This window comes from Hemitrygon akajei, unplaced genomic scaffold (assembly GCF_048418815.1).
Source record: "Hemitrygon akajei unplaced genomic scaffold, sHemAka1.3 Scf000104, whole genome shotgun sequence".
NCBI classification, from domain to species: Eukaryota; Metazoa; Chordata; class Chondrichthyes; order Myliobatiformes; family Dasyatidae; genus Hemitrygon; species Hemitrygon akajei.
The window spans coordinates 21,754-165,932 of record NW_027331990.1 but is presented as its reverse complement, the minus strand read 5'-3'; the positions used below and the strand labels follow the sequence as shown (position 1 = coordinate 165,932).

The window sequence follows — 144,179 nt, the reverse complement described above, 5'->3', positions numbered from 1 at the left end:
TCTATGGAACTGAATAATGTCAATGCTTCAAGCAGACACCCATCAATGGAATCTGAAATGAAGGGGGGAGAGAGATTATGGATTGATTTCAAGGGTCAGGTTGTTGTTTGTGAAACTCTATGCTCAGGGTCTGTGTGTAAGGTGAAATTTCCGCGTACATTCCCCAGAACAGGGAGCGGCCTTTCGGCTGAAATCAAATCCGACCGGTTCCTAAAAACACTCTCATGCAGGCGTAAAGAAAGTCACTTTAATGTTGTACTTACCTCTTTCTGCTGCAGGGAAGAGCGAAAGTATCTTTAACATGATTTTATGATCACCTCATGTCTCGAACCCGCAACATTAACAGTTACCCTACTTGCCGAGAATTTCAAGCATATTATGTTTATCTCAGACTCGTATCATCTGCAGTTGTGTTAAAAATATTGTTCAAGGATTTAAAAAAAAATCATTCCATGAGATTCCTAACTGCGACTTTCCTTAAGATAAAGATCATTACTATAGTGTCTGGAATCTGCAATGCTCCCAGTTACACTTTCCACAAACCTTTTAAATGTTGGTGATGGTGCGGGCTCGGGGGAGAGGGAGGTGTCAACAGGGTGATGGAAAAGCTGAAGATGAATCTGAGTGTGAGTGTAGGTAGAGGAGGAGAGAATGTGAGGGACGGCGGGAGAAAGAGAAGGAAGAGCGATGGCTAGAGAAAGGAGATAGAGAAAGCTGGAGAGAGTGGGAGAAATGGGTAGAGGGTACGTGAGACAGGTAGAGATTTTGGAGAGAAAGCGGAGGGCGAAGGTGGAGAGGGGAATGCGTAACTGCGTGTGGGAGTGTGTGGGATAAGAATAGAGATGTAGTAAGTGTACGTGATTTAGGGAACGTGGTCGGGACAGGGGGAGGATAGGTGGTGAGGATTGTGCTGTGAGAGAGGAGGGGAATGAAAAAGGGGTGTGCATGATGGGGCGAGGTGGAATGGCTGAACGAGAAGGGCAGCGAGCAAGGATATCTGTGAGCACAGACGCGAGGAGTGAGGGATGAGTGAGATGTGAGTCGAGGAAAGAGATTTTGTGGATATTCAGTGAGGAGGAAAGGATGATCGAGTTGTTCAGCGGGAAAAGGCTGGTGAGTTGCAATGCCGTCAGTAGGAGAGGGAGTGGAAGACTGGTTTGAGTCCGCAATAGTGAAGGTATGTGGTGAGAAAAGAGAGATAGGGAGTTGGGCGCAGGGCGGAGTGGGAAGGGATGGCAGGGTCAGGGTGAGGCAGGGTGAAGGTCGGCTGGGGTAAGGAGGCACAGATGAGTGAAAAGATGCGCTTTGCCTTGTCAAAATTATCTGATTAACTACTTGTTCATCCGCAGTGCCAAGGATATTAGTCATGGTTGATCAGAAGTCGCTGAACAAATCCATCGCACTCGATTCCCAGTCTTCATATTTCACATTAGGTGTAAGACGGCACTCGATTCCCAGTCTTCATATTTCACATTAGGTGTTAGACGGCACTCGATTCCCAGTCTTCATATTTCACATTAGGTGTTTGACGGCACACGATACCCAGTCTTCATATTTCACATTAGGTGTTAGACGGCACTGGATTCCCAGTCTTCATATTTCACATTAGGTATTAGACGGCACTGGATTCCCAGTCTTCATATTTCACATTAGGTATTAGACGGCACTGGATTCCCAGTCTTCATATTTCACATTAGGAGTTAGACGGCACTGGATTCCCTGTCTTCATATTTCACATTAGGTATTAGACGGCACTGGATTCCCAGTCTTCATATTTCACATTAGGTGTTAGACGGCACTGGATTCCCTGTCTTTATATTTCACATTAGGTATTAGACGGCACTCGATTCCCTGTCTCGCTGTAGCACACCGGGAATTTTACTCTGCACGGTTCCTACTGGCTTGCCCTCCATGCCCTCCAAAAGCTCCCATCCATGTACTTATCCAAGTTTCTCAAACAGATATTTTTAAGATCTCAGACAAAGTCAGGAATCAAAAGGTTAATCATGCTGTGACTAATGATCTGAGTTTCGTATATTACAATGTAGGAAGACTTGATGGAAAGGCAGATGGCCATTGTAGCCATTAGACGGTGCAGGAAGGCAAGACTGGCAGCTTATAATTCAGCTGTTCCATTATTTAGATGCAACGGAGCGGGAGGAAGTAATGAAAGGGGCATTGTGGCGTTACTACTCAGGGAAAATGTCATGTCATTGCTCAGTCAGGGAAGACCGGAGAACATTTACAGACAGACCAGATACTTACACATAAAACACTGAAGAATACAGTACAGGAACAAGTCATGTGGCCCAAAATGTGCCGCACCAGACAAAAAGCTAATCACAACAGCCTAACACTTATCCCTCCTACCAACACCATATCCATATCCCTCCGTCTTCCTTAAACCCATGTGTCTAACCAAAAATCCCTTAAAAACCTCTAATGCCTATGCCTCTGTACCAGGTAGCATATTCCAGGCATTACCAATTCACTCTAGAGTGAATCTTAGCCGTAATCACCTCCTTGAATCTAACCTTTCTCACCTTCAATGCATGCCCTGTGGTATTAGGCATTTTGACCTTGGGAATCAGAAACACTGTCCACTCTATCTATCCCTCTCATAATATTGTAAATCTGCCAGATCTCCCCTCAGCCTCGAGCGTTATAGCGACAATAGTCCAAGTTTATCCGGTTTCTCGTGATAGCTCATGGACTCTATACTGGCCAGCATTCCAGTAAACATCTTCTGCACCCTATCCAAAGCCTCAGCACCTTTTCTGTAGTGCATCAACTAGGACTGTACGCAGTCCTCCAGATGTGGCCTAACTAGAGTTTCATAAATGTGTAACATAATCTCCGGACTTTTCAAATCAATGACTCGACTAATTGAGGCAACCATTCCATAAACATTCCTAAGCACCTCACGACCCGTGGAGCCACAATGAGATTGGATCCCAGATCTCTCTGCTCTGCCACACTGTTGAAGATCTTACCCTTAACAGTGTATCTCTTTGCAATTGCCCTATCAAAGTGCAACATCTCGTATCTACTGATCATTAATGGAGAATGTGTGGAGCAGGTTAAGACCTACAAGTATCTGGGAGTACAGTTAGATGAGAAGCTGGACTGGACTGCCAACACAGATGCCTTGTGCAGGAAGGCACAGAGTCGACTGTACTTCCTTAGAAGGTTGGCGTCATTCAATGTCTGTAGTGAGATGCTGAAGATGTTCTATAGGTCAGTTGTGGAGAGCGCCCTCTTCTTTGTGCTTTTGGAAAAAAATGTTGAATTTCCCCATGGGGATGAATAAAGTATCTATCTATCTATCTATCTATCTATCTATCTATCTATCTATCTATCTATCTATCTATCTATCTATCTATCTATCTATCTATCTATCTATTTATCTGGGTTAAGCTCTGGGTTAAACCAGTTCTGAGTACAAACAGCCAATTTACTGCGGATCTCGTGCATCCCCATCGGCTGGATTGGCCTATCCATGAAGGACTTTGTCAAAAGCCTTACTAAAATACATACAGACAACATCCAGTGCCCTACCTTCATTCATCACTCTTGATGCCTTGTCAAAAATCTCAAAGCAAGTTAGTAGGGCAAGACCTACCCCACACAAAGCTAAGATGCCGCTCGTAATTAGGCCAAGGTTTCTAAACATTCATATAATCTATAGCGAAGAATTTGCTTCAGCTATTTCACTCACACTGAGGTAAGACTAACCATTCTTCAGTTTCCAGTACTTCCCCTTGTTCTTTTCATAAAGAAAGGTGGAACATTAGCCACTTGCCAGTCATCTGGCTAGCGGTGACACAAATATGCTGGTTATTGACGCAGAAATCTAATTTCTTGTCTCCTTCAACAACCTGGTGTAAGTCTCATTAGGCCCTTGGCCCTCGGTCCGATCCGCTTTAATACTCTCTCGGTGGCCCAACACTTCCTCCTTCTTGACTTCTAAATGCCCCACAGTTTTTATACATTCGATACTGATTTCCTGGTGCTCCATATAATTTCCCTGGTAAATACTGAATCCACGTACTCATTACGTGCCTCACTGACATTCTCTACATCCAGAACTACGTTCCCACTTTACCATTGTGTTGTTGCACTCTCTATCCTCCTGCTTTTGATATATGTATAGAATGCATTAGGATTCTATACATGCATACCGTAATCCTACCAATGACTTTTCATGGCTTCTCTTGGATTTCCTATAACCCTTCATTAGTTCTTTTCTGACGTCTTCATACACCTCATGTGTTTTGTTTGATCCTAACTTCTGAACTTTACATGCATTTCCTTTTCCTTCTTGACTAAATGCATCACTTCTGTGGACATCTGCCATTCTCCTATCCTGCTATCCCCGTCCTTCCTTCTGACATGAACATACCTCTCCCCTACTATGTACAATTGATCCTTAAACACCCTGCACAAATATCTGATGTTGGCCTGCCAGACAAAATGTTCCCAATTAACGCTGCTTAGTTCCTGCCTAATATCCCGGTAATTTGCCCTACTCCAATTTAAAATACGCCTACTGGAACTATGCCTCTTCTCATCCATCGTTCTCCTGAAAGTCATGATTTGTGGTCAACGTTCCTTAACTGTTCATCCACTGAAATGTCAGTTACCTGGCCAGACTCATTACCCAACACCAGATTCAGCATGGGCCCTCCTATCGTTGGAGCGTTCATATTTTAATTTCAGAAGACTTCCTGTCTACACTTAACAAATTCTGCCCCATATAAACCTCTGCTCTAAGCCGGACCCTGTTTATATTAAGGACGTCGACATCCACAATGACAACAACCCTATTATTTTTTTTACAAATTTCCTTACTCTGATTACATATCTGTGCCTCAATGTTCCGGTGGCTGTTAGGGAGTCTGTAGTATATCAGTGTGATTACACCCTCCTTCGTCCTGAATTCCACCGAAATGGACTCAGTCTGACCACTGACCACTATATCTCCTCCTCTGAGTGCAGCTATGCTACCCCCCTCCCCCCCCAACATTCTTTGTCTCCTCTATCTTTTCGAAAACTTCGAAACCCTGGTACATTAATCACCTATTTTTGCCCCTCTCACAACCAACTTTCAGTCGTGGCTACAACATCGTATCTTTATGTTCTGATCCATGCTCTAAGTTAGTCACCTTTACCTATAATACTCCTGGTATTAAAATATAGACACTCAAACTATCCGATCAATCATACCTGTTACATCAACATTTTCCCTTACATCTACCTTCTAGTCCGATACTTCCCTTATCGACCTGGATCTCCACTTCCCAGCCACATGCAAAACTAGTTTAAACTCTCCTGAGTAGCATCGGCAAACCTCCCGGCCCTGATATTGGATCCCCTTCAGTTCAGGTGCAGCCCGTCCCTTTTGTACTGGTCATCCCTTTCCGAGAAAATGTTCCAATGTCATCATTCGGCCGTGCCATCACCCCACTCCTACCTTCAGTAGACTTGGCACAGAGAGCAATCCGGAGATTACAACCTTGGACGTCCGTCTCGTCAGCCTCTTTCCAACTCTATATATTCACTGTGCAGGATCTCTTTCCCCTTTCTGATTATGTCATTGGTTCCAATCAGCACCACAAGCTCTGGCTATCTCCCCGCCCGCTCCTTGAAAATATCCTGCAGACGTTCTGACAGAGTTTGACAGAGTATCAGTGAAAATTTAAAAGGATATATCCGCCATTGGGGGACTTGATTGTAAGGGAAGATTGAGTCGGTTGTGACTTTGTCCCTTGGAACGCAGAAGATTTGGGGTTTTTTGATGGAGGTCTACAAATTTACGAGGGGTATAGATGGGGTACATGAGATAAAGGTATAGGGAGTGTGAGGATTAGGTCAGGCGATAGAGGGGAGAGAGAATCCCATTTTAATCAGCACACTATTCCCTCTCTGGCGATTATTTTCGATCATTATGTCTCTCCCTCTAAGGCGGCCATTCTGACAACAGTTCTTACTGAAATTCTTGCATCATTTCCTCAACAGCCTCCACTCTCAAACTGCTCATCACTGCGTCCACAGGCAAAACTTCTGGCCATTTTGAAAAGCCGGATTTTTAGAGAAACAAATTGAACAAGTATTTCCGGCGAAGTTTGGATCAAAAAACCATGCTTGTGAAATGGAACCCGTTGTTAACCGTGTGCGAGGGGGTTTCTTGTGACAATAGTTGTCCGGATGGAAATGCGATAATTTCTCAGTGATAGAGTTAATAAAGGAATTGTAGCAAATTCCCCTGAATTGAGTGGTGCTGAGAAAATATTTGATCAGATTTATTCCAGTTAAGTGTGAATATATATAGTCAAGGGTGCTTGAATTAAATTCAGCAGAATAGCGGGTCCCTGTACCTGAACAGGTGAAGGACGTTTGATCTAAAACTATACCTACGCCGGGCAGTCCTGTTTACACACCGGGCGGAGATCAGACCCTCCCATAACCTGGACTGGATCAAATTCGCAGCCTGCGACTCGCTGAGTTAAGCAGACACTCCGCCCCACTGGTTTGATGAAAGAAAAAGAATGATCGGCACGGAAATCCGGACAGAATGATTAACGCAGCCTATTTGTTCACCTATTTAGGGTTGCTACATTTGCCCCCTACCCGCCTCCTCCCGCTGTCAGACCCGTCCTGAGCAGGTAGAGTTAGTGCGAGCCGGACTGCAGCAGTCCCAACCCTGTCCATCTGTAATGAGCGACGGACACGTCACAGCCGAGTGGCCTCAGGAGCAGCAGCTCAGACTCAACTCTCCGGACAGGGGGAACACACCGGTGTCGGAACATTGTCGATCACCCGGGAAGTCAGACTGCGATCTTCGGGGACCACACTGAACGCCGCCCGGTCACAACATCAGAGGTAAGCATTGTCGATGATTCTGTACAACTATTTCGCATTTACAGCGAGTGTTGGCGTTTTTCGGGATCGTGAGTGAATTTAGTGGAAGGAGGGAGTCCTGACATGTTCATGTTAGCGAGTCAATTACTGTCAAATGGATTAATAGAAACGAGAGTGGTTACTACTGAGTGCGAGCAGAAGTAATCATTCATCCCGGTAGTAACATATGAATTATCCCACGGGGTTGTGACTCGTCACCAATCTTTCTCAAACAAGAGAAAATCAGCAGATGCTGGAAATCCGAGCAACACACACACAATGCTGGAGGAACTCTGCAGGCCAGGCAGCATCTTTGGAAAAAAAAGGGACAGTCGACCTTGGAGACCCCAGTTAATGTTCTTTACACCGCGTCATTGGTTCTACCGCTCTTTCCTGTAGCAGAAAGGAATAAATACATTATTAAACTTTCTTCAAGCTTGATTGACAGTTTCTTGGAGAACCGGTTGGATTTGATTTCAGCAGATCGGCCGCTCCCTGTTCTAAGGAATGTGCACGGTCAGGCGGCTGCTTACACACAGACCCTGAGCACCGAGCCTCACAGAGCAACAAGCCGCACCTTCCAAATCAGTCAATCATCTGCCCTCTTCCGCTTTCCATTCCAGTCCTGATGAGGGACTCGCTGAACGACGTCGACTCTCTACACCCATGCATAAATGTTGGCTGACCAGCTGAGTTCCTCCAGCACTGTGTGTGTTCCCTTGTTCACGAGAGGTCGGTGTGGGGCGATGCGCGGGGTTATTTGTACAAAATGATACACTGGAATATTCTTAGGGAATTAATGTGAGAATATTTCAGCATTTGATATTCATTTCGGATCTTTATTTTTTTAAAAAAGCAGTTGTCTCTTCATTGGATCTGCGATCAAAGAGATTTTCGTTCAAGCTAATTCAAGCTATTTGTTCCTACGGTCACCTGTTTGCACGATTGACATTTTCCACAGGTTAGATAAGGATTGAGATCAGCTCTAGAACAACGGCCACCTGTTTCAAAGCAATGGTGCGGGAGCGGTACAGCAAGCACCTATTCCGTTTTCTTAGTTTCTTATTTCAGAGGAATACAACTATTGTTCCTGTGCCGATTGAGGGTGTTTTGATTTTTTCTCCACAACGCCCTGTGGAAGCATGTCTTTGATTCTGTTTAAGGCCGAGATTGTTGATAAACAGCGGGTTTGAAGTGTTACAGGTATGGACAGGGCGCGATACGAAATGAAATTTTAGATCTGTTCAGCCATGATATCATTATCTGCAGCAGGAGTTTCGAGGGGCCGTGTAATCCAGTTATGCGTGTTGGTATGTTGACTGGAAAAGTTCTGACAATTTGATTAGTGTAAGCCAGTATAATGATTGCATTCCGAAAGGGAGATATGATTTTATTTTATAGTTGAATTGAAAACAAATGTTAAATTGATTAGTTATTTGCATGCAGATCTGTGCGTTAATTATGTGCCCCTGCTGTGTTAGAGGATCGAATTTATGACTAACCCGGTGAGCTGGGCAGCACCGTATCAGACCCAGAGACACGCTGTTCGTTTCCCCGTTAATCCCGGTGCAGACTCCCTGTGGCTCTCTTGCACCAGCTCACAGCCCCACCCCGCCCACTGCTCGACACGCGCGCTCTCGCGGAGCTCGTTATCCTCGCGCTCGTGGGCTCACGCTGAGGCCATTTGGAACCTTGCGTGCTCGTCAGGTGACGTGCGAGTTATGCAGCTCTATTGATGCCAGAAAATGTCAATTTGTGCATCATTTCAGACTGAACACTCCGCGCAGGTTAAGCTGAATTATCCAGCTCCATTGTCGCTCGCCCGGGAAGTCAGACTGTGGTTTCCCGGGACCGCACCGAACGCCATCCGGTTATAGAATCAGATGTAAGTGTTGTCACCGATAACAGGGTATAGGTCTCATCGGTTTCCCTGCAGGAGAAAGGGTTAAATAACATATGAAAGCGACTTTGTTCATACCCAATGAGAGTGACTTGAAAAAAATGGATTTTTCAGCAGAAAGGCCACTCCCTTTGTGAGGAATGAGCGTGGAAAGGTAGCTGCTGACACACAGACAGAGTCTTACAGAACCACAACCCGCACCTCCCGAATCGATCAATCTCGCTTCCCTATCCCTTCCTTTCCAGTACTGATGAAGTGCTTCGGTCCCAAAGGTCGACTGTTTATTTCCATCCACAGATACTGCCAGGACTGCCATGGATATTGAAATCATATCCAAACTGTCAAAATATACCTGGGAATTAAGAAGAGATCGCCGCGGAGGCTCCAGTGGTCGGAGGTCCCCACATCGCACCATTGGTCTGAAGCCGGACGGACAAGGCGTGGGCCCGACTATCCGGCCCTTTCTCTGTGACACTCTCGACCTCTACATCAACTCCATCCATCCTCCCCCAAAAATATTGGATTTTGTGACCCAACTCGATACAAACAGCACACTGCACACTGAACCAGTAACGCGGCGCAGCCCGGCGAATCCCATGATAGATTTTGTTTTCCCTCGGAAATCAAATTAAACGTCCATTCAGGCATTTCAAAATACGTGTACACCCCCTACCACCACACCGTGATCTGACGTCACGTGTGCGGTATTTTACGTCATACTCCTGCTGCCTGCTTGCGCTGAGACAGGTCAACGGCTGAAGTGTTTATCACGTCACTGCGCCCCCACCGGCGCTCTCAACAGAGTATTTACAAGCCGCGTTGTTCACATTGATGCGAAGAGATGTCAATCATTGTTTGCACCCAGTAGCGGCGGTGGACCTGCAAAGAGGGTGTTATATCTGCTGTTCAGCGTCCCCTCTGGCTTCGGACTCCCCGTTAAAGGTGAATAAACCTCAGTAAATGTAAATGTCCCGCTTTTTGATTTATTTCCATTTCCTTCCGAGTGAAATTGAGGGCATTTGTGAAGCGTTTCCTGCTGAGACACAAATATCGCTGAGAGGTAAGAGGAGAGCGATCGGCCCGTCGTCCTGATGCCCGCTCCTGAGGGAGGGGGAATGAAGGATACAGGCAGAAGGAAGGAGAGGGGGGATTTTGTTGAAAGGATAAGGATGGTCTGAGCGGGGTCGGAGAGGATGTTTGTCCCGTTGGGGAGAAGAGGGGCTCATCTGTGGAAAGTTTTGAGCACATAGTGGTAGTGAGCAGAGGGATTCACAATCTTGGGGGGACAAACAGCGGCAGGCTGTCGTGGGGTCAATGGTCTGGGAAACTGATGATAGGAGGGTTGTTGTAGGGTCAAGGATGGACCGGCCTGGGGTCTTATTGAATGACAGGGCAGGCTCAAGGGGCGATGTAGCCTGCTCCTTTTCCTGGTGTTTGTGTGTTCAATGAGAAGGAATAACCAGCCCTGCAGGATGACCCACTGGATGTTGTATCTGCCGGTGCTTGTAGTCCAGTTGTTCCCAAACTGTCAACAATGTGTCTGAGAGAGGAAATTCAACAGTTCCGGTCTGCCATCGACACAAAATGAATCTTTATATATCATTAATGACATAAAACCGATAATTCTATATTGCTAGTTACACAGAATCGTCTAATGTAGTAGATATTGTATATATGAATTTTAGCAAGGTATTTGACAATGTCCCGCATGGGAGGCTGGACAATGCGGTTCAGGCGCTCGGCATTCAAAATGCGGTAGTAAATTGGAATGGACATTTACTTTGTAGGGAAAGCCAAAGATGGCAACCTCTCTGACTAGAGGTCTGTCACAAGTAGACTGCAGCAGGGATCGTCCTTTACTGTTCTGCATCTATACTGCATCTTTACTTCATCTATATCCAAACTGAATGAAAATGTGGTGAACTGGATCAGCAAATATGCGGATGATGCGAAGCTTGGAAGTGCGGTCGACAGCGAGGAATACTGCCATGGCTTGCAGCGGAATCTGGACCAGCTGGAAAAATGTCGTCACAGATGAATGGAGTCGGAATGGAAGCTTTTGGCACCTTGACCTTCATATATCAACATACTGAGTACCTAAGATGGGATTGTAACGTTCTCGCTCGGGTGTGAAGTAACGCCGAGGTAAACGTCGAGATAAACCAGAATCAATGCAAACGAGACCGCAGTAAGATTAACCATTTACTGTTCACTCTTCACATTAACGCATGGTGAAAACTGTTGAAAAACAATACAAGATTGGTACAGTGTTTGTTCCCTTCTAAATATCACATTTACATTGTGAATACTTGCAAAGGTAAAACTACAATAACTACATTACATTAAAGTGCAGCATACAGTCAGAATCTAGCTGCTCCATTGGCTGCTTTAGATACACTTCAATACAAACTATCCCGACTCTTTAACTGACGAAAAGGTAAACCTTACCGACCGTCGTTACTTTTAACAGAATCGGCGTTAACATTTTAACTCAAAATACCGATTATCTAATGACTTACAGCGTTGCTTTCACTGTGTCTTTGGTGCATAGAGAGACCCTAGTCAGCGTTATGGTCGCACATGTGAGTGACCCCCACCCTTGCGTGAATCTCAAACCGGTAATTCCCCACAAGACGCGGCGAACCCGGATGTGACGTCATCGCAGCCGCGATGTATTACAGACAAATCAATTGATTTAAACAATCCTAACTTTAACTAAAAAATGCTAACAAATTACTACGCGAAAATATTATAAACTAAATAACTGCCATAAAGGCAGCACACTCCCCGCTTGGCCTTCGTAAGGTCACAATGAACATAATACAAACTTCGGTCTCTAAATCAGTCGTTAGGTAGAAGTAGAATGACTTCTGTAACAGGCCTTTGGTAAATTTTCCCATCGCCTTGGTCGGTAGTTTTCAATTCAACCTTCCTGACATGTCCATCCCTACTAGGGAATGTGGCAGTGATTCTGGCCATTGGCCAGCAGTTGCCGGCGATTTGCTTGTCCTTGAGCAGGACTAAATCTCCAACTTGAAGGTCCCTTCTCCATTGCTTTGTGTACAGGTCCTTATCGGAGAAGTCCCCTGGTGGAGGGGCAGCTCCTGCCTTCTGCGTAAGGAGCATTGATGGCGACAGTATGAAGGGGTTTTCCGGGTCAGAAGACACGGGTAGGAGTGGTCGTGCATTCATAATGGCTGTGACCTCTGCCATTGGTGTGCCCAGTACCTCGTGGGTCGATCGGATGCTTTGCTGCATCTCAGGTCTCCTTTCCGTGGTTTTTTGCAAGGGCGTGAACCGCTTGACTGCCTGCTCTTTGTTGTTTGGCAAGCACTGGCGTGGTTCTCTGAAAGGTAGTGGGGCGACCCCACTATTTGCTTTGTCTCTGAAGACCTTGGTGTCCTCTGTTTTTAAGATGATGGCGTCTTGAGTCGATGGAGCAAGTTTATTATCGTGCTCCTTATGAGCAAAGACAGACTGACCCAACGTCTCGTCAGTTACTTTGCGCTTGTTAAAGCCTTGTGGTGCTTCCTGGACGCACATGGAACTTGTGCGGGGTTGAAGAATCATATGGCGGCTACTCTCTAGCACATTGGTCTTGAGTGTGTTAACCGTTGATTTGTGTTCGTTGCCAGGGCACACCTCTCCTATCACCACCCAGCCCAGATCCAGGCGTTGGGCAAAGGGGGCGTCGTGTGGTCCATTGACCTGCTGCCTAACCTTGTGTACCCGGAGAACATCCCTCCCTAATAGCAGGAGTATTTCTGCTTCTGGATCCAGCTCTGGGATGTGTTTGGCGATGTGGTGGAGATGTGGTTGGTGTAGCACCGCACTTGGCGTCGGGATCTCAGTGCGGTTATTCAATATTTTCTCGCACTCTACGAGTGGGGGGAGACAGATGAGGACTTTACCATCCAGGGACTCGATCTGGAAGCCTTCGGCCCTCCTTCCGTAAGTTTTCATGTTGCCTGAGCAAGTTCTAAGGTAGTATGGGAACTGCTCACTCTCAATGTTGAACAAGTTAAAGAACTTTGGACAGACTAGCGAGCGGTTGCTCTGATCGTCCAGAATTACGTAGGCTTTGATGGCCTTGTCTTTGGCTCCCTTAGGGTACACCTTAGTGAGACAGATCTTTGAACAAGAACGGCTTGCCTGAGCTTGACCGCAAACTTCCGTACAGCTCGAGCTGACAATAGTTGTCCTGGAGTGAGCTTCTCCCTCCCCGCCGTCCTGTTGTGGGGGTGAAGGAGCGTTGTCGGTTTGCGGTGACGGGCCAGGATGCATGGCCCAGTCGTGATTAGTGCTATCACATTCCAGGCACTTCACGGCGATCGTACACTCTCTCGCACAGTGAGAGGTCGAGGAACAGCATCTAAAGCATATTCCTTTCTCCTCGAGGAGGGCCTTCTTCTCTTCAAGGGGTTTTTCCCTAAACGTTCTGCATCTTTTGAGGGGGTGGGGTTTGTTATGCAATGGACAATTCTTGCTAGAGTCGTTGTTAGTTGTAAGGGCTTCAGTCTTAAGCGCTGAGACTGGTTTAGTAATGTTGGAATTATTCGAAGTGGATTTATCTGGCTTGGTGTAAATTGTACTGCTTCCTGGACCTATGAGGCTAGGATCGTTTCGCTTCTTCGCCTCCTTGCACACGAACCTGGTGAAATACTCGAAGGGAGGGAATTGACCTTCGTGTTCTTCCTTGTAATCTGAGGCAACGGACAACCACCTGTCCTGCAGCCCAAATGGAAGTTTGTCCACGAGTTGTCTAATCCCGGTTGGAGTGTGTAGGTATACTAGACCAGCTGAGTGGCCATCTTCTTTGGCGCCTTGAATCTCCATGAGTAAATCTCCAAATTCTCTTAGCTTGGTGTGTTCCTTGGCTGACACCTTAGGAAAATTTCCCAAACGTTGGCATAGCGCCGGCTCAATAATTTCGGGGGCTCCGTAGCCCTCCTGAAGTCTCTCCCATGCTTTCTTCAATGCTAGCTCGGGTTTGTTGATGTACACTGAACGCATGCGTCTCACCTGTTCGCATGATTCTTTTCCCAGCCATTTTGCCATAAGATCCAACTCCTGGGTTGCTCTGAGCTGGACTCCGTCAATAGCGTTGGTGAATGTGGAGTACCATGCACGGTAATTTTCAGGTTTATCGTCGAACTGGTATAGTCCTGAAGTGACGAGATCCCGTCGTGCGAAATACCGTGCTGCGGATTCGTCTGCAAGTGGCGTGCGGGCTGAGGGAACATGTCCACAGGTACATGACTGAGGGCGTACATCTGTTATGGGATTTGCTGGTCTGGACTCAGTCTTTGCCTCTCTTCTCCCCAAATCCGGTAAGTTCGGTGTCGAGAAGTACTTGTCGTGAGCCCTTGCATTCCTGGGTTCATCGCGGAGTTGCGAGGGTAAATTATCTTCCTCGGATGGACGTGATGCCGTCGGGCCTCTCCAAGACTCCTCGTGAAGTGGGACGTTATCGAATAAGTAAAGAGAGGAAGAAAGAGTCTTCCATTCCATTTGAGATTGGACATAGTCCCTTGTACGTTCCAATCCGATCTTTTCTGAGGTAGATTTTCCGTCCTTCGGATCATGCATTTCTTCGGCGTCTTCTATTAACTCTGCTTCCACCTCGGCAGCTGCTGCTTCTCGTTCTAGCTTCAGCGCTTCTAACCGTGCCTCTACCCTTTTCCTTTCCAATTCGTTTTCGGCTTCTCTGGCAGCCGCTTCGGCTTCTCTGGCAGCCTTTTCCTTCTGGTTTTCGGCTTCTCTGGCAGCCGCTTTCATCTTTACTTCTAATTCTTCTTTGGCAAAGCGCGCTCGCACCTTGGCGGCTTCTGCTTTCGCTCTTGCTTGGGTGGCCTTACTTGAAGCCCTACTGCCCCTATCGCAGGATGACGATGACTTGATGCTGGATCGGGTTGACATGGCTGCACTTTAAACACCTGATAATGCCGCTTTTTCACTGTAACGTTCTCGCTCGGGTGTGAAGTAACGCCGAGGTAAACGTCGAGATAAACCAGAATCAATGCAAACGAGACCGCAGTAAGATTAACCATTTACTGTTCACTCTTCACATTAACGCATGGTGAAAACTGTTGAAAAACAATACAAGATTGGTACAGTGTTTGTTCCCTTCTAAATATCACATTTACATTGTGAATACTTGCAAAGGTAAAACTACAATAACTACATTACATTAAAGTGCAGCATACAGTCAGAATCTAGCTGCTCCATTGGCTGCTTTAGATACACTTCAATACAAACTATCCCGACTCTTTAACTGACGAAAAGGTAAACCTTACCGACCGTCGTTACTTTTAACAGAATCGGCGTTAACATTTTAACTCAAAATACCGATTATCTAATGACTTACAGCGTTGCTTTCACTGTGTCTTTGGTGCATAGAGAGATCCTAGTCAGCGTTATGGTCGCACATGTGAGTGACCCCCACCCTTGCGTGAATCTCAAACCGGTAATTCCCCACAAGACGCGGCGAACCCGGATGTGACGTCATCGCAGCCGCGATGTATTACAGACAAATCAATTGATTTAAACAATCCTAACTTTAACTAAAAAATGCTAACAAATTACTACGCGAAAATATTATAAACTAAATAACTGCCATAAAGGCAGCACAGGGATGTTATGCTGAAGTTGTATATGATACTGTTGGAGTATAAGTTAGACGATTAAGCGCAGTTTTGGCCAACGTTGCCCTTTCCTTGGTTTCTATTGCGTCCTTAACTTTCCTTGTCAGCCACGGTTGCCTACACTTGCCATTTGGGAACAACTTCTTTAATGAAACTAATCCACCCTGCTCTTTGTGAACGTTCCCAGAAACTTCAACCATTTCTGCTCTGGTGTTCATACCTGCCAGTATCCTCGTCCAATCCACCTGGACACCTCCTCCACTCTAATCCTTCTGCAATTTCCTTTATTGCATTGCGACCCAGATACCTGCGATACTTCTCCATCTCAAATTGCAGTATGAGGTGAATCAATTTATGATCACTGCCTCCCAAGGATTGCTTTACATGAAGCTCCGTAATAACATCTGGTTTATTATGCAACACCCAATTTAGGGTGGCCTTTCCCACAACTGGTTGCAACTAACAGGATCTTGGACCAAAAGTTGTTACGATGACACGAGTGGGGTAATATTAAAATAAGGTAAACCGCTGGAATCTAGGCATATTTATCGCGAAATACATGGCACAGAATCGGGCTTTGTGTTACAGCCGGGTCAAAACTATTTCAGCTGGCAGCTCCTGGTATCAAGTAAATGATCATGTAAAACAGCTTCATCGGGGGAAATGTATTGTTAGGCGATGAGGCCCGAATACTTACCTGTAACGAAATATAGTTTGTCAACGAAAACTTGGAATATGCAATTATTTTAAAGTCTGGGGCTTCCAGTTTTCGTTTCTTAAAAGGTTATTTCTACTTTCTCCAAAATATCTTCAGCTGCCTCCTTCAGAACCCATAGTGAAGGAGTGAAGACTTCCATAGTGAAGACTGATATCGCCTACGATGTTAACCCCTATTATTAAAACTTCAGCACAATTTTTCAGAGATCGGATATCCACTATTCACACTCTTTACATATCTGTAACGTCTTGGTTAAGAGTTTTGCTACTATGCTATAGGTGTTTCATTTTAGCCGTTCTGTAAGAAAAGTTTCTTCTGCTTTCAGGCTCTTTGGGATTGAGCTGAAATAAGGGTTCAGCTATTCAGCTTAGTGTTGTTGTGTCAGCCATTCAGGTTGATGGAATTGGGAGAAGGGTAAAGAGAATGTCTGTCGGAAGGGTCCCACTCGTGTGGGTCGAGGGTTGTGTTTTTTGCAGGGCTGCGAAAACACAGGAGGGAAAATAAAGGCTAAGGAGGTAAAGGATGCCGTCCCTGTCACAGAAGGTGCTTTGTGCAGGTGAATGGTTTCAAGGAGGAGGGACCAATACTTCCGTGGGGGAGCACGTTTGTTTCAGATGGAGACTTATAAAAAAAAACTACTGTAACATTGCGAAAAGTTTTTCAAATAAGTAATATGCAAATTACTTTGAACTGCCAACATTTCAGTTTTCGGTTTTTGAATGCTTAGTTTCTTAGTCTTTGCATTTCACCCTATTTTCGTCTTCTACTCTTAGATAAGAGGATCTGATTCACAAGTAAGAACGTTCAAAGGAATTGATCAATTGTCCCGGATGTTGGTGCATTAGATTTCAAGGCACTGTATAGTCGAGTCCATACAGTTCGGCCGTCGATTAATCATGGAACCGCTCATGTGGGACATCTTTAATGGCAAAAGGATATCAAGAAAATAATTGAGATTTCCTTTGTTTATTTGGGATTCTGCCACTTAATTCGGACAGGGGAATTTTGTTAGCCAGATTCTAATTAGCGTCAGTCACGTGCTTCTTTGATCATGAACTTGCATTTTGTATTTTCCATCTGGCAAAACAACTCAAATGGGAGGATTATACTCGTGCATTAACACACAGCCTAAAGGCTTGTCAATTGCGATCACTGATCACGCAACAGCTTCGAGTGTCAGTGAAGAAAGACATTTACTTAATCCTGAGTGATAGGGAAAGGGGGCACCCTCCTGTAGTTAAAGGGTCACAAGGGGTGGTTGAATCTGGAGGAGCTGAAGATGGGAGGCTGTCAGAGAGGCTGTCCTATGAAGCGCCGTGCGAAAAGAGTGTCGCATCTATTCCCTGAGTGAGAAATTTTACAGCCATTTACAAATGAATTGGACGTCCTGGCACTGCGAAATTCCTTTGAAGATTCTGTTGTTAATGATGAGTTAATAAATTTCAAATTCATGATGCCATGACTATTTTTCTTGGTGCATGAGGTGGGGGTGGTGGAGATTGTAACTCCCTGGTTATCTTTTTTTTACTGCTTTTCTGTACGTATTTCATTTTAGCTGTCTCTTCTGCTTTCAGCCTACTTGCGGTTGAGCTAAGATAAGGGATATTGTTGTTCAGCTTTGTAATATTGTGTCAGCCTATCAAGATGGTAGATATGGAAGAAGATTCTACAGAACACTGGGCGGTGAGGTTTTTGTGACGGGCACTTGTGTGTGTTGAGTTCTTTCCGGCGGGAGCTGGGAGAAGACAGGAGGAAGATGATTGACGATGCTGTCCCAGGTGCATAAGGTGCTTTGTGCAGATGAATGCCTTCACGGAGGAAGGAACAATACCCCTGTCGGGGAGTGAGTTACAGACAACTTCAAGATGAGCTCTAAGTTATGTGCACATTTTCACTCGATTAACAGTAATAGACATTTCTGTTTTCTTTCCTTTTCCTTTTGTTCTACATACTGCTCGATGAAGCTGACATTTGTAAATATACTTTCTTCATAATTATATCCAGGTACGATCTTACCGACAGTTAATTTCATGGGGGCAGGAGATACAAAGTATTCACACAGACTGTGTTTGGTGCGACCAAGAGCATATGCACCCTTGTCTTACAGAGGAACACTTAATTTTCTGTTTGATAGCTATTTATATAAGTAAAAATAAATCACAGGAGGGATAACGTCTAAGGATGCCGTCCCTGTTATACAAGGTGTTTTGCGCAGACGGATAGTGTCAAGGAGGAAGGACAATACATCCACGGGGAAGCACGTTTGCTTGAGATGGAGACTTGTCCAAAAATAAAATCGTCTGTAATATTGCGATGCGATAAAAATAAGTACTGTTCAAAAGTGTTTTGAACTGCCAACATATCAGTTTTAGTTTTAATTTGTTTTCCACACTTTACATTTCTCTCTATTTCTGTGTTCTGCTCTTAAGTAAGAGAATCAGATTCAGAATCAAAAGTTCTCATCTGAATTGATCAATTGCCCTGGATGATGGATGAAAACCTTTTCGAGGCGCTGTATAATCTAGACCGTATTATTCGGCCGTCGATAAATCATGGCAGCCGCTGATGTGGGACATTTTGTAAGACAAAAGATAACCATGAAAATAATTGGGATTTCATTTCTTTATTTGAGGTTCTGCCACTTAATTGGGACACGTGAATTTTGTCAGTCAGATACTTATTGGAGTCCGTCACGTGCTTCTTTGATTATTACCCTGAATTTTGCATTTTCTAGGTAGGAAAACAAATGAAATGGGAGCAATACACGCATGCACTAAGACTCAGCCTGAAGGCTTGCCGGATGCGGAATCTGATCACGCAACAGCATCGAGTGTCAGTGAAGAAAGACATTTTCTGGATCCTGATCTATTGCAAGGAGATCTACACACAGGACCCTCTCCTCGTGAAGAGATTGCTTTTGACAAAAATGTGTCGGAACCGTCTTCAAGCTTTGAACATGGGGCAGGTGAGTGGATTGCTAATAGTTGCAAAAGAAAAAAAAAATCAGTCTACTGTCAAAAGTAAGTTCCTGACTAATTCAGCAATCGGTGACAAAATGGAATACTGTGTGAAACTTTCAAGCAGAGAATCAATCAACTGCTGAAACTTTTGTTGCAAAATGTTGCTTGTGGAATAAATTAGTGTAAACCAGCCGACATGCGATAAAATGTATTCCTTTTGCCCTTACTTCGTTCATGCATAACGGCCCAACTGGTTCGCGTCCCCCAATTATGCGCAAATCACTAACCACCCTCCTAGACCAAATCTCTTTGTAATCTGGGAAGAGACTGGTAACAGATGTTGTTGCGGGGTTAAAGGATAGAGTCCTTACAAAGCGGCCGGAATCGAATGCAGTTGATTGACGCCATAAAATAACTTCCGTTCTCCGCTATGGTTCCATGCCATCCTAAACTACCACTTCAGTCTTTATCTCAAAAGCAAATTGTCAAGTTCAGGCAACATTATTTAAAACTTTCCTCTGCACTCTTTCAGTCATTTGGAAATCTGTCCTGCAGGTGACCAGAATTGCTACGCTACTCCAAATTGCGCTCAAAATCAACTTAGTTTAAATTTAACCTAACATGTTATATCCTCGACTCAGTACATTGACCAATAAAGGGCAACGTGCCAACAGCTCTGGTTATGACATCATACAGTTGTGATGCCACTTTCAAGGAATTGTGGATCTACATTCCCAGTTTCCTCTGTTCCACCATGCTTCTCAACGTCTTAACAATCGATGTGGAATTACTACCGAAATATCCTTGCAAAGATCAATATATCACTTTTGATTTGTCTGCATTAAAATCCATTTCGCAGTATACAGTTTATCGTTTCTGGTAATTTCCGTCTTCATCCTGCCAGACCGGTTGCAATCTCCCTGGTGTGTAGCAAGTGGAATTGCACAAGTTCTCATACCAGTGGCGTCACTTTATTTGCGAAAAGTGGTTGAAACGGTGAATGTGGGGTCCCTGGACTGGGGCAGCTCACGGCCTGAAAATGCGGGGTGCCGATGGATGAGTCGATGCGTGACTTGTTGAAGAAATGAGACATCAGAAGACCCGGGGAGAGTGTGGGGTCTGCGTATGCAGGATGTTGTTTGAGGAGATGACGTTATCGATTTGACCTTGACAAGTCTAATGGACAGTGGCACAATGCACCCGGCATAGAATAAAGTAGGGTCTTAGATTAGCCGACTTGTACACCGGGAAGATATTGATAGAGCAACGTGTTTCTCAGTCAAGAGTACACCTGAAACCTCCCGTGGTACGAGCTGTCAGATGGCTATCAACACACGATTCCTGGTGATGATCAACTTGGGAACAGGAATAGACCAAGCAGAGTGCATGTCTTTTGAATCGGTGTTCTGAACCTTAGTCTATGGACCCCTCGGGTAATGTAGGGGTATATGGCGTAAAAGTGTTTGGGAAACTATCATTTGGAAAGATTCTTTTGTACGGAATGGTAACAATGACATAGGAAGCAAACTCAATCGGATCCTGAAAAGAGAGCTGGGTAGAAAGCTTAGAAGAAGGAACTCCAGGGTACTAATTTCGGGATTGCTGTTCACGCCACGCGCCGGTGAGGGTAAAAACAGAATGATTTGGCAGATCAATGCGTGGCTGGGAAACCGGTGTGGGGGGCAAAGCTTTAGGTTGTTGGATCATTAGGATCTTTTGTAAGGTATGTATTACCTGCTCAGAAGTGTCAGATTTCACCTGAAGCCAAGGGAGACTATTATTCTTGCTGTCAGGTTTGTTAGAGCTGTTCGGTAGTGTTAAACTAACTTGGCAGGGTGTGAGAGCACGAGAGAAGAGACTAATGGTTGACATCGTTCCTATCATTCGGCGACCAGAACTGTACACAATACTCCAACTTTGGCCATACAATTTTAACATTACAACCCAAATCCTACACACAATGCTCTGATTTATAAAGGCCAACATACCAAAAGCTTTCTTCACCACCCAATCCACATGTGATCCCACCTTCAGGGAACTATGCACCATTATTCCTAGATCATTCTGTTCGACTACATTCTTCAATGCTCTACCATTCACCATGTCTGTCCTATTTTGATTATTCCTACCGAAATGTAGAACCTCACACTTCTCAGCAGTAAAGTCCATCTGCCATCTTTCAGCCCACTCTTCTAACTGGCCTAAATCTCTCTGCAAGCTTTGAAAACCTACTTCATCATCCAAAACGCCACCTATCTTAGTATCATCTGCATACTTACTCATCCAATTTACCACCCCATCATCCAGATCATTAATGCATATGACAAACAACAATGGACCCAGTACAGATCCCTTAGGCACACCACTAGTCACCGGCCTCTAACCTGATAAACAGTTATCCACCACTACTCTCTGGCATCTCCCATCCAGCCACTGTTGAATCTATTTTACTACTTCAACATTCAATAAGATATAAGGTGGATGTTGTTGTTGGACTATTACAAATTTCCAGGAATGATGTTGCGGCGAAATCTGAATCGTGGCTGAAGAATGGTTGCAGTTGGGAGCTGAATTACCAAGGGAGAAAGTGAAGTCTGTGGTAGCAGTATTTCAGAGGAGTAAGGGAAATTACAGTGGTATGAGTGATGATTTCGACAAAATTGGAAAAAGCTGCCGGATAGAGATGCAAACGGAACAGCAATGGCGTTCGTATCTGAGAAAAAAAGAGGATGTTGCAGGACACATGCATTCCAAAAGTGATGAAATACTCAAATGGTAATTTTATTCTTCATCATCATCATCATCATCATATTCATCATCATCACCACCAATGTATTACAAGAATGGCTAACAAGGGAAGTCAAAGTCAAAGCTAATATAAAAGCAAAGGCGTGATATAGGCGTGAAACAAAGCAAACCCTAGTGGGAAATTAGAGGATAGGGAAGTTTTTTTTGAAAAAGAACCTACAGAAAACAACTACAAAATCATTAGAAAGGAAGAGATTAAATATGAAAGTAAGCTAGCAAATAATATCAAAGTGAAGAGTTAAAGTGTTTTCAAGTATGAAGGATAATTGATAACGTCGTGGCCTATGGTTGAAGGAGATGAGTTATTAACTTCAAGCTTTGTGCATAATGACTCAATGAGCAATTGCATGTGTCTCAGCTCCTTCTACCTCAGGCCACTAACGTATCCATCACCCCGGCTGTGGACACTTTCTGGAGGTCCGAGATCCGTATGCTGCACGACCGCTGGACTAAATCTATAAATGAAGGCTGGGACTATGTTGAAAAATAGTTGTGCTAGTTTTTCTAGCATTGACTCCTTCTGCCTCAGGCCACGAACCTACCGATCACCCCTCGTATATTAAAAATAAAGAAGAAACACGAGTGGATTTATGACCGCTAGAAAATAAGGCAGGAGAAATAATCATGGGAACAAGGAAATGGCTGATGAAATATATGAGAATTTTGCATCATTCTTCACAGTGAAAGACACTAGCAGCATGCCTGATGTTGTAGATTGTGAAGTAAAAGAAGTGGGTGCAGTTACTCTTACGAGAGAAAAGGTGTTCAAAATGCTGAAAAAGACGAGTCCGTACAGTTCGGCCGTCGATTAATCATGCCACCGCTTATGTGGGACATTTCTTATGACAAACACTAATCAAGAAAGTAATTGGAATTTCCGTTGTTTTTTTTTTTCCTTTTGGGTGTCTTCCACTTAATTGGGACATCAGAGCTTTGCCAGTCAGATTCTGATTAGCGTCAATCTCGTACTCCTTTGCTCATTGGCCTGAATTTGCATTTTTTCAGATAGCAAAGCAAGTGAAATGGGAGGAATATACGCATGCATTAAAACCCAGACTGACGGCTTGTCGGATGCGGACGGTGATCATGTCACAAAATCGAGTGAGAGTGAACAAATATATCTTCCGGATCCTGATCTATTCCAAGGAGATCCACACACCGGAACCACTTCTCAAGAAAAGATTTATTTTGACAGAAATATTTCGGAACAGTCTGGAAGCTTTGAACATGGAGCAGGTCAGTAAATTGCAAATAGTTGCAAATGAAACGTTGAATACATTGTCAAAGGTAAGTCTCGGACTAATTCCGCAATTGGTGAGAAAATAAAATACTGTGTGAACTCATTAATCATAGTATCAATCTTCTGCTGAGCCATCTGTTACTAAATGTAGCAGGTGAAATAACTGTGAAGGAGCCGGCAGACATGGCAGACAATATATTCCCCACCCTTCAGTCGTTCATACAGCACGATCCAACAGGTGTGCACTACCAAATATACACAAATGAATAATTAACGTCCTACTCCAAATCTCTTTGGAATCGGAGATGAGACTGGAAACACATGTTGTGCGCAGAAAGGATTGAGTCCTTACAAAGAAGCCGGATTCGAACACATGCCACTGGCGCAGTAACACAATACGCTCTCCGCTATGCTACCGTGCCGTTCTAAACTCCTTTTACAAACTTTCTCCATAACTCAAATTCTCTAGTCCAGGCAACATCCTTTTAAATTCCCTCTGCACTTCTTCAATCATATGGATAACCTTTCGATAGGTAGGTGATCAGTTCTGCGCACACCGCTCCAAATTAGGCCTCGAGATGGATTTCGAGCGGCATTCAGAAAGTGAACCCAGGGTCTAACGCATGAGTTAAAGACAACTTTAAGATCAGCTTCAATGTGCGTGCAGATCATCACTGGGATAACTGTAATGTGCCTTGCTTTTTTTTTCTTTCTTTTCCTACTAACTTCGATAAAGCTGAAAATTGCATATATACTTTATAACTGTATGCATTGTAAGATCTCTTATTGTTTGCCGACGGCGAATTGCACGGAGAGGTATTTACACAGTAATCAAACAGGTCTAGGTTCGGGTGGGCGTGACAACCGAAACTTACGCCATATCTATCTAGAACTACAGAAGTCGAGCGTCCCGTATTTAAGGGCAGAGATCTTAAATACAAGTTGCCCCCGTTTCTGCGGAGTGAGACGAAGGGTTTATATGATGTGATACGTCAGCTGAATCCATCAGCGGTTGATTTAAAGTCCACAAGTCTGAAAATCCATTAGCCCAGTCACCTCATTCCCTGCAAGCTCTGGAAGATAAATTTGGCACTGCTGAATGTGCTGCCGAATTTAGGATGAAGTTTAAGCACATTTTCTAGGAGAAAGAAGAAAGATTATTTGGCTATATTTTGAGGTTGGAAAAGCTGCTGCACTAATTGAGCCACAGGGGCATCAACTCTCTGAGAGAAATTGCTTGCGATGGAGCAAGTTGTGAAGGGCCCGTGATTGCATGATTGACGCGATTGCTCTACATATTTGAATGACCCGCCAGATGTGCCCTCCTCCATTTTTACCGAGATACGCAGAGAAGGTAGAGAGGAGGAAAGGGGCATGGAGAACCGGGAAATCTCCGTCAGCGTGGCACGCTGCTCGGTTGTCGCCTCTGTTGCTGAAGCAGGTGGTTTGCAGGATGTCGTGAAAGATCTGAGGGCCGACGTATTTCGGATGATATCGGTTGGTGCTGACATCAAGCATAATAAGACCAAATGGAAGCCGGACCACTGGTGAAGTAAAGACGAAGACTACTCCTTGACCAGGAAGCTAACCGGTATTTTCCGTAACAGTTGTGGAGAATATGGACTTTTTCAAGCGGCAGTGAAGGACAGGAAAATATTAGGTAATTAAATCAGCAATTAATCAAACTGCAAAACAAAAGAGATGTAAAACGATGGAGGGGCAGTGAAGGAACGGCTGACATTTCGGAGAGGAAAGCTTCGTATCAGTGTATGTCCATCCGGATTGAAAGTTTTTCTGCTGGATCCATACATGACCCAGGTTCACCGATTAGTTGGCTTTTTGAATCTTTTGCACAACCGTCATTTGACGCATGCACCATTTAGTGTCTCAGTGTCCTTGAGATGAGCAGAATTAATACGATGGTTACTTTGGTTTGCGGATGGAACACTAGGAAGCAGATGTTTGGAATAACTGAGATGTTGGGATAACTGACACTGCTGGTCTGCCCGGATCCGGTTAAAAAAGGGCGGAGTTTCATTCTTGTGGGAACGAATACTGCTATTGTGAGAAGGCTCCTGGAAGCATGCAAAGAGAGAAATGGCGAGAACATTTTGAAAACCTTTTCCATTCAGCCCGTGTTCGGAGCTGCTTTTGGGAAGGTGCAAGTTCTTTCTAAGCACGGTGATGAGCAGAAATAAGGAACCGTGTCTCAGCCTGTCATGTTACGTCCTGGAGGAGTAGCTAGAGTGACAGGAACCCCTAAATGTGCCGGATGTCGAAGGAATGGAAAAGGAGATTAACCCTTACATACTGTTCCGGTCAAATTTAACCTGTTTTGACATTTGACAGTAAAGGAAATCACACTAAATGCAATTTTAGCCGAAATTTGATGACTTTTCCTAAAGTGATCCAAAATGTGCAGAAATGAAAACATTTGAAAATTTTATACTTCTGTACAGGTGCTACAACTTTTTGTACATTGAGGCTGTTACGGGTCAAATTTCACCCGTATCTATTGAAATGGGTTTTAGATCTCTGAAACATTCATTAAGGATTAATCACCTATTTATTATTTTCAAATAGGCTACTTATAGATTCTAAATGGATTTGTGGTTCAAAATTTGGTATAGACACTTGTTATGAGGGATTTCTTGGGCCGGGTCAAAAACCATACTGTGAAGGTAAAGAATATGAACAGTATGTAAGGGCTAAACGAGAAAATGTTGGATCGAGAAGATGAGAACTGACAGAAGTTAACTTCGATCATGGAGCAGGGTGAGCTGAGCCGACAGCAGACACGAGTGATAGGGAAAGGGAGGCAACCTCCTGTAGACAAACATTCAGAAGGGATGGTTGAATCTGGAGGAGCTCAAGGTGAAATAAGGAAGTCTCGGAAGTCCAGGACACCCTGTCGGGGAGTGAGTTACAGACAACTTCTAGATCAGCACTAAGTTATGTGCACATTTTCACTCGATTGACAGTAATAGACATTTCTGTTTTTTCCCTTTTCTTTTTTCCTACATACTGTTCGATAAAGCTGACATTTGCAAATATACTTTCTTCATAATTGTAAGCAGTGTACGATTTTACCGACATTAATTTCATTGGGGGCAATAGATACACAGCATTGACCCAGACTGTGTTTGGTGGAACCAAGAGCATATGTACCCTAGACTTACAGAGGACCACTTAATTTTATGCTTGATAGCTCTTTATATAACTAAAAACAAATCTTTTTTGATACTGAATTATATTATTGGCTAGTTGGCCATCATATTTCAGCATTTCCCTTCCTATAGTTTTTTTTTTGTTTTAATTACCTTTTGTTGGATTTTAAAGGTTTCCCAATCATCCAATTTCCTACTAATTTTTGGTACATTATATTTCCTTCCCTTGGCGTTTCTGCTGTACTTAGCTTCCCTTATCAGCCACTATTGCCTACACACGCCGTTTAAAAATTTCATCCTCTGTAAAACATATCCACCCTGCTCCTGGTCAGCTATTCCCAGAATCTTCAGCATTCCTGCTTTGTTGTCATCCCTGCCCGCATCCTCCTCCAATTGAAATGGGCCCTTCCGCGCTCATGTTTCTGCAATCCCCTTTATTGAATTGCAATACAGATACAGGTGGGTTATGTTTCTCCTTCTGAAACTGCAGTATGAATTCTGTCATATGATGATCACAGCCTCCCAAGGGCTGCTATACATGAAGCTCCATAGTAACATCTGGTTTGTAACGCAGCATCCAATTTAAGAAAAACATTCTCAACAACAGGCTGCTGCTGACAAGATCGTGGACGAAACATTGTTATGATGACAAGGGTAGGGGTAATATTAAGGGAAGGCAAACTGCTATAATCTATGCATACTTATCGCGAAAAGCATGGCACAGAATCGCGCTTCCTGTTACAGACGGGACATTAAGGCTGAATAGAGCGGTAAAGAATATTTCAACTGGCAGCTTTTGGTATCAAATAAATGGAAATGTAAACACACAATGAGTTTCATCAGGGGAAATGTATTGTTAGGCGACGATGCTCAACTGCTTACCAATACAGAACTGATGTTGATCGACGACGACTTAGGAGTTCCAATTACTTTAATGCTTGAGGCTTCTAATTGTCGTTTCTGAGAAGCTTATTTATTATTTCCCCAAATTCTCTTCAGCTACCTCTTTCAGAAGCCTACTGTTTACTTCCATAGTGAGACTGATATCGTCCGCCATGTTATTCCCCCATTATTATCTTTTCAGTTAATTTTTCACCGATAGGATTTCTACTCTCTTCACTCCTTTCATATAACGCACTGGTTAAGATTTTTTAAGTTGTGCTGTAGGTATTTCATTTTAGCAGATCCTTAAGAACAGATTCTTCTGCTTTCAGCCTCTTTAGGATTTGGATTGAGCTGAGATAGGCGCCTAGGCTTGTAGGAGTTCCAGAGAATATCTGTCGGAGAGGATATTTAGAGGAACATTGGAGTGGGTCGAGGGCCGTTTTACAGGAGCTGGGCAAACAGAGGAGGGATAAAGGCTAAGGATGCCGCCCCGTTACACAAGGTTTTTGTGCAGTCGGATGGTGTCAGTGAGGAAGGGTGAATACTTCCACGGGGAAGCAACTTTGCTTGAGATGGAGACTTAACCAAAAAAAAGTCGACTGTAATATTGCGATGCGGTACAAATAAGCACTGTGCAAAAGTATTTTGTTTACTCTTAAGTAAGAGAATCAGATTCACAAGCAAAAGCTCTGAACTGAATTGATCAATTGTTCTGGATGGTCGAGGAAAACCTTTTTGAGGTGCGTAATATTCTAGACCGTATAATTCGGACGTCGATAAACCTTGGCAGCCGCTGATGTGGGGCATCTCGTATGACAAAAGATAACCAAGAAAATAATTGGGGGATTTCATTTCTTTATTTGGGGTTTTGCCACTTAATTGGGACAGGAGAATGTTGTCAGTCAGATACTTATTGGAGTCCGTCACGTGTTTCTTTGATCATTACCCTGAATTTTGCATTTTCTAGGTAGGAAAACAAATGAAATGGGAGCAATACACGCATGCATTAAGACTCAGCCTGAAGGCTTGCCGGATGCGGAATCTGATCACGCAACAGCATCGAGTGTCAGTGAAGAAAGACATTTTTTGGATCCTGATCTATTGCAAGGAGATCCACACACAGGACCCTCTCCTCGTGAAGAGGTTGCTTTTGACAAAAATGTGTCGGAACCGTCTTCAAGCTTTGAACATGGAGCAGGTGAGTGGATTGCTAATAGTTGCAAAAGAAAAAAATCAGTATACTGTCAAAAGTAAGTTCCTGAACAATTCAGCAATTGGTGAGAAAATGGAATACTGTGTGAAACTCTCAAGCAGAGGATCAATCAACTGCTGAAACTTTTGTTGCAAAATGTTATTGTGGAATAAATTAGTGTAAACCAGCCGACATGCGATAAAATCTACTCCTTTTGCCCTTACTTCGTTCATGCATAACGGCCCAACCGAAATATCTTTGCAAAGATCAATATATCACTTTTGAATTGTCTGCATTAAAATCCATCTCGCAATATAGAGTTTATCGTTTCTGGTAATTTCCTTCTTCATCCTGCCAGACCGGTTGCAATCTCCCTAGTGTGTGGCAAATGGAAACGCCGAACTTTTCATACCTGTGGCGTAATTTTCTTTGCGAAAAGTGCTTGAAACGATGAATGTGGGGTCCCTGGACTGGGGCAGCTCACGGCCTGAAAATGCGGGGTGCCGATGGGTGAGACGATGCGTGACTTGTTGAAGGAATGAGACAACAGAAGACCCGGGGAGAGTGTGCGGACTGCGTATGTAGGATGGTGTCCGAGAAGATGACATTATCGATTTGACCTTGGCAATTTTAATGGACAGTGGCATAAGGCACCCTGCATAGAAAAAAAAGGATAATGGATTTCCTGACTTGTACAGTGGGAAGATACTGATAGAGCATCGTGTTTCTCAGTCAAGAGTACATCTGAAGCCTCCCGTGTTACGAGCTGTAAGATGGCTATCAACACGCGATTCCTGGTGATGATGAACTTGGGGACAGGAATAGACCAGGCAGAATTAGGCCACAGGCCCACCGGGTCTGCTCCGCCATTCAATCATGGCAGATCCTTTTCTTCTTGCTCAACCCCAATACCCGGGATTCTCCCCGCTCCCCGTAGCCTATGATACCACGTTCAAACAAGGGTATCAATTGCTGCCTTAAATACCCCAACTTTATGGCCTCCGCAGCTGCATGTGGCAACAAATTTCACAAATTCACAACCCTTTTTAAGAAAACATTTTTCCACATCTCTGTTTTGAAGGGGCACCTCTCTATCCCGAGGCTGCCCTCTAAACCTAGACTCTCCCACCATGGGGAACATCCCTGCCACATCTACTCTTTCTAGGACTTTCAACATTTCAAAGGTTATAATGAGATCCCCCCTCATCCTTCTGAACTCCAGCTAGTCCGGACCCTGAGCCGTCAAGATTTCCTCGTGTGATCACCCTTTCGGTTCTGGAATCATCCTTCCGAACCTGCACTTGACTCTCTCCAATGCCAGAATATCTTTTCTAAGATGAAGGGCCCAAAACTGTTCACAATACACAAGGTGAGGCTCCACCAAAGCGTTAAAAAGCCTAAGCATCACATGCTTGCTCCTCTATTCTCGTCCTCTTGAAATGAATGCTGACATGGCATTTACCTTCCTCACCACCGACTCAACCTGCAAGTTAACCTTTAGCATAAGGGCTCTCAAGTCCCTTTGCATCTCAGATTTTTGGATTTTCTCCCCGTGTAGAAAATAGTCCGCAAAGATATGTCTGCTACCAAAGTGTATGACCATAGATTTTCCAATATTGTATTTCATTTGCCGCTTTCTTACCCATTCTCTGTCTACGCCCATCAGCATCCTACCCATTTCCTCAGCACTACCTGCATCTCCACCAATCTTCGTATCATCTGCAAAACTGGCAACAGAGCAACCTATTCTATTATCTAAATCATTTTTTATACCGTATAAAGAGAAATGCTCCCAATAACGACCCTTGTGGAACTCCAATAGTCACTGGCAGCTAAACGGAAAAGGATCATTTTATTCGCGCTCGATGCCTCCGACCAAACAACCAATGCTCTATCAGGTTAGTAACTTTCCTGTAATATCATGGGCTCTTTACTTGGTAAGCAGCCTCATGTGTGATACCTTCCTGAAGTCCTTATGAAAGTTTAAATATGCAACATGAACTATATCCCCTTTTTCTCTCCTACTCGTAATCTCCTCAGAGAATTCCAAAAAGTTCGTCAAGCAGGATTTTCCCTGAGGGAAGTAACCAAGTACTCCATCACCTCATTCTTAACAATTGACTTTAACATCTTCCCAACCACGGAGGTCAGGCTAACTGGTCCATAATTTCCTTCCTGCTGCCTTTCTCCTTTCTTAAAGAGTGGACAATACCAGAGTCCAATGATTTGTAGAGATCATTTCTAATGCCACCACAATCTCTAACGCTGCCTTTTTCAGAACCATTGAGTACAGTTCACCGGAGCGGGTACCTTATGTACCTTTAGGTCTTTTTCAGCACCTTCTGTTGTCTTGTGAAACCACGTACTCCATCATCTCATCCTTAACAATTGACTCTAACATTTCCCCAACCACTGAGGTCACGTTAGCCGGTCTATCATTGACTTTCTGCTGCCTTCTGCTGTCTTAAAATGTGGACAATGCCAGACTACAATGATTGGTAAAGGTCATTTCTAATTCCACCACAATCTCTAACGCTGCCTAGTGTGCAGTTCTCCGGTGCAGGTAATTTATATATTTTAGGTCTTTTAGATTTTGAGCATCTTTTCTGCTATAATTGTAACTGCACCACTTCTCTTCCTTCACACGCTAAAACATCAGGCATACAGCTAATGTCTTCCACAGTGAAGAGTGATGCAAACGACATATTTAGTCTTCAGATATCCCCTTTCCCCCTTCATTATTTTACCTGCATCATTTTCAAGCAGTCCTAAATCCACTATCATTTCTCCTTTATTTCTGAAATACTTAAAAAACTTTTAATATCCACTTTGATTTTATTTCCTAGCTTGCTTTCATATTTGATCTTTTCCCTTCTAAAGATTATTTTAGTTGCTCTTTTTAGGTTTTCAAAACTTCCCAATTGTCTGTCTTTCACTAATCTTCGCTTTGTTGTACGCCCTTTCGTTTTCTTTCACATTAGGTTTGACTTCCCTTGTCAACCATGGTTGTACGATTGTACTATTTGAGTATTTCTTCATTTTTGTAATACCGATGTCCTGCAGCTACCTCATATTTCCCAGCAACGCGTGCTATTGCTGCTTTGCTGATCCTTGCCAGCAGCACCATTTAGTTTACTTTGGGCAACTCTTCTCTCATACCACTGTAATTCCCCTTACTCCAGTGAAATACTGCTACATCAGACTGTACTCTCTCCCTATGAAATTTCACATTGAACTCAATCAGTGATGGCCACATCAAACTTGCAATCTGTAATATTGTAATTAGATCATCCACCCTATTCGTTACAGAACGCACATTTACATATGATACCTTGAGTACCGAATTCGCTATCCTTTTAGATTCGGCACCGGTAATGATTTGATACTCAGCCTATTGGCTGCAACTAAGTCCCATCACCTGCCTGTTCTTACTGACAGTCTGACTGCATGCTACCTTGACTTTTTTTTTATCATCCATCGTATCCTGAGTCCCTTCACTCCGGCTCTCACTCCTTCCAAATTAGATTAAACTCTCTCCAAAAGCTCTAACAAACCTACCCGCGAGAATATTGGTTCCCATTAGGTTCAAGTGCATCCATCACCTTTGAGAAGGCCATACTTCCCCAAGAAGATATCCCAATGATATAAGAACCTGAAGTCCTGCCCCCTGCACCAGCTTCTCAGCCACACATGGATTTGCAAATTCATCCTGCTTCTACCCTCACTGCCGCATGGCACAGGCAGGAATCCAGAAATACTTCCTGGGTGGTCCTGCTTCTCAGCTTTCTACCTAGCTCTCTGTTCACTTTTCAGGACCTCATTGCTTTTACTTCCTATGTCACTGGTACAAAGACGCCTGTCCACCCCCTCATTCTCCAAGTTCTGTGGACGCGATCTGAGACATCCCTGACCCTCGCACCTGGAAAGCAACATAACATACGCAGAATCTCCCCTCACTATTGAGTATCCCGTCATGGAGGCACCCTTCTGTCTCTTTCTCTTCTGCTCCACGGACCCATACTGTCAAGTTCGAATTGTTTTCCTTTGATCATGTGCAGCTTCCCCACTTGAAAGATATGTGATTTTTTTTTAAACCGGATTCCACTCAATTTCACTTTTCCTTTTTCCTACTTTTATTTTTTCGCAAGTGTGCCAGTTTGATAGTTCCATTAGTTCCATCAGTCATTAGTCATTGGTCTAGTCATTATGTGAAAAAAACTGGCTGCTTCTCCGGACTTTGTAGACTGATTCCGACCTGCACAGTCTCCGTTTTTAATAGACCGTTATGTTTTTAAACCGGGCGAATTCTCCAGAAGGTTCCGCAGATCTTCTTAAACCTCGTGCCATTTCTCAGAAGCGCCTGCTCGCGATGATCCCCTGGTCGAAGCTACCGCTAACCCAGACGCGGTGACGGCAGTGCACTTTTCCATGAAACAGTCTCTGAAGTTATTTAGAGTCCAGCATCTTACCGCAGATCCCAACGCTGCTCGTGCACTGCCGCTGTGATGCTGGGGGTCCCCCCATTGTTGCGGGAAGAAGCAGCACTCAGGCAGTTGGTTCCACCTGGTCTGTCAGTGGTTTCTTGCTATTACTTTTAAATTTTAGTTTCCTTTGCCTCTAGGTCCCAATACTTTCTAGAAACTCTAGTCTGACTTGACACATGCTCAGTATCTGTACACCGTTCGCCGTGACATTTTGCCAGGAGGTCATCCCCAACAGAAGTAACAAAGGCTGTATTCTTATTTTTGAGGGGAATTGCCACTGCTCTCCTGACAGTCACAAGGCTACTAGCTTCTTGCAACTTTGGGGTGACTACTTCCCTATAACTTTGGCCAATTATCTCCTGACTCTCCCGTACAGCAGCTATTCCAGATCGCTAACGTGGTCTTCAAGGAGCTGCAGCCCGATGCACTTCACCCAGATGCGGTTTTCCGTGAGATTCTGGATCTTCTCGTTCTCCAACATCCGGCACGAAGAAAACACCACAGCCATTTAATTCGTACCGTAGGAGAAGAGAAACAAAAGATCAGCGAGTACAACCCCAGTGCTATGAAACGTATCTCCTATGAGATACGTATCTTCTCATTCCTGGACTCATCCTTGGGAACCGCTCTGGACCCTCCCGAATGCCAGCACAACCTTTCTAAGATCTGAGGCCCAAAACTGTTCACAATACTGAAGGTGAGGCCTCGCCAGTGTTTTATAAAGCCTCAGCATCACATCCTTTATCATGTATTCGAGACATTTTGAAATGAATGCTAGCATGGCATGTTCGTTCCTCACCACCCGCTCGAGATGGAAGTTAACATTTAAGGCAGGGGTGTCAAACTCATTTTAGGTCACGGGCCGGATTGAGCAAAATGCAGCTTCATGCGGGCCGGATCAGTCGGACGCGTGCGAACGCAGCTTTCGTTGCCTCCGTTTTTTCAGCCTGCTCTCATGTGTCTCATTCTCTGCTGTAACTACAAAGTGTTTCACTTTACAAATTCCGTTTCTTATGAAGAAGACTGCCGAGCAAGACTGCCGAATAAACACTAAAAACCCTGAAAACCTGGTACCTGAATAAACTCAGCATTAGCCATATCAAACGCCATAGGCGCTTCGATTACTGGGGCCAGCTTTAATAGTAATTAGATATTATCTCGCGGGCCAAAGATAATTCCACCGCGGGCCTTGAGTTTGACATATATGATTTAAGGTATTCTGTACAGAACTCTCAAGTCCCTTCACATCTCAGATTTTTGGATTTTCTCCACGTTTCGAAACTATACCGCAATTTTTCCAATACCAAAGTGCATAAAATGTACATCTAAAAATATACATCTGGCAGTAATATTTTTTTTTAAATATTAAAAACTCCGAGGAATATCATTGACTTTTGTCAATAACGTTGATGTATGTTTCCCCATCAGAAATCAATGCCCCTCGTGATCTCAAGGGTGAGATCGCTGATTTTACGTGTTGTCAAAATTATAACCTTCATTATAGCCAATTCCCTCATTTTCAAACAATCCGCCACTGAAACCCTATGGCCCAAATGCTATACAAACGAGTGTGGTTGATCTAGAGTGGTCGTGGGTAAGGCCAGTATTTGTAAAGAGCATCCATGCAGAGTAATTGCGATCACCAATATTTTCGAACGTGGCACAGTAGCACGACGGGATATTGAGGCTGAATAGAGTAAACAGAATTGTTGCAATAGGCGGTTCTCTGGTATCAAGGGAAACATAACGACTGGCACGCAAAACTCAATTAGCAAGCAAAACTCCAAGCTAGAGGGAATATGTTGAGGCGCGATGTTGCTCACGAGCTGTACATTACAGTAATCCGTCGTAGACATTATCGATTACTTACAAGATCCAGCTATTTTAATTTTTGTGCTGTTAGTCTCAAAAGAACAATAACAAGGCTTTACCAAGTTATCGAGTGAAATGCGTCATTTTACGTACTCCCTGTGACTATGTGGATTTCCTACGGGTGATCTTGTTTCCTCCCACAGTACACAGAGTGCCGGTTAGTATGTTAATTGGCCACTGCAATTTATCCCACAATTAGCCTCGGATTAGGCATAGGAGAGAACAAGGAGGTGATAGACAGGTGCTACAGGGAGTTAATCACCCCTAGTTTGCAAGAGACAGGCAATTGGATGACGTCAGGATAAGAATGGGAAGTGCACATCCAGTGCAGTGTACACCTGTGGCCGCTCCCTTCAATAAAAACAGCTTACAACTTTAGATATCATTGGGATGGGGACAACTTACCACCGGGGAGCTACAGTGACTGGGTCTCTGGAACAGGGTTTGATGCTCCGGCTCAGAAGAGCAGAGTGACGAGAAAGACAAGAGAGTAGATAAGAGATTTCTTTGTCGGAGGAACAGAGACGAGGATTTGTGCGCGCGGCAGAAACATTTGAATATCATTTTGCCTCCCCGTTGCCAGCGTCAGCCAATTTTCGACTCGGGTCCATGGTATTTTTAAGGGCGATGTTGAACAGCCGGAAGACCTGCTTCGCAAGGTACAAAATAATTTTCAAGAGAGCTATGGAACTACAGGGTTAAATGAAACTGTTGGGAGTTACATACAGTAGTAAGAACATGGTCTAAAAATTACAACGGGAGATAGAAAAGGCATGCTAACAGGGCAATGCTACAATAGACATAGGGGATTTCAATATGCAGGTCGATTGGGAAAATCAGTTTGGTGCTGGATTCAAAGACGGGAGATTTCTAGAATAGCTACGAGATGACTTTTTTAGATCAGCTCGTGGTTGAGCCCACGAGGGGATCAACTGTTAAGGACTGGGTGTTGTGCAAACGAACCGCAATTGATTAGAGAACTTAACGTACGCGGTTATAGGGGAAAGTTATCATTAATTCGAACTGAATTTTAAAAGTAGAAGCTTATCTATATTACAGTGGCGAAATGAGATTTACAGAGACATGGGAGAGGAGATGACCAGATTTAAATAGAAAATGACATTCGTGTGGAAAATGCCGAAATGAAATGTCCGGGATTTTGGACGTAATTGGGAAAGAACAGGCTATATACATCGCAAAGAGGAATTCGTATTCTAAAAGTAAGATGATACAACCCGTGGCTAGCAAGAGCAGTCAGCGCCAACGTAAAAGAAAAACAGAGGGAGGATAATTGCGAAACTTCCAAATACCAACATCAGTCAAGTAGCAATACATCAGTAAGGTAAAGAAAGTAATTTGGCTAATAATATTAAAGAGGATCCCAAAATTTCTTTGGATGCATAAAGTATAAAAAAGATGCGAGAGTGGATATTGGACCGCTGGAAAATAATTCTGGCGTTCTATTAATGGGGGATCAGGAAATGTTGGGCTATCTGATCGTCAGAGCTCATTGTGGAAGACACTAGCAGTATGATGGAAGATCCTGTTGTCGAGGGTCATGTAAGGTTACCAATATGAGAGAAGGTCCCTGATAAACTGAAAGGCGTGAAGGTAAAATTCTCTGGAGTCAGATGGTGTACACCCCAATGTTCTGAAAGAAGTGGCTCATGTGATTGGAGAGCATTAGTGATGATATTTAAAGACATTCTATATTCTGGAGTGGTTCCGGAAAATCAAGCAAAAACTGCCTGTCAAATATGTTGGAATTCCTTGAAGAAATAACAAATAGGATCGACAAAGGAGAATCGGTTGTATTCGGATTTCAGAAGGCCTTTGACAAGATGCCACACATTAGAGTAATGAACAAGCTACGATCCCGTCCTATTACAGCGAATATTTTGGCATGGGCAAAGCAGTGGCTGACTGGCAGGAAACACAGAGTGCGAATAAAGGAAGCCTCTTCTGATTTGCAGTCGGTGATTAAAGGTTAATTTGCAGAGCTAGATCGTGTTGAGAAAGGCGAATGCGGTATTATCATTATTCATTTCAAGGGTACAAGAATATTGAAGAAAGGATCTCATGTTATAATGGACATGTGAGGCCTCATTTGGAGGATTCCGAGCTACACTGGGACACTTTATTTTGTAATAGATATTCTGAAACTGGAGAGGGTTCAAAGAACGCTCACGAAAATGCTTACTAGATTAAACGGCTTTTGATATTAACGTTTAATGACTGGGCCTGTATTCACTAGAGTTCGGAAGAGCGATGGGTGGCCACATTGAAAACTTATGAATGGTGAAAGACCTCAAAAGAGTAGACCTGGATAGGGTGATTGCTATGGTGGGAGAGTCTAAGACCAAAGGACTCAGTCTCAGTAGAGAGGGGCGGCCTTTTAGAACAGAGATGGTGAGGAGACCGCAGTACACAGGGTTCGGAGATTGTTTCTATAGGCTCTATTTTGAAGATTAACGCGGATAGAAGTTGAATGCAAAATATCCGGGTCTGATAAAGCAAAGGAAAGATGAAGTCAGATACTCGACGTTCAGAACCCCAAAAGCAAACTTGCATTAGTTCATAGAAGTGAATGTCGTTATAGTGATCTTTGTTACTCTCTGTCCATCTGCAGCTGATCGTTGCGTAATAAACAGTGAAAAAGTATAATCAAACTAGGAAATGGTATCACACCAGCCCACACTTCATGGTATTTCTTATGAAGCGCAGACAGAAGGGCCGGTAGAAGCAGAATCACTGTTTCCAGACACAGAGTTAGTAAAGGCGAGGAAACGGTGCAATTTGTTCAAACAAACCGAATGACAAGAACATTAATCCACTGGCGGGTCTACAGACAACTTCTTACGTTGTTCTTGAATGGTCCATTTCTGTCCTTAGCATCGTGACATGGAGCAGGGGAGGGTAGGGGGCATTGTATCAACTGGTGGAGCCGCCCTTTTGTTAATGATTAACAAGTGGAAACAATATTTACTCCGTTGTGTACATTTACCCACAAAACTATAAAGGTTGCACGGGGATCAGTATCCCGAGACTATGTAACTTCCGATCACATGGACAAGAGATTCTTCTGGTGCTGGAAATACAAATCAAAACACAAATAACTTAACATGTCAGGCAGGATCTAGAGATCTAATTAAACAGTCTACATCCTGACAAAAGGTATTAGGCCGAATCGTCGCCAGCTTATTCCTCTCCATATATTATGTCTGACCTTGTCAATTCTTCCAGTGTTTTGTAACTCTGACAAAGTTATTTAGCAGTGCGTGGTACGGTACACCAAGAAACGTTCTCTATTATATCTTAATTAATGTCTGACTCTGCTGTTGATTTTGTTTGTTACAGAGATCATGAATCTGAATACACCTGGCTGCGAAATTGCTGAAGGAGCGTCAGAGAAAGGAGTTCTAGTGCCGTCAACATTGGGAGAGCACGCGGGTAAATAGGCATCCTGTTATTACCACAAATGTGGAAAATATTACATTTGTTATTCCTATTGTATCTGCCATGCAACTTCCAAGACAAGTTCAATTCCCCGTGAAAATCGTTAATAGATATTCCAAATAGCAAAGTCCCAGGCAAAAATTCCTTTGGTACCCATTAAGAGCTCCCTGCCATTTGTAACACTACACATTAATTTCTACTCCCTGTCATGTTGGCCAACCATTTCTGTGGCTGTGTCAGCACTCCGACTCCTGGTAGTTTAAGTCTGCCTGCAGACTTCAACCGTGTGATCTTACTGGAATTCCAAGTCTTCTACATTCTCTGATCACGCCTTATCCATTCTACTCGTTGCGTCGTTGTAAACATTACAGCGGATTCGGTCAGCATGATTTCCCTTCTGCAACTTATTGTTGAATTTGTTCTGAACTTTGAATTTTCTCCTGATGCTGCTTCTACCATTGTCAATAATTATTCACACCACTGAGGTCAGCCTAACCTTTTACTTTTAAAGACTTGGGGAATGTTAAGTATCTCAAGCCATGCGCACTGTAAATGTCTATCTGTGCTGCTAACGTTTCGGGGATCACTATTTTTAGTGCCGATGGCCGATTAAGGCAAATTGCAGAAGTGGGAAAATACGGGTGGATTTACTGAGACCGGAAAGATACAAAAATGGAACACCACACAACAAAGTAAACCAGGCCTCACGAACCGCTCAGACAACTTGCAATTTTATATATCAATTTCTTGACACAATACTTTGATTTACAAAACACAATATACCAACGCTCTCTTTACTACCCAATCTCCACGTGACGTCACGAATTAAATTCATTTCTGTTGGATCTATATTCCTCAGTGCACTCTTCAGTACCCCGTCTTTCGCTGTGTAAGTTCTTCCCTGATTTCTCATTTCAAATTGTAACATCTGTATGTGTTTATTTCAGATTGTGTTTGCTGATCTGTCTTTAGTTTGCAGAGAGACATTTATTACCCAGTAGTGGTTCGGTAATATAATTAGTTTCTATTATTTTGCTTCAAAGTTTCGGACTCAGTAATCACCGAGCTCCTGGCAAGCTGGAATGATTTCCAGCTGCTGCAGTTGACGGATTTCTACCGGGACAGGCTGGAGCAGGCGATGGAAGGAGGGGTGCACGGAGTGAGCCTGGCGTTAACGGCCGAGAATCAGTTCAGCGGAGAGGAACAGCGGGTGAGTGGGAGAGAGAATGAATTTGGTTTTATGTGCATCACAGTACTGGTGGATGTTAGAATTCTGACTCATCGGATATTGAAACAGATATATACTACAAAGAACTTGCGAAAATAAGGCAATGATAGAAATGGGTAAACATATCCCGCCGATTGTTGGGTTCTCAAAGTTTCAGAGCAAGCGGAGCAGGTAAGAGTTGTGTGGACTTACAACAAAGGAGTTGAAATGGGAAAATGACGGGAAGTTTTGGTTTAGGACGATGGCGGAGCATGACAGCAGTGCGAAACAGGCAATTCCCAGTGGATGCCACAGGAGCTCGAGTGTGTTCTGTTCTGAGTGGAGATGATTGTGTTACAATCTGTCACCGCAAACAGTGTGAATCGGGGAAAACGACCATGTTGTAATGTTTAATCACTGAATAAACCTCCACTGGAAAAGTCGAAGGAAAGGCATCAGGTATCAGCCGGTAATCCGCTGTCATGTTGGACACTGGCGGATTGAGCAGATGAATCACATCATCCATTCTGCAACTTCTCTGGGACAGCTCACTCTGTTATAAAAAAACACTTCCAGATTTATTTCTTCATCTGTGATCATTATTTTCTCATTTCTGTTCTACGTAGTCAAATTTGGTGAGGAATTATTTATGGATTGGGAGCGACGTCAATGAAGCGGTCACAGACCAGCCAGGATCTCATTGACTGGTGGACCAGGTTCACGGTGAATGTCCCTCCGTGTGCTCTGCACTCAGAATGTACAGTCCATGTCCGGACAGGATCAGCATCCGTCCGGGTGACTGCTCAGTGTGATCCCGTTACAGAGCACATCATTTAATTCTCATTCTCTGTATGAATCTGTCAGTCCCCAATATGTTCACTGTTACTCTTCACAGAAAATCTCTGATCTCGCTGATAAGGGAGAGCGGGCGGACAGTTCTAAACTCCTCCTGAGCCTCGTGATGGAGAAAGGCTCCCGCGCCCGGAGGGTGATGTGGGAAACCTTTGTGAAAAAGCGGATTGATGTCTCAAAGTTTGACAAAATACTGGAAGAAATACAAGAACACGGTGAGAAAATATCAGTGTAATTTAAATCAAGATTGAACACAGCACACTTTACAATTGTACATCAATCATTCCATCAATTTGTTTGAATTCAAACAGGTTGTTCTCCCTCCCATCGAACAAATCCCGCTCAAGGTTTATTCAAAGCTCTCTGTGAGCTGCAAGGTAAGTGAACGTGCATCGAACATTGAAAAGTATAAAATAGGAATAAACCATTAGGCATATAATATTTTTCCGAACCAGCTAAGAAGTAAATCAAACATACCCAAACTCTAATCGCTCCTTCCTACACCACGTCCATTGCCTCTATCTTCCTTACATCCTTACATATCTAAACGTCACTTCATTCTACGCCTTCTGTCCTTTAATGTATTCCAGCTGGTAACAGACAGTTCAAACACAACAATCCGATTATCTATGTCCACTCTATCTATGCCTTTCATAATTTTGTAAACCTGCTTCAGAGCTCCCCGCAGCCTCCGATGATCCAGAAAAAAACAACAAAATTTTATCCAGCCTCTCATGATAGCACATGCCCTCTAAACCAGGCAGCATCCTGGTGAGCCTCTTCTGCTACCTCTCTAAAGCCTTAGCATCCCTCCTGTAGTTTGGCGATAGGAACGGTAAGTAATGGCCCAGATGTGGCCGAGTTCATAAAGTTGAAACTTAACTTCTGTTTTTCCCAAGGGCTGCAATTTTTGTAGGGCTATTAAGATGTTGAGCCACAAGGATCTGACCAGGTAAGTGTTGGCACTGTGACAGAAAACACAGTGAGACACATGGAAGCATGTTTGCTCGAGGGAGAGTTTTCACAGGACATTATGCGGAAAGAGGCAGAGAGCTGGCGAGTTTGAGGAAAGCGGTCACACTGCTCCAGGGGCCTGAAACTGCCGATCCCCACCGGAGTCTGAGCGGAGAAGAGGGCAATCTGGAGAAAGAAAAAAAAACGGACTGTAGCGGTGTGCTACACACAGCGCTGAAATAACGACACGCAGTCGGAGAGTTGCTTTTGCAAAAGAGGTTTGTTCAAACTTCGCAGCATCGCTTTAAAGACTTCCTCTTCCTGCCCTCCCCGGGCGGGAATGCTGTAGGGGCGCATATTCACAGTCCCGTCCCGCGCGCGGGCTTTTCCCCTTGCTGGTGAAGAAGGCCTGGCGTCCTTTTTGGAACCGGCCTCAATGCCGACGCGCGCCACTTTGTGAGCCGGTTCGAGAGCGCTGTGAAGTGGGTCGCCACAGGATATTTCTTCACAACAGTAAGTCAAATCCTTCTCTAGCCAGCCACTACTCTCTTCTGAACAGTTTTAATGACAAACCATTTTTTTTAAATTCCCTCTTTTCCTGCAGATGATCCTTTCTTGTAGTTGGGCGTCCATTGAAGTTCTAGTCACAGAATTGTAATAATAGCTTCACTTTAATTAGAAATGCAGGTAACATCCCAACTGGTCTGTTCAACCACAGAGCAGCCGATGAACCGCACTCTGTTCACATCTGCTCTCCCTTAGTGCAAACACAGCTAAAGTTATCCAGTTTATTTTCCAACTCAATAAACCTAGGGATTCCATCAGGAGACCGTATTTGTGAGGGTGAGATTCGGGACTCAATCCTCAGCTCAGTCCACCGAAGCTCAAATTCATGTGTGCCAGTGCTGTGTGATGGGCAGTGTGGAAGGGTGAGAGATGGGAATTAGGAGAGGAAAATCAAAAGTCGTGAGATCGCGACAGGGAATGTGCAAAGGAATAAAAATTTCTATAAATAATATTACAATCAATTAAATTGTGGCCGTCTGGATGAGAAGCTCGCTGCATCGGTAAGCACATCATGTCTGTGAAAATGGAGCCCGGGGCAGTGCATGGGTTCAGGAGATTGTCAGGCTTCATTACCGCAGACTCAGCTGGATCACTCGTCCACATTTAACAGAAGGGAGGTCGAGGAAAAGGCAGTTAACGCAAAAATATTCATCTTGCATCAGCCCATATTATCTCTGAGTATTCGAAGCTCTTGAGCAGAAACATAAGGAATCTCAGCAAATCAAAAGCCGGTTCAGCCCCTTTCATTTTCAAGAACAATTTCCAAAGATGTTACTTTACATATGGGACCAGAAAAAAAGTGAATCAGCAGCTTTACGAATTGCTCATGTCTCTGTCACCTCTGTCAGTGCTTTTCTAGTCCTCATTTAGACATTAATCCACTCATTTTCCCTGCACGGTGGATTTAGTAGATCTCTTCAAACCAGCAAACTTATTATTCACTGTTCTTTATGGTTTTTTTGCCGAGGGAAGAGTAACAGCCGTGAAATTCCCACACCCATTTCTGAATACGAATCTGATTCTCCTCCTGACTATTGAAGTACATCACTGTCACATTCTCTAAAGTAACGATTTCCAGAATCACTCTTTCACTATTTCACACTAATAACTGAATGGAGAGCACACACATCACCAGCAAGGTCCTGATGCACCATGAGACCCTACACACACCTGGTAAGGTCCTGACGCACTGGGAGACCCCACACACACCTGACAGGTTCCTGACACACTGTTGGACCCCACACACCCCTGACAGGTTCCGTACACACTCCGTGAGACCCCACACACCCCTAGAAGGGTCCTGATACACTGTGAGACCACAAACACACCTGGAATGCTCCTGACACACTATCAGATGCCAGACACTCCTGGCAGAACCCTGGTATATTGGATTGTCAAAAAGTGTATTCATTTCCGTTGATGCTGCCTGACCCTCAGAGCTACTCCAGCATTTGGATTTCCAGCGTCTGCAGACTTACTCGTATTTACCTTTTGGAAAGTCTGTCTTCAGCTGTTGCGTAGCATCATTCACTTCATTCAAACCCCGTCTTAGACGGACAACTGCCTTCCCCTAATTCAGGACCTCAATACTCGGGACATCGTCATCCCTTTCCATAACTGAGACCCATAGTCTTTATGTCCAGCAGCATCTGGTAGATATGTAAGATGTCCAGAGCATCTACCACTAACACACCAAAAGCTTGCCCAGCTACATTATCTCCTGCCCAGTCCGGACCAAGGAAGATACAGGTTAGGCTAATAAACCTCAGTGTAAGGCGGCAGGGCCGGGGAAATGAACACGATGGGATGGTTGAGTCGGACGTGGTTGGTTCAATGGAGAGAGTGTTGTGGGTCAGGTAGTTGGACCTTGAGAGTTGATGAGCACATGGAAGTGTGATGTTATGCCTTTATGAAGCTTTGTTTGAGAAGGAGACGGAACTGCCATCTCGATATTCCAGAGTTATGATATCTCAGATTTGAGAGATGCGGTAATACAGTTCGAGAGGTTTATTTACTGACCTTGGAAATGATATGTAGGCAAATTCTGGAAAGATGCGAAAGCATCAAGTTGTAGTGGGTAATTTAATATTTCCCTCTGTGGCTGATGGGCTAACATATTCCGTCACATGTCTCCACTCTGGAAGAATATTTTACGAATCTCCGATGGTGCTATGTGCTCTGGGAATATTGTGTGTAATGTCCGAACTAGAGGAGAGGCCGCACTGCAGGTGGTATTGGGATGTAAGTCTCAGGATACTCGGGTTTCAGAGGGACAGATTTTGGGAGCAGTGAACACAACTCCTGTTCTCAGATGGTTATGAATAACGAGAGGTCTACAAATATGCGGTATAGGTTGTGGGAAAGATAGACTGGGGAGGCAGATTAAATGGCAAAGGGTTAGATCGAGAGCAGCTGTTGTCGGGCAAACCACCTATCAGCAGTTTCAGATATGGCCCAAATGCGGAGTGAAATACACTGAAGCAGCTCAATAGTTCACTGACTTTAATGCGAACAGTGTTAGAACCATAGAACAGAACAGCACAGAAACAGGCCTTTTGTCCCTTCTTGGATGTGCCAAACCATTTTTTTTGCCTAGTCCCCTGACCTGCACTTGGGCCATATCCCTCCAAACCCCTCTCATCCATATACCTGTCCATGGTTTTCCTAAATGTCAAAAGTGAGCCCGCATTCACCACTTCATCTGGCAGCTCAGTCCACTCTCCCACCACTCTCTGCGTAAAGAAGCCACTCCCCCAATGTTTCCATTAAACTTTTCCCCATTCACCCTTAACCCATGACCTCTGTTTTTTTTTTCCCTGGCCTCAGTGGAAAAAGCCTGCCAACATTCACTCTATCTAAACCAATCAACAAAGTCCCGGCAACATCCTTGTAAACCTTGTTGGCACTCTTTCAACCTTATTAATATCCTTCCTGTAATTTGGTGACCAAAACTGCACACAATACTCCAAATGCGGTCTTACTGTTACAGGGAGAATGAATCAATGAACGCCAGGCGAAAAGGGGCTGTTAAACATTCAAATGGAAAACGAAGCTACACTGTCCTTGAAAAGAATAACTAAGAATGAAACAAATATCTCTAGTCTTCAGAGTCAGTTAACTCGACAGTCCAGTTTCTCAGACAAGCCGGAACGCACAGAGCGAATTGTTGTTGTGTCCAAGTCTCGATAAATACTACGACGAAATGATTGGAGTTAAATACTATCACAATGAAATAATTATAAGCTGACACGTGTATATTCACTAACGTAATTGCAGAGTCTGATGCGCTACCGAAACCGTGGTTGTGATACCACCATCAGGAATGTGGGATCAACTGAATATCAGCTGATCAGATTTTGGGGCATAGATTAAAGTGTATTAAAATCAACGATGGCAGCACCTGTGGATTTTGACGAGAGATGTTGTAAATTTAGTCCAAAAGAGAAACATAAGATTTATGATGCTGAAATGAGACACTGAGTTGTGGAGAGTGAAGAGGGTGAAAGACTCCATCAGGATATAGATCAGTTGCAGATGCGGATGGGGAAATAATAGATGGGGTTCAACCCAGAGAAGAGTGAGTTGTTGCAATTCAGGAGATCAAATGTGTGGGAGAAGTATCGAGCAAAGGTCACGACCTTTACATCTTTCATGTCTAAAGCGATCTTGATGTCCATGTCCATAGCTCATTGAATATGAATCTTATGTCGCATCTGTATAAAACTTGTGTTTGGCTGCACATGGAGTATTTTTGCAATTTTGTCCCCCATTACAGGAAAGGTGTGAAGGCCTCACTGGGTGCTGAAGAGCAATGCAGCTCATATTCTAGAGTAGAGAGCATTAACTTTAAGGAGTCTAGAAAGTACTGGTTAGGCACAGGAGTACATTCAGCCAGAGACTCATTCCACCGAGATTTAACACTGAGCGTCAGAGGAAGTCATTCCTGCCTGTGGCCATCAAACTTTACAACTCCTCCCTCGGAGTGTCAGACACCCTGAGCCAATAGTCTGGTCCTGAACTTATTTCCACTTGGCATGATTAACGTATTATTATTTAATTATTTATGGTTTTATATTGCTGTATTTCTACACTATTCCTGGTTGGTGCGGCTGTAACGAAACCCAATTTCCCACGGGATCAATAAAGTATGTCTGTCTGTCTGTCTGTCTGTCTGTCTGTCTGAGTGTGTAGACGAACTTGAATTCTTTTATTTTAAGTGTGAAGTGTTGAATGGAGACCATATATTGAGTTGTAAAATTGAGAGGTGAAGATAGTCAGGGTGTTTTCGGTATATATATATATATCAGGTAATAGTGTTGGTTTTTAGTAGTAATAGGTAATTGATTTGGACGAAAGATGTCCAGTGTTTTTTTTTCATAGAGTGGTGGGTGCCTGCAATATGCTGCCAGGGGTGGTGCTACAGACAGATGTTAATATTTTAGCCAGGTACGTTAACAGTCAGGGAATGAATAATTACCACCGGATGCAGGTGGAGTGACTTTATTCTGACATAATACTGATAACAGCGTTGTGTGTCGAAGCGCCCATTCCTACACTGTTCTATATTCCAGGTAGGTCCTGTGACAGCTGAAATCCTGAATCATCTGCTACCGAAATTCCTCGGTCTCTGCTCTCTTGTTTACCACCCGGCCTGTAAACAGCACGGTTTACAAACTTTTATTTAAAGTTATATACCAGTAGCATACTTGGAGACCGCTTCGCTGAACATCTACGCTCTGTCCGCCAGAGAAAGCAGGATCTCCCAGTGGCCACACATTTTGATTCCACGTCCCATTCCCATTCTGATATGTCTATATCTTATATACAACACCTTATATACCGATGGGTAGCCTCCAACCTGATGGCATGAACATTGACTTCTCTAACTTCCGTTAATGCCCCTCTTCCCCTTCCTATCTCATCCCTGATATATTCCGATTTCCCCCCTCAACCTTTTTTTCTCTTTCTCTCTCTGCCCATCACTCTGCAAGTTCTCCATCTCCCTCTGGTGCTCCCCTACCCCTTTCTTTCTCCCTAGGCCTCCCGTCCCATGATCCTTTCCCTTCTCCAGCTCTGTATCCCTTTTGCCAATCTTTCCGGCTCTCAGCTTCACCAACCCCCTCCGGCCATCGCCTAACATTTTGCATTTTCCCCTCCCCCTCTTACTTTCAAATCTCTTACTATCTTTCCATTCAGTAAGTCCGACGAAGGGTCTCGGTCCGAAACTTCGGCAGTGCTTCTCCTTTTACCTGCTGCCTGGCCCGCTGTGTTCCACCAAAATTTTGTTTGTGTTGACCGGTAGAATTTCCCCTTTCTTCCTTTTCCACAGCCGTTGTCTGAACTGTACTCACATCTACACTATCGTCCTTCTACAGCTGCGCTGCAGACGGCAGGCCAACATGCTGCATAACTGTGACGGACTGGAAGGCTCTACAACAGATAGTCAAACTGCCCAACGTATCACCGGCACCCCCAGATTACCTTCCATCAAGGACGTATATATAGAAAGGCTCCGGAAAAGGGCCATCAGCATCAGGAAGGATCCGTTATATCCTGCCTATGGGCTGTTTGCCCCTCTCCCATGACGGAGGAAGCTACGTAGCATCCACAGCAGGACCACCTGACTCAAAATGAGTTACTTTCCTCAAGCAGTAAGAGTGATCAACACCTCCAATGACTAAACCACGCCTCCACAAATCACAACCCCCACCTAACCACCAGCACGGTTTTATTTTTTTTCTGTCAGAACCACCTGAGGTCAGAGTGACTCCTGTATCGTATGAATTTATATTTATTGTGTTTTCTATTGCTTACTTTATCTGAGTTTTTTGTTGTGCTACACCAGCTCCGGAATAACAATCATTTCCTTTTCCTTTACACTTGTTTATCTTCAATATTGAACTTGTTGAGTATTTGCAACGCATACTCTTTAAGAGACACAGGACTGCGGATCTGCCGTCTCAAACAATTTTCTGAAGGAACTCAGTGAGCTGAACAGCATCTGTGCTGACCGGGAAGAGGTGTCTTGTCTCCATTTTATGTGAAAATGCTGACTGTCTCAATCTCCTGAACAAGACATTGACATTTTCACCCCCCCCCCCAAATCCCACCCACAGTGCACGTGCTGTTCAACAAATATACATTGCACTTAGAATCAGTGACGGTGGGACGGGGAGCTGTGATTCCCAGACCTGTTCCTTTGACAGAATACCCACTACCCCTTTCTCCATTTCCATACACCACATCAACACTGGGCTTTCAAAGTTCTTCCACAGGAAAAATTATAGCTGTGGTAGTAGTGGTAGTTTGTTCAGTACGGCACAGTCGGGGGTCAGTAAACTACCAGGGGAGTATTGACCTTCAAAGCACAATAAGATGGCAATATGGTGATCTGGTGTTTATCTAGACCAAGTCTATCTGTCCAGTCTGGAGTCTATTAATCGAATTTACTTCACTGAACGAGCATCCGTTGACGAATTCAATTAATGCAATAGCTTTGAGCTAATTCCTGAGTACTTAAGTATTGAATTCTGAGATGAGGCATCTAACAGTTTGTCCACTGTCTGTTCCCATGGAAGATGTTCAACAGAAACACAAGGAGACTCTGCGGGCACAAACTGAAACACTGAGAGTGAACACGATCCTGATGAGGGAGAAGGAGAAGGTTTTCCAGCTGGTTGATCGATACGCTGAGCTCACGGTCATTTCTACTGTTCGAGATCGGACACTGGTGGAACATGAGCTGCTGGCCAGAGGCAGAGACCGCGAGGAGTTGAGAGAGGAACAGTTTCACGGTGAGCTGGAAAACATCCGGACTGAACAATTGTTCCAGAGCAGCTTTTCCCAGAGTAAATACAAATCTGGGAGGTCCGCAGCTGTGGCCGGAGTCGCAGGGATCGGGAAGACAACAATGGTACAAAAGATTGTTTACGACTGGGCCACGGGGAAAATATACCAACAGTTCCAGTTCGTCTTCAGTTTCAAATTCCGGGATTTAAACTTCATTAATTGCAGAATAAACCTGAGAGAAATGATTCTGGATCAGTATAATTACTTTGGGAATTTCCTGAGAGAGGTCTGGAAGAACCCAGAGGGATTGCTGTTTATATTCGATGGTTTGGATGAATTCAAACATAGAATCGATTTTGCCGACAGTTGGAGAGATACAGAACGCAAGCACGAGTGCCTAGATCCCGAGTGGTGGTGTGAAGTGTCCGACATTGTGTACTGTTTAATCCAGGGCAAGCTGCTCCCAGGGTGTTCAGTGCTGGTGACCACCCGCCCCACTACGTTACATTTATTGGAAAAGGCAGAGATAAGTGTCCGGGCTGAAATCCTGGGATTTGTTGGTGAGGAACGGAAGGAATATTTCATCAGGCATTTTGAAGATCAGACGGTGGCGGAAGATGTTTTCAAATACATGAAGGAGAATGAGATCCTGTACTCCATGAGCTACAACCCCTCCTACTGCTGCATCCTCGCTCTGGCACTGGGCCCCTTCTTCACACAAAGAGACGGGGACCCACAGCGAATTCCCAGGACCATCACGCAACTGTACTCCTACTATATTTGCAATATCCCGAAAAGCCACGGCAGAGAGATCGAGAACCCCCGTGATGTGTTGCTCAGGGTTGGTCAGATGGCCTTCAGAGGAGTGTCCGAGAAGAAGATTGTGTTTACAGATGGAGATTTGATCAACTACGATCTGAAGCCTTCCCAGTTCCTGTCCGGGTTCCTGATGGAGCTTTTGGAGAGAGAGGATTCTGCCCGGTGCGTGGTGTACACATTCCCACACCTCACCATCCAAGAGTTTGTAGCAGCTGTCGCACAATTCTTGAATCCACATCCCGGAGATATCCTGAAATTCCTCACTGAAGCCCACAACACGACAGATGGGCAGTTTGAGGTATTTCTCCGTTTTGTTGCTGGTCTCTCTTCCCCAATGACAGCTCGGGGCCTGGAGGAGTTTCTGGGTCCATTTCCTCATGAAACAACCTGCCGGGTGATTGACTGGGTGAAGGAGGAGGTTAAACGCCAGAGTGAAAACAGAAGGTACGCTGGTAAAAGGAGCCTCTTGAACACATTGTACTACCTGTTTGAGTCTCAGAATCGTGGACTGGCTCAGGCCGCACTGAAATCTGTGGAAACATTTTCATTCTGTGGAATGACACTAACCCCGACTGACTGCGCGGTCCTGTCTTATGTCATCGGACTCTGTGATGCAATAAAACACCTGGACCTGGTGAAATGCAACATTCAGTGTAAAGAAATCCAGCGGTTGGGACCCGGGCTGCACAAGTGCCAGGAGTTGAGGTAACTTGATTTATCTCTCACTCTGAACTGTGAAACTGTTCCATTGTGTTTTGGGTAAAACTGTAGTAAATCAGATTGTGAAGAATTGTGAAAAATGCTCAGGGGATCGGTCAGTAATTCCCCAAGGACGGGACGTTTCTGTGGTTCCTTGTGAAGGGACGTTGGAGTCTTTGGATCAGTGAGCAATGGCCATTTCTTTAATGGTAGTACATCACAGCAATGGCCGTGACTGCAGCAGGTGGGTCAGAGGTTCACACCCTCTACCCGTCAGCAGACTGTCTCAGTGAGAAGGAAAGAAATACCATTGTGAGATTGCCCTCCCCTGCCCTTCCCCGTGTGTGACTATCACCATCAGTTCGCCCCTGTGGCTGTGCTCACTATCATATACCCAGACGGCAAACAGGCATCTCCTCTCCCGGTTGGGTGCCACATTTCAGACCAACCCGTCCCTGCAATATTTCTGAAATCCCTTGTCTTGTTGGATTCGCTGTTCCCATTGGTATACTCCCATCGGATATCTATTCCCCAACCCTCTTCCTCCTCTGGGATCTCTCCTCCTTCCTCCTCTGGAATCTCTCTTCCTCAATCACCCTCCTACAGGATTTGTCTTCCTATGCCTTAGGTGTGTTCACATCCACCATCTCCCACTGACACTTTCCCTTCAACAGATCTTCCTCACTGTGGGACTTCCTCCCACACTTCGGCCCTGCCCCTTCTGATCCTCTCACGTCAGGAACACTTTTCTGACCGTTGGGAAATGAGACAGAATGTGTTGTGTTTACAGGGTCACACCGACAGACTAAATTGCCGACATTCGGTGAATACCCTGGAGCTATGCAGTGAGCGACATTGACAGTGATGGGAACTCCGATCAGTGATTTACTGAAGGGTGTAATGTTTCCTGAAATATCCGAGTGAGAAAGATTTCCTCAGACCTACGGTTTGAATCACTTTGTTCGTCAATTTGTCTGTTTGTGTTTAGTCTCGGTGGGAATGACCTTGGAGATTCAGGAGTGAAACCGGTGTCTGCGGCTCTGAGGAACCCAACGTGTAAAATACAGAAACTGGGGTAAGTACCAGACTGTGGGAGATTGTGTTTACAGTCACTGGGTGTCTGACACTGAACATTAATGTGATCAGTAATTGTGATACTGTTAAACACTGGGGGTTTGTACCGTCTCCTGTCCCTCTGTGTCCTTCACCCTCACTCTCTCTCGTCTCCAGGCTGTTCAATGTCGGTCTCACAGATTCTGGTGCCGAGGATCTCGCCTCCGCTCTCAGTTCAAAACCATCAGTGACGGAGCTGGACCTGAGTTATAATAAACTTGGAGATTCAGGAGTGAAACAGCTGTCTACGGCTCTGACGATCTCGGGATGTAAAATACGGAAACTGAAGTAAGTACCAGACTGTGGGAGATTGTGTTAGCAGTCACTGGGTGTCTGACACTGAACATTAATGTGATCAGTAATTGTGTTACTGATAAACACTGGGGATTTGTACCGTCTCCTGTCTCTCTGTGTCCTTCAGCCCCACTCTCTCTCATCTCCAGGCTAATCGAGGTCGGTCTCACGGCTTCCGGTGCTGAAGATCTCGCCACCGCTCTCATTACAAACCCATTACTTACGGAGCTGAGTCTGAGCGTTAATAAACTGGAAGATTCAGGAGTGAAACTGGTGTCTGCGGCTCTGAGTATCTCGGGATGTAAAATACAGAAACTCTGGTAAGTGCCAAACTGTGGTAATTGTGCTACTGCTATACACTGGGGATTTGCACCGTCTCCTGTCTCTCTGTGTCCTTCACCCTCTCTCTCTCTCTCTCATCTCCAGGCTGGCGATGGTCGATCTCACAGATTCTGGTGCCGAGGATCTCGTCTCCGTTCTCAGTACAAACCCATCACTGATGGAGCTGGACCTGAGTCGTAATAAACTGGGAGATTCAGGAGTGAAAGTGCTGTCTGCGGCTCTGAGGAACACGGAGTTTAAAATACAGAAACTGTGGTAAGTACCAGACTGTGGAAGATTATGTTTGCAGTCACTGTGTGTCTGACACTGAACATTAATTTGATTAGTAATTGTGTTACTGATAAACCGTCTCCTGTCTCTCTGTGTTCTTCACTCTCACTCGCTCTCATCTCCAGGTTGGCGATGGTCGGTCTCACAGATTCTGGTGCCGAGGATCTCGCCTCCGCTCTCAGTACAAAGCCATCACTGACGAAGCTGGACCTGAGTTATAATAAACTTGGAGATTCAGGAGTGAAACAGCTGTCTGCGGCTCTGAGAAAGCCGGAGTGTAAAATACGGAAACTGAAGTAAGTACTAGACAGTGGGAGATTGTGTTAACAGTCACCGGGTGTAAGACTCTGAACACTAATGTGATCAGTAATTTTGATACCGATATACACTGGGGATTTGTACCGTCTCCTGTCTCTCTGTGTCTTTCACCCTCACTCTCTCTCATCTCCAGGCTAGCGATGGTCGATCTCACAGATTCTGGTGCCGAGGATCTCGTCTCCGTTCTCAGTACAAACACATCACTGACGGAGCTGGACATGAGTCGTAATAAACTGGGAGATTCAGGAGTGAAAAAGCTGTCTGCGGCTCTGAGGAACACGAAGTGTAAAATACAGAAACTGTGGTAAGTACCAGACTGTGGAAGATTGTGTTTGCAGTCACTGTGTGACACTGAACATTAATTTGATTAGTAATTGTGATTCTGATAAACCGTCTCCTGTCTCTCTGTGTCCTTCAGTCTCACTCTCTCTCATCTCCAGGTTGGCGATGGTTGATCTCACAGATTCTGGTGCCAGAAATCTCGCTTCCGCTCTCAATACAAATCCATCACTGACGGAGCTCGAACTGAGATCAAACTTACTGACAGACCGATCTGTCTCCGTTCTCTGCCGCCTCGTACTGACCCTCCCGAGTCTGGAACGGATTGGGTGAGTGTTTGTGTTCATGTTCAATGTGATAAATTATCAGCGGATCCGCAGGTTTTCCACTGACATTTGTCTGAGTGCTGTTGAAACATTAACCCCAGACCCCTGTTACTGACACTGTTGCGTAATCTGTTTATTTCATCTTTATTCTTCCATCTGTTTCAGGCTGTGGGGAAATTGGTTCGGTGGGACCGGGAAGAAGGAATTGAGATCTCTGCAGGAATCCAGATCCGGACTGAGAGTGGATCTATGAACATCTGAATGTGTGAACATCCTCGCCCGCAGGATGGGGACATTTTGATCAATTCCCCCCCCCCCCATTTAACTCTCGCCCTCCCCTTTAACTCAATCCTCCGCTTTAACTCCGGCCCTCCCATTTAAATCCCTCCTTCCATTTAACTCCCGCACTCCCATTTAATGGCTGCACGCCAGGTTTAATGACCAAGGGTTTTACTGGAACCTGCTCCAGTCTTGGGCCCCGCGACATCGGAAGCGACCGCATATCCGCAGTGACGTACTTCGGCCTCCTGTCCAGCGGCACTGATTCCGCCGGATGTTCGCGTTCGAGACTCTCCACGATGGACCCGCGGAATTAAGCGAGCACGGGGGGTTTCAGTCTGCGCACCAATGATGACATTAAGAAATCCCTCGACTATTTTGAAGAGGTGTACACCCCGAAGTCTGATATCGTTCAGATTAAAGGGACTTGCACGGACCACGAAAAGAGAATTGAGACTTTGGAGCTGAGGCCGAGCGTTATCAGATAAGATGCAAGCTGAGAATCCACGGCATTCCTGAGCAAACGGATAAAATATTGAAAATAAAGTAACTCATATATGCCAAGCAGGAGTTCCGGAGACCAAGGAAGAGATTCTACTACACGTGGATGGTGTACATCGTCTCGGTAGGAGAAGAGGGGATAAGAATCCTCGGGTGACCATTATTCGATTTTCAAACAGAACCATGAGGATCTGGAATGGAAATATGCCAGAAATATGAATACTTGTTCTCGCAGAGCCTGCGGATTGCTGAGGACCTGACTGCAGCTGAGCAGGTGGCCCGACAGGAGCTGTGGCCGCTGCTGGAGGCGGCTCGAAAAGATGTAAGTGTGCTTTCGTTGCTGGGACCCGAGCTTTCATTGATGGAAAAGAGATGCGAGCAGACATGTTGGCCTGGCGGCTGGTCTACTACCTCTACCAATATTTGAGTCTGGTCTTTGTTTATATAGGACTGGGATAGTTTTTTAACTTTCATTATTAGAGATGAAGAATTCTTTTCGTGTATATAGATAGTCTCTCATAAGACTGTCTTTTTCACTTTTTTCTCTTAATACCAGGGAACTTGAACACACTGTTATACGTAAGGCTTTAGTCTTTTTTTCTTAAAGCAGCATAAACACGTGGACTTCCTTTTAATCCAAGAGTCACACTCTCTGACTGAAGACATTAAACTATGGAAATCCCAGCGGGGGAACGATGTTTGGTTTTCACATGGTTCTGAACATTCTGCAGGTGTTCTTATTCTGATGTTTAATTTGAAAGGGGATGTTTTGTACTCTGAGGCGGAAACGAATGGACTTTTTTTTTGTTTCAGATTGTTCAATATTGTGGTAAAATGTTTCTTATTGCTAATATTTATGGTCATAATATTAGAAATGATAATGATGGATTACTTGAGATTTTGGAAAAACGTTTTGATTATTGGCTCTCTAAATTTCCTGATGCATTTATTGTTATGGGAGGAGACCTTAATATGGTATTAGATGAAAATATTGATCGATGCCACCAAGGCAGTTCTCTACTTATGATAACTTTACTAGCTTTATTCAGAAGTTTAATATCATAGATATTTGGAGGGAACGCTTTCCTGGATTTAGAAATTATACTTAGACTAATAAATCTATTACATGAATGTCTCGACTAGATTAATGGCTACTATCCGATACCTTAAGGAATAATAATGTCATTTTTATTTTCCCCCTCACCTTTAACAGATCTTAAAGCTGTCCACAATTTCTCTACAAATTGACAACTTTTGAAATTTGAATCAGCCAAATTCTTTAGAAATAGAGTAGTGATATAGCAAAGAAAAGAAAATTGGAAGTACAGTTATTGATCTCAAAGATTGCAAATTTATGTGAATTGTTTCCAGATAACCTTTCCGGGAGAGATATAGAGGAGCTGGTTCTGTTAAAGGATCAGTTTAACCATTTTAATCTTATAAAGACAGAAGGTGCGTATGTGAGATCTAGAAAACAATGGCTGGAAGAGCGTGAACAAAGTACAGCTTATTTCTTTCGTTCCTAAAAAAACAGCGTGCCCAATACAATTCCATTCATCAGCATAATATTGATAGTGCGATTTCAGAGGACTCTAAACAAATATCAAAACATTGCTCTGCTTTTTATAGTAAGTAGTAAAGATCAAAATATTGTGAAGCATCTCCACTACATTTCATAAATGATATTAATATTCTTAGGAACCTGTCCAATGTACAGACCTGTGTGTGGCTCTTATTAACTTGGGAGAAGTTAAGGCTGTCATTTCAAATTAAAAAAAAACAATGAGTTGCCAGGTATGAATAGTCTGACTGCAGAATTTTATAAGATTATTTCTCACACCTTTTATTTTTACTAAAATTGTTTTTAGAATGTATTGATAAATAATTCATTCCTACTTCTTTAACACAGGGCCTTATTACTTTAATTCCTAAACAAAGAAAAGATAAATTATTTATCGATAATTGACGTCATATTTACCTTGTCAATAGTGATTATAAAATTGTGGCCCCAAACTTTGCTAACAGAATGAAAGTATTTTTCCCATTTATTATTGATGAAACACAGTCAGGTTTCATATCTCTAATAAAGTCAGATTAGTTTTAGGTCTTATTGATAATTCTCATCTTGTTGAAAATGATAGTTTTCTACTGTTTTTAGATTTCTACAAAGTTTTTGACAGTATTGAACATCAGTTTATCTTCTCTGCTTTTGGTAAATTTTGATTTAGTCCAAGATTTTGTAAGGCTGTTAAGGCTTTGTACACAAACGTAATAGTTCTAAAAAGTTGAAGTTGGGGACTTCACCGAGGTTTGATGTAAATGGGGGGGGGGGGGGGGTGAGGCAAGGTTGTCCTAACTCACCCTATCTATTTCTTTTATGTGCTCAGCTACTTACCTATTCATCAAGTCTAGTCCTCTAAAATACATTTCATTGGGTAAATCCCAATTTTCTGATTAGTCAGTTTGCAGATGATAGTACTTTTTTTAAATGATGTTTTTTTTTGAAATCTCGTTAGCTTTAAATTGTATTTCTGTCTTTTTCAAATCCTCAGGCCTCTATTTAATTATCACAAATGTGAATTCTTTCCTCTTAAAGGTTGTACTCAGTTTATATTTGTTAATATTCCAGTAAAAGACAAAATCACATATTTGAGGATAACTACTACTAAAATGAGTACTTAAGGTGTTTGGATAATTTTCAACCTCTTATAGACAAAACCAAAAAATGATTAAACCAGTGGCTTCAAAGGGACTTATATTTGAAAGGCCGGTTTTTGCTTTGTAAAGCAGAAATCCTTTCCAGGCGTTATATATATATAACTCCCCCCTTATACGTCGATTAAAAAATCTGTAAATTGATAGACGCCATATTGTTTAATTTTTTATGAAAAAAACAAAGTTCATTATATTTAAAAAAATCTGTTGCCATGAATAGTTATGACAAATGTGGGGGGGGGTCCTACTTTTTCTTGATTTTGATAGTTTTAATAATACTTCTAAAATTAATTGGGTTAAACAATTTTTACGTAATCCTACTTCTATATGGAATTGTATTCCTTCTTTTGTCTTTTCCCAGGTTGGTGGTTGTTGTTTATTTTTCTTTTATGTAATTACAAAATAGACAAAGTTCTTCACCGTTTATCTAATTTTCATAAACAGATGCTTTTTCTCAGTCTTTGAATTCCAAACACAATTCTTCTTCTAATGGTTATTTTATCTGGAATAACCACAACATACCTTATAAGTATATACATTTTTTTTTTGTTTTATAAGGGTTGGTTTGATAATATTTTGTTAAACAGTTATTTAATTCAAGCTGTACTTTATTGAGTTATACTGAGTCTTTATTTGAGAACAAAATAATTTGCTGCTGTTCTGTATGCAATTCCTTCTGGTGTAATTATGTTTTTTAGAAATACATCACATTCAGTATTTGAATTAGTTGGATCCATCCAGTACAGCTGTTGGAAAGATATATCTCCCTCCGTCTTTAAAACAGAATAACAGAGGTATTAGAAGTTTGTTTCAAAAAGATGTTACTTCTACTCCTACGGCTGTTAGTCTTTGTAATAGTTGCTTTCGGAATCTGAAGTGGAGGATTATTTCTCTGTGTGTGTGTACACATACACAGAAACGAAATACACACACACACACACACACACACACACACACACACACACACACACACACACACACACACACACACACACAATGATATCTGACAAAGTTGGAGTTGTCCTTCATGAATAAAAGCTTTTGGTTCCAGAGGAAGGAAGAAAACAGGTGACCCGTTGTTACCAGGATGCATGGGGACACCAGGGTTGGAAACACACCCCAGAAAAGATCAAGAAAGTGGGCTGGTGGCCTAAGAAGAAGGATGATGTTGATATTTTGTGAAAACATGCTTGATTTGTGCACAATTTAATCCTCACAGAAATGTAAGGAAAAGAGGCCTTCAACACACCAGACCGGTAGAAGGGCCTTGGACAACTTTACAAATAGATTAAATTATTTTTCTTACCGCCCCCCGCCCCCCAGAAGGATACAGATATACCATGCTTTATACCATATACCATATAGCTTTATGACGTGAGTAAATAAATATTCACTTGCTGGGTCTAGCTCGGAGTATCCAAACGGATTAAGGCACACATTTCATTGCCCAGGTAATGGAAGATGTCATGGCATTTTTAGGGATGAAATGGTGATTTCCTAAACTCCATACACCGCAATCAGGAGGAAGTAAGGAAAGGAAATGGTGCAACAACATGGGACAGCATTATGATTTGATGATAATATGGAATTCATTAACATTTTCAACAGGTTACTCCCATTATAAATATATCTCTGGAAGGGACATGAAATGTTTAGAGGAGTTGTTTGAATGAAATTTGTCAGAACACAAAATCAAAGGGATTGTGTCAGAAATGTGGGTACAACAATGGTACAGTCCATGAAAGAGGCTAGTTATGTGGCAACGCACCAAAAGGGTAAGACGAAACAACAGAGGAAAACCTACTTTGACCTAGAGGTCGGTCTGGTTTCTGAATTGTTCAGGGCAAAGCGTGATGATTAGAATACAGAAACGTTCATTATTAAATAGAAGCTTTTGCAGGGCTGTTTGAAATTATAGACAAACCAGGTCCATCAGTGTACAAACTACTGACTTCCACAGATAAAATGTGGGTGGTACCGTATTAATCATCTGAAATTGGTGGAGGAGAAACAGGAATGTTATCACCATCAGTACCAGATGTACATGACTGCCCTGACTTGGATGACTGGAGAGTGGAACAACTGTTCCAACAAGATTGGGACAGGTTCTATCAATGGGGTAATTGTCAGTTCCCTTATCCTGATAAAATAGGCAGTTTTGTTAAATCATCAAAAAGCAAGGAAAATATCCGTGTGCTTGTCCTCCTCCACTTTTTCGAAACAAAATTGGGTGAGGAAAAATGGACGCCTTGAGTCCAAAGACAACTGAGAATCCGGATTGGACGGCCTAGAAAAAAAAATAGAAAATATGGACTTAAAATAACTTACGATTTTCACTGGAAATAAGAGCAGATATTCCCCCTTGTGTTACAGGTTTCATTCAACATGAAGAGAATATTGTATTTCGTTGCGATGACGTTAACCATGACTGAGACAGAGTAAGTTTGCTCCAGAGCCAGTACGGCAGACCAATGTGTCAACAGTGATATCACTGCTTAGAACACACTCAGTGAAAGACAAAAAATATTAAATATTTTCTCAACGGGCACGGGTGATACGATCTGACAAAGGAGAAGTAGAAGACTGAAATTTATATTATGCACAGTAATGAGGGAGAATTTCTAGATCCAATGCACTGGTACAGATGAATATCTGTGGGAATATGTTGTTACTCAGTTGCCCTCAATGCCTCACTTGACTGCAGCCTGGACATGTGTTGTGTAGGAAGCAAGGGAGATAATCCATCACTGGACAGAACACACTGAACCAATTAACACACACGCTGGTAAGGCAAATGAACTATTCAGCTACCCAGGCTTTTGGAGTAAGTTTTGAATTGGGGGATAAACGTTCAAATATATCCGTGGATAAGAATAGTAACATATGCTGCTGAAATACCAATTTAATATACCCTCATAACTGATTGCTCAGTTTATATCAACCGCGACGATGGAAGGCAGAAATAATGGGGGAAAAAATCGGGGATAATTCTTTCATGAAATAGCAAAGAATGCGGTCAGCATAAATTCGGCAAACTTAGTTAGTGAGCGTTAGTATTTTATATAGAATGCAATTGTTCAATTTGGCTCCATAGGAGTCCTCTGGGCAGCCAACTGAATGAGAAGCAACCTGTAATCTCGTTAGATTCTGTCTGGTATCGTCTCTTAACTAGCCTGGACCAGTCAGAGTTAAAACAAACACAAGTAAACAAAGCAGGGGTAGGCAGAGCTATGATATTATGTTGGTTGTATTCCTGTACAATGACTAGTGAGAAGGTGACCCAGATAGCTCAGGTGACGGAGAGTCAATGGGATGGAGATCCAAAAGTTCAAATAATGAGAAACACTGTAAGTATCAGGAGCTCCCAATACGCCGGGATGATAGCACTTCAGCAACGAGAGACCAACCGTAGCAGATAAGGAGGAGCCCACGGATACGTGGTGATCGGGAGTGCGAGGAATGTCAGGCCAGCGTAGAGTGCATTTCCCTGCAGGGAAAACTGCTGGGGATTCGGTCAGATCGCTGTGTAACCCCACTGGTCACCACTTTCAACATCGAAAACAGCCCATTTATTGCGTCTCTCTGCCTTCAACCTGCTGATTTTTTTTGAGTCCACAGAAGTACATTAACCGCAATCCCAAGAGTTTATCAGAAAAATTCTTACATTCCACCCAGACCACATTCTTCAGTCCACAATTTTCCATCTGTTTATCCTTTTCTAAACACACGCTGACTCTGCCAAAGCTATTGTTGCTGTCCATCCAACCCCGTGGGTGGGGATGTGGGTTCTGGGTTGGTCTGTCCCTGCCTGTAGGACACTGTGTAAAGAATACAATAGAAAGATTGACTGTATGTGGTTCACTTTAACAGTTGCATTGGAAATGTGTGCATGAATCTTCGGCTTATTGTGGGACGGAATATCTCTACTGTCTGAGACTGTGGAACTGATGAGCTTCCGGTCTCTCGGTGCTCTGTAACACACCATATGTGTGAGAGGGGTGCGGCTGTTCCGTACCCTGTCCCCGGACAGGAGATAATATCTGATTCGAATGAAGTCTTTCCCTGTGGGTAGGAGAAGGAAACTGTCAGTGAAGGAGAGCTAGAAATCAGACGGCTGTGTGGAGCGGCCCGTGCAGACAGTGCAGTATGAATCTGTCAATCTGTCTCTCAGTCCCTCTCTCTCTCTCTCTCTCTCTCTCTCTCTCTCTCTCTCTCTCTCTCTCTCTCTCTCTCTCTCTCTCTCTCTCTCTCTCTCTCTCTCTCTCTCTCTCTCTCTCTCTCTCTCTCCCCTCCCCCCACTCCTTCCCTCCAATAGGTCGACGATCTCCCATCGGTACAGTACCACAATAGTCACAGAATATGTTCTGCGCAGACTCAGATTGGTGAGGAAAATGAAAAGACACTGGGGATATTGAAAAGAGACAGTCATGAACTGATAGATTAAATCAGAGAAATAGTTTCTTCCGCCCATTCAGACCATCCCGCTGTGATCTTCCACCTCGTCCCATTTATCTGCACCCTCTGTCCGTCTCTCATCCTCGTACCTACGCAACCTTCACTGAAATGATATCTTTGAATCTGCAACCACCACATTCGCACACAGTTCCTTCCACACACGCTCGACGCTCGCAGTGAATAGGATTTACCACATATCCCTCTTGCATATTTCACCTTTCATCCCATACCTATGAACTCCAGTTGTAGATTCACTCAGAGGATGGGGAAAATCACCGGGCATTCACCCAGTCTGTAACTCTCACAATTTTATATACTTCTGTAAGAACTCCATTCATTTTCCTGCTCTCCGTGGAATAAATTCTTACCTTATTCAACCTACCCCTCTAACTCTTGTCCTCTGGCACCGAGCTCTTCCTTTCAATTTATCGCTGCACACTTTGAAACTTATTGACCTTTCAAAACTGCAGGTAGCGGATCGGAACAAACCTGAATATTCCATCTACAAACTCGCCAACGTGTTGTACAGCTACAACATAACGTCTCAACTCCCGTGCTCAGTGATCTGATTGAGAAGGCCACCGTGACTGGAGCTCAATTACAGCACAGTGAGCTGCCCGTGACGCCACTTTCCTGGAATTATCGCTCTGTAGCCCCGCGTCTCTTTTGAAATACCGCACACTAAATCCACCTATTCAATATCTACTTCTTAACCTGTTGTATCTTTCCTCAGAGACCACCCCATACATGTCTGTATTAAATTCCATCTGCCATTTGTCAACCCATTTTTCAGCCAGTCAACATCAAGCTGCTCGCTTGGATAGAGTTCCTGCCTGTAAAACGCTCCCAATCTAGGGTTCATCTTTAATTCTACTGATAGTGTTTTCTATATCGACATCTAAATCATTAAAATACATGATAACTAACAATGGACCCAGCATGAATCCTATAGTACCCTTGTCACAGTCAATCAATCATCCACTCTCTGCTAATCCAGAAACGAACTTTCACCAATCTGTCCACAAACCGCAGTTAAAGTAGTGTGGGCGCGAAAACTTCTATTATCAAAGGTCCCAGGAATATTGTAGTCGATCTCTTTTATATGCTTAGAAGGACGTACATGTAGCGTGTTTTATTTTGACATATGTCATCAGTTGTTATTTGTGCCTTTCGAAATGACGAACAAGCGAAGGAAATAAATGATGCTATCTCCCCGTTCAATAAGGTGTACTCCATTTCACCTGCCGAGCTAAAGTCCCGCCCCCAATGTCACAGGTGGATGTGCTCGGCTGAATGTGAAAAAATAAATCTGTTTGAAGTTGATTGTCGATGTTAATTATGCATTTGGTAGCCTATGTTAAAAATAAAACTGATCAGAAAATGTTGCATTTCAGAAGCTGAATCCACGTGCCTTGGAAATCAAATAGGCAATGGTGATATTAATTTCAGCTTTAACTTGAAGCATCCCTTGAGGAGACAAATTCATGGCACAGTGACAGTGTGAGGAAAAAAAACATTAATGTCAGGTTCTGTGTGGTAGGACGTCCCTGATGTGACTGACGTGGTAACCACACTAATTGCCTCAGTGAAATTGCTCTCAATTGCATATAAATGCGTAAAACCGATCAACGATGCATAAAAACAGTTAGCGTACAACTGAACGCTGCTTCTGCCGGAATATGGGATATCCAGCAATTTACTACATCGCGGCCGTTTTCTATCCTGTAATTGTAGCGATAGGTGTCCCTGGTAAGTTACTGGATCTGGTCACTATATGTGTAGGCATCGTCTTGCCTTTGTTTCGCTGCACAGCTCGGACAATCTGCCAGCACAAATTCTACCCTCGTCTGATTTTTTTCTCTCTCTGGACTGAAGGGTTCAAGCATCTAATAGCTTTGTTTTCATCTTCCATATTTTTTCCGTGTGATTTTTTTCCTGTCAATAACGTTGGTGCCGATATTGGAACAGTATCATAATTTCACCTTGCTCGGACTTCTGAATCGATACTGGTCCATGGTTTTCTAGATCTAAGTCTTTGTCAATACAGATACATTGACCTTACAAAAACAATACGATAGCTTTTTCAAATGATGCACCAATCTATTTTCGAGACGCAGGTCTGTTCTTCAATCTGTCAGGTAAAGAGAACGTGTGCTTTCTATCTGATTGATTCCACTTTGTTCCCACTACATATAATCCCTTCAGATGTTTCACCTCAAGTAATGGGAATGCTGTTGTTTATGGAGCGGTTGATCGTTTACGTGTCGTGGAAATCAGACGCCGCTCTGAACTGTCGGAAGGTCGCCAGCCCACTGTCTCTCCAGTCCATTATAGTCAACTCGCTGTAGTGCGCCGACGAAGCCAACACAGACTGGATTCCTGCTCCCCACTTCCTACAATATGTATACCCTGCATAACATCGAAAAAATATTGGGAATTCAAACAGTTGCACCTAACGATGTTTCTGCTTTTTTTTCACCCCTCCCTCCAAATTTCTTGTAGTTAAATTAGCCGCGATTGTGATCCTATCCCGGGGAAAATGCGGACTCTCCAGATGCATCACCCGTTACCTGGTTGGAATGGCATCAGCGGATCTGATGGTGGTTATCATTGCTGCTTTAGTGCAACACACCAACAATATCTACATTTATTCCAGATCCCTGCTCATCACTCCTGTATGCGCTCTGATATATATCTTTGTTGTTGCAACAATAGACTGCTCTGTTTGGTTTACAGTCAGTTTTACTTTCGATCGTTTCATCGCAATATGTTCTCGAAAGCTGCAGGAAAGATATTGCACTGAGAGAACAGCAACGGTGGTGATTTTGACGATGGTTATAGTGATCTGCGGGAAATGTGTTCCCTTGTACTTTGCCATAGAGCCTTACATAATTATTGACAACATACCGTGGCGTTGCGCATTCACACACGAATACGGTACTTTACCCCTGTGGAAAATATACGAAACACTGGATAGCATTTTTAGACCCTTGTTACCGATCGGTTTAATTCTAGTGTTCAATGCGTTAACAGTAAGACATATCATTGCCGCAAATAGAATTCGCAGAGGGCTTCGGAATATCAATGATCATCTGAACGATAACGAGGTGGAAAAACGCAGAAAATCGATGATTTTTTTTGTTTGCTATATCAGCTAATTTCATATTATTTTGGATACCCTTTGTAGTTCGTTCCCTGAAATGGCAACCACAAAACTATTTTTATCAGGACAAATATTTGAGTTCTCCTGTATATATACTACAGCAATTTGGGTTCATGTTACAATCACTCAGTTTGTGCACCAATACTTGTATCTATGCACTGGCACTGAAGAAATTCAGAAACGAGCTAAAGAATGGAGTGAAGTATGTGTTTACATTAAATGGCCATCTGTACATCTCCAATTGCAATTCAGCACAGTCTCCGAATAAAACTGGTTTAGCAAATATGTCAAAAATTCAATCAACCGTGTGCCTGGCCATCCTTCAATCGCAAAATCCACGGAAGATTGCACACGTCAAACAGTTAAGGTAGACCACTGGGCAATGATTGTTACATTGGTTGATTTACTCTGCACTATCGCAGAGTCTTGACAATCACAAGGGGAGGAATGGCTTGTGGACAATCCCGGGTTCAGATGTTTCAAAATGGACAGAGTCGAGTAAAAGAGAGTAAAGGTAGTGCCATTGAAAACGAGAGAGAGCACGATAATAACACAGCAGCAGAAAGCGAAGAACCCGTGGAGAGTTCGTCTATCGATGGACTGTGAGTAGAACTCAGAGCAGAAAGGGAGCAATCAGTAGTTTGAGAGAGTTCTGGACAGACCTCAGACCCCACACCCTATCATCAAAACAAAATACTTAGACCTCGAGGAATTGTTCTGGAGATAAATTTTGGACAGGTGCCATATGAAGACGGTATTCTCGTGGGCAACTTAAACATCACTAAAATACATTGACATTTCCTCGCGTTAAAAGTTTTAGATATTCAAACTGTCACTCGGTGTCGCCGGTCAGTTAATTGTGTGTGACTGTGAGTGAGTTGGGTGCACTTTATTTATTCCCGCTCGTTATCAGCTCACAAGGTTCCACACGGTAGGCTTATTCAGAAAGTCAGAAGGCAGGAGATCCAGGGAAGTTTGGCCAGGTGTATACTGAATTGGCTCGCCTGCAGAAAGCAGAAGGTCGTATTGAAGGGAGTACCTTTGCATTGGAGGGTTGTGACTAGTGGTGCCCCACAAGGATCGTTTCTGTGATTTCTGCTTTTCGTGATTTTTATTAACGACCTGAATGTGGGGGCAGAAGGGTAACAGCAGCATAGATGGCTATACTCCCACATACGAATCACTAATGTAGACCATGAACAGCTTCGGTCTCGGAGCAAACCCTGTGTCACGCTACTGATCACAACTTCCCAGTTTGAGCATGATCCATTAATTCATTCTCTGCCTTCGAACTGCTGACTAATTCTCGGTCCACACGAGTACATTATCCACAATCCCAGATCCTTATCAGTACCTTTCTGAAATTCCACTATCATCACATTCTTTATTTGCCAAATGTCCGGTCTGTTTACCGTTTCCCTGCTGTTGCTGTCCTCTCAGTCCCGTGCGGTGGGACTTGGGGTCTGAGTGTGTACCTCTACCTGGAGGACAGCGGTACAGCATACAATGGAAATATTGACCATCTGTAATTCAGTGTAGCAGCTCTATAGGAAATGTATACCTGAGACTTGGTCTCAGCGCGAACCGAATGTTTTAGCTGTCTGAAATTGTGGAACTGATGGGCTGTCAAGTGTCTCTGTGCTCTGCAATACACCTTGTATGCGAGAGAGGAAAGGCTGCCCTGTTGCTTGTGTCTCGACAGGCAGCGATATCGGATTTGAATGAAGTCTTTCCCTGTGAGTAGGAGAAGAAAACTGGGTCAGTGAGGGTGAGGTAAAAGTCAGCTGGTTGTGTGAAGTGGCCCAAGCACCCAGAGCCTATGTCAATTTGACTTCCTCTATCTCTCTATTTTTTCTCTCTCTCTCCCCCTCTCTCTCTCTCTCTCTCTCTCTCTCTCTCTCTCTCTCTCTCTCTCTCTCTCTCTCTCTCTCTCTCTCTCTCTCTCACACACACACACACACACACTCTCTCTCTCTCTCTCGCACACACACACACACACACTCTCTCTCTCTCGCTCGCGCTCTCTTACATATCTAACGTTGTATCTGACGCTTCTCATTCTTTTATTCACAAAGAGTCATGCTAAATCTATTCAACTGCTAATTTAAGTGTAGATTTTATTATTTGCCTGATCTCCCCATTCATTTGGAGAGTGAACATTTCTTCTCAAATTTCATTTGCGCTCCAGCAGATTAGAGAAGTTCATAAAAGTCTATTACATTCTTACACTTATTACTGAATGGTTTATGTTCAAGAGTCTCAAAGATTTGTAAACCTCAAGTTAGGGTGCATCTGGACTGTTGCATTCAGTTTCAGTCAACCTATCATAGGAAGGGTGCCGAAGATTTGGACAGTGTATAGAAGACATTTGAAAGAGGAGATTGAAGAGGAGATATAGAAACGGGAATTGCACAAACTGGTTGTTTTTCCCAGAGTGCCAGAAGCCAGAGCTTTACAAGAGCAGACAGCCAGTATCTATCTCAGAGCATCAAAATACCGAAAACCAGAGGGCATGAGAGGGGAAAACTTTCAGAGGACATGGGCGGGAAGAAATTAAAAGAAAAAAAAAACAAAGACTGGTGGGTGTTTGGAATGCATATCTGGGGTGGTGTCGCTGGCATTTCTGAGGCTCTTACACAGGCAACCAAACGCACAGAAAATGGAGTGATGCAGACAACGTGTAGACAAGTGGATTAGTTTAATTAGCCATCACTGGCTCAATGAGCCACATGAGAATATCGCCCAAAGTCAGCATCAGAAATATCCTGCCAGACTATCCTTCTGCAATGTTCTGAGGGAATTACAAGCAGGGTAGACAAGGAAGATGCAGCAGGTGTGGTGTACTTGGATTTTCAGAAGGCATTTAACATGACGCAGCTTAGCAAAGTAAGAGCCCATGGAATTAAAGGAGAGGCACTAGCATGGGTGTGGCATTGGCTGATATACAGACAACAGAGAGTGGGAATAAAGGAATGCTATTCTGGCTGTCTGCGGTTACCAGTGCAGTTCCACAGGGATCTGCGTTGGAACCGCTGCTTTTTATGATGTATGCCAATGATTTGGACTATGGGATTAATTGGATTGGATTGAATACGCTTATTGTCATTTAGAAATGCATGCATTTAGAAATGATACAATGTTCCTCCAGAGTGATATCACAAAATAAAAAAAAGGACAAACCAAGACTCACACTGACAAAACCATCATTATAACATATAGTTACAGCAGTGCAAACAATACCGTAAAGTCGATAGACTCAGACATGGGCGTGGTTAAGTCTCAAGTCCCGATATCAGGCAGCAAACGGGAGAAAATCTCCCTGCCATAAACTTCCAGGCACTGACAATTAGATTTATAGCTATATTCGCCGATGGTACCGAGATAGGTGGAGGAGCAGGCAGTGTTGAGGAATAAGACAGCCTGCAGAGAGACTTAGATAGTTTAGGGGAATGGGCAAAGAAGTGGAGTTCCACGGGGCTCGGTGTTGGGACCGCTGCTTTTTGCGATGATTTGGACTATGGGATAAATAGATTTGTAGCTCAATATGCCGATGATACAACGAAAGGTGAAGAGGCAGGTACAGTTGGGGAAACATCAAACATGGGATGATCCAATTATTTGGAATGTTTATACGAGATGCCTCCCCTTCAGTGAGATCCCCCCCCCCCACACTTTCTTCTGAACTCCAGGGAATGCAGCCCAAGAGCTGCCAGACCTTCCTCAAACGGTAACCCTCTCATTACTGGAATCATTCTCCTGAATCTTCTCTGAACCCTCTCCAACGGAAGTATTTCGAGACCCTGCAGAAAAACTTAGATAGTTTAGGGGAATGGGTAAAGAAGTCGCAATGAAATAAAATATTGGAAAGTGTATGATCTTGCACTGTGGTGAAATAAATAACTGGGCAGACTATTATTTAGATGGGGAGAGACTTCCAAATGCAGAAGTACACAGCCACTTGGGAGTCCTAGTGCAGGGTACCCTAAGGATTAAAATCCAGGTGAAGTCGGTGGTGAGAAGGCGAATGCAATGTTGACATTCATTTCTAGAGGTATAGAATAAAAGAGCAGGAATGTGATGTTGAGGCGCGATAAGGCACTCGTGAGACGACACTTGCAGTGCTTTGTGCAGTACTCCTCATTTTAGAAGGGACACACTGACATTGCAGAAGGTTCAGAGAGGATTCAGGAGAATGATTCCAGGAATGAGAGGGTCACCGTTTGAGGAACGTCAGGCAGATCTTGGGCTGTATTCCCTGGAATTCAGGAGGAAGTGTGAGGGGGGGGGGGAATCTCATATAAACATTCCAAATAATTGGATCAGCCCATGTTTGACTGGCGAATGGCCTACTTCTGCTCCTATATCTTATCACCTTATGGTCAATTATGTCAGCAAAACCGCACAGAGCAGAGGGCGTCTTCCTGTTCTGCACTGGTAGATGTTCTACCTCAGAAATAATCACTGATTAAGGAAATTTATTTGACTCTCATCCTGAATAGCTGTTCCTTCTTTCTGTGGCTGTGATCCATAATAATAGAATTCTTATTCGGAGAAAACATCCCTGCAATTGTTCTAAATACTCTGAAATAATCCATCAGTTCTCCTCTAAGTTCCACCCAATGCACTCATTCTCCTCACACACAGGGAGCCTGTCATATCTGGAACCAGTCCAGTCAGTGTGAGGAATCGTTTCTGCGCTCCCACTGCTGGTGGGATAACATGCCCGAGGAAGTGTGACGAGGCCTGTAAGTAAGATTCAATCTGCATTCTCACCAGAGCCCATAACACATCTCCCAGTACGACACCACTACACCTCTTCTCCAATCCTCCTGCATCACGGCACAGAATTCTCTTTATTCCCTTTATTACATGATGTATCTTCACGGTAACGCTCACAGATTTGTTCACCAGCATCCTTAGGTCCCTCTAGACAGTCATGTGTGTCGCCATGTAAAAATGTCTTTTTCCAGGTTGTCTCTCTCGGAATGGATGGCGCCACATTTCCCCACACTCTGACCATCTGCCACATCCTCACTCATCCACTTCAGTCTGCATCCCAAAACACTCTCTGCAAACTTCCAACTACTGGTTTTGCGAGCTGAGCTCTACAATAGTGCGGAGCGGCTGGTCTGAACCTTCTGCCTTGACAGGAGTTGATGGACGTGTGGGTGGAAGGAAACTCCATGGTCACTGAAGGGGAGGGATCTGCCTGTCTGATTCGCTCCTTCTCTCTCCTTCACACTTTTCAACACTCTAACTGACGCTTGTTATTCATTTCCAGACAACCTGTATCTATTCCTCTCACATTTTAGACTATTGTTTTCTGTTATTTAATTTTAATTTAAAATTCCTTTGCAGATTGACATAATTCCTCGCAATGTCTACATTTCTCTCTGTGTGTGAGTGTATGGTGTCAAGGGGCTGAGGGACTGAAGGACAGTTCAGAATGGGAACCACAGTGACAGAAGTTAGGGGTCGGACGCTATTGGTGAACTCTGTTTCCAGATGAACAATTAGCCAATAGTAACGTTAGTACATCATTAGTGTGACTAATCAGTGACAAAGTTCAGTCTTTGTCATTAGAGCTCTGGCATTATTTTCACCAGATGAGTCACTGCTGAGGTATTGACTCAAGAATTTTGATGTGTTTATCTTTAATCAGCCCAATATTTACATCAGAGTCGATGGTGTATAACTAAACTGTTTGTTCAAGCTACTGTAAGTAAGAACGTTAGTCAGGGGTATAACCGTATCTCCAGCGACGGATCCTCTGTATAAATCATGGCTGTTTGGAATGCATTAACTCAGTGTCTGCCAGAACTGTGAACACAGGGTCGACAAAAGTCACAGATCTTCTGACATGGAGAATCCTGCCTTCTCGCAGCTAGAAAAAGTGTTCTATCCTCTTATTTCAGCCTTTGGAATTCCCGGTAAGCCCCAATGTCAGCTGCCGTCGGTGGGATACGAAGCTTAATTCCAGTGCTGTCATTTGTTTATCGCTGGTCTGCACTGCCACATGTCCGTTTCCAGAATTCCGATCTTCAGGAGCGGAATGGAAACTCAGGTACGGAGGATTTTGGGAACTGGATCTGAAGACAGAACGTGCAGAATTGTGAGGATTTCGACAGCACTATGGAATTCAACGCGTTAGGCAGCGCTTTTGCAGTCGTTTACGTTCAATAAAGTGATGTTCGGGGTCTCTGTGCTTTTGGTTTGCAGCAGCTGTTCTGCATTTGCAAATATTATGTGAATACAGCCCGCGGAGGTTATACCATTGGTCGTCTGCATTTGTATGTGAGCGATTGTCTGAGGTAGGTGTAACAATCAAACCATCACACTTTAACAAATGTGAGGAGTTCCATGTGTAGCTTGAAACTTGAGGTCTTTTAATAACTGTGTGCGCTGTGACTGAACGTGAAGCCGTTGATGGACAACACAATGAAGCCGTTGCTGCGCCAAATATCACAGCAGACGTGTTGTTTCATAGTTGTGCGAAATTGTGTTGTATTACATCAACATCTGACACGGTTACAGACATCTAACTACGGTAACGAGCTTGCTGCTGGCCGGAGAATTCCTCTTCTCTGCTTCCATGTAATTCACTCAGCGGGAGGCGTCATGTCTGTCTATGGGGTTGTTACTGATTGCGCAGTATCTGTTGGAATCAGGCTATGTCTGTTGCTAAGTCAGTGAGGTGGCAACTGCAGGATTAGGAACCATACACGGGGAATGCCATATCCCAAGAAACTTGAACAGAAGCACAAACCAGTTCTGAGACGAGACGCGTTATATGCTTTTCCAGTTATTCTGTATTCCAGCATTTCCTGTTTCTGTTCCGTGTTCCGGTGTTCTATCGCTGGCGGGGAGCGCCACGGAAGCTGATGACTGCAGCACCCCGCGGTTAGAAAATGACGTATTGAATCCGAGGAGGCAGCTCTCCGGTTTTAGCGTTCCGCCCCCACTTCACGTTTCAGTCATCAGGATATTAATCTGTATTCAGACCACATGGACAAGTTTAGGGGATACTTTGTTTTTTTTTCTCTCTACGACGTCGGTGCACCTTCTCTCGACTCTTCCACCGCTAAATGCAACAATAATGTGCAAGTATTGCAGGATCTCCAGCAACAACTGTATTGAATTGTGCTCTGTATTTTCTCAGCTTGCTGTTCCCTGTCTCTCTTCCAGCGAACTTGTTGGCGATTGTGATCCTGTCCCGGGGGAAATGCGGTCTCTCCAAACGTGTTACTCGCTACATGGTGGGAATGGCCGCTGCTGATCTCCTGGTCGTTACCTTCGATCCGCTGCTGACGTGGACTGCTAGGTTTTATTTTCTCCAATCATTCCTTTTCCTTACTCCCTTGTGCATACTCTGTCGATGGTTAACTTTTGCAAGCACTGCGACCTCTGTCTGGCTGACTGTCGCTTTCACCGTAGATCGATTTGTGGCTATTTGCTGTAAGAAGCTGAAAACAAAATATTGCACCGAGAGAACGGCGGCTGTGGTCATCGGGACAGTAAGTGTGCTGGCCTGTTTGGAGTGTGTTCCCTGGGGCTTTATATACGAGCCCAAAGTAATAACTGATGGTGTTCCCTGGGACTGTGCCCTTACACAGAGCTTCCTAAACTCTTCATCATGGGCGGCATTCGAGATTTTTCACCGCATTTTAACCCCTTGCGTCCCGTTCTTTCTGATTTTGCTATTCAATATTCTGACTGTCCGGCGGATTCTAGAGGCCAGTCGAGCCCGCAGGGGGCTCCGGGGACAAAAGAATGGAGAGAATGACAAGGACCGGGAAATGGAGAACCGACGCAAATCCATCGTTTTGCGCTTCAGCATAACGGGTAGTTTCATATTGTGTTGGGTAACACAGGTGGTATTTTATATCTATGAACGGATTTCAATGAGGTTTGTTTATTCTGTCACGGATCCTGGTTACATCGCGTTACTGACATCGTCTATGCTGCAGGTTGTCAGTTCCTGCACCAACACATGTATTTACGCCCTGACTCAGAGCAAATTCCGGGAGGAACTCAAGGATATGATCAAGTATCCAGTGAAGCAGATTTGGAAACTCATTAAAAGTTAGAAATAAATGTTGTTTGTATTACAATTCAGCTGCCGTCATGCTCCCTACTCCGTGGCCCCACTTGTGAGTAAATGGGAGCAATGTGATGAATAGAGTTATAAAGCAAACACGTTAAAATCTGAAGATGCTGCAAAACAACTCACAGTAATTCAGAGTCCAATGAACGGGGTCGGAACCAAACTTCGCAAGTTTACTCTTTTCCACAGAAATGTGCTTTGTACCTCACCTCACCTAAAAGTGAAGTTTCAGGCGGACCTGTTACCCCAGCTTCCCGGCATTGTCTACGCTGCGTGATCCGGGAGTATATATTTGTTTGTATCAAACACTCCTACTCCCATCAAAATCGGTCTTTTCGTTCCCGCGTTTATTCGCATCCTTGTCTACCTGTGGGTTCTCCTTATCTCTACCACCGTCAACTATCTTCCAGCAGGAGGATTGTAACTGATATTTAGCCCAGCTGGCACCGTACTGTAAGAATGTCCATCTTCGCTGCAGCCGCTGTCACACGGGAAGGTGCAGGGCTTGACAACATCTCGGATGATACCGGAAGGGTACAGATCTTTATAACTATCGTCAGTCTGCTATAAGGAGACAGACCTTTACAGCAGATTGAAACGCAATTCTAGAATTTTAACTGTGCTACAAATTAACAAAAACACAATTATTTTGAGCGAGCGAGAGAGAGAAAATGACACATCGGGGATTGATGGCGAGGGACGGAACATGAGCGAGAGTGGAATCTCGAGGGGATATGTTGACACCAAGGACGAGATGAATTTAGTTCAAAGAGCATTAAGGTGGTTGAATCCTTCAGGGGATTTAGTCCATGAGGAGACACCGATGCATGCAGGGAAACATACAGTTAAAATTTTCATTATGATCAACGCACATATCGTGAGCTGGGGGGACTTTCTCTGTGTTGTGCGTTCACAGTTTATTGGTCAATGATTTGAAGCCCAGTGGGCAAAGGACCAAAAGGGCACATGTGATGAAATTCTTAGTTCTACGCTGCATGCGGTTCTGATCTGGAAAACTGCCTATACGTGTGGTGGGAACAAACAATCGGGGTGTTCAAAGTGGAACACGACAGTTCATTCGGGAGAATTAAACTGCTGAGCTGTTTGAAGAGTGTGGAGAACAGGGCAATTGAAACGTTGTACCAAGAGCTAGTACAGACTTTCTGGGTTGAATGGTGTGCCATCCCACAATGATACCTTGCACACTAATGATATCAAAATCTCAGCATGGTCTCCTGGAGACAACACATCTACCGGGGTGTAGAAGGCAAGTTTGTGTAATAAGGTCACTCTGCTGTCAAAATGCTGGCATTGTATTCCACGCACGCTGAGCTGCCAGAGCGCAACACTGGCCAGTGACGACACTGGACAGGAAAGACTCTAATACAAGGAGAGACATCTAACTAAACAGTACACTGTTGACACAGTCCAAGAGAATCCCAGTGTGTGTGTGTATATATATATATATATATATTAATTTTTTGCTGTCGCTCTGACCTTTATAACAACCAGTATCGTACTGTAACTGATTCTTACAGCCGTTTGCTCCATACTCTAAGGATACAGATCTTTGCTATAACGGCTGTCATACTGGAAGGTTGCATGCATTGACAACATCTAGCACTGTTCGGTAAGGGCACAGACCTTTACAAATATCGTTCGCATTCTTAATGGAGTCAGGTGTACAATCAAACAGATGCACAACCATGAACCGGTACTGGAACGGCTGAGAATCTTACTATATACCAACATTTAACTGTCTTTATCCGGTGTCATAGAAGACTGGTAGCATCCCTGTAATGACCACAAATTTCACAATAATACAACCCTCACTCTGTTCTGCAGTCTATGACAACCCTGAGGCTCTCAAAAATAGAACCAAAATGATGTATCACAGGTCCCAGCAAACCCATCTCTGCTCTTTGGGACCACAGATTGGCAGCACCATTTATATTCTGTACAGAAAAAGGCATGAGGAATACCTCATTATACACAACCCAACAGAGATCCCGCTGAGTACACGAGCCACCAACACTGGAAGAACAAAGACCTGCAAACCAGCTCCGGACTGCATGGACACTGCCAGGTACAGCTACACAACTGCCCAGTGCTGCACATCAGGGAAGCGGACAAGCAGAAACCAAACACAGTCCTGCAGGGTCAAACCCTGATGCAACTCAACATGTTGAGGAAAAGGAGGTTGTAACTATGGTACAAACATTACCTGATTACGAGCCTGTACAAGAATAGTCAGCAGTTAATTTACCAAGACAGTGAACTTTACAACACCTAGACCTTCACTTCTCGGGCACAGTCGTATAGAACTCTGAAACCTGTGTAGTGATCGCACTGACATTTGCACACCCAGCACAGTACTCCACCGGGAAACACTGGTGCAACCCAAGAACTTCAAGAACAGAGGTCTGTTCAACCCTGACACTGGACTGCAATTCATGGCATCACAGGCACAGCTCTTCCCACCACTGAGAACCTCTACAAGGAGAGGGGTCGCAGGAACACAGCATTTACCATCAAGGACCCCCATTTTCCGGTTGATGCTCGCATCTCGACTGCGCCAGCAAGAACAAATTACAAGAGCGCCCGGTTTCACGGCAACGGGTTATGGAATAGCTACTACTCCTGAATGATCAGGCTTTCGAGGCAAAGGGGATAAGTCCAGTTGGTTTATAAAGAACCTACATCAAGTATTCTACCACTGCAGTTATGGACATTTATTTCATATTTACTGTTATGTATGTTTTTTATTTGTACAATTCATTGCCATTGTCGTGTTTTGTGCTTTGACGTTTTGTCCGCCTTTGTTGTGAACTGTTTTCCATTGATTCCATTGTGTTTCTTCGTATTTACTGTGTATGCCTGCAAGAAAATAAATATGAGGTTGGTAAATGATGGCACATATGAACTTCGACAACAAATTTACTTTAAACATGTCCAGTGAAGGTAATTTGAATAACATAGGGATCTTCTCTTTGCAGGGAAGCAGGATGAGAAGTGCCTGAAAGAGGTATACAACATTATAGCAGATAAATCGAGTGAACAGCCAGAGATATTTCCCAGGGAGGGAGGTGGCTGAAGCAAGGGAGATAATTTCAAAGTGGTTGGAAGAAAGTATTGAATGCAAGTCATATGTCGCGAAACATGTGGAATTTTCTCTTGGGGTTGAGGTAGAAGCAGATGAATTCGGGACACTTAAGAGACCTTGCACTGGGGCATAAGCCTTATAATTGATGAATTTCAGTGGGAGAACAGTTTTGATTACAGTCATCCCCAAAGAAGGACGTAATCTTGGGGGATTTTGCTAAACTCAGGACAAACTAATGAACATCTTGCGCCTTGTACTCCTTCCTCACGTCCCTGCACCATATTTGTTCCAGTGCTGATAGCATCTTCTCAGCCCGAAACTAGGACTCTTTTCAAACGATGCTTGCTGAATTCCTTCAGACTGTTGTCTGCGTTGCAGGCTAGTGAGCCTTACTTTAGGCAGGATCTGGGGAAAGTACAAATCGGGTGCAAACTGTGACGGGGTAAACACACAACATATCTCTGAGAGTTATTTGAAGCCAATTGGTTTTGAATTCAAACTGTCTCTGGGGGGAGTGAAAACAAGGTTGCAAGATCTGGGAACATTGGGTAATGTGAGATGTGCACCTGTAGACTGCAATGAAAAAGAATGCATAAGGAACTTTTGATGTCGTTGACTGCTATCCAGTCGAGGTCGACATGACAAACCGATGGATAGTGCAGATGTCCATGGGGTTTCCGTAGCAAGATAGGGAGTAGATTATCAGGCTTTTCTTCCACTTTCTTTCTTGCTGCATCCCAGGTGGGGGCACTGGGACGAATTCGAAGACTGGAGCATCCGCCAAAATATATTCAGTCACTAATCCCTTGTTCACATTATTCAGTGTTACAACCAGGGAGTCTGATCAATTTAACTCAGAGTTTTTATTCGTGAATTTTATGGTCGTTTGTTTGTTTTTTACATAGTGGACACCCCCCACCCCGCCGGAAAAAAAACAGGGAAAATTGTAAAGCATGATAAACTGAAAATTCAAAACCGGAAATGTTAGCAGTTCAAAAGTGTTCATGGCCCCTTACTCATACCTAGTTGAATTATCTCTCACAGCCGGTGTACTTTTTGGAAAAGTCTGTTTCAGCTTTACACAACTCCTTGCAAAATTGCCGAGGATGTGCCAGGTGAGCTGCGCAGCGCAAGTGGACAACAATCCTCAGTTCTTGCCAGAGATTTTGGATCGGGGTAAGGTCGGGACTCTGGCTGAGGCACTCAAGGACAGGCTAACACCTATCATTTCCTTTCTTATACCTCCCTCCCATCGGAGGGCCATTTATCATTCTCAGTCTACTCAAACAAAGCCAGATTATTTTTTTGGTTATTGTTATCTCTTCAGCAGTTTGAATGGGGTACGACTGCGCAAGCGTGTGGAGGTCGGCCAGTGAGAACAGCGGGAAGAGTTTAAAAGCGAGACAAAGCAGGCGACAGAGTAGGGCGGCTTTGGCTCAATGGGGCTTCGGTGACAAAGGGTCGAGGTCAAACCGGTTATCTGCTTGAAATAAACTCAGAGAGTATGTGTGTGAGGCCGGTTTCCTGTGCTCGGTGTCGGATGTGGGAGGTCCTGGAGTCTCCCAGCCTCCCGGACGGCCACATCTGCACCAGGTGCGTCGAGCTGCAGCTCCTTAGACACCGCCTTAGGGAACCGGACCCGCAGCTCGATGACCTTCGTCTGGTCAGGTGATGATGGAGAGGAGCTATCGACAGGTAGTCACCCCGGGACCACAGGGGAGAAAAAATTGGGTAACAGTCAGGAGAGGGAAAAGAAAGAACCAGGTTCAAGAGAGTAACACGGTGGCTGTCCCCTTGACGATAATTATTGCTGCTGGAGTACTGTTGGTGGGGGTGGGGACAGCCTACCTAGGGGAAGCAACAGTGGCCGTACCTCTGGCACAGAGTCAGGCCCTGTGGCTCAGATGGGCAGGGAAAGGAAGAGGATGGCAGCAGTGATAGGGGACGCTATAGTTAGCAGTCGGATAGGCTATTCTGTGGACCCAGGAAAGAAACGCGGATGGTAATTTGCCTCCCAGGTGCCAAGGTCCGGGATGTTTCTGATCGTGTCCACGATACCTTGAAGTGGGAAGGAGAACAGCCAGATGTCGTGGTACATATTGGTACCAACGACATAGGCAGAAAAAGGGGGAAGGGTGTCCTGAAAGAAAACTACAGGGAGTTAGAAAAGAAATTGAGAAGCAGGACCTTAAAGGTAGTAATGTCGGGATTACTGCCTGTGCCACGCGACAGTGAGTATAGGAATAGAATTAGGTGGAGGATAAATGCGTGGCAGGTTTCGAGCAGGGGGTAGGGTTTCAGATTTCTTGATCATTGGAACCTCTTCTGGCGCAGGTGTGACATGTATAAAACTGACGGGTTGCACGGGGATCAAAAGGGGACCAATATCCTGGCAGGAAGGTTTGCTAAAGCTATTGAGGAGACTTTAAACTAGAATTGCTGGGGGGGGGGGGGGGGGGAACCGAACTGAACTGACGGAGAAAAAGGAAGTTGGCTCACTAATGGAGCAAGTTTGGAGATATTGCGAAATTGGAGATAGGAAGGTGATAGAGAAGTGATGCGCAAAGTCTGATGGTTTGAGATGCGTCTATTTTAATGCGAGGAGTATCATGAATAAAGCGGGTGAGCTTAGAGTGTGGATCAGCACTTAGAGTATGATGTGGCCATTACAGACAATTGGATGGTGGAGGGGCAGGAATGGCGCATTAAAGTGCATAGCTTTAGATGTTTCAGAAAGGATAGGGAGGGAGGCAAACGAGGTAGGGGCGTGGCACTGTTGATCACAGATAGAGGCACGGCTGCAGAAAAGGAGGAAGACATGGAGAGGTTGTCTACAGAGTCTCTGTGGGTGAATGTTACGAACAGAAAGGGGTCAATAACTCTACTGGGTGTTTTTATAGACCACCCAATAGTAACAGGGACATATAGGGAGGCAGATTCTGGAAAGGATTAATAATAACAAGGTTGTTCTGGTGGGAGATTTAAATTTCCCAAATATTGATTAGCATCTCCTAGAGTGAGGGGTTTAGATGTGGTGGAGTCCGTTAGGTATGTTCAGGAACGTTTCTTGACACAGTATGTAGACAAGTCTACAAGACGAGAGACTATACTTGATCTGGTATTGGGAAATGAACCTGGTCAAGTGTCGGGTCTTTGAGTGGGAGAGCAGTTTGGAAATAGTGATCACAATTCTATCTCCTTTACCATGGCATTGGTGAGGGATAAGAACAGACACGTTAGGAAAACGTTTAGTTGGAGCGAGGAGAACTATGAGGACATCAGGCAGCAACTTTTTTCTCAGGGAAAAGTACGGAAGAAGTGAGGCATATGTTACAACCATATAGCAATGAAAGCACGGAAACAGACCATCTCGGCCCTTCTAGACCGTGCAGAATGCTTACGCTCACCTATTCCACCGACCTGCACTCAGCCCATAACCCTGATACCTTTCCTGTCCATATACCTAACCAAATTTACTTTAAATGACAAAGTTGAACCTGCCTATACCACTTTTACTGGAAGCTCGTTCCACACAGCTACCACTCTCTGAGTAAAGAAGTTCCCCCTCATGTTACCCCTAAACTTCTGCTCCTTAACTCTCAACTCACCTCCTCTTGTTTAATCCTCCCTTACTCTCAATGGAAAAAAGCCTATCTACGTCAACCCTATCTATCCCCCTTAAAATTTTAAATACCTCTATCAAGTCCCCTGTCATCCTTCTACTCTCCGAAGAATAACGACATAACTTGTTCAACATTTCTCTGTAACTTAGGTGCTGAAACACAGGTAACATTCTAGTAAATCTTTGATTTGTTGACATCGTTCCTATAATTCTGTGATTAGAACTGTACATAATACTACAAATTTGGCCTTACCAATGCCTTGTACAGTTTTAACATGACATCCCACCTCCTAAACTCAATGTTCTGATTTATAAAGGCCAGCATACCAGAAGCTTTCTTCACCACCCTATCCACATGAGATTCCACCTTCAGGGAACTATGCACCATTATTCCTTGATCACTCTGTTCTACTGCATTCTTCAATGCCGTACCATTTACCATGCATGTCCTATATTAGTCCTCCAAAATGAGGCACCTCACACTTATCAGCATTAAACTCCATCTGCCATCTTTCAGCCCACTCTTCTAACTGGCCTAAATCTCTCTGCAAGCTTTGAAAACCTACTTCATTATCCACATCGCCACCTATCTTGGTATCATCTGCATACTTACTAATCCGATTTACCACCCCATCATCCAGATCATTAATGTATATGACAAACAACATTGGACCCTGTACAGATCCCTGAGGCACACCACTAGTCACCGGCCTCCAACCTGACAAACAGTTATCCACCACTACTCTCTGGCATCTCCCATCCAGCCACTGTTCAATGCATTTTATTACTTCAATATTAATACATTACGAGTAAACATTACTAACTACGCTTCTGTGTGGAACCTTGTCAAAGGCCTTACTGAAGTCCATATAGACACATCCACTGTTTTACCCTCGTCAACTTTCCTCGTAACCTCTTCAAAAAATTCAATAAGTTTTGTAAAACATGAACCTCCACGCACAAATCCATGTTGGCTGTTACTAATCAGACCCTGTCTATCCAGATAATTATATATACCATCTCTAAAAAAATACTTTCCATTAATTTACCCACCACTGACGATAATTGCAAGGTTTACTCTTCGAACCCTTTTTAAACAATGGAGGAACATAAACAGTTCACCAATCCTCTGACACCCCGTCATAGACCGAGTGCAGAGGAGATTTACAAGAATGTTGTCTGAATTGGGGAGCACCCTCTATGAGAATAGGTTGAGTGAATTCGGCTTTTCTTCTTGGAACAACGGAGGATGAGAGGAGACTTGATAGAGGTGTACAAGATAGTGAGAGGATAGTCAGAGATTTTTCTCCAGGGCTGAAATGGCTAGCATGAGAGGGGGTAGTTTTAAGGTGTTTGGAAGTAGGTACAGTGGAAATTTCAGGGGTAAGTATTTTTTTATATATTAACGCAGAGAGTGGTGAGTGGAGTGGAGGCGGCCACGATTGGATCTTTAAAGAGACTGGATGGCTGCATGGAGCTTGGAAAAATAGAGGGTTATGAGTAAATTCCAGATAGTTGTAAGGTAGGGACATGTTTCGCACAGCTTTGTGGGCTGAAAGGCCTATATTGTGCTGTATGTTTTCTATGAAATTTCCATTCTATGGAATTTAATTTTATGATTGTTGAGCGATCATTACTAATGCCTCCAGAATCGCCTCAGCTACCTCCTTCAGAGTTCTGGTGAGTAATCCATCTTGAGCGGATGACTTATCTACCCTGAAAACATTCCGTATCCCAAGCACCTTCTCATTAGTAATCGCAATTACACACAATTATACCTCTTGACTCTCAACTCTTAAACATACTGCTGCTGTCTTTCAAAGGGAACATAGACGCAAATAGTCACTGAGTTGGTCTGCCATTTCTTTGACCGGCATTATTCCTCCAGAAGCACCATTGTAAGGCGGTCTGCTATCCGTTCTTGCCTCTCCTATACTGGATATTTTTAAAGTTTAGTTTCGTGTTTTATGTTTCTGGCTAGCTTACCCTGATATTTCCTATTTTCCATCCTTACTGAGTTTTCCTTTGTTACATTGCGGAGTCAGATGGCTGAGATCAAAGCAGCAGGGTCCAGGACCGAAGGTGAGAAATGACCGGGGAGTTGGACAATTTATGTGCTGTGCCAGGGTTAAATGTTCATGTCATCGGAGCTGAAGGCGAGGGACTGACTGTTTCTGCTCAGGGCTCCATGAGGTTGACCGTCTTTGCGCTGGTCTGAAGCTAGTGGACTGGTGAATCTGCTGCAGTGATAAGGGACTTAGTGGCTGTCGACTCGCTTTCGGGAACTTCAATTCTGAATTTTATTTGCTTACTTTCTTTGTCAGCACAATATCCTTGTTTTCGCGTTTGATGATTTGCTTTGTTAATGGGTTATATTGAGTTTCTTTGCATTGTTGCTGCCTGTGAGGAGACAAATCACAAGGTTATTTATAGGAAAAAATGGTTTAATAATGAATGTAATTTGAACCTTTGAAGTTTTATCCTGTCGGTTTTTAACAGCTTCCCAATCCTCTCACCACCCAGTATTTTTTGCAAAATTATATGCCCCTCCTATGTTTTGCCTCATCCCTCTGTTAAATACTTCTACTTTGAGATGTATCCATCCTGTGCCTGTTGAATCGCTTCCAGAAGTTCAAGCATTGATGTAGGGGCACAGATATCCCTGAAGGTGCAGAAACAGGTACATGCAATGAGGACTCTCAATAGGATATCTGCCTTTGTTTAGCCGGGCACGGAACAGAATTCTCTGAAGGACTTAATAAAATATTACTAATGCCACCTGGTAAGAAGATTCACAAGGATGTTGTCGAAAGGCCTGAACTACAAGGACAGACTTCATTGGCTGGAACATTTCCTCCATCTGAAGCAAACAAAATTAAAGGGTAAAAAACATTAAAGGGATAGCTCAGGAAATTATAGGCCAGTGAGTCTTACTTCAGTGGTTGGTAAGTTGATGTAGAAAATCCTAAGGGGCAGGATTTATGAACATTTGAAGAATCATAATATGATTAGGAATAGTCAGTATGGCTTTGGCAAAGACCCATCTTGCCTTACGAGCCTGATTGAATATTTTGAGGTTGTGACTAAGCACGTTAATGAAGGTAATGAAGGTAGAACCATAGATGTAGTGTATATGGATTTCAGCAAGGCCTTTGATAAGGTACCCCATGCAAGGTTTATTGAGAAAGTATGGATTAAGGATTAAAAGGATTACAGGTTTCCTTGCTGCATAAACATCTGAATGTGCCTGGAATCCAATTTTCAGGTCACACTGACAAGAAACATCAGAACCAGAAGAATGGATTTCTCTTGAACAATGCTATTAGCTGTAAAATTATGAAATATCTCCCTCCCTTTTAGATAGGAAATTGGTGGACCATGGTGAGTGATATTAGGAGAAAGGGCTGACAGTTTGCCCATTGGAAGAGACCAAGAGTTGTACAGCACAGAAACAGGCCTTTCGTCCCCTCACATCTATGAGCACTGTAATGCCCGTATACAGTGATCCTGCTTTCCTGCATTAGTTACAAATATCTTTCTCTTTGAAATATCAGAAAGTACCTGAAATGCGATAGTCATAGAATATATAAACATATAAACAGGTATTGCAGCCCACCTAAACTTTCCTATTCTGCCTAGCCCTATCAACTGATGCTGCATTAGCGCCCTCCATAACCCTCTCACCCATGAATGTATCCAAATTGCCCTTAAATGTTGAAATCATGCCTGAATTCACCTATTCCACTGACAGTTTTCTTCACAATTTCACCACCCTCCGATTGAAGAAGAACTCCCTCATGCTCCCTTTACACATTGCAACTTCCACGCTTAATTTCCAGTTCTATCACACCCAACCTCAGTAGAAAAGTCTGCTTGCATTTACTCGAAGTCTGCGCTTCACAATATTGTGCACCTCAATCAATCTGCCATTTTCCCCCTATGCTCTGGGGAATACCGTACTAATTCATTCAATTTTCCCTATAGATCAGGTCCTCAGATTCAGGCATTCTACTTATAATTCTGTCTGCACTCTTGCAAACTCATTGATATCTCTCCTGTAGAAAGGTATTGCGAACTGAACACAATACCTAAAATTAAGCCTCAACAATTTCTTGTGCAACCTACAGACTCCTGCATTCAATACTTTAATTCATGAATGCTTATGTGTCAAAAGATCTCTTAAAATCCTTTTGTATCACTGATGGCATTATGGATCTATATTCCCAGATCTGTCTGTTTTCCCACAATTCTTGTGCCTTACCGCGCTCTCTATGAGTGCTACTAAGTTTCTCTTCCCAAGCAGCTCACAATCGTCAGCATTAAATTCCATCTGCCACAATTATCACTAGGACAACTCCCTTTGCGAGCTTTGATAACGTTTCCCGCTGTCCACTATGTACCAAATCTTGGTGTGATCCACAAATTTGCTTTGACAATCTTAACACATTATCATCCAGATTATTTGTACAGATCAGAAACAACAGCAGACCCAGCTCCAAATACCATACTACATTAAAAGCCACAAGTCTCCAGTGAGAGGGGCAAAATCTACCCCAGTGTCTGGCTTCTCCAGCAAGCCAATCTCTAATCCAATTTACTACCTCATCCTGAATGCTAAGTGATTCAACATTTTTGATCAACCTACCATACGGAACGCTGTCAAAGAACTTATTAAAGTGCACATAGACACTATCAACTGCCTTTCCTTCATCATGCTTCCTAGTAAAGTCATTGAAGAAATTTATAATCAGGTGGCCCCTCTACTTCCATGAGCAGAAAATTCCACAACTTCACATTTCTCTGGGAGAGGTAGATCCTCCTCTTCGCCACCCAAAATCAATTCCTCTGAATCTTGATTCTATGTCCCCAAGTAGTAATCCTACATACCAGTTCAACAACATTCCTGTCTCTATCTCATCTACCCATTTCACCATTTTGTATGCTTCTATAACACACCCTCTCATTCTTCCTAGTTTTAGCATGTATCAAATAGCACAGTAGGCCAGGAATACATCTACAGTGTGATGTCCTGCATCTATACATTGCGCTATTATGGACCAGGGTTGCTTATAAGGAGTGCAGTAGAAACATAGAAACAATGAAAACCTACAGCACAATGCAGGCCCTTCAGACCATAATGCTGTGCCAAACATTACCTATTTAGAAATTACCTGGGGTTACATATAGCCCCCTAGTTTTTGAAGCTCCAGGTACCTATCCAGGAGTCTCTTAAAAGACCCTATTGCAACTGTCGCTGGCAGCCCATTCCATGCACTCAGCACTCTCTGCGTTTAAAAAAAACCCTTACATCTCCTCTGTACCTACTTCCATGCACCTTAAAACTGCGCCCTCTCGTGTTGGCCATATCAGCCCTAAGAAAAAGCCTCTGACTATCTACACAATCAATGCCTATCATCATCTTATACACCTCTATCAGGTCACCTCTCATCCTCTGCCGCTTCAAGGCTGAATTCACTCAACCTGTTCCCATAAGGCATGCTCCCCAATCCAGGCATCGTCCTTGTAAATTTCTTCTCCACATTTTCAATAGTTTCCACATCCTTCCTGCAGTGAGGTGACCAGAACTGAGTATAATACTCCGTGGGGTCTTACCAGTGCCCTATATAACTGTAACACTACCTTTCTGCCATTGAACTGAATCAGATGGCTGATGGATGGTAATGCACCCTATGCCTTCAACAGAGTCAACCTTTAAATGGACTAAGATTGGAACCACAAGATCCATCTGATACTCCACACTGTCTAGATTCTTATCATTACTATATTCTGCTGTCAGATTAGACCTACGAAATTGAACCACCTTACATTTATCTGTGTTAAAATCCGTCTGCCACTTCCCAGCCCAGTTTGTATCCCATCGATATTCGTATTAACAGCCCTCCACACTATCCACAACATTCTCAACCATTGTTTCATCAGCAATTTACTAAGCTATCCCATCAGTTCTTCATTCAGGTCATTTATAAAAATCACGAAGAGAAGGTGTCCCTGGTTACCGAACTCCATGCATGATTGACATCCAGGTAAATAGTTTAGATGTAAATCGAGTTGCAAAGGGGAATGCATATTCTGCAAATGTTTGGAAGGTACAAAATTAGAAGGTACAGTGATATGGATCACCTGGTAAATTAGGTAAGTAAACGCCAGGTAGCATTTAATTCTGTGTGAGGTGATGAATTATGAAAAGTTGAAACGATAATAGACAGTGAGGAAAGCCTATGCAAAATTTGCCCTTCTTAACTGTGGCACAGAACACAAACTTGGAGGAACTTTTAGGAACATTAGATAGACCCTAGCTAGCATTGTGGGCACACTTCTGATGGTACACTTCATTATGGGTATGATTACATTGGAGACAGTCGCAAGGGTGATGCAGGGATCGATGGCTAGAACTTTCCCATTAACATTGAACATTCAGGCATGAAATTTAAGATTAATGTAAAATACTGAGAGATGTAGGTACAGCCACGGTCTTCTATTAGCCACAGAGTAGGGGTCAGAGGTTTTAAGAAGAGAGAGGAAGTGACATGTGAGGGACACTTCTTTCACCCAAATATAGGTGAAACGGGCTGCCAAGGAAGTAGTGGAAATTTGGACAAATAGAAAATATATCGTTCCTCTGGATGAAGAACAAATTCTTGCTCACACCCGTTCATAAACTCTTGCTGCTCTCCTGAGAACTCTCCCCTCTTTTTCGGCACATTTCTATATACCGTTATGTGTGATGAGAAAACCAGATGGAGATGGGGTCCAGAGTAGACCGCCCCCCCCCCACCCCGGGAACTATGCTGGTAATGAGAGAGAGAGAGATGAAGAACAGAGGGAGAGGCATCTGCTACAGATAAGAGAGCGAGAGAGAGAGAGAGAGAGAGAGAGAGAGACATGATTTATGTATTATGGTTTCTTCACTGATTATTTACCTTTTGCTGCAAGGACACTTCTTTGCTCGTTAACATTGCTGCTGAGACAGCAGGGATTGGCCAGTTTGAAGGATGGCTGATACCCCGTCAGGGGAGATAAAAGACGGGTCTGCTGAGACACCGGGAGACACGCCACGAGACACTGTAAGAGCGTTGTGTACCCACAGGAAGGTGGGGGCTTGGAGGACTGAATCAGGAGATTAGTCACAAAGCTCACAGTGTGATGGCAGGACCGGTGGGGGCTTGTGTGTGTGTCCACTCATGCCAGAGTGATGAGTCCACCACGGAAGAACGGTTTAGCTGAGAACAGAGGGGTCATAACCGAATGACCACGTCAGTGCAACGGAACAAGAAGACAACGGAAGGTTTGCCTGCTGCAGCTGTCTCTCTCTCTCTCTCTCTCTCTCTCTCTCTCTCTCTCTCTCTCTCTCTCTCTCTCACGTCACAACAGCAGCTACCTCGACTTAAACTGAACTGAACTGAACTCTGCATTCAGTTTACCCCTGAACTGTTCATTTACCCCTAGACTTTGATAGAGCTTGGTTTTGATTCTTCTTTTTACACTTCTGTATTTATTACTGCTAACCTGTATTATATGTATATTTGCATTCTTGATACTGTATTACTTAGTTTACTAATAAACACCTTTCGTTACAGTAGCACCAGACTCCAACGTATCGTTCCATTTCTGCTGGTTTGGTAACCCGGTTATTCTGGCATTACAGCATTTTGAGGTTTGCATTTGTCCGGCACAGAAGCCATTGATAGTTTATACTGATCACAACCCATTGGTATTTTTGACTAACATGAAGAATAAAAATAGGTGGTTATTAAGTTGCAGTCTGTTGTTAGAAGAATTCAATATTAAAATACAACATGTAAAGGGGACTGACAATGTAATTGCTGATTGTTTATCCAGGAGTTAGATTTGAAAGTATATCTGTGTTACTCTTACCTTAACCAGCATCCAGAGCCCCAAACTCTGCCTTGTGCAGACCCGCCTCTGGTTTCTGACCCTGTTCTGTTGAACATCCAACTAATGGTTTCCCATTCTGCTTTCAGTCTTTAGAGGACAGTGGTGTTTTCCAGCAACCCTTTAGAAGCAGGCAAAATGACTCATAATGCGGAAATGAGCCGTGAATAAGGAGGTTAAATCCCAATGCCATTCTTCCACAGTGCAGAGATTTGAGGGCCAAAGAACACCTCAGACAGAACTGCAGTCAGCTCGACTGCTTCAGTCTGCAGAAAATTCAAGGGAATCCTCTTCACCCACAGAATGGTGACTGTTTGAAAAACATCTCACAGGGAGAGCAAGCAGTGAACAACAGGGGAGGAATTAAAAGGCCTGTTGAGGAACTGAATCACTTACAGGATCCAGCCAGCCTGAGTAGACTGTCTACTGTACACTAGTTGTGTTATAAATTTACTAAGTACCAGAGACAGAGTTTAAAATACAACTGATTTATTTGTCTCAGATCCAGAATATTAAACATCAGTCCCATTAAAGGTGAATGTACAGCAGAAGAAACCCCTCCCATGCCCAGTGACCAGGGTGCAGAACTGGGTGTGAGGAGCAGCAGCAAAAATTGCAGAGTTCAGCACCGACAGTCACTCTCGAAATTGCATTCAGCAACGGTGATGGACAAATATCCAGCATGCAGCTTATTGAAACTTTCTCCCCAGTGTGAACCTAGTAGTGTGTCACAAGGTTAGATTACTGAGTGAATCCCTTCCCACATTCACAGCAGGTGAACGGCCTCTCCACAGTGTGAACTCAATGATGCACATTTGGTTGAATTGGCTGAGAGAATCTCTTCCTGAAGTCTGAGCAGGAAATCGGTCTCTACCTAGTGTGAACTCGCTGGTGTTTCAGTAGATTGGATGACCGAGTGAATCCCTTCCCACAGTCTGAGCAAGTGAATGGCCTCTCCCCAGTATGAACTGACTGGTGGGCAAGTAGTTCGGATGACCGAGTGAATCCTTTCCCACACTCTGAGCAGGTGAACGGCTTCTCCCCAGTGTGAAGTCGCTGGTGTCTCCGTAGGTGGGATGACTGAGTGAATCCTTTCCCACAGTCTGAGCAGGTGAATGGCCTCTCCCCAGTGTGAACTGGCTGATGTGCCTTCAGTTGAGATGAGTGAGAGAATCCCTTCCCACAGTCTGAGCAGGTGAATGGCCATTTCCCTGTGTGAGTTGACTGGTGTGTCTGTAGGTGAGATGACTGACTGAATCTCTTTCCACAGTCTGAGCAGGTAAACCGCTTCTCCCCAGTGTGAACTTGATGGTGTCTCTGTAGTTGGGATGATCCGGTGAATCCTTTGCCACACTGTGAGCAGGTGAACGGCCTTTCCCCAGTGTGAACTCTCTGATGTACCTTCAGATAGGATGAGCAAGTGAATCGCTTCCCACAGTCTGAGCAAGTGAATGGCCTCACCCCAGTGTGAACTCGCTGATGTACCTTCAGTTGGGATGTGCAAGTGAATCCCTTCCCACAGTCCGAGCAGGTGAATGGTCTCTCCCCAGTGTGAACTCGCTGATGTACCTTCAGTTGGGATGAGCAAGTGAATCCCTTCCCACAGTCCGAGCAGGAGAACGGCCGCTTCCCAGTGTGAACTCGCTGGTGTGCCTTATGTGTGGATGACTGAGTGAATCCTTTCCCACAGTCTGAGCAGGTGAATGGCCACTCCCCAGTATGAACTGACTGGTGTGCAATTAGGTCAGATGACCGACTGAATGCCTTCCCGCAGTCTGAGCAGGTGAACGGCCTCTCGTCAGTGTGAATTTTCTGATGTACCTTCAGTTGTGATGACCGAGTGAATCCCTTCCCACAGTCGGAGCAGGTGAACGGCCTCTCTCCGGTGTGAACTGACTGGTGTGCCTTCAGTTCAGATGAGCGAGTGAATCCCTTCCCACAGTCTGAGCAAGTGAACGGACTCTCTCCAGTGTGAACTGACTGGTGTGCAAGTAGGTCGGATGACCGAATGAATCCCTTCCCACAGTCTGAGCAGGTGAACAGCCTCTCCCCAGTGTGAACTCGCTGATGTACCTTTAGGGTCGATGACCGAATGAATCCCTTCCCACACTCTGAGCAGGTGAATGTCCTCTCCCTGGTGTGAACTCGCTGATGTGCCTTTAAGGTGGATGACCAAATGAATCCCTTCCCACAGTCTGAGCAGGTGAACGGCCATTTCCCTGTGTGGGCTGACTGGTGTCTCAGTAGGTGAGATGACCGATTGAATCCCTTCCCACAGTCTGAGCAGGTGAACGGCCATTTCCCTGTGTGGGCTGACTGGTGTGTCTGTAGGTGAGATGACCGATTGAATCCCTTCCCACAGTCTGAACAGCTGAACCGCCACTTCCCAGTGTGAACGGACTGGTGTCTCTGGAGGGAGGATGATTCAATGAATCCCTTCCCACAGTCTGAGCAGATAAATGGCCTCTCTCTGGTGTGAACTGACTGGTGTCTCAGTAGCTGAGATGACAAAGTGAATCCCTTCCCACAGACTGAGCAGGTGAATGGCCTCACCCCCGAGTGAAATTTCTGATGTAGCTTCAGTTCAGATGAGCAAGTGAATCCCTTCCCACAGTCTGAGCAGGTGAACGGCCTCTCCCCAGTGTGAACTGACTGGTGTCTCTGTAGGTGAGATGACTGAGTGAATCGCTTCCCACACACTGAGCAGGTAAACGGCCTCTGTCCAGTGTGAACTCGCTGATGTAACTTCAGTTTAGATGAACAAGTGAATCCCTTCCCACAGTCCGAGCAGGTGAACGGCCACTCCCCGGTGTAAACTCGCTGGTGAGCCATTTGGTCAGATGATCGGGTGAATCCTCCCCCACAAAATCAGCAGATGATCAGCCTGTGCCCAGTGTGAATTGACTGGTGTGTCCACAAGTGGGAAGATCAACTGAATCCCTTCTCACAAACAGAACAGGTGAATGGCCTTGTTCAGTGTGAACTTGCTGATGTACCTTCAGTTGAAATGACCAACTGAATCCAGTCCCACTGTCTAAGCAGATGAAGGGGTTCCCCCTTTGTAAAATGATGGGTGTTCCAGTCAGTCAGATGATTGAGTGAACCAGGTGAATGGCCTCTCGCCAGTGTGAATTCTCTGATGTACCTTCAGTTGTGATGACTGAGTGAATCCCTTGCTCCACTTCTTAAGTATCTGGGCAGAGACAGCAAAACTGGTGTGTCGTGTTTGAGATTCCCATAGACAAATTTCTTGTCATTTTTAACCTGTAAAAAGATTTACAAAATCCATCAGTGGGTGAAGGTCAACATTTCAGATGAGATCACTTGAGTTGCCAAGGTGTGATCTGGCATCACACTGTTACAGTGATGTTCAACACATGTTGGAGAAGTCATCTTCTAACTGGGCACAGTGCTAGTATCTGGAATGACCATCAAATTCTCTGATGCTCCTCCTGTCTCTATAAGAATGGGGCTTTTCTGCCATCTCCAATCTGTGACCTGGCTCAGTTTGACTCTCTAAATTGGTATTATTCCCAATTCCCACTGAGCTGCATGGGTGCCTGGCCCCACAGTAACTGAAAAACTCTCACAGAAATAGCCGGCAGTGCATTCCATGCACCCACCACTCTCCGTGTAAAAAACCAACCCCTGACATCCTCTTGGTATCTATTTCCAAGCAGCTTAAAACTACGCCCTCTCGTTTTAGCTGTTTCAACACTGGGAAAAACCTCTGGCTATCCGCACGCTTAATGCCCCTCATCATCTTATACTTCTAAAACATGCTCTAAACATTAACAAGGAAATTATACATTGCTTTGAGGATTTGCTGGAATTATATGAGTATAGATAGGGTAAAGGCAAGCAGCGTTTTCCACTGAGATTATGTGGGTTGGTCGTGGGTAAGTAGGGAAGGTGAAAATTTAACGGAAACATTTGGAAAAGCTCTTTACTGAAATGGTCATGAGTGTGTGGAATGAGATGCCAGCACAAGTGGTGAACATGAGCACGGTTTCACCATTTCAAAGAAGTTTGGATGGGAGCCTGGATGGTAGGGGTATGGAGGGCAATAGTCACAGTGGCAGGCAGTTGCATTAGACAGCTTAAATGTTTTTTCAGCAAATAGCCAAATAGCCTGTTTCCATACTGAACTTTCCATGTTTCTATGACAGAGAAGCTAGACAAACTTGTTTGGACTGGAAAAGGTAGGAGTGAGAATGGAGCAGCAATGACTGGAGTTTCTGGGATCAATTCGGGAGCTGAGTGATAGATACATCCCAAAGAAGTGGAAGCATTTGAAAGGCAGAAGGACACAATTGTGGCTAAAATGAGAAGCCAAAGCATAAATAAAAGCCAAAGAGAGGGCAAACAAAAGAGCAAAAACTATTGAGAAGCATTTAGAAACCAACAGAAGATGACTAAATAACAAGTCAGATGAGCTCAGTGCGTGGAATCATGATATTGTAGTCATTAATGAGTCTTGGTAGCACCCAACAGTCTGAGGCATTTAGAGCAACAAAATATCCGGGGCCTCAATATATCTTGAAAATCAAGATACTCTGCACCAGGTACCTTTCAGCTTTTATTTTGGCAGGCACATACAAACTCCACACCCTCAAAATTTCACTTCTGAAGGCCTCCCACTTACCAAGTACTCCTTTGCCAGAAAACAGCCTGTCCCAAACCACACTTGTCAGATCCTTTCTGATATCATCAAAATTGACCTTTCTCCTATTTAGAATCTCAACCCGTGGTCCAGACCTCTCTTTTTCCATCTTTATTTTCAATTTCATGGCTTTATGATCACTAATTTCTGTCACCAGCCCTGGATCATTTCCTAATAGCTTGTTGCACACTTCTAATTTGGGAATTCTATGTACTGATTAAGGGCACATTTGACAAACTCTATCCCATCTGGTCCTTTTACAGTATGGGAGTCCCAGTCAATATACGGAAGTTAAAATTTACTGGATCAACCTTTGTCTCTTGGCATGGTCATATTTCATAATCATAATTTCAGTATCATAATTCTCTGTCCTGAGCTCTTCTGGCTTTCCTACGATGCTTCTTGCATTGTGATATACACAGCTCAGCACTTTCATCGCACCGTGCTCAACCATTTGATTGCTGACTCTATCTGTGGTCTGAACAACATCTGACTGGTGTCAAGAAAACAACCTCTCCCTCATTGTCACAAAAACAAGGGAACTGATTGTGAGGACAGGAGGAATGGATACAGGCTAACCCCTTTTGACATCAATGGATCTGGGGTTGAGAGGGTGAACAGCTTTAAGATCCTCGGCATAAACATCAGCAAGGATCTCACATGGTCTGTACATACCAGCTGTGTTGTGAAAAGAGCACAGCAGCATTTCCTTCACCTCAGACAGTTGAAGAAGTTTGGGATGGAGCCCCAAATCCTCAGAACTTTCTACAGAAACACAATTGAGAGCATCCTGACTGGCTGCATCACTGCCTGGTATGGGAACTGTACTTCCCTTAATCACAGGAACCTGCAGAGAGTGGTGCGGACATCCCAGCACATCTGCAGATGTGAACTTCCCACTTTTCAAGACATTTACAGAGACAGGTGTGTAAAAAGGGCCCAAAGGATACTGGGGACCCAATTCACCACAACCACAAACTGCCCTGCTGCTCCCATCCAGGGAACAGTACCATAGCAAAATGACCAGCTGACTCTGGGACATCATCTTCCACCAGACCATCAGACTGATTAATTCATGCTGATACAATGCATTTTTATGTTATATTGACTGTCCTATGTACAAACTATTTATTTTAAATTCCTATAAATTACACAATGCACATTTATTTAATCCCCTCTTGTCCTGTTCCCCTAAGTAATGAATCCCCGATCATCCCTTTGACTCTCCTCTGAAAGGTAATCCTACCAACAGTTTCTAAGGTGGTCCACCTGCTGTTGTGCGAGATAGCAACAAGAGTACTCTGCAATGTTTATTTAACCTCATTTCCCTTACTGACTCTCAGCCAGTTTCCTGTGTCCTGCACCTTGGGTGTAACTCACCTCTCTTCATGTCATATCTATCACCACCTCCAACTCCTGGATGATCTGGAATTCATCCATTTCCAGTTCCAACACCTTAAAGTGCAGGTTTACAAACTGCAGCAGGATGCACATCTTGTAGGCGAGGGCACCAGGGCCACTGGAGGTCTCCCCACCTTCCCACCAATGTACCCTCTAATTTGTAATGACCAGTGTGCACATAAATCTTGTACAGTGCTTTTTTTTTTAACCCAGTGACAACATGTGCACGGTGAATTTTATATAGAGAGGTATTCATTTTAACAGCTAGCAAATCACTGTTGATAAGAACTTCGATCTCCGAATGGTTCGATCCAGTTCATTTGCACTCTGACACAACCTCTGTAGCAGGCCTGTAATGGGCAATAAAGGATTTTATCACCAGAGCTTTTGGACATTGTCCATCTGTGGTTTCCTTGCTAAATTACACTTTAAAAGTCAGATTTCCAAATATCAGTCCACTTCTTCCCACTTGTAAATTCTCCAGCAATATTTGCCTTGCCACAATATACGCAGGTAACACCAGTTTCTGTATTGGACATAAATGTTTCTGCTGAGCCCTCATGAGGAATTGAGAATATAAAGAAAAAGAAAATCATTTTGAACCTATGTAACCTCTGGCTATAAGAATAATTGAGACTGAAAAGGAATTTTTGAACTGTCTTCAACAGTTAGCTAAGACAGACTCATTATCGGTTCTCTGCAGCTTGCAGAGAGACTCACTGAGAGCTGATAACATTATACATTGTACCCTCATTAGTTGATAACATTATACATTGTACCCTCGTTTGAGTAAAGGGAGGAGGGCTTGACGATAAGGACAGGGATCAACATCTGTCTGTAATTAAGTCAGGGCCTTGCAAAGGGAATAACTGATGACTGGACAGTATATCCATCTGTAATTAAAACCTTAATTTAGAGAACGCTCTTATCTATGTAATAAAGTTTTGCACCAACAGACTTAGTGGGCGTACCAGTTCAAATAACATCCTGCAATAGTAATGTCTGGGGTTTACTATGTATAAATATATGGCTGTAACCTGACTGAGTCAGTCCACTTGTCAGAAGGTGGCAGTGCTTACGTGCCTTCCCTTTGACAACTGGGTCTCAAACTCCTACAGGAGAATGCACAATAAACTGTGGTGATGATAGCTGGTCCCTCGGTGATGAAAAGAAGCTGGTCTCCCAAGTTTTATTCAGATTCAACTTTAACATTTAGCGTCACCAACAGGATACCAATATAGGGAGTGCCAAGCAGACGGGCTGAGTAAGCAGCTGGACCACTTTGGGGACTGCGGAGACTCACTGGGCGCCCAATAGATATTTTATCTTTTGTCGTTTTCCGTTAGTTCCTTTGGAGGTACGGTCCCTCGCCCAAGGCTGTTCGCATACCTTGATGAGATCGAGAAAGAATCTGTCGGGAGACTTGTATAAGGTAGGCAAAATTTTACTAAGTGGGCTGGAGGCAGATGTGCTGGGTAAATTTATTATGTGGGCAGGGGGTACCAGCAGGGTATATTACTTGGAAAACATGGGTCAATTGCCGTCAATTGCTTTGAATGGGCCAGGAGCAGCCCTACACAATATGAGTGACAGTTTTCCAGACAAGGAAAAAGATTTGCGAATGTTGAGTGCAGCGCTGAATAAGAAATTGGGGAACAAAATGTGGCCACTGGGGAGGAACCAGGGATATTACCTCATGAAAACAAGCAGTAAATTTGATATGGAGAAAGAAATGTGGAAAGAAGTGGAAATTGTTGAAAAGGGATTTGAAGAAAAAGGCAGAAGTAAAGTGGAACAATATATTATTAGCAAGTTGGAGGGATAATGCATGTGAGAAAGGGATACAATTATGTACCGCAGAAGGAACGCCAAAGGTTGGGAGACGCTAACAGCGGAACGTGAATGGCTGGATGGGAGCCACAAACGAGAGCAGGAAAAACAACGTAATCAAACCAAGGCCGGCCTAGATAGGAGAGAAGGGCAGGAATTTCACTCTGAAGTTCGAACTGATAGGGAAACAAGGGATCCCAAACCTATGTCTGGCATACCAACCCTGTTTGAGGACAGTAACCGTGATGAGGAATGGGCACCCACCGTATCCCCCCCCCCCCCACCCACCTCAGAGACAGAGACGGCTCGTGTAAGACAGCGGTGGCAGGGAATGGGAGGTCCCTATACCCTGAGATCCAGAAAGCGAATACCTAGAATTATTCTGAGACAGGGAGGGAAGAATCCAATAAAACCCCAGTTAATGGCTCCACAAAGACAATTGCCCACCCGAATGCTGCCCAATCCATGAGCAGGAGGAGGGGCAGCCCTCAGTGATTCCTGTGTATGCACCCTGGAAGCCTCCAGAACTGATAATGATCATGAATCAGGTCCCAGATAGAAAAGAAAAACCAGCACAGTTTGCTCAGTGTGTCCGCAGTACTATACAAATGTTTAATGTCACCCCACAAGATTTATTCGGTCTCTGCTGCACGATTCTCTCAGCTGCTGAGGAGTGGAAATGGAAAGCAGAATTGAGATACCAAACCTGTCAGGAGTTACAGGCGGGAAACCATAATGAGAATGAACAGACAGACCAGATTATTCAAGCCTTGGAAAGGGCTCTCCAGCAACCTGTAAACATCACTAAAGTACTTGAATGCAAACCAAAGCCTGGGAAATTGAGACCAGACTATTGGGAGAGATTTGAGGCCTGCTGTAGCCCTTCTGTAGGAGACCATGCCTTTAAAGATGGGAATCTGTACCCCAGGTTTAATGACTTACTCCTCCAATGCTTACCAACTAGGTTAGCCAACATGATTAAAACAAATTATATGGATTGGCCTGACAATGACCGAAATCGAATGTGACGAGCTTTGACATATTATTGTGACCGGGCTTTCGAATCCTGATCAACCCTGAAGGGAACTAATACTAAAAGTGAATATGTTCAGCAGGAAGAAGGACGCGGGTTATATCTGGGGATCAGAAATGGGAACAAAAACCTACCAAGGGACAGGTGGGGACAACGACCTGTTTAGAAATTGACGAGCAAGGATGCTTCCTACCGTGAGTACCACCTCTCAGGAAGAGCTTAATGTAATATTGCAGGTTGCTGGAATTCCAATTCTGTTTCTGATTGATGTGGGGGCAATCACAAACACTCTCAATCAGGAAATAATAGTAGAAAAGGTATTTCAGCCATCAGACGCCACAATCAGTCCGTCTGGGTTCTGCAGATGGAATTCCGGGGGAACCAGCGTGACGTTTCATTTCAGTCACCACCAGACATCTTCCCCAGTTTCTGACCACCCAATGGTGGCACTTAATCTGGACTCCACTGCGTTTGAACCCCTTCTGGCAGCGGCCAACTATCATGTGACTCTGTGCTACGACCCTATGGGGTGCTCAACTAAGTTAAGCCAATACTATGCACCCCTCGAGGACCATTAGTTCCCAGTCACGGTGATTGGAGAGGCTAAAGGAAGAGAGGGCAGTGAATTTCTGGCCAAAGTTCCGGATTTCCTTTGGCGACAGAGAGGACTGGTGGTTCCCCATACCACCGTGAGGGTTTGCCTTGGGTTCAAGCCAAAGAGCCTAGGGTTCCTCACTTACACCTTGACGAAACAGGGATTCCAGTCAAGCAACCTTCCGTGACTTAAGCAGAACGGGTTTGCCAGACATGTGGGAGGTACGTACTTTTCAGGGGGACGCCTCTGAGGAGGAGTGCAAGCTGTAGTTCCAGGTGGGGTGCCAGAAAGACCCCGACCGAGGTTTCTGGATCACCCCAGCGGGACAGGTTTGTGTTCCTACACAGTTTTCACCAATACTGATTTGTAATATACATTACTGTACGCATCTGGGAAAGGAGGGAATGGTTGGTAAACTGTACCCTGCACACCGGGTATGACTCCCTTGACAGGTGGACCTTTTTCGTGTCTACAAGTTGATTTTATTGAATTGTCTAGAGTAAATTGCTATAGATACTGCTTAGTTATTATAGATGTGTTCAGTAGATGGATTGAAGCTATTCCAACTACCAGTAATACTGCTATGACTGTTGATAAGGTATTATTACGGGAAATAACTCCCAGGTACGGCCTGCCACAGATGCTGAGCTCTGACAATGGCCCACGCTTTGTGGCGAAAATAAATGAAGAGATATGTAACAACCTAGCTATCAAGCAACATTTCCACTGTGTACACCACCCATGGGCCGCTGGCTTAGTGGAAAGAGTCAATGGCACTTTGAAGAGTAAATTAGCCAAACCAACAGCGGAGACTGGACTCACTCGGTTGAAGGTCGTATTGCTAGCCTATTCTACATGAGGGTTACCCCACAGGGGAAAAGAGGGCTGTCACCAGCTGAAATCATGTATGGATGGCCCATGAGGACACCCTGGGGACTTGTGTACCATTGCTCCCAGAAAGTCTACCAGCAAAATTGGATTTGCATACCCTAGGGGAAGTGATGGGGAAATATATATGCCAACCAACCAAAATTCTCCAAGCATTACATTCACAGGTACAACAGGCTTACAAGGAAGAGAACTACCCCGCACAGAGGAGTGACTATCCCACCATAGGACCTGGGAATATTGTCCTGATCAAGAACTGGGATTGTGGGAAACTCGGATCTCGGTGGAGCAACCATATCAGGTGTTACTGACCACTCCACGAAGAGCAATCTCAGTGGATAAATCAAACAGACTACAAATGTGCTACTGAAGGAATTGAGTAGAAGGACTCTCTCGGACTAAAGGAAAATGTATTGGTTGATTGTGGTGTTTGTGTTTGTCTTTGAGAGGGCTCACCCCAGCATCCAGGGGCCCCCACATTAACATTTTTCTGTCACTCTGCCCCACCTATGCCAAAAATGTAGAACCTGCTGGGTTTGTGTCAAAATTCCACAGCATGGAAAAACTATGATTCCAATGACAGTAATCCCACTCAACCACAGTGAGGAACTCTCAGCCTGGGCTTTCTCAAATAACACCCGGGGAAGTGAGATGAGGAACTGCGGTCCAGTCAGAGATGACTGTGGCTGTCAGCGTTCTGAGGGATGGTATCTCAGGCTCCCACCAAACAGAACTTCCTAGACTGGGAAACATGCATCCTGGCCATACTTGCAGGTGCCCAGCAGCGGAGAGGAATAACTGAGACTGAGCGATTTTGGATGATCACTTTTCTCTCCTATGGAGTAGCCAGGAATTCACCAGAGATAATCAATTTGGCTACAGCACTTGAGGAGCTGGCCACAATACTGCAGAAGCTCTGACAGAAACACAGACCCAAGTAACAGAAATATCCACTGAAATGAGTGCAATCCAGCAAACAGTCCTACAGAATCATTTGGCTTTAGATCTTATCCTCACTGAGAAAGGGGGAACCTGTGCTATTAGTAACATAGAATGCTGCACTTATATCCCTGATGAGTCCATTAACATTACATCCCTTTCCGAGCACACTGCCAAGGAGATTGACAGCATCAAGAAAGTAGGGTAGGATTTACATGGGTTCACCGAAGGGTTGAAGACCTGTTAGGTAATATGTTGGGCATGATATTGCATTATGGCCCAATAGTTGTACATAATGATCAAAAGGAAGGAATGATAATGTATGTAAAAGGGTTAACACTTTGTTAAACAAGAGCAGCCTGTTTTTCTGAAAGAAACTGCTGATATTCAACAGATGTGCTAAGCCATGCTGAGCCGTATTTCTTCTTGAGGGAAGATAGATAGGGCTTCAAGATGCTTATCTCCTTGTGCACTCATGCGTAGAGATAGGACAGCTTCAGTCTAGTCTGTGTGTGTATGCCATTATGACTATTTTGTAAATTGTCTTCAGGGGCTGTCATGTAGTAAATAACTTTGGCTCCAGCCTGTCTTGTGTGGGGAGTATCTGGACGGATATATCTGTGCTGTAAGGGGTATTGTTAGTCAGTTAGTGGATTGGGCAGCAACAGTCATAGACTGTTCCTGTTTGAGCGACTAACTGAGTAAGGCCTGGGTGCTTGGAGTAAAGAGTTTGTATTTATACGGTCTCTGAGTGACTTTTTCCAGATTCGACTTCCACAGAATGGGAGTGGCTTTAAAGGACTGAGCTGCTGGAAGCACATTACCAGACCCGGAGTGATTGCAACTGTGTCTGACAGAGGCATAACTGGTTCTGCTGGGCACATTCAGTCTCACTCCAACTATTCCCTACCTTCCCTTGTACAGGTATGTACTGTCTAAATGACCAGTGATTGAGTAAATGAGACTCACCAAACTTTCTCCTGAATGAATCACTGGAATCTCCGAGTCAGATGGGTTCTCTCCAGTTGATGCTCTCAATCCTCGGGCTGGTTCACTTCTTGCTGTTCCCTCGTCTTCAGTCATGGTTTCCTTCCAGTTGGGGTTTTTCTTCCAATAAATCTCTCACCCCAGGTCTAACTTTAACATGAAAGATAATGAAGCACAATAACAATAAAAAGAACCAAACATTTCTGCTTAATGTTACTAAGAGCAAAACTCACTGAAATGTAAACATTGACGGCAGATATAATGATCTCAGTGAACAATCTTTTATTGTCCCTCACACGTCACAAAACGATATGGGATAAGAAGGAGCCGTCATTCAGTCATGGTAAGACATAAGACACAGGAACAGAATTAGGTGATTCAATCCATCTGGTCTGCCCCACCACTCAACCATGGCTGATTTTTATTCAAACACCATATTCCTGCCTTCCCACTGTGACCCTAAAGTGACTTAGCAATCATCAATATATTAATCTCTCTCATAAACATACGCAAATGGCAGCCTCAACCATCATCTGCGGCGACAAATTCCACAGATCAGACATCCTTTGGGCAAATATTTTTTCACATCTCAGTTTTAAAGAGAAACATCTTTTTTACGAGACTGTGCTGTCAGATCACAGATTCTCTGTCTAATGGAGACATCCTCTCCATGTCCACTGTATCCAGGCTTTTCAGCATTCGGTAGGTTTACTTAACCATACATCCCTCCACCACCCCCACCATCCCTCTGAACTCTATTGAACACAAGTCCAGAACCATCAAGTGCTCCTCATACATAAAGTCAATCATTGCTGATATTATTCTTGCAAACCTTGTTAGCAACAACTGTTCTGCACACATTTCCAGGAATAAGAGACAAATTGGTACCAGGGTAATTTGCAGGCAAAGTTGTGCTTTCTTCACTCTTCTACCATCACAGAACGAGCCATTTCTGTTTCCAGGTTCAAAGAGATCCATTTCAGGAAATATAAACCATTCCAGGGTGAATGTACTAAAAAGCTGGAATTACCAGAAACACTCAGCAGGTAAGGAACAGCTGTAGGGAGAGGAACAATCCTTGCAGTTCAGGTTAATAACGTTTCATGAGAATGGCTTCAAACATTTTCAGTTTTTAGTACAGATGCCCAGTATCTTGAGTTTCTGTTTGATTCCCACTGCCTGACAGCTTGATCCCCAAGGGCATTTTACTTGGATCTAAAACTGTGATATCCAACCTCACAGAGTCACACAGCTGAACCTGCCACTTACCCACCCTGAGAGTCTCACATATCGTCAGCACATCTCAGACTGGGTAGTGCAATCCGGGATTTCCCCACAACCAATGTCCAGCTTCTCGAGATATCTTCTTCATTGCAGAAGGACGAGCATCCAGCCCCATCTGTAGAAGCACTAACCAAAGTCAAAGCCAAAACACCAACAGTTCCATATGCCTGGAATGCTGATCGCAGGATTATAGCCCAAGCACCAACTCTCCCAGTACTCCTTGCTGCCAGTAAAATGCTATAATGTGTCACCAAGTCACTATTCAAAAACTAGCACCTCCACACCAATGCACAACACAACTGGTACCTGATGACCCTCCGTCATTCCAGCTAACAAAAACCGATTCTGGAAATAACTCAGCGAGGCCAAAGGTGCAAAAGAACACTTCACAATGAAGACACAGGTTAAAAGAAAGATTGCTGATATATAACATTGCGGAGGTGGGATACAGGGTGGACCGAGGTTGACCCAGATGGTTGATGTATATCACTGAAGTGCGAGTGAGGAGACTGGACAGAGTTTGAACAAGATAGGCAGAGAATGAGCAGATGGAACCAGGTGGGAGAAGGGATCAAGGACAATCAGTGATCAATACACAGATACTGAATTAACAGCATACACTACCGTATGAAAGATTCTAAAATGACAAAGTTAGAACAAACAACAAGAACTTTGCCACATATACTTTGACCCTCACCACATTTTTATCAACACACCATAGAAACTTTCCCATCTGGACAGTTCAGGTTTTGCATGGTAACTGCTCTGCCCGTGACTGCGAGGAACTGCAGAGACCTTTGGATACAGATCAGCACATCACAGAAACCATTCTCCCCCCTAGGCCTCCCAGTCCCTCGGTAAAGCAGGCAGTGAAATCAAAGATCCCCACAACCTGGGACGTTCTTCTTTCTCACCCACCACAATTGGGGAGAAACAACAGCCATAAAGCTGAAGGAAGCGAGGCCAGTTGAGGGAAGTTAACGGGACTCAGTGGCCAACATCAGATGTCCCAACACAACACAGAGGAAGCATCACCACCCATCCGGAGACTGTGCGAACACACCACCTGATCTTGCATCACAAAACAGAGGGCAGGCCAGATCTGCGGTAAAAAGCCTCAAGTGACCTGCTGGTGGGACTTCCTTTTCAATTCTGCAAAAATAGACAGCCCGGACTCCTGGTTTGGATCACTGAATGCAAATGAAGAGAAGTCTACACATTTTTGACGAGCCCGGGTAACTGGAGAAAACAACACAAGTTTGTCCAACCTCTCGTTATAGCTCATGTACTCTAATCTAGACATTATCCTGTAAACCTCTTTTACACCCTCTACTATTATTATGACATTTCACATTCTTAAAATAGTGATCCTAACTGACCTAATACAGGGAATGTTTTCTAGGATTAAATGTCAGGAATTGTGAAAAACTGAGTTTAAATGTAATTGGCTACAATGTGTGTAAACTTCTGCATTTTAACTGTGGCCATTAACATGAAAAAGAAAATTTGCCAGTATATCAAGCAGATAAATGTCAAATTTTCTGTTCTCATGGATGAATCAACAAGCAGTAAGACCACCCTAATAGATTATTTGAACTGTGAAAATGATAAGGCAGGTGGTTTGAACTGTGAAAGTGATAAGGCAGGTGATCCCCATTTTATGTTTTTAGATCTAATCGAACTGCCTGATCAGAAAGCTGCAACTATTGCTAAGCATCTATTGAACTGTCTCAATAACCATGCGTTTGATGACTCTTACCTGAAACAGAACCTTGTAGCTTTTGCTAGTGACGGAGTGAGTGTAATGCATAGTGTCAAATCTGGTGTTGCTACAATTCTCAAGGAACATTACCCTGATGTGACAATTTGGCACTGTCTTAATCACAGATTAGAACCTGCAGTAGGTGATTCAGTGAGAGAAGTGCACAGAAAAAAAAACATTTTCAAACATTTACGGACAAATTGTACTCTGTTTACAGTAGATTACCTCTGAGCTCTCTGAATGTGCCTCTCAGAATCAGAATCAGGTTTATTATCACCGGCATGTGTCATGAAATGTGTTAAATTTGCAGCAGCAGTTCAATGCAATGCATAATACAGAAGAGAAGAAAACACAAAATGAAACAATAAAAATAAATAACTAGATCAGTTACAGTATCAGGGGTGTCAAACTCATTTTAGGTCACGGGCCGGATTGAGCAAAATGCAGCTTCATGCGGGCCGGATCAGTCGGACGCGTGCGAACGCAGCTTTCGTTGCCTCCGTTTTTTCAGCCTGCGCTCATGTGTCTCAGTCTCTGCTATAACTACAAAGTGTTTCACTTTACAAATTCCGTTTCTTTTGAAGAAGACTGCCGAATAAACACTAAAAACCCTGATAACCTGGTACCTGAATAAACTCAGCATTAGCCATATCATACGCGGTAGGCGCTTCGATTACTGGGACCAGCTTTAATAGTAATTAGATATTATCTCGCGGGCCAAAGATAATTTCACCGCGGGCCGGATTTGGCCCGCGGGCCTTGAGTTTAACATATATGCAGTATATGTATATCTGGGACACTTGCTCATCGTGATGTTTATAAATGACCTAGATGAGGAAGTGAGGGATGGTTAGTAAATCTGCTGGCGACACAAAGGTTGGGGGTGTTGTGGATAGTGTTGAGGGCTGTCAGAGGTTACAGCTGGGCTGAGAACTGGCAAATAGAGTTCAACCCATTTAAGTGTAAAGTGATTCATTTTGTTAAGTCAAACATGATGGCAGAATATAGCATTAACAGTAAGTCTTGGCAGTGTGGAGGATCAGAGGGATCTTGGGGACTGAGTCCAGAGGACACTCAAAGCTGCCACGCAGGTTGACACTGTGGTTAAGGCGGTATACAGTGTATCGACCTTCATCAATCATGGGATTGAATTCAGGAGATGAGAGGTAAAGTCACAGATATATAGGACCCTTGACACACCCCACTGTGCTCAGTTCTGGTCGCCTCACTACAGGAATGATGTGAAAGCCTTAGAAAGGGTGCAGAGGAGATTTATAAGGATGTTACCTGGATTGGGGAGCATGCCTCATGGAAAAAGGTTGAGTGAACTTGACCTTTTCTCCTTGGAGCGACAGAGGATGAGAGGTGACCTGACAGAAGTGCATAAGGTAATGAGTGGTACTGATCGTGTGGATAGTCAGGGGCTTTTACCTGGGGCTGAAATTGTTGCCACAAGAGGGCACAGGTTTAAGGTGCTGGGGAGTAGGTACTGAGGGATGTCAGGGACAAGTCTCTTACTCAGAGAGTGGTGAGTGTGTGGAATGGGCTGCTGGCAACAGTGGTGGAGGCGGATACGATAGGGTCTTTTAAGAGACTTTTGGATAGGTACCTGGAGACATGAGAGAAAAAAAGAGAAAAACTAGCTTAGAAAACTAGAGGGCTATGGGTAACTTTAGAAATTTCCAAGGTCGGGACATGTCGGCACAACTTTGTGGGCCAAAGTGCCTGTATTGTGCTGTAGGTTTTGTATGTTTCTGTGAATAGATTAAAAATCATGCAAGAAACAGAAAAACTATATATTTTAAAAGTGAGGTAGTGTTTAGGGGTTCAATGTCCATTTAGCATTTAGTTCTAATCCTCTGGTAATCTTATAAACGTCTATCCAGTCTCACTCCAGCCAGCACAGCTCCGGAGAAAACAACACAATTTTGTCCAACTTCTCATTATAGCTCATGCCCTCTAATCCATGGAATTTCCTGGTAAACCTCTTCTGCACCTTCTCCAAAGCCCTGACATCCTTCCGAAAATGAGGGCACTCCAGGTGTGGTCTAACTAGTTTTATAAAGCTGCAACACAACTTCCCGACTTTTGAACTCAACGCTTCAACTAATAAAGACAGCCACGCCATTTGCCTTCTTAACCACCCGATCAATCTGTGCAGTCTCTTTCAGGGAGCGATGAACTTGGAGTCTGAGATCCCTCTGATCATCAGCACTGTTCAGGGTTTTGCATTTAACAGTGTACTGTCTCATACATTCGACCTACCGAGCTGCCAAGATGATCATTACTGATCAAATCTCACTGAGATTTCTCAGGTCCTGCTGAATTTGATGTCGAGTGCACAAGTACGGAGAAACACTGACTTGTAGCATCACAGGCAAGTACATTCAGATAACACGGAACATAAGTTATACAATTCTCCGTCAGTAAAGAGATAGAAATGCGTTTAACGTCATCCTGCTAACAGGACCAGAGCAACAGGCGCTGAGCGGCGGCTCATCTCAGACGGGTCGGTGTGAAGGTCTCACAACCCGGACCGACCCCGGCAGATTCTGTGAAGGAAGCGAGGCGAGGCCGCCAGTTCGGGGAAGTTCATCCCCTCCCCCTTGAAGTTTCACCGATCGCCTTGTGCTTCTCTCCGCCCCCCACCCACCATCTTTTATTCTCCAGAACCGCCAAAGGGTTTCGGCCGGTAACGTTGACTGTAATTTTTTCCTAGCTGTTACCCGGCCTGCTGAGTTCCTCCAGCATTTTGTGCGCGTTGCTCGCATTTCCAGAATCTGCAGATTTTCTCTTGTTTGAGTTTAACTCACTGCCCGACGTCAGACCTCCCCGCTCGGGACCAGCTTCAGTACTCACCGAAGGGAAATTGTTGGTGTTGCCCCGCAGAGAATAATCCGTTCCTGGCTCCCCGCCCTAGGGGTGGAGGACCCCTCTCGATCCCGATCCCTAAGCCGACCCGCTTCCACAAAGAACGAAAAAATAACGGAGCATGCGCGATCTGTAATAGCGTCATCAGGCAGTGGGCGGGGCCTCAGAAACAAACCCAAAAGTGCTGCGGATCCGCGGTGAAACGTGGTCACGTGACTTTGGGTCACCCACGTGACCCGGAGTCTCTGCTCCCCTGCTCACACGCTGCCCAATCCACCGCCACATTTCCCACATCATTTCATTATTTCCCTATCCTATTTTCATACGTACACTGGATACGTATTTAGCATTTTCCCTCCATATCTTCCCCGATCCCTTTCCCTCCACTGCCAGGTCACAGAGTTCTCGGAGTTAAGAGTTTCGATTTCCATCCCGGTCAAACACAAAATTCAGACCACACAGGGAATGTGCAGGTTTCATTTAAATCGGTCTATGTTTATAAACACTAATTTCTATTCACATTCCTCTGGCCTCACTGGACAGGAACACTGAAACATCAAGTGAGAAACAGGTGGGACTTTCAGCCCCTCTAACCATCTACAAGATGACGGCTGCTCTCCCATCTCAGCCACACGTTCCTCCCCGATCCTCATTTCCTCGATCCCTTCGGTCTCCACACATCTGCCAGCCTCTGTTTTATGTGAGGACGATCACCAAGTCTTCACCGCCCTCTGTGGTGGGGATTTACAGACATTCACAACCCGCGGAGTGGAGACATTTCCCCTCATCTCAGTCCCAGACAGTCCACCCACTTTTCTAGAGACTGGGATCCCTGGTGCAACCGGTAATGATGTTGTGCATTTCAATGTGTTCACCTCTCAGTCCTCTACTCTCTAAATGAAAGGGTTATCACATTTGATCTTTCTCCATATGATGACCCACCACTCCAGGGATCAGTCTGGTGAATCTTCATTGCACTCTCTGTAACAAATACTCTCTGAAAACTTTGGTAATCCTATATGGAATTAATTTCCATCTTCTGTAGCCCTGTGTTTCGCCAAACACTCAACTCCCACCCCTGTCACTATTTCCAACCCCACCTCCCCCCTCAGCTGGATCCACCTCTCACTCCCCAGTTCTTGCCCCATCCCCACCCCTCACCTCTTTTCTCTGACTATTTCCCGTCCACTCTCAGTCCAGAGGGAGGGTCTCGGCCCGAAATGTTGACGGTCCATTTCCCTCCACAGATGCTGCCCGACCCACTGAGTTCCTCCGGCAGTTTGTTCTTTGGTCTGTATAACCCGTGTTAGTATGGGGAGCGGGATTTTACACCATATTCCAGGTACAGTCTCAACAAATCCCAAATAATTGTCACTTTGCCCGGACCATTGGCCCTCTTGCAGGCAACAGTTTGCCGGTGTTTACCCCACAATGTGGTGAATCCCTCTGCTCGTTACCACAGATCAGCCCCTCCTGTTCCCACCGGTACAAACATCCTGTCCGCCCCCTCCCACACCATTTTCATCCTTTCAATAAAATACCCCCTCTCCTCACTTTTTATGTCGTGATCCCTCCACGGAGAAGCGGCATCGAGCGATGGATCGTGTGGTCTCCTACTACTCCTCAGACTCCGGCTGTCGGAGACGCTTCAGAAACGCCCCCAACTTTCCTCGGATGGAAATAGATATAAATCAAAAAGCGGGACATTTTCTTTGAAATTTGTTCCGCTTTAACGTGCAGTTCCAGCTGCAGCCGGAGACGGCTCTACGCCCGCTCGGCTGGTCCGCCTTCACTACTGGGTGTACCCAGTGATTGACATCACTTCGCACCAATGGGAATAGCGCAGCTCTGCAATCAATTCAATTCCTCTGTTGACTGTTCGGGGAGGGGGGCGTTGGCTCGTGCTTAATTGCTCAGCCGTTAAACCGAAAAAGCTCGAGCACAGCAGCGCGTGTGTGACGTCAGGCACCGTGCTCGTGACAGCAGATGCAGATAAGAGGAGACCGTGGGTGACGTCAGGCGCGTGGCGGCTCCTGTGTGACGTCACGTGAGGGGGAGCGCTTCAATTTTAAAACACCTTTTGTTTCGTACGATGTGGAACAACAAAATTAAACTGGGGTTTCAGCACTGAATCCGGTGCTGTGTGATGTAAAGTCCTGTGTCCCGTTGTTGACTGAGTGGGCAGCGCGGTTTTGTCTCGACTGGAGGCTCCAGGCTCTCCTCAGCCCCGGTTTTGACTTTGCGACCGAGCCCCGGCTGTGGGATCAGTCCCTTGTGGTTCTCCGAGGGGATTGGGGTGAAGGGACGGCTCTGTCTGTGTGTGGGTAGAGATTATGAATGGAGTGTGGGTCCGGGTCCCGAGCCGAATTAAGCTGTAAACAAGGGGGGATCTGTTGAATTGGATCAAACAGCTTAGCTCGCGTGTCCTTTCAGGAAACAACAATCATTTTAATGACTGTCCAATCTCGCTGCTAACAAGATTACGTGTTACAAAATTGTGTGTTACAGAGCCCCAGAATCTAGGACAGCCGTCATGGGCTGCGAGTGCGGATAGGGAACGAGGTCACTGAATTGTACATCAGAGAAGGTCACCGGTTTGTACAGCCTCCTATGAGATCTGCTGGCACATCGGGAGTCTGAATGGGAAAGGTAATAGGGAAGGGGCTGAGGAGAGAATTTAAACATGTTCAGGGGTGGAGGGGTACAGGAGCTGTCTCATAGATCGTTTTGATTGTTTTTTGTGTGTAATCTCACAGGTGGTGACTGAGGAAGAAGCTTGTTGATGGAGGATACCCAGAGGCGAGTAGGTCAGACACAGAATCAGGAATTGAATTGAATTGACTTTATTTCTTACATCCATGAAGAGTAAAAATCTTTACGTTATGTCTCCATCGAAATGTGCAACGTGCAATCATAGTAATTTATAATAGTTTATAATAAATAAAACCGACAATGTAATATAGAGTACACTCAAATCAGCATGTGTTCATCAGTCTGATGTCCTGGTGAAGAAGCTGTCCCAGAGCCTGTCGGTCCGGCCTTTAAGTTGCGGTACCACTTCCTGCATGGTGGCAGCTGGAATAGTGACAGTGATGTGATTTCCTGTGTCACGGGTACAGACTGTCGACTCAAGTGAGGAGTTTGTGTGGAGATGCAGCTTCGCCGGAGGTGGAGGAAAGAGGACACACCAACAGGTGGGATCAGCTGTAGGAAGACATGGATTGTCAGGTCTGATGATGAGCTGAATGTACCATCACCTTTAGAGTGAATCAGAAAACCATTCTGGGGGTATTTAAAATGTCAGAAGCAGGGGCAGGGGTTGTGTCTCCATCAGCCCCTCAGTGAGATGGTTCAAGTTACAATGTGCAGGGATGAAAGCACAGTGTTTTGGGGCAGATTTCGTCACTGATTCTGTCACAGTGAGAGGGTTAGTTTTGCTGTGAGGAAGCAATATTAATGGAAGAAGACACAGGAACTTCATCAATTGCCAGTTGTTCAGTAGAAGTGACCAATCTATGTTACCTTGAGAGAAACAGATACTTGCAGTGGCGACAAAGGAGTGCAGTCTGGTTTATTTCAGGTTGGACAGGGGTGTGGAGTTTTGAGATCAATCCCTTGTGGTGCCACCATCGTTAATTTAGTGTGTCCAGAGTGGAGGGCCACACAGCACAGAAACAGGCCTTTGACCGGCCACACCTGTTCTGACCATCCACTCACTGTCTACACTTATCAGCACTTGGTTCATAGCCGACTGTATCTCAGCAGTTTCAATGCTCATCCACTTTGTAAGTGTTGTGAAGGGACCTGCCTCCACCACCACCTCGGACAGTGTGTTCCAGATTTCAACTACCCTCTGAGTGAAAAATCTCTTCCTCAGATCCCTCTAAACCTCTTCATCCTCTGCTTAAATTTGTGCCCTCTGATCTGTGACACGTCTGTCCCAGGATCGAGGCTGATATGGGCATCAGTGAGGCCTTTGATACGGTTCAGCATGGGAAGTTGCTGTGGAAAGTTAGATCACATGGGATCCAGGGAGAGCTGGCTCACTGGATGCACGGTTGCCTTGATGGTAGGAAGCAGAGAGTGATGGTGGGAGGCTGTTTATTGGACTCAAGGCCCAGCCTAGTGAGGATCCCCAGGGTTACAGCCATTGCTTTCATTATTCATTGATATTTAATTATATTTGCATTTGCACAGTTTGTTGAATTCTATGCTCTACTTCAGGGGTGTCAAACTCATTTTAGATCACGGGCCAGATTGAGCAAAATACAGCTTCATGCGGGCCGGATCAGACGGACGCGTGCGAACGCAGCTTTCGTTGCCTCCGTTTTTTCAGCCTGCTCTCATGTGTCTCAGTCTCTGCTATAACTACAAAGTGTTTCACTTTACAAATTCCGTTTCTTATGAAGAAGACTGCCGAGCAAGACTGCCGAATAAACACTAAAAACCCTGAAAACCTGGTACCTGAATAAACTCAGTATTAGCCATATCATACGCCATAGGCGCTTCGATTACTGGGGCCAGCTTTAATAGTAATTAGATATTATCTCGCGGGCCAAAGATAATTCCACCGCGGGCCGCATTTGGCCCGCGGGCCTTGAGTTTGACATATATCCTCCCACAAACCCCTGTATAAAGGCGATTGGAGGCACTGCTCCTCGTTCAGTCTCCAGGATGTTGTGTGGTGGTTGCTTGCTGCTGACGGTGCTTTCTTCCAGCCAGTAAAAGCCTACCTTGACTCATGTCTCTAAGAGTTATTGATGGTGCATCAGATAGCCAGAGGCTTTTTTCCCAGGACGGAAATGGCTAACACGAGTGGGCATGGGTTTAAGCTGCTTGGAAGTAGGCACAGGGGAGACGTCAGAGCCAAGTTTTTTAAACAAAGAGTGGTGTCTGTGTGCGGAATACGCTGCCAGCGACGGTGGTAGATGCTAATACAATAGGGTCTTTTAAGAGATTCTTAGATTGGTACATAGAGCCTTGAAAAATAGAGGGCTATGAGGTAGGGTAATTCTAGGCAGTTTCTAGAGTAGGTTACATGGTCGGCACAACATTGTGGGCCGAAGGTCATGTAATGTGTTGTAGATTTCTGTGATTCTCTGAAATTCAAGGGAAATCTCTTCTCCGACGAACTGGTGACCAGTTGCAACCTGTCATCACGGGGAGAGTGAGAGGTGAACAGCAGGAATAGATTTTGATATACTGATACGGAACAGAAATATGGGCTGGGACCAGATTGGCCGAGTGGTCTTTCTAGTGTACATTGTGAGTGTGGTAGAGACAGTAAGTACCTGAGACAGGGGATTTGATACAGAACTGATTCAACATTCAGAGATCCACAATATTAAACATCAGTCCTGGGTCCGATGAGCAGCCGCAAGAACTGCCGAATCTGACAGTAACAGTCCCTCATGAACCTGCAGCTTCATTCAGTCACCGTGAAGGTTAAACATTTAACACGGAGCTGGCCACCGCCCAAATAGGAAAAACACCGGCAAACGCTGCGGTCGGCAAGACGCAGGAGGTTCACCGTAGCGCCAATAGTGGCCGGAGGTCTGTATGGCGCCACCAGTGGCTGTAGGTCTGCACATCACCACCTGTGGCCGGAGGGCGGAGGGACAACGGAGAGGTAAATCACAAACGACGAAGTCTGCAGATGCTGGAAATACAGAGCAACACACACAAAAATGCTGGCGGAACTCAGCAGGCCGGGCAGCATCTATCGAAAAGTGAACCCTCCTTCAGGATTGAAATGGAATGGGGGAATTATGTGAAAAAATCGGGGCAGGCGAGGAAATATCTAGCTGAAAGGTGATAGGTGAAGCCAGGTAGGTGGGAAAGCTCGAGCAGAAGAAAATAGAATCTAATAGGAGAGGAGAGTGGAGAATAGGAGCAGTGGCCCCAGAGAGACGTGATAAGCACGTGAGAGGACGTGAAAAGTCAGAGAGGAAGAAAGGGAGTGAGAGGGAGGGAGATTTGTTCACCGGAAGGAGAAATCGATATTCTTGCCAACAGGTGGTGGTGGTGGGGGGGGGGGGGGGGTGTTACCCGAACGGAATATAAGGTGCAGGTCCTGGACCCTGAGGGTGACCACAGCTTAGCACAAGAGGAGGCGATGGGTTGACACGTCGGGACGGGAATGGGAATCGGAATCTAATTGAAAATGTTTGGACACCGGGAAGTCCCGCTGGGAGCGGATAGTTCAAAGATCAGTTTATTATGAAAGCAGGTATCCATAAACAATTCTCGCGGGTTTTTTTCTTCTCCAGACAACCACAAAACAAAGAAAGAGCATGAAAGTCGTTCAGAGAGAAAAATCAAACTCCCACCCCACCCCCCGCATCAAAAAGAACGGCATCCCGATCATCAAACCCCAAAACCCACCCCCAAGCACAGAAGGGAACAATAACATTGAACCGACCCCCCAAAATACAACCCTACCCCGCACAACTGCGGAGGAGCTGGTGTCACCAGTGTAGAGGCGGCCGCATCGGGAGCAGCGGACACAATAGGCGACCCCGGAAGATTCACAGGTGAAGTGTCGCCTCACCTGGAAGGATGTTTGGACAACAGAGAGAGTTCGGCCGTCCGGCCCATTCACTGTGACACCCCGAACTCCACATCAAATCCATCCAAACGAATCTGGGCGAACTTTAATGACCAATAAATATAATTCCTCTCAGCGATCAGCTGTCTGAATGAATGACTGACTTTAAAGAGGAAGGGGTGTCTATGGTCCACATTGTCAGGGTGTTGAGTTTACCAGGAGACAAAGACTGCAGGGACGAGAGATTTTCTGTTGACTGTGTGTGGACCCCGCTGGCAATTCTGGTGGTGTGACCCGTATCGAGACAAACACCACGCTGCCCACTCCACCATCAACACGGCACAGCCGGACACATAACAGGGACTTTACATCAGACAACACTGGATTCATTGAAGAAACACGTGATTAATGTTGTTGTCCCACTGAAATCATCAGAAACGTCCATTCAGGTGTTTTCAAATGGGAGCGCTCTCCCACGGGTGACGTCACATAGGTGAATCCACGCGACTGACGTCACACGGGAGCTCCCCACACCGGGACCTGCCCTCGCGTGCGCGGTGTTTACGTCACCCGCGCGCTGGAGAGCTCGAGCTTTATCGGTTTAACGGCTGAGCTACCAATCACGTGACCATCCCCTCCCCCACCGCTGAAAAACAAAGCTTCAAGAGCTTCGCTTTTTCCATTGGTGCGCAGGAATGTCAATCACTGGTTACACCCAATAGCGAAAGCGGACAAGCCGAGAGGGCGTTACCCCGCTGAGTTCGTCTCTCGCTGCGGTGCCGGAGTCTGGACAGAGCGGAACAAATCTCAATGTAAATGTCCGCTTTCTGATTTCTATTTCCCTCCGAGGGAAGTTGGGGCGTTTGTGCAGCCTCTCCTGCGGCCGGAGTCTGATGTATCACTGAGAGGTAGGAGGAGACCGCTCGGCCCGTCGGTTTGATGCCGTTTCCCCGGGGAGGGAGGGAGAGGGGGATTTTACTGAAAGGATGAAGATGGTGAGAGACGGGGCGGACAGGATGTTTGTCCCGGTGGGGACAGGAGGGGCTCATCTGTGGAAATGTCTGAGCCCACGGTGGTGGCGAGCAGAGGGATTCACCACATTAGGGGGCAAACACCGGCAGACTGTTGCCCTACAAGCGGGGCCAGTGATCCGGGCAAAGTGACAATTATTTGGGATTTGTTGAGACTGTCCCTGGAATATGGTGTAAAATCCCGCTCCCCATACTAACACGGGTTATACAGACCAAAGAACAAACTGCCGGAGGAACTCAGTGGGTCGGGCAGCATCTGTGGAGGGAAATGGACCGTCAACATTTCGGGCCGAGACCCTCCCTCTGGACTGAGAGTGGACGGGAAATAGTCAGAGAAAAGAGGTGAGGGGTGGGGATGGGGCAAGAGCTGGGGAGTGAGAGGTGGATCCAGGTGAGGGGGGAGGTGGGAAGGTGGAAATAGTGACAGGGGTGGGAGGTGAGTGGTTGGGGCAACATGGCAACATCGTCCATTGCTGCAGACGATGGAAATAAATTCCATAAAGGATTAACAAAGAGGTTAGAGAGTATTTGTTATAGAGAGTGCAATGAAGATTTACCAGACTGGCCCCTGGAGTGGTGGGTCATCATCAGATGGAGAAAGATCAAATGTGATAACCCTTTCATTTAGAGAATCGAGGACTGAGAGGTGAACACATTGAAATGCACAACATCATTACCAGTTGAACCAGGGATCCCAGTCTCTGAAAAATGGGGTGGACTGTCTGGGACTGAGATGAGGGGAAATGTCTCCCCTCTGAAGGTGGCGACTGTCTGTAAATTACCACCCTCAGTGACCGTCCTCACATAAAACCGAAGCCAGCAGATGTGTGGAGACCAAAGGGATCGAGGAAATGAGGATCGGGCAGAAACATTTGTCTGAGATGGGAGAGCAGACACCATCTCATTGATGGTTAGAGGGGCTGAATGGCCTCTTCCTGCTGTTTCTCACTTGATGTCTCAGTGTTCCTGTCCAGTGAGGCTGGAGGAATGTGAATAAACTGATTTAAATGAAACCTGCGCACTTCCTGTTTGGGTCTGAGTTGTGTCTTGGACTGGGATGTGAATCGAGCCCATGACTTTGTGACCTGGAGGTGGAGGGAAAGGGATGGGGAAGACATGGAGGGAAGAACGAAATATGTATCTGGTGTAAATATGAAATAATGTGGGAAATGCGGTCAATGGGTCGGGCAGCGTGTGAGGGTGAGGAGCAGAGTCACTGGTTCAGGTGGTTGACCCTCCAACCGCCACCTGATCCCGTTTCCTGTTCACGTTTCTCTGCAGCATCTGTGGGTCACTGCTCTACGTGTATGTGTAGCTTCATCTTTCACCCGTACAGACAAGGCAGTGAGATCCAGATCTGTCACTTCCTCTCATGGTGGGTGGACAATGTTTTTTTCTGCAATACGTTCAGCATGTTTCATTCCACTGTTTTACCTGCTGAAGTGCAGCCGATGTTTCTGGATGTGTGACCCATTTATGTGAGAATTTAGCCTTTTGATTTATCTCAGCTTCTCATAAATGTGTACAGTTCAGCGAAGCTTCACTCCAGAATTTCCAAAGCAACAACCCAGTCAGTCAAATAGTTCCACACTATTAAAATAGTTTATTACATTTTTTGTACTACTTATATAATTTAACCTTTTAATATGTATATTCTTATTTTAACTCACAATTGTCAATATCTATTGTTATGAGTTAGGTTCTACTGCTGCTGCAGAGACAACAAATTTCATGACATATGCTGGTGCTATTAAACCTGATTCTGATATTGGAGACCCACCACCGGTCACCTGATCCCAGTTACCGCAGATTGTAATGCGAGATTGAAGCCTTTTCTATTTATTTGCATTCCTCAGAAAAGGCAACAGTTAATTTTCCTTCTGTGATTCCAAAGCAGAAGCTCAGTCTGTCTAATCTTTCCACACAATTAAAATGGGGATATTGTTATTATCATCATGTACTGAACTACAGTGAAAAATTTGCCTGATGTACCATCCACACAGATCAATACAATACAACAGTACATTGAGTTGATATACGACAAGACAATAACTGTAACAAAGCATTATGGCTGCAGAGAAATTGCAGTGCAGATAGACATATGGTGCAGTGTCATGTCAAGTTACATTGTGAGCTCGAGTCCATTTTATCATACATTTGGCTTATAACCACAGACAGGAAGCCGACCTTGAGCCTTCTGGTATGCACTTTAAGGCTTTTGTATAGCTTCCTTGAAGGGAGAGCAGGTTGGCTGCAAGAATGTCCAGATTGTGAGGATCTTTGAGTTCTTATCCTGCATTTCCGAGGCAGGGGAAGTGTAGGAAGAGTCCATGGAGGGGAGGCTTGTTTCTCTGATGTTCTCTGTTCTCCAAAGCTCTCTGCAGTTCCTTTCAGTCATGGCCAGAGCAGTAGCCATACCAAGGCGTGAAGTTTCAACAAGAAGCTCAGAGACCTCGGCCTTCACCCTGTCTTGTGTAGCTGGATCCTGGTCTTCCTGTCAGATCGCCAGCAGGTGCTAAGTGTGGACTCCCTCACTTCTGTCTCTCTGACCCTCAGCACACATACCCCACAGGGTTGTCTCCCTGGCTTCCTCCTTTACTCTCTGTGCACCCATGACTTGTGTCGCCACTCACAGCTCCAATCTGCGAATTAAATTTGTTGACGACACTACACTGATTGGCCTAATCTCAAATAATAACTTTCAATCAATCTTCTGACAAGGCTCGGTCCAAACAAACTTTTCACCCTTCTTCAGGAGATTAGTTAGCGGAAGAGCGATACCAGCAAAGTTCTTAAAGAACTTACAATAATATCCAACCATTCCCAGAAACCTTCCAAGAGCCTTGTTACCAGTCGAAATAGAAAATTCAGAAAATTGCCTGGACTTTTGCCTGAACAGGAACCAATTTGCCTTGACCTACAACATTGCCGAGATATGTCACAGTGACATGGCCAAATTCACTCTTAGGTAAGTTAACTGTAAGTCTGGCCTGGGAAAGCCTGTCAAACAGCTTTTCTACTGCAGAGATACGGTCATTCCAAGTGTCACTCCCTGTGACTACGTCATTAGTATAGGTATCTGTGTGTTCCAACCCTCGAATTACAGAATCAATCATTCTCCGGAATGTTCCTAGAGCATTTTTCATTCCAAAGGGCAAAACATTGTATTCGTACAACCCAGAAGGTGTCACAAACACAGACATTTCTCTACCTTTGTCCGTCAATGGAACACACCTATACCCTTTCAACAGATCAATCTTTGTAAGAAATTTAGCTTTTCCAGCCTTATCGATGTAATCGTCCAACCTACGGATAGGATATGCATCTGTTTTTGTTACTTCATTTACCTTTCCATAATCAGTGCAAAATCTAGCAGTGTTATGCATATATAGGTGTAAATATATATTTTCCAAACTTAGCTGGTAAATGATGCAGTCTTACGCTGGTGTGGTAAGGATATTTAGTTCAGTTCACGGGATTGAAGTGAGTGAGAGATCTGGCATCCAAACAGGTGTTGTCGACCCTCTTCCGATGTCCTCCAAATCTTCCAAGTTAGCCAAACATGACCAACTTAAGAGCACCGTCTTCAAGTGACAGTCTACCAACCCAGGCAAGGGTTTCTAGCAGATTTCACAGGGTCGCTCTTACACGCACTAATAGTCACAGACTGATTCCTCTTAACTGATCCTCAACCTCCTCCCCCCACCCCCCGTGGGCATTTAAAACTTCAGTGACAACTCTTCCCACTAGCCTTCGTGTGTCTGCCTGTCCTATGAAACAAACAGCAACACTCCTTTAAATACCATTGTGCTGAACACCAGCTGTCCATCATGCAGGCCCTCCGCTCTATCTGTCTCTGTAACAAGCTGCTTGTGCTCTTCTCTCTCTCTCTTTTACAGACATGGTTCTTGGAGGCACAGTCCATAATCACAGGTCTAATAATACCATTGTTCAGCATATATTCAATTTCTTGCTCAACCAATTTACACTTTTCTACCTTCATGCAATATGGGTGTTGTTTAATCAGTTTGGCTGGTCCGAAATCTACGTCGTGTACTGAGACCGCGGTTTGCTTGGGAACATTGGGAAATAAACCTTTAAACTTCAGAATTAATTTCTTCAGCTGTTGTTGTTGCTTTGGCTGCAGATGAGCCAACTTATTATCAATGTTTTCTTGAACAACCGAGTTCATTAGCCTAACTGGGACCGTGTTTGGCTTGTGAAAAGTCTCAGATGAGTTAATTGTTTCATTCTCAGGGTTGCCAGATTCATATGTTTTGATAATAAAACCCACAGATGGTGCCTGCTTGTCAAAATAAGTCTGTATCATATTTATGTGTAGCACCTGTGTTGGTTTGCATCGGTCGGGTGTCTTAATAACATAATTCACATCATTAACGAGAGACTGTTTCATACGGTCCACTGAATTTCGCCTTAACTGGATTCATCCACATTGGAAATAAGGCAACCACCTCACCCCCCACCTGGTATTTTCTTTCACAAGCCTGCTTATCAAACCAAAACTTCATTTTGCTTTGAGAAATCTATAAGTTTTGTCTTGCTAGGCTACAGGACTGGTGTAGTTTGTTTTTGAACTTCAAAACATAGTCTAAGAAGTTAACATGTACATCCCATCAATCCACTGTTCCTTTAACAAGGTCAAAGGTCCCCTCACGCAGTGACCAAATACAAATTCAAATGGACTAAAGCCCAGTGATTCCTGTACTGACTCTCTTACTGTGAACAAAAACAAATATATTCCTTCATCCCAGTATTTTCCATTTTCAACACAGTATGTCTTATTCATTGTTTTGAGGGTGGAATGAAATCTATCTAAAGCCCCTTGTGATTCCGGATGGTATGCAGATGATGTAATTCATTTAGCTCCCAGTTCATAAACCACCTGCTGGAATAAACCAGATGTAAAATTACTTCCTTGATCAGTCTGGATTGCTTTAGGCAAACCAAATAGAGTAAAAAAACTTAGTAAGAGCCTTTGTCACAGTTTGAGCTTTAATATTCCTGAGAGGTTTTGCCTCTGGGAATCTGGATGAGGTACTCATAATAGTTAGCAAATACCGATGGCCAGCTTTAGTCTTTGCCAATGGGCCAATACAATCCACTATAACTTTGGAAAAGGGTTCACTGAATGCAGGTATAGGCCGGAGTGGGGCCACTGGGGTGACCTGATTAGGTTTATCCACAACTTGACAAGTGTGACAGGCTCTGCAAAAGGTCACAACATCTTTCCTCAAATTAGGCCAGTAAAGTTCGTTCATAATCCTTTTTACAGTTTAATTCACTCCAAAATGGCCACCTAAGGACATACTGTGGGGCGAAGTTAAAGTTTACAGGACTGAAAATTTAGGAACTACAAATTGGTGAACAATTGCCCATTTCTCACTCACAGGTGTAGCAGGTGGCATCCACTTCCTCATTAACACTCCATCCTTGGGATAATACCCGACTGGCACTTTCTTAATCTCATCATCAGAGAGAGCTGTTTCTTTTAAAGCTTCAATCTCAGGGTCTCGGTTCTGTTCTGCTATAAACTCCTTCCGAGACAGGGATAAGTCTTTCTCATCAGACTGTCTACATGAATCCTGTTGAAACAATGACGACAGAAAAGTCCCTGACAAGTCAGCATAATTTGAATCCCAATTTTGGCTATCACTGGTATCAGAATCATGCTGCACAGAACTGTCTGCGTCGGCAGACTTTTTAGCCATACTGTGAGTTACTGCGCAGGAAGGATAAATGTTAACATCCATCTGTGGGTCGTCAGTGGTTGGTTTAGTTGTCAACTGCACTACAGGAACAACTTTACCATCTGCCAGGTCATTCCCTAACAGCAAAGTAACATCTTCCACCAGTAAACTGGAGCACAATCTGATCTTAACAGGTCTGGAAACCAACCCTGACTGTAAAGGTACCTTGGGCAATGGCACAAAAACCACGCCGCCCCCAATACATTTAATAAGATTTACCTCACCAGTGTCAGTCTCATCACCAAACTTTAGAACGCTGTCTCATATAAGTGACTGAGAAGCCTCAGCATCTTGAAGAATTTTCACTGGTACCTTCGTAGACCCTTCCTTTACTAATACAAACTCATCAGACATAAAATAATCAAATACCTTCTTAACTCGGTCAGACCTCTCAGTCCTTAACTGAGTCTCAACAGAATGTTCAGAACCCTGTGGGGTTATAGGTGCTTCAACATACTGAACACAGGCATTTGGGACTGCCTCCTTTTTCTTTTTCTTCTTCAGGATAGAACAGTTAGCCATCATATGAGCAACTTCTTACAATAGTAACAAGTAAGACCTGAATATTTCTCCTTCAACTGCTTCCCTACATCCTTACTCGTGTCACTAGTCCCAGCTTTAATTTCTGGTTTACCCTAGTGATCCCTGCTACTCTTTTTGGAAACTCTTATTCTGGGTAAATTTAACATTATGAGTTAAAGCGAACTCATCTGCTAATCTAGCAGACTCCTGCAATGTAGCAGCATCTTTTTCATCTAAATACGTCTTTATGTCATCAGGGACGCACCTTTTGAATTCTTCAATTACAACCAACTCTTTCAAGCTGTTAAAATTATCATTTATATTTTTATATCTGCACCAGCCAAAACACAAACTTCTCACAAGAAAATTCCATATAAGTCTGGTTCACAGATTTCCTTGAATTTCTAAACTTTTGCCTGTATGATTCTGGGACCAACTTGTAAGTTTGAGCATAACCTGTTTCACTATGTCATAATCAGCTGCTTCATCAACTGTCAAAGCAGAATAGGCTTGCTGAGCCTTCCCCTCAATTACACATTGTAAGAGAATAGGCCAACCCTTTTTTGGCCACTTTAAACTCCGAGCAACCATCTCAAAATGCTGAAAGTATTTATCAACCTCTGCCTCGTCAAGTGGAGGTACCAATTTAACTTCCCGACTGTCCTCAAACTTATCACCAGAGTCTAACGCTAGACCCCTTTTCTGCAATCTCTCTATGTTTTCCAGCTCGAACACCCTCTGTCTTTCTGCTTCCTCCCTCTGTTTTTCTGCCTCTCTAGCCTCAAACTGCCTCTGCCTTTCCGCAGGCTCCATCTTTAATTTTTCTAACTTGTAATGGAGCTCAAGCTCACTAGGTTTACTTTCAGGAAACACCTCCAACTCCTCCACTTTAAACACACCTCAGATACATGATGTTCAGCTTCTTCAATAGGTTCGACAGCACAATCTCACCCTCACTGCAGAACTCCACACCAGGCTTACTTCCCTGACAGGAAAATATCCACTCACAGGAGACCTGGCCCACGCCCAGGTTTACGGCTGCACAGGTGGAAGGTCAACTGAGGAAGATCTGTACCAGCAAGGCGGCTGGACCGGATGGAGTTTCCCCACGATTACTGAGGGCCTGTGCAACTGAACTGGGAGAACCACTACAGCGCATCTTCAACATGAGTCTAGATCAGAGAAGAGTACCCAGACAGTGGAAAACATCTTGTATTGTCCCGGTACCGAAGAAACCACAACCAAAGGAGTTGAATGACTTCAGACCTGTTGCCTTGACGTCGCACGTGATGAAGACCAAGGAGCGGCTGATAATACAGAATCTGAGGCCACAAACCAGGCACGCCCGGGATCCGCTTCAGTTTGCGTATAAGGAGAAGGTGGGAGTGGAGGATGCTATCACGTATTTGCTGCAAAAATCACTCTCTCACCTAGATGGGGTCAGTTGTGCTGTGAGGATTACATTCCTTGACTTCTCTAGTGCCTTTAACACCATCCAGCCCAAGATCTTAAAGCACAAACTAACGGAGATGGGAGTAGACTCTCACATGGTGGATTGGATAGTGGACTACTTGAGAGATAGACCTCAGTATGTGCGGTTGGGAGACTGTAGGTCTGACACAGTGGTCAGCAGCACAGGAGCGCCACAGGGAACCGTACTCTCTCCGGTCCTGTTCACCCTGTACACATCTGACTTCCAATATAACTCGGAGTCCTGCCATGTGCAGAAGTTCGCTGATGACACGGCCATAGTGGGGTGTGTCAGGAATGGACAGGAGGAGGAGTATAGGAAACTGATACAGGACTTTGTGATATGGTGCAACTCAAACTACCTGCGTCTCAATGTCACCAAGACCAAGGAGATGGTGGTGGACTTTAGGAGATCTAGGCCTCATATGGAGCCAGTGATCATTAATGGAGAATATGTGGAGCAGGTTAAGACCTACAAGTATCTGGGAGTACAGTTGGACGAGAAGCTAGACTGGACTGCCAACACAGATGCCTTGTGCAGGAAGGCACAGAGTCGACTGTACTTCCTTAGAAGGTTGGCGTCATTCAATGTCTGCAGTGAGATGCTGATGATGTTCTATAGGTCAGTTGTTGAGAGCGCCCTCTTCTTTGTGGTGGCGTGTTGGGGAGGAAGCATTAAGAAGAAGGACGCCTCACGTCTTAATAAGCTGATAAGGAAGGCGGGCTCTGTCGTGGGCAAAGTACTGGAGAGTTTAACATCGGTAGCTGAGCGAAGGGCGCTGAGTAGGCTACGGTCAATTATGGAAAACCCTGAACATCCTCTACATAGCACCATCCAGAGACAGAGAAGCAGTTTCAGCGACAGGTTACTGTCGATGCAATGCTCCTCAGACAGGATGAAGAGGTCAATACTCCCCAATGCCATTAGGCTTTACAATTCAACTGCCAGGACTTAAGAACTTTTTTTTTAAAGCTATTATTAATGCTTTTTGAGTTAGTGATTTAGATGCATATCATATTATTACTGAGTTAAGTATTGTATGTACAACAAGTGTATGGGACATTGGAAAAAATGTTGAATTTCCCCATGGGGATGAATAAAGTATCTATCTATCTATCTATCTATCTAATCCTCTGCATCTGTGCCTTCCTGATTGTCAATTTCACCTTAGCAAGTTTAAACCTTTTCACAATACACAACAACATGATCCTTCTGGCGTCCTCTAATGCCTCAGAGGTTGGTGCTTCCAGACATTTATCAACATCCATTGCTGCTGATTTTGCACACACAAATAAATCAAAAGGGATTTCCCCAATGAAATCAATAATTAATTAATCAATACGCCCTCAAATTTGTTCATATCCCAGATGCAGGCCCCAATTTTGTTATGAACAAATATTTAGAAACTAAAGCTTTAGAAATTAACCAGCAACAATAGACTACTCCTGGAGCCTAGTTTTGATGTTAAAACCACTATCTTTATTAGTATTTACTTATAATAAAGTAAATTAAGCAAGATAAACAAAAGTTAACAGTTTTATGTGTATATATGTGTGTAAATTGTTACGTACCCCAAAACTGGGTCACTTACCAGCAAAGATAGAGAGGTCCGTTGAAGTCTGATGGTACTATTTTTAACAGTATTTATTGATAAAAATACACAAAAATAATCTCAATGCAAACATACAGATATATACGTCATCAATACTAAATCTAAAAGCGCGGGTATAATAATAATCAATAAGAAATAACTCTATCGTTGTGTAGGGGATAATGTATTGTCCGATGGAAATATAAAAGTCACTCAAGTTCATGCAGGCTGCAGCCTTTTGTTGGAGTCAAGAGAGACAGGTGTTTTAAACTTGCCTGCTTTCCTTTTTATGATGTCGATCCTTCGAGAGTTCTGTTTTTGTAGTCGGTCCTTTAGCTAAGCCGTTCCGTGGAAAACTCGTCATCCGAGCAAGGATGGACACACATACAAGTCACCACCGGCAGTCGCTATTAAACGCTGTCACGGGATTTCTATCGTTTCTCCTGGTGCGTCTAAAGGGGTTGTTCCCCAGACCCTCTTTTATCCTTACTCATGGGGTCTCAGATGTCAATCAGGTTGGGATGATGCAATCTCTCAGCCAGCCCCCTCGGCTCATTCCCTGAGGGCTTCAAATAAATAGTACAGCACTCAATACACAATTCCGTCTCCAAGAGACAATGGCCATTTCCCGTGGCTTTGTATCGCTGAGGGGCCAGGACGTTCCAAACCCCATGTGGATTCTGCGTGTCTTTCTCTCATTTCCTGCGTCTCCTGACCTGAATTAATAGCGATCTTGCGATTCTCAAAAAGGTGGGGGCTACTTTGTACCCTTCAGCCCCTCAGAGTTGGGGCACAGGCATAACAAAATATAACTCCCAAACTATTGAGCTCGGGGGAAACAAGGCTTAGAGTCTTGAGATGGTAAAGTATGGAAGTTCAGTTCATCCACGGAATAGGTGATGAGAGAGAGATATTTGTAATCCAGGGTAAATGTCGAGAGAAGGCAATTACGTCGATTTCCAAAGGTTCCATTGTGGTGAAACGAGAGAACAGTTGCTGTAGATTTTATGCTTCATCGTTTCAAATCCACATACGAATTATCACCGAAAGTGACTTGTCACAATGGGTATCGCCTTCAAGTGAATTATCACACCACACCCAGCCAAGCGTTAACACATAAGTAGTCTTCACAGGATACCCCAAATCCGATCCACACCTATGGATCAAATGAGGTGATAACCACACATTCGATGTATGGTGAATCAACACTTAACCCACCCTTGTGGGCATAGGAAAGCTCTAAACAGTGACCCTTGGCTACTAGTTCCCTGGTTTCGATCCTTCCATTTTTCCTCCTTCATCTCCATCTGACTCTGAGTGTCTGAGTCCTCGGTTAAAACTAAACAAGCTGTGAGCGATGTAAACAAGCTGCAAGCCCGACTGATTTGCCTTCTTAATCACTCGCTCTCTTAAAATGAATGTCCTCAGCAAGCAAAAGTAAGGAATTAATAAGAATGTGAACTGACTGGTGTGCCAGTAGTTGGGATGACTGAATGAATCCTTTCCAACATTCTGAGCAGGTGAATAGTTCAAAATGTGTGAACTGACTGGTGTTTCTGTAGGGTGGAGGACTGAGTGAATCCCTTCCCACAGACTGAGCAGGTGAACAGTTTCTCCCCAGTGTGAACTCGATGATGTACCTTCAGTTTAGATGACCGAGTGAATCCCTTCCCACAGACTGAGCAGGTGAACGGTTTCTCCCCAGTGTGAACTTGATGATGTACCTTCAGTTTAGATGACCGAGTGAATCCCTTTCCACAGACTGAGCAGGTGAACGGTTTCTCCCCAGTGTGAACTCGATGATGTACCTTCAGTTTAGATGACCGAGTGAATCCCTTTCCACAGACTGAGCAGGTGAACGGTTTCTCCTCAGTGTGAACTGACTGATGACTCAGCAGGTTGGATGACGAAGTGAATCCCTTTCCACAGACTGAGCAGGTGAACGGTTTCTCCCCAGTGTGAACTCGCTAATGTTTCTGCAGGTTGGATGACGAAGTGAATCCCTTTCCACAGACTGAGCAGGTGAACGGTTTCTCCCCAGTGTGAACTCGCTGATGTTTCTGCAGGCTGGATGACTGAGTGAATCCCTTCCCACATTCTGAGCAGGTTAAAGGCTTCTCCCCAGTGTGAACTCGCTGGTGTCTCAGTAGGTTAGATGGCTGAGTGAATCCCTTCCCACATTCTGAGCAGGTGAATGGCTTCTCCCCAGTGTGAACTCGCTGGTGTGTCAGTAGGTTAGATGACTGAGTGAATCCCTTCCCACAGAATGAGCAGGTGAATGGTTTCTCCCCAGTGTGAACTCGCTGATGTACCTTCAGTTTAGATGATTCAGTGAATCCATTCCCACACACTGAGCAGGTGAACGGTTTCTCCCCGGTGTGAACTGACTGATGTCTCTGCAGGCTGGATGACAAAATGAATTTCTTCCCACACACTGAGCAGGTGAACGGTTTCTCCCCAGTGTGAACTGACTGATGTCCCTGCAGGCTGGATGAGTAAGTGAATCCCTTCCCACAGACTGAGCAGGTGAATGGTTTCTCCCCAGTGTGAACTCGCTGATGTACCTTCAGTTTAGATGATTCAGTGAATCCCTTCCCACAGACTGAGCAGGTGAACGGCTTCTCCCCAGTGTGAACTGACTGATGACTCAGCAGGTTGGATGACTGAGTGAATCCCTTCCCACACACTGAGCAGGTGAACGGTTTCTCCCCGGTGTGAACTGACTGATGTCTCTGCAGGTTGGATGACAAAGTGAATCACTTCCCACAGACTGAGCAGGTGAACGGTTTCTCCTCAGTGTGAACTGACTGATGACTCAGCAGGTTGGATGACTGAGTGAATCCCTTCCCACAGACTGAGCAGGTGAACGGTTTCTCCCCGGTGTGAACTGACTGATGTCTCTGCAGGCTGGATGACAAAGTGAATCCCTTCCCACAGACAGAGCAGGTGAACGGTTTCTCCTCAGTGTGAACTGACTGATGTCTCTGCAGGCTGAACGACAAAGTGAATTTCTTCCCACAGACTGAGCAGGTGAACGGTTTCTCCCCAGTGTGAACTCGCTGATGTACCTTCAGTTTAGATGATCCAGTGAATCCCTTCCCACAGACTGAGCAGGTGAACGGTTTCTCCCCGGTGTGAACTGACTGCTGTCTCTGCAGGCTGGATGACAAAGTGAATTTCTTCCCACAGACTGAGCAGGTGAACGGTTTCTCCCCAGTGTGAACTCGCTGATGTACCTTCAGTTTAGATGATTCAGTGAATCCCTTCCCACAGACTGAGCAGGTGAACGGCTTCTCCCCAGTGTGAACATTCTGGTGTCTCTGTAGGGTGGCTGAATCAGTGAATCTCTTCCCACATTCTGAGCAGGTGAATGGCTTCTCCCCAGTGTGAACTCGCTGGTGTCTCAGTAGGGTGGAAGAGTTGATGAATCTCTTCTCACAGACTGAGCAGTTGAACAGCTTCTCCCCAGTGTGAACTCGCTGGTGTGTCAGTAGGCTGGAAGAGTTGATGAATCCCTTCCCACAGTCCGAGCAGTTGAACAGCTTCTCCCCAGTGTGAACTCGCTGGTGTGTCAGTAGGCTGGAAGAGTTGATGAATCCCTTCCCACAGTCTGAGCAGGTGAACGGACGCTCCCCGGTGTGAACTCGCTGGTGAGCCATTAGGTCAAATGACCGAGTGAATCCCTTCCCACAGTCTGAGCAGATGAACGTCTTCTCCCCAGTGTGAACTCGCTGATGTACCTTCAGTTTAGATGATTCAGTGAATCCCTTCCCACAGACTGAGCAGGTGAACGGCTTCACCCCAGTGTGAACTTTCTGGTGTCTCTGCAGGGTGGATGACTGAGTGAATCCGATCCCACAGACAGAGCAGGTGAACGGCCTCTCTCCAGTGTGAACTCGCTGATGTATCTGTAGGTGGGATGACCAAGTGAATCCCTTCCCACAGTCTGAGCAGGTAAACGGCCACTCCCCGGTGTGAACATGCTGGTGTCTCAGTAGGTGAGATGACCGAGTGAATCCCTTCCCACAGACTGAGCAGGTGAACGGTTTCTCCCCAGTGTGAACTGACTGATGTCTCTGCAGGCTGGATGACAAAGTGAATTTCTTCCCACAGACTGAGCAGGTGAACGGTTTCTCCCCAGTGTGAACTCGCTGATGTACCTTCAGTTTAGATGATTCAGTGAATCCCTTCCCACAGACTGAGCAGGTGAACGGTTTCTCCCCAGTGTGAACTCGCTGATGTACCTTCAGTTTAGATGATTCAGTGAATCCCTTCCCACAGACTGAGCAGGTGAACGGCTTCTCCCCAGTGTGAACTTTCTGGTGTCTCTGTAGGGTGGATTACCGAGTGAATCTCATCCCACAGTCCGAGCAAGTGAACGGCCGCACCCCGGTCTGAACTCGCTGGTGTGCCATCAGGTCAGATGACAGAGTGAATCCTTTCCCAGAAAATCAGCAGATGACCAGTTTCTGACTGGTGTGTCCACAGGTGGGATGACAGACTAAGTGCTTTCTTACACACAGAACAGGTGAATGACCTTGCTCAGTGTGAACTTGCTGATGTACCTTCAGTTGAGATGACTGTCTGAATCCATTCCCAATGTCTGAGCAGAAGAATGGGCTCTCCCCTGTGTAAAATGACGGGTGTGCCAGTTGGTCAAATGACTGAGTGAATCCTGCCCCGTAGTCTGATCAGGTAGGATGGTCGATTGAATCCCTTGCTTCACTTCTTAAATATCTAGACAGAGACAGGAAAACTGGTGTGCCATGTCTGAGCTTCCGGGAGACAAATTCCTTCTCGTTTTTAACCTGTAAAAAGATTTACAAAATCCATCAATGGGTGTAGGTCAACACTTCGGATGAGATTGCCAAGGTTTGAGTTGCCAAGGTTTGATCCAGCATCACACTGTTACAGTGAGGTTCCACCCAAGTTGCACAGAGAAATCATCTTCTAACTGGGCACAGTGCTGGTATCTGAAATAACCATCAATTCCCTGATGCTCTTCTTGTTTCTATAGGAATGGGGCATTTCTGTGGTCTCCAGTTTGTGCCTTGGCTCAGTTTGGCTCCCTCCATTGGTATTATTCCCTGTTCCTGCTGAGCTGCATGGGTGCCTGGCCACACAGTAACTGAAAAATTCTCACACAAATAGTCTTTCTTGACGTGCAGCTGGGATTTTCTTATATGTATTATTAACTTAAAGTGCCACAATTTTAATGCCTTATAAAAATTTCTTGCTGAGATGAATGGTTGGTCCGCACAGCTGTTAAAGGTTCTTGCAGAAAAGTACCAACAAAGAAACAGGCCCTTTGGGCTATCTAGCTTGTGCTAAACTATTTAAACTCCCCACTCCCACACCCCAACCATTCAGGTACCTACACAAAACTCCTTAAATGTTGAAATCCAGCTCGCATTCACCATTTGTGTTGGCTGTTCATTCCACACCCAGATGACCATCTGTGTGAAGAAGTTTCCCCTCATGTTCCCCTTAACATTTCACCTTTCACCCTTAACCCATGGCCTCTGGTTGTAGTTCCACACCATCTCCGTGGTAAAAGCCAACTTGCATTTTATCTATGCCCCTCTATCACAATCAAATCTCCCCTCAATCTTCTACATTCCAAGGAATAAAGTCCTAACCTGTTCAATCTTTCCTTGTAACCCAAGTCCTCCAGACCTGGCAAAATCCTTGTGAATTTTCTCTGAACTCTCGGAACCTCTTTTACAACTTTCATCTATCTACTGTTGTCAGTGCTTTGGTTCATGAAGGCCAATGGGCTGAAATCTTTCTTTCCGTCTCTACCTAACTGTGATACCACTTTTAGTGAATTACAGACTTGTATTCCCAGGTCCCTTTCCTCTACAACACTCCTCAGTGCCCAACCAGTCACTGTATAAGACCTACAGTGGTAGGTCCTACCAAAGTGCAACACCTCACACTTGTCTGAATTAAATTCCATTTTCCATTTCTCAAACCATTTTTCCAGCTGGTCCAGGTCGCACTGTAAGCCATGATAGTCTTCCTCGCTGTCCACTACACCCCAATCTTGGTGTCATCCACAAATTTACTGATCCAGTTAACCACACTATCATCCAGATTACTGATATAGAAGACAAACAACAACAGATCAAGCACTGATCCCTATGACACACAACTAGTCACAGGCCTCCAGTCAGAGAGGCAACCATCTGCTACCATACTCTGGCTTCTCCCAAAGCCAGTGTCTCGTCCAATTTACTATCTCATCTTGAATGCTGAGTGACTGAACCTTCTTGACCAACCTCCCATATGAGACTTTGTCAAGTGCCTTGCCGAAGTCCATGTAGACAACATCCACTGACTTGCCTTCATCCAATTTCCTGATAACTTCGAGAAACTCTATAAGATTGGTGAGCCATGAACTACCAAGCACAAAGCCATGTTGTCTATCCTTAATCAATTCACATCTATCCAAATACTTATATATCCATTTCCTGCACATAAGTTCCAATAACTTTCCCCCTACTGATGTCAAGCACACCAATGTACAATTTCTTAGTTTATTTTTAGAGCCTTTCTTGAACAGCGGAACAACATTCGTTGTCCTCCAATCCTCCAGTACCTCACCTGTCACTAAGGATGATTTAAATATCTGTGCTTGGGCCCCGACAACTTCTGCACTTGTCTTCCAAAGGGTCCGAGGGAACAATTTGTCAGGCCCTGGGGATTTATCCATGGCAATTTGCCTTCAGACGGCAAACACCTCCACCTCTGTAATCTGTACAGGGTCCATGAAGTTGATGCTGCTTTGCCTCACTTCTATAGACTCTGTGTCCACCTCCTGAGTAAATACGAATGCAGAAAAAATCTCCCCCATCTATTTTGTCTCCTCATACGGATTACCATTCTAATTTTGCAAAGGATTAATTTTTTCCCTTGAAATCTTTTTCCACTTAACATATCTGCAGAATCCATGAGGATTCTCCTTCACCTTGTCTGCTGGGGCAACCTCATGCCTTCTTTCATCAGTGTTCACTTGAATTTCCTGTATCTCATAAGTAGCCCATTTGTTCCTATCTGCCTGTACCTGGTATGCACCTCCTTTTTATTGATCTGGGAGATGAAAGCCAAAGGGGTGATAGAGCTGCATGGTGGGGGGTGGGGCATGGGGGGGGTGGGTAAACTAAAGTTGCAGGGGGAATGACAGAACAGATAGAGGAGAGGTTGTGGAGACAGATGTTGTTCAGACCTCAGACAAGGTCAGGAATGAAAAACGTTGAGCATGTTGCAGTGAATATGCTGAGCCCTGTATATAACCATATAACAATCACAGCACGGAAACAGGCCATTCCGGCCCTCCTAGTCCGTGCCTAACTCTTAATCTCACCTAGTCCCACCTACCCGCACTCAGCCCATAACCCTCCACTCCTTTCCTGTCCATATACCTATCCAATTTTACCTTAAATGACACAACTGAACTGGCCTCTACTACTTCTACAGGAAGCTCATTCCGCACAGCTATCACTCTCTGAGTAAAGAAATACCCCCTCATGTTTCCCTTAAACTTTTGCCCCCTAACTCTCAAATCATGTCCTCTCGTTTGAATCTCCCCTACTCTCAATGGAAACAGCCTATTCACGTCAACTCTATCTATCCCTCTCAACATTTTAAGTACCTCGATCAAATCCCCCCTCAACCTTCTACGCTCCAATGAATAGAGACCTAACTTGTTCAACCTTTCTCTGTAACTTAAGTGCTGAAACCCAGGTAACATCCTAGTAAATCGTCTCTGCACTCTCTCTAATTTATTGCTATCTTTCCTATAATTCGGTGACCAGAACTGTACACAATATTCCAAATTTGGCCTTACCAATGCCTTGTACAATTTTAACATTACATCCCAACTTCTGTACTCAATGCTCTGATTTATAAAGGTCAGCGTTCCAAAAGCCTTCTTCACCACCCTATCTACATGAGACTCCACCTTCAGGGAACTATGCACTGTTATTCCTAGATCTCTCTGTTCCACTGCATTCCTCAATGCCCTACCATTTACCCTGTATGTTCTATTTGGATTATTCCTGCCAAAATGTAGAACCTCACACTTCTCAGCATTAAACTCCATCTGCCAACGTTCAGCCCATTCTTCTAACCGGCATAAATCTCCCTGCAAGCTTCGAAAACCCACCTCATTATCCACAACACCTCCTACCTTAGTATCATCAGCATACTTACTAATCCAATTTACCACCCCATCATCCAGATCATTTATGTATATTACAAACAACATTTGGGCCCAAAACAGATCCCTGAGGCACCCCGCTAGTCACCGGCCTCCATCCCGATAAACAATTATCCACTACTACTCTCTGGCATCTCCCATCTAGCCACTGTTGAATCCATTTTATTACTCCAGCATTAATACCTAACGACTGAACCTTCTTAACTAACCTTCCATGTGGAACTTTGTCAAAGGCCTTGCTGAAGTCCATATAGACTACATCCACTGCCTTACCCTCGTCAACATTCCTCGTAACTACAAAAAATTCAATAAGGTTTGTCAAACATGACCTTCCACGCACAAATCCATGCTGGCTACTCCTAATCAGATCCTGTCTATCCAGATAATTATAAATACTATCTCTAAGAATACTTTCCATTAATTTACCCACCACTGATGTCAAACTGACAGGTCTATAATTGCCAGGCTTACTTCTAGAACCCTTTTTAAACAATGGAACCACATGAGCAATACGCCAATCCTCCGGCACAATCCCCGTTTCTAATGACATCTGAAAGATCTCCGTCAGAGCTCCTGCTATCTCTACACAAACTTCCCTCAAGGTCCTGGGGAATATCCGGTCAGGACCCGGAGATTGATCCACTTTTAAATTTCTTAAAAGCGCCAGTACTTCCACCTCTTTAATTGTCATAAGTTCCATAACTTCCTTACTTGTTTCCCACACCTTACACCATTCAATATCCTTCTCCTTAGTGAATACCGAAGAGAAGAAATCATTCAAAATCTCTCCCATCTCCCTCGGCTCCACACATAGCTGACCACCCTGATTCTCTAAGGGACCAATTTTATCCCTCACTATCCTCTTGCTTTTAATATAACTGTAGAAGCCTTTCAGATTTACTTCCACCTTATTTGCCAAACCAAACTCGTAACTTCTTTTAGCTTTTCTAATCTCTTTCTTAAGTTTCCTTTTACATTCTTTATATTCCTCGAGCAATTCCTTTACTCCATGCTGCCTATATCTATTGTAGACATCCCTCTTTTTTCAAACCAAGTTTCTAATATCCCTTGAAAACCATGGCGCTTTCAAACCTTTAACCTTTCCTTTCAACCGAACAGGAACATAAAGATTCTGTACCCTCATAATTTCACCCTTAAATGACCTCCATTTCTCTATTACATCCTTCCCATAAAACAACTTGACCCAATCCACTCTCTCTAAATCCCTGCACATCTCCTCAAAGTTAGCCTTTCTCCAATCAAAAATCTCAACTCTAGGTCCAGTCCTGTCCTTCTCCATAATTATATTGAAGCTAATGCTATTGTGATCACTGGACCCGAAGTGCTCCCCAACACATACATCTGTCAGCTGACCTATCGCATTCCCTAACAGGAGATCCAACACTGCCCCATCTCTAGTCGGTACTTCTATGTATTGTTGCAAAAAACTATCCTGCACACATTTCACAAACTCTAAACCATCCAGCCCTTTTACTGAATGAGCTTCCCAATCTATGTGTGGAAAATTAAAATCTCCCACAATCACCACCTTGTGTTTACTACAAATATCTGCTATCTCCTTACACATTTGCTCTTCCAACTCACGCTCCCCATTAGGTGGCCTATAATACACTCCTATCAGTGTTACTACACCTTTACCATTCCTCAATTCCACCCAAATAGCCTCCCTAGAGGAGCTCTGTAATCTATCCTTCCAAAGCACCGCCATAAGATTTTCTCGGACAAGCAATGCAACACCTCCTCCTCTGGCCCCTCCTACTCTATCACACCTGAAGCAACTAAATCCAGGAATATTTAGTTGCCAATCACACCCTTCCTGCAACCATGTTTCACTAATAGCTACAACATCATAATTCCAGGTATCAATCCACACTTTAAGCTCATCCACCTTTCTTACAATGCTCCTAGCATTAAAATAGATACATTTAAGATACTCTCCACCTCCTCCTCTCTTTTCATCCCTAGCAATGCATTCAAATTTATTATCCTTTTCTTTCTTCTCCCCTACAACTTCGGGCTGAGCGCATCCCTTCTCCATCACCTGCCTTTCCTCCCTCACACACTGTCTACTTACTTGCTCTACTGGTGAACTAACCTCCTCTCCCATAGTTTCCTCAAATTGATTTCCGCCCCCCCATCTTACTAGTTTAAAGTCTGCCCTGTAGCCCTAGCAAACCTCCCCGCTAGGATATTGGTCCCCCCAGGATTCAAGTGTAACCCGTCCTTCTTGAACAGGTCACGCCTGCCCCAGAAGAGGTCCCAATGATCCAGAAACTTGAATCCCTGCCCCCTGCTCCAATCCCTCAACCACGCATTCATCCTCCACCTAATTCCATTCCTACTCTCACTGTCATATCTCAATGTAAGGAGCAGCGTAGGAAAGGCGGATGTGTTCAGGGCATGGATCAACACCTGGAATTATGACACTAGGATCTGGCAACTGTGGACTGGGACAGGCTCCTTTATGGCAAAGGTGTGCTTGGTAAATGGCAGGCCTTCAAAGTGAAATTTTGAAAGTGCAAAGTGGGTATGTGCTTCTCAGAATAAAAGGTAAAGATAGAAACTGTAGGGAACCTTGGATTTCAAGAAATATTGAGACCCTGGTGAAGCACAAAATGGAGTTGTATAACAGGGATAGGCAGGTAGGTTGTTACGGAGTATAAGCAATGCAAGAGAACACATAAGAAATAAATCAGGATGACTAAAAGAAGGCATGAGGTTGCTGTCGCAAAAAAGATGAAGGATAATCATCAGGGATTCCAGCGATAGATTAAGAGCAAAAGGATTACAAGGCACAAAGTGGGTCCTCTGGAAGACCAGAATGGCAATCCACGTGTGCAACCAAAGCAGATGGGGAGATGTTAAATATGTTTTCATCTCTATTTTCTCAGGAGATGGACACAGGGTCTATGGGAGTGTGGAAAAGGACATGACATGGTGCTCCCTCGGACCCTACAGGAGGCAAGTGCAGAAATTGTCGGGCCCCTAGCAGAGATAACCAAATCATCCTTAGTGAATGGGGGGTGGGGGGAGGGTGGTTATCAGAGGGTTGTAGGATAGCCAAAGTTATTTCACTGTTCAACACAGAACATTGAAATCCACAGCAGATTCCAAACCATTCAGCCCACAATGTTGTGCCAACCATGCAACTTACTCTAGAAACTGCCTAGAGTTTCCCTCGCGCAGAGCCCTCTATTTTCTAAGCTCCATGTACCTGTCTAAGACCCTATTGTATCTGCCTCAACCACCGCTGCTGGCAGTGCATTCCACCCACACACCACTCTCTATGCAAAAACTTACCCCTGACTTTCTCTCGGTATCTATTTCCAAGCGCCTTAAAACTATGCCCCCTCCTGTTAGCCATTTCAGCCCTGGGAAAAGCCTCTGACTATCCACTTGATCAATGCCCCTCATCATCTTATGCACCTAAACAAGGCTCTAAGCATAAACAAGGAAACTATACATTGTTTTGAGGATTTGTTGGAAGTATGCAAAATTATGAAGGTACAGATAGGGTAAATGCAGCAGGTTTTTTCCACTGAGGTTGGGTGGGATGACAACCAGAGGTCATGGGTAAGTGAGGAAGGTGAAAATTTAATGGGAACATGTGGGAAAGCTCTTCACTGAATCGACTGTGAGAGTGTGGAATGAGATGCCAGCACTGGTGCATGTGAGCTCGATTTCACCATTTAAGTGAAGTTTGGATAGGCAGCTGGATGGTAGGGGTATGGAGTGCTATCATCCCAGTGCAGGTCATTGCATCAGACAGCTTAAATGTTTTCAGCATTGTCTAGATGGACAAATGGTCTGTTTCTGCACTGAACTTCTCCAGGTTTCTATGACAGAGAAGCTGGACAAAATTGATTGGAAGGGGAAACTGGTAGGAATGTCGATGGAGCAGCAATGGCTGGAGTTTCCGGGAACAATTCGGGAGGTGCACGGTAGATACATCCCAGTGAAGCATTAGAATGGCAGGAGGACACAACCATGGCTGAAATGAGAAGCCAAACCCAACATAAAAGCCAAAGAGAGGGTAAATAATAGAGCAAAAAATATTGGGAAGCTGTTACAAATTAACAGGTCTGAACAACATCTGTCTGGTGTCAAGAAAACAACCTCTCCCTCAATGTCATATAAACTAAAGAGCTGGTTGTGGATTACAGAAGGAATGGAGACAGGGTAAATCCCTTTGCTGTTGAGAGAGTGAACAGCTGTACTGAGGAAGAAGGGCCCAAAGGATACTGGGGACCCAATTCACCACAACCACAAACTGTTCCTGCTGCTACCATCCAGGAAACAGTACCACAGCAAAAGGACCAGCAGGCTCCAGGACATCATCTTCCACCAGGCCATCAGACTGATTAATTGATTTCTATGTTATATTGACTGTCCTAAGTGCAAACTATTTATTATGAATTACTACAAATTACACATTGCACATTTAGATGGAGACATAACCAACAGATTTCTACTCCTCATGTATATGAAGGATGTATGTAATAAATTCAATTCAATTCACCCTTTCCACTATCTGTGCTCTCATTCTGGCTCCCATTCCCCTTACAACTTATTTTAACCACATCAGCCCCCCCTCCCCCGACACTAGCTGTAGTAAGCCTTACCACAAAGGTATTAGTCCCCTCTTGTTCTGTTCCCCTAACTAACAAATCCTCTATCAACCCCTTGAATGACCTCTGCCAGGTAATGCACCCCCCCAACCAGTTTCTAAAGTGGTCTACCTGTTGTTGTGGGGTTGACCACAAGAGTACTCTGTGAGGGCTGTTTAACCTCATTCCCCTTCCTGACTCTCACCCAGTTTCCTGTGTCCTGCACCTTGGGTGTAACTCACCTCTCTTCATATCATATCTATCACCTCCTCCAACTCCTTGGATGATCCGGAATTCATCCATTTCCAGCTCCAACTCCTTAAGTGCAGGGTTACAAGCTGCATCTGGATGCACATCTTGTAGGTGAGGGCAACAGGGACAATGGAGGTCGCCCCATCTTCCCACCAATGTCCCCTCTAATTTCTAATGACCAGTGTGCACATGAAGCCTGTATTGTGCATTTTTTTAATCCAGTGTCAACATGTGCACAGTGAATTTTATATAGAGAGGTATTCATTTTAACAGATAGCAAATCACTGTCGATAGGAACTTTGATCTCCTCTGGGTCTGATCAAGTTCACCTGCACTCTCACACAACCTATGTAACAGGCCTGTAACGGGTAATGAAGGATTTTCTCACCAGAGCTTTTGCACTTTGTCCATATGTGGTTTTCTTGCTAAATTACACTTCAAAAAGTCACATATCCAAGTATCACTCCACTTTTTCCCACTTGTAAATTCTCCAGCAACTTTTGCATCTCCACAATAGACACAGATAATACCAGTTTCTGTATTGTACATAAATATTTCCCCGAACCCTCCCCTAGGTGAACTCATTGATGGCAATGCCAATGAATCTGAAGGGAAGGGCAGTAGTCTGTCTCATTGGAGACATCTGGCACATTTGTGATGTGAAAGCTAATCGTTGCCCAGGGCAAAAAGCTGTTTGATATAATTACCTTCCCAGAGAGAATGAATCAAAACATGTTCTCACGGGCAGAAAAGTTCAGACCAGGAGGAGGTGGAACAAAGCAACACAGACAAAATACTGGAGGAACTCAGCAGGCCAGGCAGCATCTATGGAAAAGAGTACTAATGCTGAGTTCCGCCGGCAGTTTGTGTGTGTTGCTTGGATTTCCAGCATCTGCAGATTTTCTCCTGTTTGGGATTGGAGTTAAAACAAATGTGATTTTCTCAACAGCTGATGTAAAAGATTGTTGTGCCCTATCTCCGAGTTCCCAATCCTTACATTTAGATAGCTGGAGCTCAGCTCTGTCTGAGAGACACATCGGTTCCCATTCCCTCATCAGCCGGAAGCTCCCCGGGGCCCGAATAAGGATCGTGGGGCTGAGAAAGAGGGACGAGAGCAGGACTGTGCCGGGATTGAGGGTCGAGTGACTGGACTCACTGCAATTGTCCCTCAGTCGGTGTTGTAAAGGCTGACCCAGAAAATCGTTCTTACCTGCGCCGAGTTTCCGAGGCCTTTTGTGAACTGCGCATGCGCAACATTCGGGAACATCGGCATCTTTGACGCCTGCGCATTCAATCGGGGCTTCAGCGCAGGCGTCAAAGATGCCGAATTTTTCAAACGCAGCGCTTTCTGGGTAATCAAGGTGCCATTAAAGGTTTCTGCAGGCACCAGTTACATGTCCATATCAATTTTTTGGTGTATAGAAAACTCAGCAGCTCTTTTAACACAGAAAGCAGCCCCCATAATGAATACAATTAATATCAGCAAACTTTCTGCGCGTTTAATGCCAAAGTAGAATATTCTTAAAAATGCAGATATGAAACACAAGAGATTCTGCTGTTGCTGGAAATGTAGACACATACACATAAAATGCAGGAGGAACTCTGCAATGCATGCAGCAGCTAAGCAGAGGAGTACACAGTCCAGACATGCTGAAGGGGTTCGGCCTAAATGTTGTCTATTTATTCCTCTCCACATTTGCTTCCTGATCTGTTGATTTCCACCAGTATTTTGCAGAAATAAACCACCTTTTTTTTCGATCAACCAGTTTCCAAATGTTTCTGATCTTTCATTTGTAATGACATCCTGTTGGTCTGATTCCTCATCTTCCTCCTCCTTGTAAACTCCAGGCCCCATCTCTTTCTGGAGCCCCAAAGCCCTGACTCAGGCTGGCAACTCTTTGGTTTCTGACTCTGCTCCATCGAAGATTCACTCCTTACTCTGCTGTCAGACTTTAGAGATGCATTGCAACAGCCCAGCTGTCTGAGGCACAGTCCTTTGAAATTAGTGAAAATCACCCAAAACATTGAAAAGAGCAAGGCTGACAAGTGAATTCAGAGCCAAAGCAAAAGCAAAAGACGGTGTACAAGGAAGCCAGAGCTAATGGGAAGATAGAGGATTGCAGGCTTTTAAAAACTTGCAGAAGAAATCTAGGAAGGTCATTCAGAAGGAACTGATGAATGATGCGAGTAAGCATGGGACTAATATCCAAGAGGATACTAAAAGCTTTTTTAAGTATACAAAATGTAAAAGAGAGTCAAGGGTAGATATAGGACCAATACAGAATGATGCTGGAGATATTGTAATGAGAAATGCAGAGATGGCAGTGGAACTGAATGAGTAGTTTGCATCAGTCTTCACAGTGGAAGATGTCTGTAGTATATCAGACATTCAAGAGTATCAGGGAAGTGACAATTACGACTGAGGAGGTGCTTAGGAAGATAATGGTCTGAATGTGGATAAATCTCCTGGACCTGATGGAATGCACCCTAGGGTTCTGAAGGAAGTAATTGGAGAGACTGCAGAGGCCTTGACGATGATCTTTCAGCAAACGACAGATTCTGGCATTGTACCAGATGACTGGTAAATTGCAAATGTTACCCGCAATTTAAGAAGGGAGGGAGGAAGAAGAAAGGAAGCTATAGTCCTGTTAGCCCGGCAAAAGTGGTTGGGAAGTTGTTGGAAGCGATTTTTAGGGATGAGATTACGGAGTACCTGAGACACATGACAAGAGATGCCAAAGCCAGCATGGATTCCTGACATCAGTGGTTTGGGAAGTTGTTGGAATCGATTTTTAGGGATGAGATTACGGAGTACCTGAGACACATGCCAAAGCCAAAGAGATGCCAAAGCCAGCATGGATTCCTGAAAGGAAAACCCTGCCTGAGAAACCTACTGCAAATTTTAAAGGAAATTAAAAGCCAGGTGGACAAAAGACATGAAATAGATATAGTGTACTTGGATTTTCAGAAATCCTTTGACAAGGTGCCGCACATGGGGCTGCTTAGCAGGATAAGAGGTCATGGAATTACAGGAAGTTACTACCGTGGTTGAACATTGCTAGGTCAGCAGAAAACAGAGAGTGGGAATAAATGTATCGTATTCTGTCTGGCTGCCAGTTACCAGTGGAGTTCCACAGGGGTCAGTTTTGGGATCGCTACTTTTTACGATATATGTCTATGATTTGGACTACAGCATTAATGGATTTGTGGCTAAAATTGCCGATGATACAAAGATAGGTGGAGGAGCGGGTAGTGTTGAGGAAACAGAAAGACTGCAGAGAGACTCAGATAATTTCAGGGAACGGGCAAAGAAATGGCAAATGAAATATAAAGTTGGAAAATGGATGGTCATGCACTTTGGTGGAAGAAATAAACGGGCAGAGTAATATTTAGATGGGGAGATCCTTCAAAATGCAGAGAGGCAAAAGGAATTGGGAGTCCTTGTGCAGGATACCCTTAAAGTTAACTTCCAGGTTGAGTCAGTGGTGAAGAAGGCAAATGCAATGTTGGCATTCATTACTCAACGTATAGGATATAAGAGCAGGGATGTGATGTTGAGGCTCTATAAGGCACTCGGGAGACCACACTTGGAGTACTGTGTGCAGTTTTGTGATCCTTATTTTAGAAACGATATACTGACATTGGAGAGGGTTCAGAGAAGATTCAGGAGAGTTATTCCAGGAATGAGAGGGTTACTGTATGAGGAATATCTGGCAGCACTTGGGCTGTATTCCCTGGAGTTCAGGAGAATGAGGGGGATTTATACTAACACTTTGAATGTTAAAAGGCCTGAACAGATTAGATATGGTAAAGTTAATAACCATAACCATATAACAATTACAGCACAGAAACAGGCCATCTTGGCCCTTCTAGTCCGTGCTAAACGCTTACACTCACCTAGTCCCACTGGCCCGCACGCAGCACATAACCCTCCATTCCTTTCCTGTCCATATACCTATCCAATTTTACTTTAAATGACAATACCGAACCTGCCTCTAGCACTTCTACTGGAAGCTCGTTCCGCACAGCTACCACTCTCTGAGTAAAGAAATTCCCCTTGTGTTAACCTTAAATTTTTGCCCCCATCTCTCCCGTACTCTCAATGGAAAAGGCCTATCCATGTCAACCCGATCTATTCCCGTCATAATTTTAAATACCTCTATCAAGTCCCCCTCAACCTTCTACGGTCCAAAGAATAAAGACGTAACTTGTTCAACCTTTCCCTGTAACTTAGGTGCCGAAACCCAGGTAACATTCTAGTAAATCTTCTCTGTACTCTCTCTATTTTGTTGACATCTTTCCTATAATCGGTGACCAGAACTGTACACAATACTCCAAATTCGGCCTTACCAATGCCTTATACAATTTTAACATTACATCACAACGCCTATACTCAATGCTGTGATTTATAAAGGCCAACATACCAAAATATTTCCTCACCACCCTATCCACATGAGATTCCACCTTCAGGGAACTATGCACCATTATTCCTATATCACTCTGTTCTACTGCATTCTTCAAAGCTCTACCATTTACAATGTATGTCCTATTTGGATTATTCCTACCAAAATATAACACCTCACAATTATCAGCATTAAACTCCATCTGTCATCATTCAGCCGACTCTTCTAACTGGCCTAAATCTCTCTGCAAGCTTTGAAAACCTACTTCATTATCCACAACACCACCTACTTTAGTATCATCTGCATGGTAGGGGATTAATTAATTTCCCATGGTAGGGGATTCTTGGACAAGAGGGCACGACTTCAGAATTTAAGAACATCCATTTAGAACTGAGATGCGGACAAATCACTCTAGTCAGAGGGTGGTGAATCTGTGGAATTTGTTGCTACGAGCAGCCGTGGAGGGCAAGTCATTGGGTGTATTTGAGGCAGAGATAGATAGGTTCTTGATTAGCCAGGGCATTGAAGGGTATGGGGTGATGGCTGGGGAGTGGAGATGACTGGAAAAATTAGATCAGCTCACTATTGAATGGTGGAGCAGACTCGAAGGGACAAATGGCCTACTTCTGCTCCTATATCTGATGGTCTTATGGATTCACTCATCCATGTGTCTCCATCCATTTCCAATTTTCAAAAGGTATGTACATTTCAATATCCTAAACACGTGGATTTCTGTAGATGCTGGAAATCCAAAGAAACACACACAGAAAATGCTGGAGGTACTCAGCAGGTCGAGCAGCATTTATGAAATTAATCAACAGTGGACATATCGGGCCGAGATGTTTCTTCAGTTCTGAAAAGTTACGGGGAAGGCACCAGAATAAAATGTCATGGGGAGGGGAAAGTGACAGATGAAGCCCGGTGAGTATGAAAGGTAACGGGCTGGAGAGGGAGCAATCTGGTAAGAAAAGGCAGTGGAGCAATAGCGATACAGTTCCTCTTGTCCTGACCTACCAGACAATGACCCTGTGCAATCAACATATTCTGCTCATGTAAGCGGGCAGTTCGCTCCACCTTGTCCATGGAGTTTCACAGCATCGATGTGTGTAGTGAGGTCTACGATGTCCAATGCCGCCGTTTCTGTCCACGCCAATCTCTTTTTTTCTGTCATGTTACAGCAGTGAATTTTCCTGCAATGGGGAAATATCTCTGTCTATCTGTGCTTCTGTCCATCTATCTATTTTTCTATCTTCCATCTATGTTTCTGTCAATTTCTCCCTCACAAAAATACATACGTTCACAGGATCTCTCTCTCTCTCTCTCTCTCTCTCTCTCTCTCTCTCTCTCTCTCTCTCTCTCTCTCTCTCTCTCTCTCTCTCTCTCTCTCTCTCTCTCTCTCTCACACACACACACACACACACACACACACACACACGTTTTTCAATTTATTTGTCCAAATGGAACTTCATTTTTTTGGTCTTTTTCACTTTTCGATATATTCTGTGCTTATCTTTTCACTGTTCACCGCACTTCAGGTATTCAGGAGTATTTATTGAAATTCATGCAGAAGAACCAACTGGATTTTAGTGAGAATTTTGATAACTTTCCCCAAATTAGTCCGGGTCAGGGTGGCAGGAAACAGAGGTCCAGGGGAACTTGGCTTTGTGGATACTGAAATGACCTGACCACAGAGGCAGAGGGTGCTGGTAGAGTGAGAAGCGTATTCTCTCTGGAAGTCGGTACACAGGAGTGTTCTGAACCGATCTTTTCCAACAACCCTGTTCGTTGTGATTTTTACTTCACTCAGAAAGTGATGCGAACATGGATGCAGGTTCAATTTCAGCATTGAGGAGAAGTTTGTCTGGGTACATGGATGAGAGAGGTATTGACATCTAGATTCTGGGTGCACATGGCTGGGCTCAGGCAGAGAATGGCAAAGACCAGATGGGCTGAAAGCCCTGATTCTCTGTTGTAAGAGAATGAATTACATTGTTCGTCCTATACCAGTCCAATTTCGCAGGAGATTTAAATTATTCCAATGAAACGTTCTAAAAAAAACCCTGCAAATACAAGAAACACTCAATGGATGAAGAACATCTGTGGAGACGAACAAAGTTAGAGTTTCAGTTTCAGCTCCAACACCCTGTGTCGGAATGGCTTCAAACAATTTCTGATGTGATTTCAGGTCTCCAGCATCTTGAGTGTTTCTTTAATTTCCAGCTGCTCACAGACAGACGACAGTGAGTGGGAATTCCCAAACATGGTGAGGATACTGAACCCGAGGTAGATAACCAACGATGCAAACACCGAACAGCTTAATCCAGGTACTCACTGCCTCTGTGTATTGAGATTGCCCCGCAGGTCTATTCGATCTGTCTGCTCTTTTCTATCTGTGCCATTCAGCCCCTCTAACCATCAACAAGATGGCGGCTCCTCTTCCATTTCATTGCATTCTCTATAACAAATACTCTCTAACCGCTTTTTTCATTCTCTCTGGAATTAATTTATCTTCTGTAGCCCGGTGTTGCCCCAACCACTCAGCTCCCACCCCTATCACTATTTCTACTTTCCCACCTCCCCCCACACCTGGATCCACCTCACACTCCCCAGCTCTTGCCCCATCCCCACCCCTCACCTCTTTTCTCTGACTATTTCCCGTCCACTCTCAGTCCAGAGGGAGGGTCTCGGCCCGAAATGTTGACGGTCCATTTCCCTCCACAGATGCTGCCCGACCCACTGAGTTCCTCCGGCAGTTTGTTCTTTGGTCTGTATAACCGGTGTTAGTATGGGGAGCGGGATTTTACACCATATTCAAGGTACAGTCTCGACAAATCCCAAATAATTGTCACTTTCCCCGGATCACTGGCCCCGCTTGCAGGGCAACAGTTTGCCGGTGTTTGCCCCCCAATGTGGTGAATCCCTCTGCTTGCCACCACCGTGGGCTCAGACATTTCCACAGATGAGCCCCTCCTGTCCCCAGCGGGACAAACATCCTGTCCGCCCCGTCTCTCACCATCTTCATCCTTTCAGTAAATCCCCCTCTCCCTCCCTCCCTGGGGAAACGGTATCAAAACGATGGGCCGAGCGGTCTCCTCCTACCTCTCAGCGATACATCAGATTCCGGGCGCAGGAGACGCTTCACAAACTCCCCAACTTCCCTCGGAGGGAAATGGAAATAAATCAGAAAGCGGACATTTACTTTGAGATCTGTTCCGCTCTGAGTGGAGATCGACACTTGAGCGGGAAACGGTTTCAGCGGGGTAACGCCCTCACAGCTGGTACGCTTCCGCTATTGGTTGAAACCAGTGATTGACATCGCATCGCACCAATGGGAGTAGAGCAGGCCCTGAAGCTTTGGTTTTCAGCGGTGGGGAGGGGTGGTCACGTGATTGATAGTTCAGCCGTTAAACCGATAAAGCTCGAGCTCTCCAGCGCGTGGATGACGTAAGACACCGCGCATGCGATGGCAGGTCCTGGTGTGGGGAGCCCATGTGTGACGTAAGGCGCGTGGATTCGCCTGTGTGACGTCACCTGTGGGGGAGCGCTTGTAATTAAAAACACCTGAATGGACGTTTCTGATGATTTCAGTGGGACAACAACATTAATCACGGGTTTCATCACTGAATCCAGTGTTGTCTGATGTAAAGTCCCTGTTATGTGTCCGGCTGTGCCGTGTTGTTGGTGGAGTGGGCAGCGTGGTGTTTGTCTCGATTCGGGTCACAACAGCAGAATTGCCAGCGGGGTCCACACGCAGTGTATTAGTCAACAGAAAACCTCTCGTCCCTGTAGTCTTTGTCTCCTGGTAAACTCAACACCCTGACAATATGGACCATAGATACCCCTTCCTCTTTAAAGTCAGTTATACATTCAGACAGCTGATCGCTGAGAGGAATTATATTTATTAGTCATTAAAGTTCGCCCAGATTCGTTTGGATGGATTTGATGTGGAGTTCGGGGTGTCACAGTGAAAGGGCCGGACGGCCGAACTCTCTCCGTTGTCCAAACATCCTTCCAGGTGAGGCGACACTTCACCTGTGAATCTTCCGGGGTCGCCTATTGTGTCCGCTGCTCCCGATGCGGCCGCCTCTACACTGGTGACACCGGCTCCTCCGCAGTTGTGCGGGGTAGGGTTGTTTTTTTTGGGGGGGAGCGGATCGATGTTATTGTTCCCTTTTGTGCGGGAGGTGTGGTTTTCGGGGTTTGATGATCCGGATGCCGTTGTTTTTGATGCGGGGGTGGGATGGGAGTTTGATTTTTCTCTCTGAAAGACTTTCATGCTCTTTCTTTGTTTTGTGGTTCTCTGGGGGAAAAAAACGCAAGAGTTGTTCATGGATACCTCCTTTGATAATAAACTGACCTTTGAACTATCCGCTCCCAGCGGGACTTCCCGGTGTCCAAACATTTTCATTCCGTTTCCCATTCCCGACCCGGCGTGTCAACCATCCCCTCCTCTTCTGCCAAGTTAAGGCCACCCTCAGGGTACAGCAGCTGCACCTTATATTCCGTCTGGGTAGCCCCTCCCCCCAAACTGATGGCATGAATATCGATTTCTACTTCCGGTGAACAAATCTCCCTCCCTCC

The 144,179-nt window shown here is 44.5% G+C and overlaps 1 protein-coding gene, 2 long non-coding RNA genes and 1 pseudogene across 4 annotated transcripts; all 4 read right to left on the bottom strand.

The window, feature by feature from the left end:
• Positions 1-74,989: 74,989 nt before the first annotated feature.
• LOC140723202 (uncharacterized) lies at positions 74,990-105,301 on the bottom strand. 2 transcript variants are annotated; one of them, XR_012097829.1, is made up of 4 exons: positions 105,153-105,301; positions 99,230-99,393; positions 81,310-81,397; positions 74,990-75,149 (listed from the first exon to the last, which is right to left on the bottom strand). It is a non-coding gene; the product is annotated as an uncharacterized lncRNA (long non-coding RNA). The 2 variants fall into 2 exon arrangements; XR_012097828.1 differs by having other exon boundaries at positions 99,230-99,397; positions 105,153-105,295.
• On the bottom strand, positions 86,905-90,050 carry LOC140723201 (uncharacterized). The gene has a single exon (XM_073037811.1). The coding sequence runs from the start codon at positions 89,741-89,743 to the stop codon at positions 87,782-87,784; it is 1,962 nt and encodes a 653-aa protein (XP_072893912.1). The 5' UTR covers positions 89,744-90,050; the 3' UTR covers positions 86,905-87,781.
• A 9,024-nt stretch (positions 105,302-114,325) lies between the features above and the next one.
• On the bottom strand, positions 114,326-136,450 carry LOC140723204 (uncharacterized). Its single transcript, XR_012097831.1, has 2 exons — positions 136,406-136,450; positions 114,326-118,345 (listed from the first exon to the last, which is right to left on the bottom strand). It is a non-coding gene; the product is annotated as an uncharacterized lncRNA (long non-coding RNA).
• LOC140723192 (uncharacterized) lies at positions 122,130-126,509 on the bottom strand (annotated as a pseudogene).
• Positions 136,451-144,179: the final 7,729 nt, after the last annotated feature.

Coding starts and splice junctions, on each gene's coding strand:
- LOC140723201 (XM_073037811.1), bottom strand. CDS start 89,743: ATGGCTCACCAGCGAGTTTACACCGGGGAGTGGCCGTTCACCTGCTCG.